Source organism: Mytilus californianus, unplaced genomic scaffold (genome assembly GCF_021869535.1).
Source record: "Mytilus californianus isolate M0D057914Y unplaced genomic scaffold, xbMytCali1.0.p SCAF_5, whole genome shotgun sequence".
In the NCBI taxonomy this organism is placed as follows: Eukaryota; Metazoa; Mollusca; class Bivalvia; order Mytilida; family Mytilidae; genus Mytilus; species Mytilus californianus.
The window spans coordinates 57,021,853-57,166,031 of NW_026262701.1; the positions used below are offsets into that span (position 1 = coordinate 57,021,853).

Here is a 144,179-nt window from a genome sequence, read left to right on the forward strand (position 1 = left end):
CTTGTTGTAGAGATTCAAGGTCTATGCATAGAAACATCATCAGACGACATAACTTGTCCATTAAACGAGAAATGTTGTTGTTTCGAGAATCGATAAAAAAATACCCATCAAACACCTTATTTAGTTGGCACAAATCACTGTGCGTAAGTCTACACGACATTGAAATACCTAACAGATCTTGTTTAATATAGCAAATACGAATTAGATACAATACAAAGGTAACAAAGAAACAGGCCGGTAACAACTGTTGCTGGATAGTTTCTCTGCACGAGTAGTCAGGTGAGGGTCCGAGGCGAGAGCCGAGAACCTTGACCTGACTACAGGTGCAGAAGAACTATACGGCAGTTTGTTTCCGGCCTGTTATTTTGTTTCCTTTGTTTTGTATCTGACTTGTACGACGTTTGAAGAAAGAAGTATTACATTTTGCATTTAGAAGAGGTAGCAAAATTAAACAGATTAGAAACTTAAATGGCCATATGCCAGTTAATGTAAGTTACAGTTTAAACAAACTTTTGTTTCATCTGTGAGCTTTTTATTCTCGCAAGTAAAAGATGAATGTCGTACACATTTGAGACTTTTTAAAATGCAACATCGCAAGTATGTAATGTATGAAAAAGATTTCAGTGGTAAGCAAGCTAACATTTGATTTTTATTTTGGGAAAATCGGGAAAGGGGTAGGGGGTAAAATTAATTTAAAATAAACAGGCTTGATCCTTTTTTTTGTGTTGAAAAAATGCAGGATGTGCCATTCCATTCCCCCATTCCCCCTTAAAAAATAATGATAGTCGTATGTTTGCTCCCAAATATATGAATTCAATATATATTAATTCAATATATATGAATTCAATAAAGATATAAATGTATCAAAAGAATGAAATGTTATGAAAAAATGGATTTTGTCTTGTTATTATATATATATAGGCATATATTTTTGATTTAAAAAAAAAAATTTCATGCTTATAGGTTTTTATATGTCTCTGATAGTGTTGATTAGGATTAAACACGTGTCACAATATGATCCAATATTAGTAGCTTACCATCCAAAATTGGAGACGTAAGTTAAATGATTTTCTTCAAGATTTGCTGTCTATTCGAACATGTATTACACGGACACTTTTTATTTATAGGACCAATCGTGCATTAGTGAGTTGATAGGGATTTTATCTTTTGATTAGATTTGATTTTTTTATATATATTTTCTTTCTTTTTTATTGAAATATTAACGTCGGTACCAGCATTTCTTTACTTTCAGCATTGTCCAGAAAACTATATTCATGTCAGTATATGGAAAAAAAAATAGATTTACGGACCGACCATTTAGCTTCAAACGGGCGGGAGGGTACGCTTTTTTTTCTGAGTAAGAAAATTATTTAGTTGTCAACGCTATCACCCAAATATTTTTTATTCAAAATTAACACTATTACATACGGTATTCGGAAAATCAGGAAACAGAACATCGTTTTATCATCTGCTTGACCACAATCTATTTTTTTCTCATAAAATGGGGGATCAGAATACTTCTTTAGGGAAAAACCTTAACCCCGTTTTGAAGTTAGATGGTCAATCCCTTAGTGTACTGATATGAATAGTAATATACTGGAATTGTTTGATGCCAACGTAAATATCTTAATAAAAAAGACGGGAAATATGTCGGTGCAACAAAAACTTCAAATCTAATTGAAATTTAAAGTCCCCATGAACTCACTGATCATGCACGAGTGATTCTATTCAAAAAAGTGTCCGTGTAACAACTAAAAAGTGTCCGTGTATCATCTAAAAAGTGTCCGTGTAACACCCGTTAATGTACTGTTTTTTCTATAGCTCTGCTGGGGGCAAAGTCATACAAATGCATTTGTATATACATACGGTAGTAATATTACTTTAGTATTGTGTTTATTTCCCCTGAAAACACATACTCATCAATAGTGCATTAGAATATAAATGTTATTAAAACATGCAAAACTTAATATAGCAATTGATATAGTTGATATTTTGCAACACAACAATAACGTTTAATTAGCAAATGTTGTTTAATATACTTGATTGTTCTATCGCAAATCGACTTAACAAACCAAAATAATAAACCTTTTATCGATCTATAAATATAAACATGTTATATTTAAAACTTGTAAATAACACTTCCACAATGGCTATTCCGTATGACGAAGAACCTTACACTATTGTAACAAGCGATTATACGTTGAGTGGCATTGTGAGAATTCTTTTTCTCCTGGTCATTTATGACCCGGGGACCCTTGTAATAATTATAATACAAGTAATGTAATATGATTATTACAAGGATAGTACAATAACTCCAAATTTAAGGCCCCTTATTGCAAATCAATCGATACATTAAATTATTTTTCATACTGACTCATATGTTGTAAATGAATTTGAATTTCTTTGTTTTCCCATTTGGTTTTCGATATAATATAATCTTAATGAGACTGAGTTTATTTGAATATGTTCAGATTCAACTTCAGTAACAAAAGGAATTCCCATTATTAGAAAACGAAAACTCTTCCATACCGCGCATATAATCTTGTAATTTCAAGATTTGACCCGGCCCTGATTCTAATCTTAATATTAGCTCTACAATTTGGTATAAATATTAATACATTCATACGGTATCGTAGTTAAAGTGTATTTCCATTGTGCAAATTTCCCCCGTAAAACGTCCCTTTCGAACATGCATTAGGATATAAATGTTTATAAAATATTCAAAATATGATAACGCAGTAGAAAAAGACAATACTTTGAAATATAACATTAACGAATGATGAGGAAAAAATGATTAATATACTAGATGTTTCTAATACAAATCGACTTAACAAACCAAAATAATAAATCCTTAATCGATGTATAAATATAGGTATATTATATGTAATAGTTGTTGTTAAGTCATGTGAAACTTCAAATTAAAAAAAAATGGATATTTGTTATCTTCATGAATGGCTACGTTTTATTATAAAACAGGTGTACATACACTTTCTTGTAAAAAAAAATCCGTTGCCTTATCAATGTACTGCTATTGAATTACTGTTTTCCCTACATTTATACTTACACTACTATGTTCATGCATTGAGAAACGTTATGTGTATTCGTTTTCTCCAGGTCATTTATGTGGACCGGTCTCCTTGTAATAATTCAAAATGTAATCAAATAAATCGAATTACCTCCATACTAAATCACATGTTTTATCAAATGGTATAATTCGTTTTTGTCTTTGATATAAATAAAGGCAACAGTAGTATACCGCTGTTCGAAACTCATAAATCGATAGAGATAAAAACAAATCCGGGTTACAAACTAAAACTCAGGGAAACGCATCAAAAAAAAGAGGAGAACAACGACACAACAAAAACACAACATTAAAATGTTACACACACAAAAACGAACTATAATATAACAATGGCCATTTTCCTGACTTGGTACAGGACATTTTAAGAAAAAAATGGTGGGTTGAACCTGGTTTTGTGGCATGCCAAACCTCCCTCTTTTATGACAACGTCAAACACAACACCAAAACGACAACGTCACATGACAGGACCACAATACAAATAAATGGGAGAACATATAGGACAAAGAAACACACGAATAATAGCTAACAAAAGGTACCAGGCTTAAAATTCAATACGCCAGACGTGCGTCTCGTCCACACAAGATCAACCAGCGACGCCAAGATGAAAAAAGTTTGAAAGCCAAAAGAAATACAAAGCTGAAGAGCACCGAGGACCAAAACTTCCAAAAAGCTGCGCCAAATACGGCCAGGGTTTTCTGCCTGGGACAAGAACATCCTTATTTAGAATAACCCATAATTTTGCAAACAGTAAATCTCATAAAATGACCATACAATAGATATACATGACAAAACCGAAGTGGGGACCAACTACAGAATAAAAACGGATATATTACATAAAACAACTTAATCCAACACATAAAAATACACAGCCGAGTTAGCCAAAGGCTCAACGCACAAAGTGACGTCACATTTGAAATTCTAAAAAAACACACAAAGTGACGTCACATTTGAATATGTAAAAATATTTCCCAAAAATAAGATAGGATTAGGATTGATTCAAGATTAGATTTGTAATACTGACATTACATTTATTAATAACAATGAAAATTACAATACTTATTAATATCAAATTGTGGTAGTAATTAGATAATTAATTGTATTATCTAGCTATCTCGGTGTTTCTTCTGGATCAAACTGTAAACCAAATATATCGTATAAATTTTGTTGAACCAAACTAAAATCTAATAAATGAAGGGGGTGATTAATTATCTTTACCATAACAAACGAATATAACAGAAAAGACGTTAAGACATTTGACAAAATCCGACGAGAATAACAAATATAACATCAAAATTAAATACATGAATTTGGGATAGAAAAGTACCGTGACACGTCTTATAGCAATGCGGTTTCACACTCAGCAAAACAGTCACAATCGGGAATAAGTCACGTTCGCTAATTAAAAGATCAGACGACGTAATGACGAACCACAATCTAACACGTGGTAAAATGTCCTTAGTTAGTTTGGACAAAGACACATCGTATGGATCAACCAATTCGTGATGGTGTCCGTAAAATTTACGGAGTGTCATTTTTAATTTGTCCTCCTCATAACTTTGTTGGAGCAGTTTCTGCGTAAGGAGCACACTCCTGTATATAAAGTCCGTATAGTGTGAACAAGCACGAGAATAACGTATCAATTGAGATATGTAAACACCATACGAAGGGGCAGAGGGTATGTTACTGCTGAGAAATGGGAAATTGATAATTGGGAAGTTGAAATCGTCCCGATTTATCATAGATTTTCGTGTGAAGTCGTCCATCTGTGTCAATATTGAGGAAAAGATCAAGGTATGAAACAGTCCTTCTAGTATTAGTAGTATCCTTAATTTCAAGTTCACTGGGAGTTATGAGATATAAGTATTGGCTGAAATATGGGTTCTTAAATGATAGAACATCATCAATATATCGGAAAGTAAAATTAAAGAATTTCGCAAGGTGCTTTTTCTTTTTGTCTTTTAGAAGGTTCTGAATGAATTCTGCTTCATACGAGTACAAAAACAAATCGGCCAGTAGGGGTGCACAATTAGTTCCCATTGGAATACCGACTGTCAGTTGAAATATAAATCCTCCAAACTCAACAAATATATTGTCGATCAAAAAGTCCAGCATTTTGATAATATCTTCTTCAGTATATTTTCTGGTAGATTCAGTGTGTTTTTTCACAAAATAAGAATTATTGTAACCCAAAACAAGAAATTTGTATCTACGATTCCCATTTCTATAGAAAAAGCTCTTTTTAATGAGATGGTGAAGTCGATCTTTCAACTGAGCATTGGGAATAGTAGTGGAAAGCGTAGAAAAATTAAAAGTCTTTAAGTTGCTGCAAAATTGCAAAGATTGTGATCGAAGATTAAGAAGTAGATCTTTCGAATTTTTGCTAATCCACATCTGGTTAACACCACTGGTAGAATATATCTCATCACAATATTTTTGAAGCCCATCTTTAACTGTAGAAAGAATAGTAGTCAGTACTTTAGAAAGATGTTTAGTCGAACATTTTGATGACCCAGCTATGTATCGTTCTTTATATGGAGTTTTGTGTAGTTTTGGTATCCAGTATAATAATGGTAAATTTTCTTTGTTTTCTTTGATGTTGATACCAAAAGAAAGAAGGACAGATTTGTGATTTTGTAAAATTTCGTCCTTGGTAAATGATGTTAAAGAATATGTAGGGTTACCAGTAGTTCTATTTATTCCAAGCTCTATTGTAAGACATTGCAAATAATGGTTATTACATATGAAGACAATATTATTGGAGGCTTTATCTGCTGGAACAACGACACATTTGTCATGCAAAGAGGATAAAGCATCCACAACATCCTGATTTTTGAAAGGGTTAGTAACTCTTGTGCTCATATTGCATCGCAGTTTTTGAATGCGCTTCTGAATGCATGATCGAATAGCTTTGATCCATTTAGACAAAGTGTCCAGTTCTGGTTCGTCTGGTTCGCGCTTTACCCATTTTCTTGCATAGTCCTCAACTGCATCCATCAGTAACTTGAAATTCTTTTTCCAGTTGATGGGCTGGGGAATTCTATATTTTGGTCCCTTTTGGCTAACAACTCTCTTAGTTGTTCATTGGTAACGATACCAAGGTCACCAGTAATAACATGACCAGCTGGACTATACTTGTATTGTGACGATGCACATGAGCAATCCGGAGGCTTGGATTTCACATCTTTGAGGTAAAAGGCCTCCAGAACTCTCTTGTGGTTGAAAATCTTGGATGCAATAGATTTGGTGTAAGTATAAGAAATAACAGGTGTAGCTTTATTTTTGAAGTAATCAGGTATAGTTTTTTGTACAGATTTCTGATGGAAAATATTGCTAATATTTACAGCACCTAAACCTTTATTGGCGAATTCTACCTTAAAAAATTACGTGTTTCCTCATTTTTGGATGTAGTCGATACGGGTTTGAATAGTCTATGGCTAGCAATGTCCATGATTATTGCAACTAATCTATACAAAACAGAACGAGAATCAGTGACGGAAGTATTTTGGGCCTCTTGAAATAGTAAAAAAAGTTTTGACAATGGAATGGAGTATAATTTAGTTCTGATATGATGAATTCCTAAAGGTTTTTGAACAGACGTTAACAGACTATCAATTGTCACGGTGTGCACAGCAGGTGGTATATATTTTCTGTGACCATGACTTCTATTTCGTCGAGCAGAAGTATTAAATAATTGTAATGTATTGACAGTACTACACTTGGGACTAGACAAAATACCTACACCATCAATTTTGTCATTGCATCCATAGGGAATGGCTGTTCCCAACTCTCTTATCCAAAAGTCTTCTCTTTGTAAACGATATGGTGTACTCAATATGGGGTCATTTGTTGAATGATATATTTTCTCTATAATCCGGACTTTCATTGAAACAATAGAATGGTCAGGCTGATTGAAATGTTTGTAGAGAAATTTGTTGTTATTAGGATCATTTACATTAGACCGATGATCATTCATTCTAAAATTGAGTCTTTGTCGAGTTTCCCCGACGTAGATCAATCCACAAAGAGTACATTCAATACCGTACACAATATTGGAAGCAGTGCAATTTAGATCCTCATGACTGTGTGTATTGTAACTTTTGGTGGTTAAATTACTTTGAAAGTGGGTATCAGATATTAGTATATCACAGGTTTTACAATTTTTCGGTTACATTTTGAAATAGAGCAATATTGGTGGTTGTCATTGAAATCTAAAATATCTGAAAGTTGAACAGTACAGGGCCGAATATAAACAAACTTGTCTGAATTTTTATAGTACAATGAGGATTCAGAAGACTGCACATGTGTCATTTTCATTACATCATTTAAGATGATCCTAGGGACACCTGATAAAATCGGTGTTGTTGTGTCCTTGACAACATCCGATTGCCACCTTTTTATCCTGGGCGGCGTATCATCCAGTATAATATTTTTTATTCTACTAGTTTTCATGCTGTTAGGCTACCGGACTGGTAGAATCCTCGGGGACAGATTGTCCACCAGCAGAGATTCCGGTCCGGTGGTGATAAATAAGATATAATATAATCTTTTTGAGATTCGGCAGCTTTTTCTATATGTCTTCCATATGCCTCGATGATTTTCATCTTTCATTTATTATTGACTTATCGCCATAAAGGAGACTTATCATCGAAAAAGAAAATCTATGAGTAGAATGACGAGTGCCACTAGTGGTGTAGGATCCACGTATCCTTCACGATCACTTGAAACCACCTCCGATTTTTTAAGGGGTTTGTGTTGTTTATTCTATTGATTTATATGTTGTGTTTTGTAAACTGTTGTTTGTCTTTTCGTTTTTTGCCATGGCGTTGTTTGTTTGGCGTCTTCTTATGAGTTTGATTGTCCCTTTTGCATATTTTGTGTCACTTTAAAAAGGTGTTCTTTGTAAAAGAATTAATAATTAACATGGCAAACGGTTAATATATACATGTAGTGGTAAATGCAAGAGTATAAAAGAAATTGAGAATGAAAATGGTGAATGTGTCAAAGAGACAACAACACGACCTGAGAGCAGAAAACAGTCCTATCCCATCAATGGGTCTTCAACAAAGCGAGAAAATCCAGCACCCGGAGGCGGGCTGTAGCTGGCCCCTAAACCAAAATGTGCACTGGTTCAGCGAAAATGGACGTCACACAAAACTCCGAAACATATAAATGAACCAAAATTTAAAAAAATACAAGACTAACAAAGACCAAAGGCTCCTGACTATGGACAGGCGCAAAAATGTGGCTGGGTTAAACTTCTTTTATGAGATTCAACCCTCCCACAATACCTCTAGCCAATGTAGAATAAACAAACACAGCAATACGCACAGTAAAATCAGTTTAAAAGAAGTCCGAGTCCGATGTTAGAATAGGTAACAGAAGAAACTAAGCAACATAACAATGACACACAAATTAACAAAGGATTACTAGCAGTTTCTGACATGCCAGACCTAACTTGAACTGATTGAAAAATTATGTCTTCATCATAAATGAAAATCAAGCAAAATCCCTCACGTTTGGGGTTTAGTATCATACCATCATAAAATATACACGAAGAACATAATCTGTATCATGCCAACAACTAGTTTTTGAATAAATGTGTTTGTGTCTGATGCAGAGATTGAATCCATATTAATTCCCAAAATATCGTCTTTAATGACCAGGCAACAGTTTCCTAACTACATCCCTTCTCAATAAGTCTGTTTAAAGGTTTAGTTAGCTTTTGAGGTGAATGAAGACATCTTAGTGCTTTGTTTAGTATATAATATTACCATAAAAGATTGGATATGATGTACCTGAACGTATAAGATGTCTGCACGTTGATTTATATTTATATTCATATTCATATTTATATTCATATTCATATTTATATTTATATTTATATTTATATTTATATTTATATTTATATTTATATTTATATTTATATTTATATTTATATTTATAACCTAATGATGTCCCTGTTTCGTCGATAAAATTTAGTAAATGTTTTGAAAAGTTTGTGATATTGAAAACCCTAGTGTAATAATTGTTCAGTAAAACAGGGATTTCTTTCGTTAAAATAAAATACGTTGTTACACATACGTCGAGCGAATCGAACAGGTAGAGTTATATAAACACTATCAGATGATGACAAAGTAACGTCACCATCTAAAAATAGATAATTAACAATATGAAATGAAAAATCATCTCTCATATCGTAAATTTTGTTATTAAGCTTCCCATTAAAGATATAATTATTAAGATCCAGAAAAGGGCAGTGTTCATTGTTAGTATTAGCTTCATTTAAAGCATTTCAGCAGGATAAATCTCTTTAGTGTACATACTGAAGTCGTCATTATTGAGAGACAATATATCGTCCAAATATCTAAAAGTGTTATTAAATTTTTGTATAAGATGTTGTTTCGATAGGTCTTCGCCGATTTTAGTAATACATTGTAACTCGTAACAATACAGAAATAGTTCCGCATAAGTGGTGCACAGTAAGTCCCAATTAGAATTCCTATAACTTGACGATATACGGAATTTCCATAGGCTTATTAGGATAGCAATTTATCTGTTAAGATGTATTCAATAGATTGATTGCTAGCAAAGCCATACGAGGTTCATAATCTTTTCTCTAAGAAAATACGCTAGCATTAACATTATCTGACTGAATCGAACGAAGGATTTTAGAAAGTTTCTCGAAACGCTGAGAAATTGAATTTATGATATAGATTGTTTCCCTCGTTACGAAACTCAACATCTATTTTATAAGCAATCAAAGCCGGGCTCCAAAGTTATTGTGAAACTGCCTATTCTAGAGGTGGCGTGAATCAGATGTGGATACTAAAAAATTCCAAAGATCTTTGAGAGTACATACAATCTAAGACTCTCTCATCTTGCAATAGTATTAAAACATTTGACTTTTCTACACTTTACACAAATATTCCCCATTCCAAAGTAAAAGACAAATTGAAAGATTTGGTATAACTTTGTTTCATTAAAAAGAATGGCGAACGTAGATACAAGTATCTTGTCTTGGGGAGGGATAAATACTACTTTGTAAAGAATCACTCTGATTCAAACAAAAAATTCTCTGAAACTGACATTATCAAGATGCTTGATTTCTTGATTGACAACATATTTGTTACGTTTGGAGGACGTGTTTATCAACAGACTGTCGGAATTCCAATGGGAACCAATTGTGCCCCTCTTCTTGCCGACTTGTTTCTTTATTATTATGAGGCTGACTTCATACAGGAACTTCTTAGGAAGAAAGATAAGAAGTTAGCAATATCCTTTGACTCTACGTTCCGCTATATGGATGATGTTCTCTCACTAAATAATACAAAATTTGGTGACTATGTTGAACGAATCTATCCCATCGAACTAGAGATAAAGGATACTACAGATACAGTTAAGTCTGCCTCATATCTTGACTTATATCTAGAAATTGACAATGAGGGTCGGTTGAAAACAAAACTTTACGACAAAAGAGATGATTTCAATTGTGAACTTTCCATTTCTATGTAGCAACATTCAAGCAGCGTCTGCATACGGAGTATATATCTCCCAATTGATACGATATTCCAGGGCTTGTTTTTCCTATCATGATTTCCTTGATAGAGGATTGCTGCTCACAATGAAGTTTTTAAGCCAAGAGTTCCAAATGGTGAAGTTAAAATCATCCCTTCGTAAATTTTACGGACGCCATCACGAGTTGGTTGACCGTTATGGAATAACCGTTTCACAGATGATATCGGATATGTTCCTTATGTCGTAACTACAATACCCTTCCCTTTTCACGAATGTGACTTACCGAATTAGACTATATACCAGATTTGTAATAACATAAGCAACACGACGGGTGCCACATGTGGAGCAGGATCTGCTTACCCTTCCGGAGCACATGAGATCACCCCCAGTTTTTGGTGGGGTTCGTGTTGCTTAGTCTTTAGTTTTCTATGTTGTGTCATCTTTACTATTATTTGTTTGTTTGGCTTTATATTTTTGGCCATGGCGTTGTCAGTTTGTTTTCGATCTATGAGTTTGACTGTCCCTCTGGTATTTTTCGTCCCTCTTTTAAAAATCGTCGGCTTTGGAAGGTGGTTTCTCTTTAGCACCCAACTTAGAATCAATATGCATATTGTATATGAAGGATTTTCTCTGACGTTCTAAAGCACTGCCAATCAACAAGTTCATTAGGCTCTCATCTATTCAGAGTTAGTGAGCTTGTCTTGATGTTCTTGTAGAGATTCAATCATGGACCATGCATAGAAATATCATCAGACGACATTACTTGTGCATTAAACGAGATATGTTGTTGTTTCGAGAATCGATAAAAAATCCCCGTCAAACACCTTATTTAGTGTGCACAAATTCCCGTACGTAGGTCAACTCGACCTTGAAATACCCTCAGAAAAAACCTAACAGATCTTGTTTAATATTGCAAGTACATGCATTTGTATATGCATACGGTAGTAATATTACATTTGTATTGTGTTTACTTCCCCTGAAAACACATACTCATCAATAATGCATAAGAATATAAATGTTATTAAAACATGCAAAAATTAATATAGCAATTGATATAGTTGATATTTTGCAATACAACAATAACGTTTAATTAGCAAATATTGTTTAATATACTTGATTGTTCTATCTCAAATAGAGTTAACAAACCAAAATAATGAACCTTTTATAGATCTATAAATACAAACATCTTATATTAAACAGTTGTAACTAACACTTCCACAATGGCTATTCCGTATGACGAAGAGCCTTACACTACTGTAACAAGCGGTCATACGTTGAGTGGCGTTGTGAGAATTCTTTTTCTCCTGGTCATTTATGACCCGGGGACCCTTGTAATAATTATAATACAAGTAATGTATTATAATTATTACAAGGATTGTACAATAACTCCAAATATAAGGCCCTTTGTTGCAAATCAATCGATACATAAAATTAACTTTCATACTGACTTATATGTTGTAAATGAATTTGAATTTCTTTGTTTTCCCATTTGGTTTTCGATATAATATAATCTTAATGAGACTGGGTATATTTTAATAAGTTAAGACTCAACTTCAATAACAAAAACGAATTCTCATTATTAGAAAACGAAAACTCTTCCGTACCTAGCATATGATCTTGTAATTTCAAGATTTGACCTCTGATTCTAATCTTAATATCAGCTCTACAATTTGGTATAAATATTTATACATTCATACGGTAGTTACAGTGTATTTTCATTGTGCAAATTTTCCCTTTCGAACATGCATTAGGATATAAATGTTTATAAAATATTCAAAATATGATAACGCAGTAGAAAAAGACAATACTTTGAAATATAACATTTACGATTGATGAGGAAAAAATGATTAATATACTATATGTTTCTATCACAAATCGACTTAACAAACCAAAATAATAAATCCTTAATCGGTGTATAAATATAGGTATATTATATGTAATAGTTGTTGTTCAAGTCATGTGAAACTTCAAATTAAAAAAAAATGGATTTTTTTTTATATTCATGAATGGCTACGTTTTATTATAAAACAGGTGTACATGCACTTTCTTGTAAAATAAAATCCGTTACCTTATCAATGTACTGCTATTGAATTACTGTTTTCACTACATTTATACTTACACTACTATGTTCATACATTGAGAAGCGTTATGTGTAATTGTTTTCTCCAGGTCATTTATGTGGCCCGGTCTCCTTGTAATAATTCAAAATGTAATCAAATAAATCGAATTACCTTCATACTAAATCACATGTTTTATCAAATTGTATAATCCGTTTTTGTCTTTGACATAAGATATAATATAATCTTTTTGAGATTCGGCAGCTTTTTCTATATGTCTTCCGTATGCCTCGATGATTTTCATCTTTCATTTATTATTGATTCATCGCCATAAAGGAGACCTATCAGCAAATAAGAAAATCTATGAGTAAAATGACGAGTACCACTAGTGGTGTAGGATCAACTTATCCTTCAAGAAACCACCTCCTATTTTTTAAGGGGTTTGTGTTGTTTATTCTATTGATTTATATGTTGTGTTTTGTGAACTGTTGTTTGTCTTTACGTTTTTTGCCATGGCGTTGTTAGTTTGACTTCTTTTTATGAGTTTGAATGTCCCTTTGGTATCTTCTGTCTCTCTTTTAAAAGGGGTCTTTGTAAAACAACTAGTTAACATGATTGAATAAAGGTGAATTAAAATTCGAAGTCGAGAAACCAAATGCCATACTGTTTTCCACCAAATCAAACTGAGTTTAAATTCACGTTATGAATACCAGATTAAATCAAATTAACGAAATCGTATGAAAACTTTAATAACGATGGGAAATGGTCACATAATTATGCATTTATGCACTAATAGCAAATATTCAAATCAGACATACATTAATAATCTCATGCCTAAACTATTCGCTAAACAGTATTATATGGCTAATTATGTTAGGTTTAAAATAATTAAGCTGTCCTTTATCGTTTTGGTGAACTAAATTATTGATTACTGTGTTCTGCAGATAAATGCATACTTATATAGAACTTTGACGTAGATTTGCCGGCAATATGCTATTCTAATAGGTCTGTACCAATCGCCAATTGTATGTTAGTTCCCGAGTGTATATTCAGTTCAAAGGTATATCTTTTTTGTCATGCAGCACTGCGATGTAAGCGTATAAAAGTCAGCATTACATGATGCAAAAAAAGCTATGACAAAAACTTACAAAAAATTGACTATAAAGGGCAATAACTCCTTAAGGGGTCAATTGACAATTTCTGTCATGTCGACTTATTTGTAGATCTTACTTTGCATAACATTATTGCTGCTTACAGTTTATCTCTATCTATAATAATATTCAAGATAATAACCAAAAACTGCAAAATTTCCTTTAAATTACTAATTCAGGGGCAGCAACCCAACAACGGGTTGTCTGATTCGTCTGAAAAGTTCAGGGCAGATAGATGTAAACCTGATGAAATTTTTTCCCTATGTCAAATTTACTCTAAATGCTTTAGTTTCAGAGATATTATAAGCCAAAAACTGCGTTTACCCCCTATGTTCTATTTTTAGCCATGGTGGCCATGTTGGTTGGCAGGCGGGGTCGTCGGACACATTTTTAAAACTAGATACCCCAATGATGAATGTGGCCAAGTTTGGTTAAATTTGGCTCAGATGTTTCAGAGGAGAAGATTTTTGTAAAAATTAACGGACGACGGACGCCAAGCGATGAGAAAAGCTCACTTGGACTTTCAGGCCAGGTGAGCTAAAAAAAAACAGTTATTGAGACAAGTTTAATCTATATTTTGCCTTTTTGGGTCTTTATCCAAAAAGCTATAATAGAAATTTATAAATCTTAAATTAAGTGAAATGCGACTAATCGCTAATATTTTGAAACAGTTCTTGAAAATTCTGGCAGGCGGACAATGGCCATTATGTCAAAATCTACCTTATGTAATGTAAAATTGTCAGACGACACCTTGTAGGATTTTTTTGCCCTTCAGCGATAACATTTTTGCTTTGGGATTTTAATTTGAAAGCTATAACAGACATAGAAATAAAACTGATGAAGGGGGGTTCACATTGTCAAAATAGCCAAATATCGTTTTGGATCCAACTTTGTCAGTGGACTCCTTATAGAATTTTTGCTCTAATATGATAATATGCTTTTAGCTTTTATTTAAAACATGAGTGCACACGCTGAAATGTCTCGCCTTCTTTACTAATCATTGGTATTATGTTGATAGTCCTAAATATAAAGCTTTATTACAACTGTCACATAAACTTAACATTAACCAAGTAAACTAAACATTGACCAATGAACCATGAAAATGAGGTCAGATGAACCATGCTAGGCAGGCATGTACAGCTAACAATTCTTCCATACAATAAATTTAGTTGACCTATTGCTTTTAGTTTAAGAAAAACAGACCAAAACACAAAAACTTAATACTGAGTAATGAACCTTTAAAATGAGGTCAAGGTCAAATAAAACCTGCGTGACTGACATATAGATCATAAAATATTTCCATACACCAACTATAGTTGAACTATTGCATATAGTATTAGAAAAAAAGACCAAAACTCAAAAACTTAACTTTGACCACTGAACCATGAAAATGAGGTCAAGGTCAGATGACACCTGCCAGCTAGACATGTACACCTTACAATCATTCCATACACCAAATATACTAGACCTATTGCTTATAGTATCTGAGATATGGACTTGACCACCAAAACTTAACCTTGTTCACTGATCCATGAAATGAGGTCGAGGTCAAGTGAAAACTGTCTGACGGGCATGAGGACCTTGCAAGGTACGCACATACCAAATATAGTTATCCTATTACTTATAATAAGAAAGAATTTAACATTACAAAAAATCTTAACTTTTTTTTCAAGTAGTCACTGAACCATGAAAATGAGGTCAGGACATTGGACATGTGACTGACGGAAACTTCGTAACATGAGGCATCCATATACAAAGTATGAAGCATCCTGATCTTCCACCTTCTAAAATATAAAGCTTTAAAGGAGTTGCTAACGGCGCCGCTGCCGGATCACTAATCCTATGTCGAGCTTTCTGCGACAAAAGTCGCAGGCTCGACAAAAACTACAACAGATCGTGAGAAAATCTGGTAGGGGAAAATGTTAAGATTGTCAAAATCTACCCGATGTAGATGTAGCATAAAACGTTACCCTATTATAACAAACTTATTCAAATATTTATTAACATTTGTCACAAATGACAATGAGTATGTTCTTTTTGTCATAACAACATTGCCAGCCTCTTTTCCTCGATTGTTACATCAAGGTTATTTGTCTTCTTGTCATGAACATGACTGATACCACTAGTTGTACAGGAGCAGCGATCGCATACTGAGCACTTGATTTCACCCGCCCCTTTTCTTGTCGGGATATGTATTAACATTTTTATGTTGTTTGTCTGTCTGTCTTTCTTTCTTTTTCTTGTTTTTTGTTTGGTCAAGCACAGCCATCGTGTTGTCTGTTATATGTTTGACCTATTGATTTGTATTGCTCCTGTTGTTATTTTCTCACACTTTTTGTATAATAGCTGATACGTGTTTGTTCTCACATAAATATATAGTGTTATTTTACATGGCTTTTATTATGTAGTAAACTTATAACATAGATTATCTATGATTTCAAGTAGCCTCATCCCAAAATTGGATTGATAAACCTTTTGAAATATGGTTATTAGAGTGAAATACAAACCCAGTTAAACTAAAATTCTCCGCTGGGGAGCAGCTTGATACGACCGCAGAGGTCGAATCCTGAACAGTTGGGGCAAGTATGGACACAACATTCAAGCTTGATACAGCACTGAATTTGGATTGTAATTAAATATTTGACACAGCATAGGTTTCTGACACGGAATGAATGTGGTCTAAGAACTTAAATATTTTTAATTTACCTATTCAAACCATATCATCATTATTTGCTTTTATATATAAATCAGAAATAACCAATTTAAAATGGAAACTTTTACAGAAAAAAAATGAAAAAAAATCCCCCCCCCAAATTTTTTGAACCCCCTTATGATTCATCACCCCCAAACTCAATCCCAGCCTTCTCTTTGTGGTATGGTACCTTGCAGTACAATTTCGGAGAGATCCATACACTTACACACAAGTTATTGTCCTGAAACTAGAAAAATGCTTGTTTTTTTGCCCCTTTTTGGCCCCAAATTCCTAAACGTTTACGGCAATTACCCCCAAACTCAAACCCAGCTTTCCCTTTGTGATATGGAACCTTGCAGTACAATTTCATAAAGATCCATACACTTACACACAAGTTATTGTCCTGAAACTAGAAAAATGCTTGTTTTTTTGCTCTTTTATGGCCCCTAATTCCTAAAATTTTGAGGCAATTACCCCCACAATTAATCCCAGCCTTCCCTTTGTGGTATGGTACCTTGCAGTACAATTTCAGAGAGATCCATACACTTGAACACAAGTTATTGTCTGGAAACCAGAAGAATGCTTATTTTTGGCCCCTTTTTCCTAAACGTTTTGGGCAATTACCCCCAAACTCAATTCCAGGTTTCCCTTTGTGATATGGAACCTTGTAGTACAATTTCATATAAAGATCCATACACTTACACACAAGTTATTGTCATGAAACTAGAAAAATGCTTGTTTTTTGCCCCTTTTTGGCCCCTTATTCCTAAAATTTGGAGGCAATTACCCCCAAAATCAATCCCAGCATTCCCTTTGTGATATGGAACCTTGTGGTACAATGTCAGAGAGATCCATACACTAACACACAAGTTATGTCTGGAATTTACAAAAATGCTTATTTTTGGCCCCTAATTCTTTAACTGTTGGTACCATAACCCCCAAAATCAATCCCCACCTTCCTTTTGTGGTATTGAACCTTATGGTAAAATTTCATAGAGATCCATTCACTTAAACTAAAGTTAGAGTGTGAAAACCAATGTGTCTTCGGACGACAACGACGCCAACGTCATACCAATATACGACCGCAAAATTTTTTGGCGGTCGTATAAAAACAAGATGTCATGAAGAAGTATCTTAGAAATGAAATTGAATGATAAACTCGACAGAAGCCTAAATATAGATCAGAGTTACTTATATTCACCAAACTGTAACATTATCTAATATAAATCCTTAGAACACGTCACATGATTTAAAGTCACTGAAAATTAACTCAAAAGTACTGCTTAATATTAAGTCAATAAAGCGTAAAATGTAGACAAGAGTGACCTACGTTTAATGGTAGGCTGCAAAATACTCCCATAGATACAACCCCAGTTCTATGATCGTATGTGACTTTTGAGAACTGAATGTGATGTATATAAAAGGCCATAGAAAATATCATATGGCTGCCAGTCTTTTCAAGAATCTGCAAACCAAATAACATTGCTGTATGATCATTTGTATCTGAGATATGATTGTGGGCATGCATATGAACCCTATGAATTAGGTCTCAAATAGTCCCCTCAAACTTTATTGAGAGGAACTAATAACAACAACAAATGAAAACAATTATATTTAATAAGATTATCAAGTAGAAAATACTCAATATAAAAAATATACATAAATTTTATCAAAAAACATTAATGAAATCACAATCATTAACAATTACAATATGGCACAGACATGCTTAAGATGAGATTCAACTTTAAATGTTTCATGCATCCTACCTACATATGATAATTTTAAGTAAAATGCATTCATGGTGAATAAATATTTTGCATATATCATTCTTGATTAACACTCTGCATTTCATAAAAAGTCATTGAAGTTTATAATAAGTCTTCCTTTTTGCTTTATTCTTACTACATGTACTATCTGGGTAGTATAGATTATCAGGTTTTCTTCCCATTGATATAGACAAATATCAGCTGTGAGCCACAATGTGAACCTTTTTGGCGAGCAAGTGTAGCGAACAATAAAAAAACTTTACATAGTGTTGAGCTGCTGTTATTTTACGATATACATACGTAGAAAACCTGATAATCTGTTCATGGTTCTATTATCCTTTCCATTAGACAGCTTTATGCTTAACAAAAGTAAGTTTGATAACGTCTCCTTACAATGTGTGACGTCACTTCTACTTAGACATTCTGTCATCTCTGACAATGTCTGTTCAGGTCTCAAAGCGGTGATAAGAGAATTACTGAGTGACTGAGGAGGGTGATATATAAAGGCTAAGGAAGGACTGTAATGTCTAATAAAAGATATCATATCTTACCATTTTGTATCTAATATCATAACAATTTAAAGCTCATTGTGAACTAACTAGTACTATTATATGAACAGAAAATATATGAATTCAATTTTTTACTACAAAAACCTTCATTTATCAAAATCTTTCTTTGTTCATTTTTTTTCTCAGTCTTTAAAATATTTTACAACCTTTATCATGAGTATTGTAAAAAAATCAATGGTAATGATATGTCATGGAAAAGCGACCCACTTATTCTTTCCAATGATTAGTTATAGGTCAATAATTTATCAAATATATTTAATAAGATTATCAAATACAAAATACTCAATATAAAAATATATATAAATTTGAGCAAAACCATAATTTTTTGTATCAAAAAATCTTAACAAAATCACTTTTAATAAACAATTATCATATCCCAAGGAAATGTGTTGAACAAACATTTTGCATATATCATTTTTGATTTAACTTTCTGCATCCCATAAAAAGACGTTTAAAAAGTTTACAATATGTCTTCCTGTTTTGCTTTATTCTTACTCCTGGTTAATGTCTACTAAAAGACATCTTATCTTTTCATATATTATAATATGTAATGTGTCGTACATTTACGTTCAAATCTCATTGTGAACTGACTAGTATCATAATATATTATGACTTGACCAGGAAATACATCAATTTGATTTCTGACTACATAAACTTTTTTTCATAACAATCACTCTTGGTTTATTTTTCTTCTCAGTACTAAAAAGCTGTAAAATGTTTTAACAACCTTGATCACGAGTTATGAAATAAAAACTTGACGGGAATTGTAAGTCATGGCAAATTTACTCTCTTATTTTTCTTCAGTGATTATTTATAGGTCAATAATTCATCAATGACACAATTGTGGTGATGTAATAATTCAAAAATATTTAAGGTGGGACATTTTAATATGAAAGCAGAGATTTTAATAATGCCCCATGTCTGATATTGTGAAATCTCCACTTGCGCAGTGTGGAAACTATTTGTGATTTTTTTACAATATCCTTCAAAGTACAATTTTTGTATATGTTCAGGGGGTGTCTTAACATATATGTATACAAAATTAAAACTTCTGTTTGATTGCATATACATGTACAGAATTACAACTTCTGTTTGATTGCATATACAGAATTAAAACTTCTGTTTGATTGCATATACAGAATTATCACTTTTGTTTGATTGCATATAAATAGTTAAAACTTATGTTCTATTGCATATAAATAGTAAAAACTTCTGTTCAATTGCATATGATTAGTTAAAACTTATGTTGGATTGCATATAAATATAGATTCTACCAATGCATCAAGTGTGATACGATATTTATCCACTAGACTGAAGAACTGAGATCAAACGAACCACATGTTGATAAAATAAAAATAATCAACAGGTACAGAAAAGGATGAATCAGCTTAGAATTAGAGAAATAGTAAAAACTACTTTTTGAGTTACATCCCTTAGATATTCAGATATTTTCTAATTGTATAAGTAAACAGTCTTCTTTTTTTTGAATTGCTCTTGACTACATTGCTCTACTGGAGTGTTTAATTGTCTGTCATTAATAGATGTCTTTACCATTCATAAAAGTATAATTTCATGGACAATGAAAATCTCATTTGTCTGATATCTTCAAAACACTGCTCATTTACAAGCCTCCAAGAAGTTATTTTTGGAGGCCTTGTGCAGTTACTTATCATCTATGTGCAATAGACTTATTTGTTTGTTATTTTTGGAGGCCTTGTGCAGTTACTTATCATCTATGTGCAATAGACTTATTTGTTTGTTATTTTTGGAGGCCTTGTGCAGTTACTTATCATCTATGTGCAATAGACTTATTTGTTTAGTTCTTGAGATATAAGGCTGAATTCTATTTAAATAAAAAATCAATTAGCAAACAAGAAAAATATTGAAAGCCATATTTCAACCTCTCAAAACTTAAGAATTTTAGGGTTTGTAAAAAAAATTACTTGCTGGAGAAGATTAAGGGGAGATTATTCAAACCTTGAAAATAAGATAAAAATCTTACATATTTACTTTATAAACAAGTAAATATAACTTTAAACATCTTCAAGTAAATAAAAATTGACCTGTATAAGTATTACCCGTGACTGTAAATAGTGAACACTTCCTGTTTAAAGAAGAAAAAAAATCCAATATTGCAATCTTAATTAGTCCTTCTAAGAGATGCATGCTGCAGCATATAAAGAATAATTTTTTATGCTGAAGGCAACAGGGGCATTATGTGTTACCCTTGACCATATGTCTTTCCATCCTTCTGTCATTCCCTCCATCCATTTTTTTGTTGCAAAGCTTGAGCAGGGGCATTCTTACATCACACACATTCTTCTTTTATTTTTGTAAACAAGGCAATCTTGGGTTTTAATGACAAAAATACTGTACGATAAAAATGAATTATATCAAAAACTTCGTCTAAGAAATTCTCAATAACATTATGAGACAAACAGTTTCTCGAGGGTATCCTCTTCCATTATTTAAACAATCTCCAGCATAACTATACCACTGATTAAGTTGAAACATAGAAAAACAATTCATCAATATGCCATACTGATTGTCATATATAACTGTCATGTCTAATTCTTGAATGTACATAAGACTATAATAATGTCCATGATTATTTTCAGGATGTCCTTCATTATAAATAGTCATTGCAGAAATGATATATTGTTCTTGTTGTATCCTAATTGTTCTTCCTAATAAATCTCGAGCATTTTCAGTTGATATCCACATATCTCCAACATCAAGGAAGAAGAAAGGTGGAGGTTGCTGAATCATAGTTCTTATAACTCCAGGGCATGAATCTCTGTAATCAAAAGCAAAGGTCATAAATATTTACATTCAAATAAATCAGAATAAGTTCTCGAAACAGGTTAAATTCAATTGTATTTTTTATTGTAAATCAAACTTTTTAAGTCATGAATATATATTATGAATAAACTGCTTCGCCGAGCACAGCTGGATACGACCGCAGAGGTCCAACCATGAACGGTTGGGGCAAAATGGACACAATATTCAAGCTTGATACAGGTCTGAATTTGAATTGTAATTAAATATTTGACACATTATAGGTTTCTGACACAGAATAAATGTAGTCAAAGAACTTGAAATTGGTTGTATGATTTGAATTTATATTCAATTGATGATTTCTTGCTGTTGTGCAATACACTGTGCTGTGCGCAATACTTAGTAAATCTGTTTTCAGACTATTTACAAAGAACTAGCAAAATAATTGTGACCCCCAATTTTTCTTTGGAAAATTGACAATTTCTTAAATCTTGAGGGAAAAAAAAATTGACAACCCCCAAAGTTGAATGATATTTGAGGAAATTTTCTTTTTAATTTCTTAAATCTTGAGGAAAAAAAAAACCCCTCCCCCCCTCCAAAAAGAATTTTTTTTTACACCAAAAATTCAAAAAAAATTACATTTGGCAGTCAGGGATATAACTCTATAGGGTTATTACAGAAAAATAACATACATTTGTTATTGTGGACTAAAAATTCAAAGAACTGTGATAACATATGTATGTTACATGTTTCAAAGGGACAATATACATCACTAGTTTAGTTAAAATGCATACAAGTTCTATTGATATTACTATTGTCTTTATGTATACTTAACTATAGAAAGATATAACAGTTCATAGTTTGCCAATTTTGCATAGTACACCTATATGTTATTACAGAAAAAATATGCCTGTAATAACTAAAGGGTGTTATCACAGATTCTCTATATCACTCCAAAGCATTTTCTCAGACATACATCATGCTTAATTACAATGTATTTTAATTTATTGTAAGAAATAATGACCAGAGCATGTAATGAGGTTCTGAGCAAGCTTCCCAGTAATTCCCAAGTGTCTCATATAATAAGTTACATTCCTTTAATAACTAAGCTATGTTATTACAGCTAAGTTTATCCCTTAAAAGCCTCGTCTCATTGATTTACCATGGTTAATCAAAAATGTATTAATTTAAATAAAAAATAAATTATCAAGGCTATGCATTTAGTTTCTGCGCAAAGTCTCAAGAGTTCCCTAGAGCCCATTATAAATTAAAATATTTTTGATTTATTTTACAAATAACAAACATATGTTATTGCAGATTTAGAAAATTTAAGGAATAAAGAGTAGACAACTCATGAAAGTATCTGTAATAACACACGCAAGTTATTTTCTGTAATAACACACGCAAGTTATTTTCTGTAATAACCCTATAGAGTTATATCTCTGACTGTTTGAAGAAATTTTCTTTTTGTAAAATGTGGTACAATTTAAGAGACATCCATACACTTAAACACAAGTTATAGTCTGAAAACTAGAAAAATGCTTGTTTTAGACCCTTTTCGGCCCCTAATTCCTGAACGGTTTGGGCAATTACCTCCAAAATGAATCCCAACCTTCTACTTGTGGTATTGAACCTTGTGGTACAATTTTAGAGCAATCAAAATACTTATACACAAGTTATTGTCCTGAAACTAGATAAATGCTTGTTTTAGGCCCCTTTTTGGCCCCTTATTCCTAAACGGTTGGGACCATTTGGTATTGAACCTTTTGCTTAAATTTCATAGAGATCCATACACTTAAACTAAAGTTATTGTCAGGGAACCAAATGTCTTCGGACGAAGACGACGACGTGATAGCAATATACGACCCCAAAATTTTATTGCGGTCGTATAATAACATTGCTCTGGCTTATTGATGTGTTTATGCATATGTGACCATTGCCCCACTATTTCTCAACAAATAAGTACTAGAAATACAAAAAACAATAAATTTTTTTCACATAAACTTGATGCATTAATATAATGCTCTGCAGGGCACAGCTTGATATGACCGCTTAGGTCAAGCCCTTAACAGTTGTGGCAAGTATGAACACAACATTAAAGATTGATACAGCTCTGAATTTGGATTGTGATTAAATGTTCAACACAGCATAGGTTTCTGACATATAATGAATGTGGTCTAAGAACTTAAAATTTGAAATTGGGCATATACCTATTATGATCCAATATCCAAAATCTAAATACATGGTTAGCATAAGCATATCAAAGAACCCCAAGAATTCAATGTTTGACAAAAACAAACAACTTTTCATTTTGGACCCTTTGGACATCAATGTGGACCAATTTGATAACTGGACCCAAAAACCCAAATCTAAATACAAGGTTAGATTCAAATATCATAGAATCCCATATATTTAATATTTGTTGAGATTATTTTGGATCAATTTAAAGCAGGACCTAAATTGGAGATCTAAATACAGGAACCCCAAGAATTCAAGAATTTTAATTCAACCTCATTGAAATTGGTCAAGAAATAAGCAAATTATACAAAGTATAAAAAAAGTGTTGTTTTTTGCCCCCAATTCCTAAATGGTTCAGGCCATAACCCCAAAATCAATCCCAACCTTCCTTTTGGCATATGGAACTTTGTGGTACAATTTCATGGAGATCCATAGACTCATACTCAAGCTATTGTCTGGAATCCAGAAAATCCTTGTTTCTTGGCTCCTAATTCGTAAACGGTTGGGCCATAAATCAATCCCAACCTTCCTTTTGAGGTATTGAACCTTGTAGTACAATTTCATAAACATCCATAAATTTTTCACAAGTTACCGTATTGTTCTGAAACCAAAAAATGCTTGTTTTGGCCCGTTTATGACCCCTTATTTCCTAAACAGTATAATCCCCAAAATCAATCCCAACCTTCCTTTTGTGGTATGGAATAATGTGGTACAATTTCATAGAGATCCATTAACTTATATTCAAGTTATTGTCTTGAAGCCAAATGTCTTCAACAATGACATCAAAGACATTGCTGTACCATTATACAGCCATAAATTTTTGCAGTCGTAACAAAAATACCTAAAGTTATTTTTAACATGAATTCACACTGACATTACTGATTCTCACAAATTTCTTTAAGCAATGAGGTTAAATAATAAACCTTGTTTGTGTTTAAATTTCATTGAAAATAAATTGTCAATGGCAGAAATTTATATCTTTTTTTCAACACAATGTTACATGAAATAGTAGAGTTTAATTTGTAAGTGTATATGGAAACAAACCTGTGGTCTTCTTCTTGAGGTGAACTTATAAAATTGCTTATAGCCATTTGAACAATATCTGCATTTAATATCCCATAAAACACGTCAAAGTTGCAAACAAATCTTCCTAGGAATCTGAAAAATTACTCATGAAAGTAGTCATACATATCAAAGGTAGAACTAGAAAACTGATATGTTGGTTAGCCACCCCCTTTTACAATCTTTGTATGAGGCACAGAAACAAATACTTAATAATAATATAAACTAACCGATAAATTTTTCTTTAAATTTGACACCAAGAATTATTGAAGAATGTGTTTATCATAAATATAAAGTTTTGCTTCAAGGTCTATTTATTTTAGCTGCCATTTGGAAATTGAGGCTGACCAATAATTTTTTAAAAAGAAATATTTTGGAATGCAAATTATACTTATTTATCAACTTTTACTGAAAAATATTTTTCAAAAAATGTAACAACATAATCAGTCAAGGGCATTACTTAAACAAGTAATTTTTTTTAGTTACTTATATAGGTATTATTTGTTTTTGAAAATTATTAAATTACTCAATAGAGTTATTTTATATTTCAATAGAAGCATGGACTAAATGCAGTTTTCATGAGTTTTTGCATCATTTCATTACATAAAATTAAGAATCTATTTAATTTGAGAGAAATATAGAGATAAAAGGTTACTTTAAAAATAATGACAAAAATATTACTTGAATAAGTTATTTTATATATTTTCGAAAGAATTAGTAATGACAATTATTTAAGGAACATATGTAATTATTTTGGGTAACAAATTATAAAAAACTTTAAAGTCTTTAATGAAGTTTCTATCTATTTATATCTGTCTACCTTCAAGATTTTCAAGGAAAATGATATTTTAATAGTCCCATGAGACCAATCTTTGACCAAAAAGCATCGATATGAAAGATAAGTGCATTGGAAAGTCAATTAGTGTTTCAGGAGGATCCATTTTTATATTTAATGGGAAAAATAACCAGATGACTGTGAAAATTTGTTAAAGCTAGTAAAATCTGTATTAATGGACACCTATACAAATAATATTTAGAAAAGTTACTTATACAAGTAATATTTAATATAGCCTTGTTTTCAACATTACTTGTATAGGTAATTTTAAAAGTTACTTGTTTAAGTAATGCCCCTGACTGACAATATAGCTATATATCAGTTTTTGATGAAATCCTGGCATAAAAATATGTTTCTCAAAATCTATTATTTTTCAACAAAAAGTATGTTTTAACCAGTTTTTTGGCACCTGAAATCAATTTCAAATAGCTTTATTTATTTGTACATCATTATTTTGTTGAAATCAAAACACAAAACGATATTTCTCAATTATTTAAAATATTTGACAAAGAACTAAATTTTTACCAAATTCCAACCCAAACGTGCCAATCTTGAACTTATAAAAAATTTTCATTAAAGAATAATGACTCCTATAAGAACTAATCTAATGATTTTGGTACAAATAGAAGTAGGTGATCTAGGCAATTTAATTTTTTTGCCACTATCAGATTTGCTCTATCCATTATGGTTTTAAAGATATATTTTACCATCAATGTTTTATTTTTCATTTATGATGGCCATGTTGGTTGACTGACCATTATATTTTTCATAAATTATAATCTAAACACCATGAGTTGAAGACCCATTGGTGGCCTTGGGCTGCTCTTTAATCGAGTAGTTGTCTCTTTCACACATTCCTCGTTTCCATTGTCAATTATACCATGAGGAATAATGATTATCATGTTATATTTTAATTTGTTAAGTACTTTTTTTTTAATTTTTTTTTGTGTGTAAGTTTAAGACGGAAGACAGACAACAAACAGCAAAAATATGGCAAACCTTCATTGTTTCCAGATTAGCTAATATTGTAGAAAACGTATATGCAAAAATTGAAAAATTAAAATAAAAGTAAAATATGAAAGTGCCAATAATAGATGAAGACTTTTACTTAGTATTCTGAAGACATTAACAAAATAAATAAAACAGAGAATGCAGGCAAACTGATGAGAAATAATAGTTCACATTAAGGCAAGGTGTGGTTATAGATATATCATGATAATTGATACCCTCCATACCTTTGAACTAGACAAAGTGTTGAGAAACATTGTTGAAATGTATATCTGTGATATCGGCAGCGGTTATTCCTACACCTATATTCAATTTGAAGGAACAACTGTGTTGCTACCAGTAATGGTTCTATAATTCTGAGATCCATAGATACGAAATCTAATCTGTCACAGTTTGGACCTGGGAAGTTAGATATACGATTTGCCCAATATCTGCGTATTGCTCCCATGTTGATGTAGATATATAATTCCATAAACACAATATACCATAACTGAAAAAAAAAAAAAATAATTCGGAATGAAAAAATAATCACATACATAAACTGATGCTAGTCATAATACAATTTAATATACAGCAGCAAAAAAAAAAAAAAAAAAAAATTCAAAGTATTAGCCAACAGGAATAGATATCTAGGAAAATATTAATTGGACAGACAGACAAGGTGATTGCGATTTTTAGCCCCCACTCATACAGAGGAGGTAAGATAAAAAAAACAAAACAAAAAAAAAACAAGTATTTAAAGTTGCATTTATAAATTCATTAAGGAAGCACTACAGTCTTGTAATGATGGTTTAGTGTTTTTTTTTTATTACCAATACATTATTATAAAATATTTATCAAACTGAACATTCTGTCCAAGTTTGGTACAAATCCAGGATAATTTAAGTAAGTTATTAAAATTTTAAAAACTTTAACTACAGAGTGAATGTAATGTTAACTGGCAGAAAAACTAAGTCCATTTATAAGTAAAATACGGATAAACAGGATTTATTTTTTTTACAAAATTTACTTCTGGATACTATCTTATGATCATAAACAAGCTTCTGTCCAAGTTTGGTAGAAATCCAGGATAGTTTAAGAAAGTTATTAAAATTTCAAAAACTTTAACCACAGAGTGAATATTTGTGGACACTGCCGCCGCCGACGGAATGTAGGATCGCTATGTTTCGCTTTTGCGACAAAAGTAGCAGGCTCCACAAAAACAAGGAATGAGCTGTCAAATTGACAGCTGTATTTTGAAAGGTTGCTTTCAGGCTTTTTTTGACCTGCCACATTCTATACCTATATTCCAATAGATCAAGGACTATATCTTCTGAACAGCAAAAATGAAAATCGTCAATATCAAACTCGACCCCAATTTTGTCTTCGAACAGCATATTTTAATTCAAGAGCATAGGTTAAACATTTTTAAATAAGAAATTGCACTGAAACAACATAAAGTTCCATTTTTCAATCAATCAAAAACCAGAACTTCTGAATGGCAAAAATGAATATTATCTATATCAAACATGATCCCAATTTTGTAATCAGCAGTGATATTGTTGTCTTTTTTCAAAACTACTTCTACCGTTTTTTATTGGGAAAAATGCATATTTTTTATGGAAATTGGGAAAATTGTATATTTTAATCTGAACACATCAGCGATTTTTTGCTGACCTTTGCTGTCTTTTTTGCACTGTTGTTTTCATGTATATTTTGGTTGTCAGACATTTTCAACCTAAAAGGTACTTTTCGGAGAGGGGAAAAAGAAACAGAAGCAATGATGGTACTTAATGCATTGAAAACCACATGTTTTACAAACACCATGATGATTCTGATCAGAAAACTGGATCTCGAAAGTGCTTTCTAATATCAAAATAATAACATGAATACGATATTTACAATCATTACTACCAATGCCATCACTGTTTTGGGAAAATGTAAAACTTTTTGGGAGGAATTTTAAGCCATTTTTTTTAGTAATTGGGAATTTTCTCTAGGGGAAAAAGCCGAATTTCGGCTGTAATTTGAGGCAAACAATATCACTGAATCAGTAACATCATACTGTGGATTCATTATTATATGTGAGATACCACTTTACGTGGATTTAATTGTTTAAGGGTAAATCACGAAATTAAATGTTCAAAGTATTGCAATGATTCTATAGGCTTTTAAGCAGATTTCAGCAAAACCATGAAATCTAGTATCCATGATTTTCCTCAATCTACGAAAATTTGTATCAACAAAAATAAATGATTTCACAGTATTAAAATTTTAAGAGCATAGGTTGAACAGTTCATAAGTAATTGCACGGAAATAACGTAAAGTTCAATATTTCAATCAATTAAAATCCATAACTCCTGGAAGGCAAAAGTGAAAATCATCAATATTGAACTTGACTTCCATTTTTTCATCAGTAACAACATATTAAAATTTTAAAAGCATTGGTCAAGTTGTTCATAAGTAATTGCACGGAAAGAGCAATTTTCCAATAGATCAAGGACCATAACTCCTGAATGGTAAAAGCGAAAATTGTCAATATTGAACTTAAATTGAGTTACAGATTTAAAAAAATCCATTGTGTTGATAAATTAATGTTTAAAGTCTGTTGTTTGGAGTGAGAACAGTCAGATTGTAGTTCTACCTTAAGTTGAAAAGCATTCTGACAGTTTTATATATGCAATACAATTTCCACTTATCACCCATAGGTAACATTGGATTGGTTTACATAAATTTATATTAAGACAAGTATTCCATTGTAAGGAATTCGAATTGGGAAAGACCTAATGTACTTTGTATCCCATGTTTTCATTAATCATGACAGAACAACTGTTAGCCCAGGCATTCTCTGAAAAAGGACAGTTTTTTCTCTTAGAAAAATGATATTTTCAAGCAATTTTCTATGTCCCAAAATTGTAAATATCATTTTAAAGAGTGTTAACTTAGCAGTTAAGAATTTAAAAGTTTATGAAGAATTCCAAATCTCTTAATACTGGTATTTATTTTGGCAGATGCTGAACTGTAAATCATTTAAGGTTAATATTTATATGTATGTTTATCATTATCAATTAAATTTTAGAAAGAGTCTGTATTTATTAAACATTTCAAACAGTCCTTTGCTGTTTGACAGTTCTTTTAAAAGAAGAAATGCATGAAAACTTACTGAATTGAATATTTCATCAGATGATGAAACTAAATTAGCTGATAGAGGTGGGTGAACCAATACCATTACCAGTATCATCATAAGTACTGAGTCTATGGCGCAGGTGTTATATAAGTCATCACCATCACCTGCTAACATGACAGGAATTTCTGTAAAAGAAAAACAATTGACTAATGTGACTAAAAATTATTTTTTTTTTACAATAAAATAAAATTTATATATCAAAATTTGCTTGTAACATAACTCATCAAGATTCAAAAATTAAATTGATGAACCCTGTCTTACTCCTCTGATTACCCAGGGGAATAATCAGCTGAAGTAATTTATTACAAAATATATTTTCTTAATTGATTTTTTTATAAACATACTATACAACCAACTTGTATCATTTTAAAAAAACAACATAATGGAGACATAAATGCACATTATCGGTGTTCCCACTGTCTATATCACTCTGCTCAGCTCTTCATAAAATTGCTTATCTAAGCTTTGTGACGTCAAATACATTAACCAGGCCTTAATACGTTGATAAATTTTACCAAAACTTATCAAATCATCTTCCTGTTTGCTGGTGAAACAAAAAAAATTGTTTCTTTCATGCAAAATACACAAATACAATCTGATAAATCGATTAACAGATTTTCATCATATTAATGTTGTAAAATGTCAGCTGCATGACACAATATGATTCTGAACTCGTTCATAATGTGATCACTCGACAAAAAGCTTCATATTGTGACTTGCACTTGATATTTTATAATATAAATATGCAGACAACCTGATAATCCATACTTATAAGCCCAAATAGTGTGTCACAAACTCTTTATAAATTTCAATTTTTGGTTATAGTATTGTGGATTCATTATTATTCGTGGAATACCAATCTAAACACTTATTAAAGTGTGCAATGAATTACAAATTTTTTTAAATGGTTCTTATAGAATTGAGAATGGAAATGGGGAATGTTTCAAAGAGAAAACTCCTCGACCAAAGAGCAGAAAACATCCCAAGGCAACCAATGGGTCTTAAATGCAGCGTGAAAATCACAGATGCAGTTTGCAGACTTTGGCAAAACCATAAAATCAAATATCCACGAAAATACAAGTTGTCCTCAATCAACAAAGATTATACCCTCGAAAATAAATGAATCCACAGTATCTGAACAAATTAGGAAATTTTATCGACAACATATAGATGCATCAAATATTGCAATATAAATAAGAGAACAGAGTTCCAATGTCCCCCGTGTTGCACATATTTCATCTATCCAAGGTACAAGGGCAATAACTAAAAAAAGCATTTTTTTGTTGTTTCTAAAAATTTTTTTTATTAATATCTTAGAGAAATGAAGGCTTCAGTGCAAATGCAATGTGATTTCCATTATAATTAATATTTCCAAGGGGCATAACTTGTTAAAAATATTTGATCAGAAATTATTTTCGAAAGTGTCAAAGACATTGCTGATATAAACCTATGATACAAGTTTCATAAAATTCTGGCAATAATTGTACACATGAGAACGCTGACAATGCAATTTTCCATATAATCAATATTTCAAAGTGCCTAACTCTTTTGAAAATAATTGATCAGCACTGATTTTTGAACTCTTCAAAGACATTGATGATATAAACCTATAATATAAATATCATTAAAATCTGGCGAGAATTGTACACATTAGAGGGCTCATAAGGCAATTTTCCATATAATCAATATTTCCAAGGGGCATAACTCTTTTAGAAATTATTGAACGTCACTGATTTTCGAATTTGTCAAAGACATTGCTAATATAAATCTATGATTAAAGTTTCATAAAATTCTGGCAAGAATTGTACACATAATTGAAAATAATTGATCAGCACTGATTTTTGAACTCTTCAAAGACTTTGATGATATAAACCTATAATATAGATATCATACAAATCTGGCAAGAATTGTACACATTAGAGCGCTAACAATGCAATTTCCATATATTTAATGTTTCCAAGGGACATAACTCTTTTAAAAATAATTGATTGGCACTGATTTTTCGAACTCATCAAAGACATTGCTGATAAAAACCTACGATATAACAATGTATAAGTTTCATAAGAATCTGGCAATATAAATGAGAAGATGTGGTATGAGTGCCAATGAGACAACTCTCCATCCAAGTCACAATGTTAACAAATATAGGTCAAAGTACGGCCTTAAACATGGAGCCTTGGCTCACACCAAACAGCAAGCTATAAAGGGCCGCAAAATGACTAGTGTAAACGATTCAAACAGGAAAACCAACTCTCCAATCTATATAAAAAACTTGAAACGAGAAACACTTATGAACCACACCAACAAACGACAACCACGGAACAACAGGCTCCTGACTTAGGATAGGTGCATAAAATGCAGCTGGTTTAAATGTTTTAACAGGCACTAACCTTCACCCTATCCTGAGACAGTAGTGTAACATTACAACATAAAAAGACACACTATAAAATATCAAAAGAATTGAACACAAGAGAGCGCTAACAATGCAATTTTCCATAGAATTAATGTTTCCAAGGGGCATAACTTTTAAAAAAAAATTAAGCGGCACTGATTTTAGAACTTGTCCAAGACATTGCTAATATAAACCTATGATATAAGTGTCATAAAAATCTGGCAAGAATTGTACAAATGAGATCGCTAACAATGCAATTTTCCATATTATTAATGTATCCAAGGGGCATAACTCTTTTAAATATAATTGATCGGCACTGATTTTAGAACTTGTCCAACACATTGTTAATATTAAACCTATGATATAAGTGTCATAAAAATCTGGCAAGAATTGTACAAATGAGAGCGTTAACGATGCAATTTTCCATATAATTAATGTTTTGAAGGGCCATAACTCTTTAAAAAAAATCATCGGCACTGATTTTTGAACTTGTCCAAGCCATTGCTGGTATAAACCTATGATAAAGGTATTATAAAAATCTGGCAAGAATTGTTCACTTGAGAGCGCTAACAAGACAGGATTGATGGACAGACGCCGGGTGTTTCTTAATTTCCCCCGCAACTCGTTGCGCGGGGGATAGTAAAGAGCTGTGCCATGAGCACATATATCAGTCAGCCTTTTAGCTCATCTTTAAGCTTTGTTTTGGACGATTTTTGAACAAATTAAAACCTATAACCATCCAAAGTATGAAAAATTGACAGTTTTGAGGGTATAATCTTTGTGGATTGAGGACAACTTGTATTTTTGTGGATATTTGATTTTATGGTTTGGAAAACTTTGACTCACCGGAAAATCGAGTCAACCGATTTGGAGACAAAAAAGAGTTAACTGTATATAGAAACAATTGTTGAAACTGCCACCACCGGAAAAGCAACAGCTTTGTCTCGCCTTCTGCGACTATAGTCGCAGGCTAGACAAAAGTGAGAAAACATCTTTATTCAGGGGGAATAACTCCTTAAAGTCAAGTTACAGTAAATGGGTTATTTCACAGATTTTGGCAAAATTTGCATACAACTTTGGCACGTTAGACTATAAATGAAAATCGAAAAAAAAAAATGCATTTATCTCTTTTATTATCTGAAATGTTACTGATTCAATTCTTTCAAAACAGGTGAACATATGCATGTAAAAAAATCAACAAATAAAATGCTTTGCTGAGCGCAGCTTGATACGACCGCAGATGTCGATCCGTGAACAGTTGGGGCAAGTTTGGACACAATATTCAAGCTTGATACTGTCTGAATTTGGATTGTGATCAAATTTTTGACATAATATAGGTTTCTGACACAAAATAAATGTGGTCAAATATCTTAAAAATCTATTGCGCAATACTTTCAATTGAAGATTTCTTCTTTAAACTTTTCAAAAATTTTGAAGAAAAAATTACCCCCAACCTCAATCCCAGCCTTTCCTTTGAGGTATGGAACCTTGTAGTACAATTTTAGAGAGATCTATACACTTAAACACACGTTATTGTCTGGAAACTAGAAAAATGCTTGTTTTTGGCCCCTTTTTTGCCCCTAAAAATTCCTGCATGTTTGGGGCAATTACCCCCAAACTCAATCCCAGCCTTCCCTTTGTGATATGGAACCTTTTGGTACAATTTCAGTGAGATCCATACACTTACACACAAGTTATTGTCCTGAAACTACAAAAATGCTTGTTTTTGGCCCCTAATTCCTAAACTGTTGGTACCATAACCCCCAAAATTAATCCCAACCTTCCTTTTGTGGTATTGAACCTTCTTGTATCATTTCATAGAGATCCATTCACTTAAACTAAAGTTATTGTCTGGAAACCAAATGTGTCTTCGGACAAGGCAGACGACGACGACAACATCATAGCATTATATGAACCCAAAAAATTTTTTGTGGTCGTATAAAAACATTCTTAAATTTTTCTGAAAATCATCATATCATTCTACAATTTCAAATCCATAGATTTTTCTTAAAAAAGTATATGTTGTTGATTTAAAAATTTCTGTTTTAATGATGTAAAATAGTAATTTCTGTTTTAATGATGTAAAATAGTAATATGGTCACTGATTACATTTTTTCGGTATACATCAATCAAAGTGGTGTTCTAGGTGAAAAAATACCACAAAACTTTAAAATAAGGGTAAAGTAATCATGTTGTATACTGTAAAAAGCAACATCTTTGTATTGCCTTCCGCGAATATAGTGGCAGGCTAGACAGCTAGAGGCTCTAAAGAGCCTGTGTCGCTCACCTTGGTCTATGTGCATATTCAACAAAGGATACACTCCAACATTGTACACAAGAATAGAATTCATGACAAAAATCTCTTGTTTTTTTATTTTGTACTACTGATCATTAAGTCTGTTAAGTTTCTCTTTATCTTCTTGAATTTTTTCTCAAAACGTAAAAGAGGGTAAAAAAATACTCATTTAAAGGCAATCACATCCTAAAAAAATAGTGACAGTCTACTAACTATATCAGCAAAATTTGACTTGTTAGTAGATCTTGCCTTGCAGATTATTTTTGTGATTTAAAGTGTTTATTTATCTATCATAATTTTTATCATAAAAGGCAATACACTAGAAAAATGTTAAAAAACGTCATTAAAGGGCAATAACTCCAATAAGGAGTTGTAGGACGATTTTCTCCTTATTGTTTTAATTGTAGATCTTGTCTTGTTGATCATTTTTGTTTGTTTAAGTTTCTATCTATTTATTATAATTTTTAAGATATAAGGCAAAAATGCAAACATTGGTAAAAATCGTCATCAAAGGGCAATAACTCTAATAAGGAGTCGACTGAGGATTTAAACCATGTAGACCTTGTCTTGCTGATCATTTTTTGCAATTCAAAGTTTCTCTCATCTATTATAGTTTTCAAGATAATAGGCAAAAATGAAAAACTATAGGCTCTAAAGACAATGAAAGAGCCTGTGTCGCTCACCTTGGTCTATGTGCATATTCAACAAAGGACACTCTCCAACATTGTAGACAAGAATAGAATTCATGACAAAAATCTGTTTTGTTAATCTTGTATTGCTGATCATTTAGCCTTAGTTTCTCTCTATCTTCTTTAGTTTTTGCTCAAAACACAAAAGAGGATAAAAAAATCCTCATTTAAGGGCAATCACTCATACAAAGAGTGACAGTCTGTCTACTAAACTGTATTGGTAAAATTTAGCTTGTTAGTAGATATTGACTTGCTGATCACTTTTGTGATTTAAAGTGTATCTTTTATCTATTATAATTTACTATCATATATGGCAAAACGCAAAAAAAAGAGGTGAAATCGTCTTTAAAGGGCAATAACTCCAATTTCCTCCATATTATCTTCATTGCAGATTTTGTTTTGCTGACCATTTTTGCCTAGCTAAGCAAAAAATTGGTCAAAATCATCATCAAAGGGCAATAACTCTAATACGGAGTCAATTGACGATTTCCACCATGTTGACCCATTTGTAGAACTTGTCTTGCTGATCATTTTAATGTTTCTCTGTATCTATTATTGTTTTCAATTTAGTAAGCAAAGATGAAGGAAAAAAAGGGTAAAATTTGTCATTTAAGGGCAATAACTCCTATAAGAAGTCATCTGACAGTTTTGACATGTATGGACAATTGGTAGAGCTCAACAATCTGAACATTTTTGCTCCGGTCAGATTTTCTCTCTTTATAATGGTTTTCAAAATAATAAACAAAACTTGCATTTTACCCCCTATGTTCTATGTTTAGCCATGTTGGCTATCTTGGTTGGAACTTGGAAGGGGGGGGGGTCATCGGACAATTTTTTTGAACTAGATACCCCAATGATGATTGTGGCCAAGTGTGATTAAATTTGGCAAAGTAGGTTCAGAGAAGATTTTTGTAAAAGATTACAAAAATTTACGAAAATTGTTAAAAATTGACTACTAAGGGCAATAACTCCTTAAGAGGTCAATTGATAATTTTGGTCACATTGAATTATTTGTAGATCGTACTTTGCTGAACATTATTGCTGTTTACAGTTTATCTCTATCTATAATAATATTCAAGATAATAACCAAGAACTGCATAATTTCCTTAAAATTACTAATTCAGGGGCAGCAACCCAACTATGTGTTGTCTGATTCGTCTGAAAATTTCAGTCCAGATAGATCTAAACCTGATGAACATTTTTACCCTATGTCAGATTGCTCTAAATGCTTTAGTTTCAGAGATATAAGCCAAAAACTGCATTTTACACTTATGTTCTATTTTTAGCCATGTCAGCCATGTCAGTTGGCAGACGAGGTCATCGACACATATTTTAAACTAGATACCATAATGATGATTGTGGCCAAGTTTGGTTAAATTTGTCTCTGCAGTTTCAGAGGAGAAGATTTTTGTAAAAGATTACAAAACTTTAAGAAAAATTGTTAAAAATTTACTATAAAGGGCAATAATTCCTTAAGGAGTCAATTGACAATTTTGGTCATGTTGACTTATTTGTAGATCTTACTTTGCTGAACATTATTGCTGTCTATAGTTTATCTCTATCTATAATAATATTCAAGATGATAACCAAAAACTGCAAAATTTCCTTAAAAATACCAATTCCGGGGCAGCAACCCAACAACCGGTTGTCTGATTCTTCTGAAAATTTCAGTGCAGATAGATCTAAACCTGATGAACATTTTAACCCCATGTCAGATTTGCCTGTGTCACTCACCTGTATCTACTGTGTTTTTGGAAATCATGTAAAATAAGGTTAAAATCATAACAAGAAATGATTGTAACAGGATGCTGTTACGAAGTCTCCCAAACGAAGCTCCCATAATTCGTCATTCCCAGGTTCGCCTGACATTGGGCAAAGTCCAGTAAAGTTATATGCATTAGTAATGCCTGGGGACTGACCCTGTATATCATTCAAATCATCTTGGCATGACAAACCAGAATATATATGGTTTACGGGTGGGGATCTCGACCATTTACAAGATATTAGATCATTGGGGGTGGGGGACCCCTGGGGACTGACCCTATATATCATTCGAATCTTTGTGACATGACGAACAGGAATATATATGGCTTAGGGGTTGGAATCTCAACCATTTACAAGATATTAGAACTTTATCAAATGGCAGGGGGTGGGGGTGATCCCTAGGGACTGACCCTATATATCATTCAAATCTTCTTGGCATGACGAGTAGAAGATATATGGTTTAGGGGTGGGATCTCAACCATTTACAAGATATGAGGTCATTGGGGGTGGGGGGACCCCTGGGGACTGACCCTATATATCATTCGAATCTTTGACATGACGAACAGGAATATATATGGTTTAGGGGAGGGGATCTCAACCATTTACAAGATAATAGAACTTTCTCAAATGGCAGGGGGTGGGGGTGACCCCTGGGGACTTACCCTTTATTTCATTTGATGTGCTTTATCATGACAAAACAGAATATATATGGTTTAGGGGAGGGGATCTCAACCATTTACAAGATATTGGAACTTTCTCAAATGGCAGGGGGTGGGGTGACCCCTGGGGACTAATACATTACTTCATTTAATGTGCAGTATCATGACTAACCGGAATATATATTGTTTAGGGGTGGGGATCTCGACCATTTAAAAGATATTAAAACTTTCTCAAATGGCAGGGGGTTGGGGTGACCCCTGGTGACTAATCCTTTTTTTCATTTGATGGACTGTATTATGACAAACAAGAATCCATATGGTTTAGGGGTGGGGATCTCAACAACTTACAAGATATTGGAACTTTCTCAAATGGCAGGGGGTGAGGGTGACCCCTGGGGACTAATACTTTACTTCATTTAATGGGCAGTATCATGACTAACCGGAATATAAATGGTTTAGGGGTGGGGATCTCGACCATTTAAAAGATATAACAACTTTCTCAAATGGCAGGGGGTTGGGGTGACCCCTGGTGACTAATCCTTTTTTTCATTTGATGGACTGTATCATGACAAACAAGAATATATATGGTTTAGGGGTGGGTATTTCGACAACTTACAAGATATTAGAACTTTCTCAAATGGCAGGGGGTGGGGGTGACCCCTGGGGACTTACCCTTTATTTCATTTGATGTGCTTTATCATGACAAACCAGAATATATATGGTTTAGGGGTGGGGATCTTGACCACTTACAAGATATTACAACTTTGTCAAATGGCTGGGGGTGGGGGTGACCCCTGGGGACGAACCCTTTATTTCATTAGATGTGCTTTATCATGTAGAACATTTTCAATTATAAAGATTGTGTCTATCACTAACGGTTTTCAAGTTATAATCGGGGGCCTCGGTGGCCGAGTGCTCTAAGTAGTTACTACTGTAATCACTAGCCAGTCAACACTGAGGTTGTGAGTTCGAACCCCTCTTGTGCGGGTGCACTCAACTCCAATCTTAATTGACTAGGATTGCCAGTTTTCCTATCGAAGGTCGGTTGTTTTCTCCGGGCACTCCGACTTCCTCCACCATAAAAAACTGGCCACCACGAAATAGCCCACAAGCGGTGCTTAAAAGTGGCGTTAAAACACCAAAAATCAAAAATCAAATCAAGTTATAATCATTTGAAAAAAAAAAAAAAAAAAATCCCATAGGGTTCTATAGTAAACCCCTCCCTTCTTTTGGCCCCTTAAAGTACCCCTTTTTAGACCCCAATGCACAAACGAAACCCTGATTGCACCACTAACCATGTTAATCTAACATATTGTGAAACCTTAAGTAAATCTGACTAGCGGTTTTGGAGAAATGGTGCGGACAAGTTCATTCAAAAAAGTGGCAGAAGAGCAAGAATAATAATAACTAGATTTGCCATTGCAAGCAATAGCGGATGTCACCCTTCCCCCATTGTCACTAGATTGCAGCCAGTTTTAAAATTTTAAACAGTGAATGCACATATATACTGATGGCTATACATCTTTCTGTAATTTTTTAGAACATTTAGTGGATTTACAAATTTTACGCATAATTTTTCCTTTTTTTGCCTTGTTTCCATTGTAACGGCAGCCATTTTGGAAATTCCAACGCCAATTGCTGCTTCCACACATGACAGTCAACATTATTGTGAAGTTTCATTAAGTTTGAAGCATTCTGAAATTTTTGAAATTTTTGCTCCTGTATCCATGGTAACATAGTAGTTCCAATGATTGTCAAAATCATTCAAAACCTGTATATAATGGACAACTATATTGTATAAAAATTTGATGATTTTAAGTTAAAGCATACCAAAATTATTCACCAAACCCTGAAGTTTTTGGAGCATTTTGACCTTTTTGCATTGTTTCCATGGTAACGGCAGACATTTTGGAAATTCCAACGCCAATTCCACATCTACCAATGTTGCTCATCGTTACTGTGAAGTTTCAAAAAATTTTGAGCATTTTTATATTTTTGAAATTTTTGATGCAGTTTCCATGGCAACATAGTAGTTCCAATGATTGCCAAAATCATCCAAAACCAGTATATAGTGGGCACCTACATGGTATTAAAATATAATGATTCTAAGTTTAAGCATCTCCAAATAATTCACCAAAACAAAAAACTGGATTTTTTCACATTTGTTCCGTTTCCATGGTAACGGCAGCCATTTTTAATGTTCTTAAGACCTACTGCAACCCGAAATTTTGTGTTCCTCATTATAGTTAACTATCATTAAGATTGGTTCCATTGGCTCCAAAAAAACTGCAGGACAAAATTAGGTGGAAGAATAATAATAATAACTAGAATTGCCATTGCAAGCAATAGCGGATGTCACCCTCTCCCCATTGCCACTAAGCGGCAGCCATTTCAAAAAATTTAGTGAATGCACATATATGCATGTACATCTTTCTGTAAATTTTCAGTACACTCAGAGCATTTTAAAAAAGTTCACATTTTTGCCGTTTCCATGGCAATGGCAGCCATTTTGAAAATTTCAAAGTCAAAAGTGTCATCTTTACTTGCAAGTTAACAATCCTATCATGTTTCATTAATTTGAAAGCATTTTTAAAATTTTTGACATTTTTGCAGTTTCCATGGCAACGGTGGCCATTTTGGAAATTTCCAAAGTCAAACGTCTCATCCAGACTTGCCAGTCAACAATCATATTAAGTTTCATCAATTTTGGTGCATTTTGAAATTTTTGACATTTTAGATGGTTCCTATGGTTACAGAGACCATTCCAAAAATTTATTGGCAGATACCACATTGGTACATGGGAGGGAACATACCATCAAAATTTCAATGGATTTGACCTACCATATTAAGAAAGTAAATGCCACTTTAAGGTTTTTTAGCATTTTGACCTGTTTTGCATTGTTTCCATGGTAACGGCAGACATTTTCGATATTCCAACGCCAAATTCTTTATCTACCAATGTTGCTCATCGTTACTGTGAAGTTTTATCAAATTTGGAGCATTTCGATATTTTTGAAATTTTTGGTGTAGTATCCATGGCAACATAGCAGTTCCAATGATTGCCAAAATCATCCCAAACCAGTATATAGTGGGCCCCTACATTGTATTAAAATCTAAAGATTTTAAGCTTAAGCATTCTCAAATAATTCAGCGAACTCCAAAATTATATTTTTTCACCATTTTTCAGTTTCCATGGTGATGGCAGCCATCTTTTAGTTCCAAAGTTGCACTGCAACTGGAAAGTCAGGGTTCCTTGTTATAGTGAACCATCATTCGGATTGGTAGCTTTGGCTCTGAGAAAGCGGGCGGACAAAATTAGGTGGAAGAAAAATAATAATAATAATAATAATAGGGAAAAAGAAACAGAGGAAAAGCAATATGTCACCCGACATTGTCGATCGGGTGACATAATAATATATAAAAAAAAGAAACGGAGGAAAAGCAATATGTCACACGACATTGTCGATCGGGTGACATAATAATAACTCTGAGCAAAACCAATAAGTCTTCCCAAACTTCGTTTGGGAGACTTAATAAATAGTATTAGATACCCTAATAATGATTGAGGCCAAGTTTGGTTTTATTTGGCCCAGTAGTTTTTTAGTCTTACAATAGTTACTGAAGACCCTTTATCATTATTTAAATTAGTTTTCAAGTTGTGTCCATTTGAAATTGTTTTTTTTACAATTTTCCCTAAGACATGTTAGACTTCTATAGTAAACCCCTATGTTCTATTTTTAGCCATTGTGGCCATGTTGTTGGATGACAGGGTCATCAGATACATTTTTCAATCAAAATACCCTATTGAAAATTGTGGTTAAGTTTAATTTTATTTGGCCTAAGTAGATAAAGTGGAGAAGATTTTTGTAAAAGATTACAAAAATATACGAAAAATTGACTTATTTGTAGATGGTACTTTGCTAAACATTATTAATGTTTACAGTTTATCCTATCTATAATAATATATAAGATAATAATCAAAAACTGCAAAATTTCCTTAAAATTACCAATTCAGGGGCAGCAACCCAACAATAGGTTGTCTCATTGGTCTAAAAATATCAGGGCAGATAGATCTAAACCTGATGAACATTTTTACCCTGATGAACATTTTTACCCAATGTCAGATTTGCTCTAAATGCTGTAGTTTCAGAGATATAAGTCAAAAACTGCGTTTTTACCCCTATGTTCTATTTTTAGCCATGTCAGCCATGTTGGTTAGCAGCAAGGCTTCTTAAACGGTCATATATTCCGGACAATTGTATAATGTCCGGTAAAAGTCCGGCTGGGCAAAGCATGAAACAGTCATCTACTTTTTAGTTGTCAAGGCTTTCTTAAGAGACGGTCATTTTAGAATAATTCGCGATCTTTTTGACCCAACCTTTTGCCTTTAACAGCCACACATTTCCGGTCATAAAAGTAACATGATTAATTACTATCAAAACAACCCCTACTTCAATACTTTCTAATTTTAATCAAGGCTAATTAGTTGTTGGACAGCTGAAATCTACCTGTTCAGGTGACAGGTAAACTATTTCCAGTACCGGACATCGTATAAATTGATCGGTCTATTCAAAGTTAAGTTCTTACATTTCAGCGGTTTCTAATTGATTTAGTCTTGATATTATAAGAAATGCGTTTATAAACATGATTTGATGAAAAATTTAAAAAGGTTTTAAATGAAAAATCGTAAGAACTACGTTGTATGAACTAGAACATGTGTGCGCAGTAGGGAAATTTAATTATGCATCCTACATTTCTTAAAAAATGATAAAAATTATCATTGATACTTGTATCTAATGTTCATTTCACGTATTTTGTTGAAGAAATAACGTGGAAAGAGCTTCTTCACTCAGTCGTGCTTTGTAAACGTATACGGATTTAACGTATCCGTTTCTAGTCCATGTTTTACCATTGTCAGGTCAACATCCGGTATTAGGAAAATGTGATTTTAAAAACGAAAGTAAAGTTTTTGACAACGTAATTTTGCACAAATAAAGAGTCTAAGGCAGTTATGAGCACGCTGATGTGCACACTTCGAATTATGCACTGCCAATTTAACAGTTTACGTCCAAACATCAAATTCACATCAAAGTAAAGTTTAATATCGTTTTTTTTTTTTAATCTAATGTCAATCATTGGGATGGCCATCTGATTACCATGATTGCCTTTTGTTACTTAGTCTTAAGGGATTAAAATCCGGATAAGATATAAAATGTCGGGCTGGCTCAAATATTTTTTGGAAGCCCTGGTTAGCAGGCGGGGTCATTGGACAAAATTTGGCCAAGTTTGGTTAAATTTGGCCCAGTAGTTTCAGAGGAGTAGATTTTTGTAAAAGTTAACGACGAACGCTAGTTGATGAGAAATGCTCACTTGGCCTTCTAGGCCAGGTGAGCTTAAAAAAACTATGTCAATTGGACATGCTTTGATACTATATATGCCCTTGAATTTTTACTAGATAACATTTTTGTTCGCTTTGGAGATTCCGTATATCGTCAGGTTATCGGAATTCCAATGGGGACTAACTGTGCACCACTTATTGCGGACCTTTTTTTGTATTGCTATGAGTTACAATTTATGACAAAAATCAGTAAAGACCCATCGAAACAACATCTGATACACAAATTTAATAATACTTTTAGATATTTGGATGATATTTTGGCTCTCAATAATGACGACTTCAGTATGTATACTAAAGAAATTTATCCTGTTGAACTTACTTTAAATAAAGCTAATACTAACAATGACCACTGCCCTTTCCTCGATCTTGATATCTATATCATTAACGGAAAGCTTAATACTAAAATATATGATAAAAGAGATGATTTTTCATTTCCTATCGTTAATTATCCATTTTTAGATGGTGACGTTCCCTTGTCACCATCTTACGGTGTTTATATATCTCAACTTGTACGATTCGCTCGTGTATGTAACAATGTTTTAGATTTTAACGAGAGAAATGTATGTATTACTGAAAAATTATTACACCAGGGTTTTCGATATCACAAACTAGTCAAAACATTTACTAAATTTTATCATCGGTATAAGGACATCATTCGTAAATATAGCTCAACATGCAGACTTCTTATACGTTCAGGTATTTCACATCCAATTTTTTATGGAAATATTCTTTATAAAGCACAAAAATGTCAGTATTCACCTCTGAAACTAACAAAACCTTTAAATAGACTTATTAAGAAGGGATATAGTTACGATACTGTTGTCAGGTCATTAAAGATTGCATATTTTGGCGTTGATATTGATTCACTTATAGGGTCTTTGCATCTGCACTAAACACATTTATTTAAAAACCAGTTGTTGGCATGACACGGGTTATGTTCTTCTCATATATGTTATGATGGTATGATACTAAACCCCTAACGGGAAGGATTGTGCCTGATATTCATATGATGAAGACATAATCTTTCAATCAGTTTAATTGAAGTCTGGAGCTGGCATGTCAGTTAACTGCTAGTAGTCTGTTGTTATTTATGTATTATTGTCATTTTGTTTATTTTCTTTGGTTACATCTTCTGACATCAGACTCGGACTTCTCTTGAACTGAATTTTAATGTGCGTATTGTTATGCGTTTACTTTTCTACATTGACTAGAGGTATAGGGGGAGGGTTGAGATCTCATAAACATGTTTAACCCCGCCGCATTTTTGCGCCTGTCCCAAGTCAGGAGCCTCTAGCCTTTGTTAGTCTTGTATTATTTTTAATTTTAGTTTCTTGTGTACAATTTGGAGTTTAGTATGGCGTTCATTATCACTGAACTAGTATATATATTTGTTTAGGGGCCAGCTGAAGGACGTCTCCGGGTGCGGGAATTTCTCGCTGCATTGAAGACCTGTTGGTGGCCTTCTGCTGTTGTCTGTTCTGTGGTCGGGTTGTTGTCTCTTTGACACATTCCCCATTTCCATTCTCAATTTTATTAAAACTGCATTTTACCCCTATGTTCTATTTTTAGCCATGTCGGCCATCTTGGTTGGCAGACAGGGTCATCAGACACATTTTTAAACTAGATACCCTAATGATGATTGTGGCTAAGTTTGGTTAACTTTGGCCAAGTAGTTTTAGAGGAGAAGATTTTTGTAAAAGTTAATGGACGACAACGACAGACGACGGAAGCCAAGTGATGAGAAAAGCTCACCTGGCCCAATGGGCCAGGTGAGCTAAAAAAAATGGTACATTTGTTATTTTTGGGCAAAAACTCCTGTAAGAAGTCGTCTGACAGTTTTGACGTATAAGGACAATTGGCAGAGCTCAACATTCTGAACATTTCTGCTTCTGTCAGATTTTCTCTATTTATCATGTTTATAACTGTTTTCAAAATAATAGACAAAACTTGCATTTTACCCCTATGTTCTATTTTTAGCCATGTCGGCTATCTTGGTTGTCAGGTGGAGTCATCAGACACATTATTTAAACTAGATACCCGAATGATGGTTGTGGCCAAGTTTGGCTTAGTAGTTTCAGAGGAGAAGATTTTTGTAAAAGTTAACGACGACAGACGACGACAGATGACAACGGAAGCCAAGTGATGAGAAAAGCTCACGTGGCACTTTGGGCCAGGTGAGCTATAAATGGGAAAAAAGTCATTATTCAGTGGAATAACTCCTTAACAGACTAGAGACCCAAAATGATAAGAATAGCTAATACTGTAAATTCAGAAATTATTGCGAGGTTTTCGTTAATGCGAAAAATGAGCCTGAGTGAGAATCACAATAATAAGAACATGCATTCTGATATTTGATACATACATCTGTATGTAGATTTTCCTCAAATCGCAATAATTAATCTCACATTTTTGTCCCTTTCTCAAAAATCGTAATAACAAATCCTTGCAATAATTTCTGAATTTCCAGAACTTATCATTCTCTTGGGACCAAGACAGCTTAAAAAGACCAGAAAACAGTTTGATTTCAGAAGAATGGAATGACAGTATTATATCATATAATAGTATTCTTGTCTATCTATTCCATAGGGCAATAAAATGCTTCGCTGATCGCAGCTGGATACGACTGCAGAGGTCAAACCCTGAACAGTTGGGGCAAAAATGGACACAATATTCGCGCTTGATACAGGTCTGAATTTGGATTGTAATTAAATATTTGACACATAATAGGTTTCTGACATAGAATAACTGTAGTCAAAGTACTTAGAATTGGTTATATTATTTGAATTTATATTCAATTTTTTGCTTTTGTGCAATACACTATGCTGTTGCGAATTGACCCCCTCCCCCCCAAAAAAAAAATTTACCCCCCCTTTTTTTTTGCTTTTGTGCAATACACTATGCTGTTGCATATTGACCTCCCCCCCCCCCTTTTTTTCCAAAAAAAAAATTCTTTCCCTCAAGATATATATGGTCATAATCTCAATTCAAATTTCCAAATGGAGTTTGCAACCATAATTACCAATTTAATTACATCATAAAAGTCTTAAAACAGAAAATGACATACATGTACATTATCATGGCTAAAATTAATATTCCTTTAATAGTAACTTCTAAAAATAAATTGACAGCTAATCACCTCAAGACAATACAACATTTCTTTATAAATAATTTAAAAGAAGTGTAAGGGAGGTAAATCAAAACATACACAACATTGTACTTTAAATGTGTTTGGATTACCTCCCTTACACTGCTTTTAAATTGTCCATTAACAAGGAAACCCTTGTTTGGTTTTTCCCCCTTTTTTGCCCCTAATTCCTAAACGGTTTGAGCCATAACCCCCCCAAAGCCAATCCTAGCCATCCCTTTGTGGTATGGAAACTTGTGGTATAATTTCAGAGAGATCCATACACCGTTTCACAAGTTATTGTCTGGAAACTAGAAAAATGCTTATTTGGGCCCCTTTTTGGCCCCTAATTCCTAAACTGTTAGGACTATAACCCCCAAAATCAATCCCAACCTTCCTTTTGTGGTTATAAACCTTGTGTTTAAATTTCATAGATTTCTATTTACATTTACTTAAGTTATTATCCAGAAACCAAATGTCTTCGGACGTCGACGACGAGGACGTGATACCAATATACGACCGCAAAAATTTTTGCGGTCATATAAAAACCTTTACCTGATAAATTAATAATTTTATATAATGACAGTAACCTAGATGATTGTTTATGAATAAAACCTGTAAGTAAATTACCACAGATGCCACTTTCATATAGCATGTGACCATGTGTTATTATTTTTAATTACTGTAAATTCAGAAATTATTGCGAGGTTTTTATTAATGCGAATAATGCGACTAGATGAGTATCGCAATAATAAGAACTCGCATTTTGATAACTAAAACATAGATCTGTATGTAGAATTTGCTGAAATCGCAATAATTAAACTCGCATTCTTGTCCATTTTTGAAAAATCGCAATAATAAATGCACGCCAAATTTCTGAATTTACAGTACCAGTTTTATTCTCACATCTAGCAAACCATAATTGAAGCATTCATTGCCACTTCTCTTCCATCTTACTGACCTCTTACTTCCATAGAATGTTCACTCAAAATTGTGTGAACTGATGGTTCTCTCTGTATTAATTGGTCTGCCCTTGAAAATGATGAAGCAAATTCCCCTTCTGTGGTACTGATTGTTCTGGATTCTGATACAAAATCTATGTCGGGGTCAGAAGTCTCAGGAATATGTGGAAAAGATGGACCTGAAAGGAAGAAAAATGCAACAAGAGTGAACACCTGCCTTACTGATTATGACTGAATTCTACACTTAAAGTAATGAAATCAAGATCTTACTACAGGTATCACATGTAGGGTTTGGCAGACTAATTATACTATATTTATATTTTTATTTATTTTCACCTTTAAAGTATTAAAAAATAAAATGTGGATAGTGTCCACATGTGGACACAGATGATGCCCCTGCTTGCATATCATATAGTTATAAAGGGACATAACTGAAGAACGGAAAAAGTGACGCTACCCAAATTTGAACTTGATCTGAGTTTTGTGGTAATAAGCATTGTGTGTAAGTCTCATAACATTTGGTTGAGGCTAACTTAAGTAGAGAACAGAAACTAAAAATTCAGCAATTTTTCTATTTGTAAACACGCATAACTCTAACGTGAGTGTGTATAAGTTTTACAACATTTGGTTGAGACAAACTAAAAAATTCAGCAATTTTTATGTTTATAAAAGGACATAACTCTAGAATGATAAAAGTGTTGCCACCTAATTTCGTACTTAATCTGTATTATGTAGTAATAAGCATTGTGTATAAGTTTCATAACATTTGGTTGAGGCAAACTCAAGTTAGAGAACGGAAACAAAAAAATTGTACTTGATCTTTACTGAGTTTTGTGGTAATGAATATTGTGTATAGGTTTCATAATGTTTGGCTGGGGAAAACTTCAGTTACAGAATGGAAATTAAAATTTTGCAATCTTTCGATTTATAAAGGGGCATAACTCAATAATGGTTAAAGTGACACTACCCAAATTCAACTTGATCTGTGTTTTATCAGTGGAAGTCAAAATTAAACATTGCATTGTATAAAGCATTGATTGTAGTTGATTCAACTATAATCATGGTCAAAGGAAGATAACTCCAATTTTAAAAATATTATAAACTTGATATTTAGAAGAAAATAAAAATTTTGCAATTTTTCCATTTATAAAGGGGCATAACTCTAGATCGGTTAAAGTGATGCCACCAAAATTCAAATTTGATCTGTGTTTTGTGGTAATAAGCATTGTGTATAAGTTTCATCACATTTGGTTGAGGCAAACTTAAGTTAGAGAACGGAAACTAAACATTTTGCAATATTTCCTTTTATAAAGGGGCATAACTCTTGATCAGTTAAAGTGACGCCACCAAAATTCAAACTTGATCTGTGTTTTGTGGTAATAAGCATTGTGTATAAGTTTCATAACATTTGGTTGAGGCAAACTTAAGTTAGAGAACGGAAACTAAAAATTTTGCAATATTTCCTTTTATAAAGGGGCATAACTCTAGATCAGTTAAAGTGACGCCACCAAAATTCAAACTTGATCTGTGTTTTGTGGTAATAAGCATTGTGTATAAGTTTCATAACATTTGGTTGAGGCAAACTCAAGTTAGAGAACGGAAACCAATTTCGGGACGTACGGACGGACGTACGTACGTACGTACGTACAGACGGACAAGGGTAAAACTTAATGCCCCCTCTGCTACGGCGGGGGCATAAAAATACTAAATAAATTTCCTTATTCTAAATAGACTATACATTCAAACAAAAAGTAGAGCCTGTGTCCTTATGGATCTATGTTCATTTTCAACAGTAGTCACTCTCCAAGATTATACACTAAGAATTTAAGTTATGACAAAATTTTCTATATAAAAATAAAATCACCATTAAAGGGCAATAACTCAATAAGGAATCATCGTATTGGCATTTTGTACATTTATTATTAGGTAACAGGACGTGTGCCACATTTGGATCAGGATCTGCTCACCTTTCTGGAGCACCTGAGATCACCCCAGCCATTAATAGAGGATTTTTTCACAGCATGGTACATTCATATAAACAGAGTTTGTAGAATAAACAATTTTACAGTTTCAGTAGGGATGCTTTAAGCATTCTATTCTATGCTTCATAAAATGCTCTTAGTATAAATTTAAATAACTTGACATATCTTTTAAATAAACTATTCCTTTGTTGTTTGATTGAAAACATCAAAAACAATAATGATAAAATCACTCCCGACATGATTTATAACATAACTATGAACTTATTTGTTGATGAATTCAGAAATTCGTAAGAAACTAAGGTTCTTACTCCCTAAGACAAGGTTGACCTTAGATATGGATTTGGCTATTTTAGGTCCCTTTTGGTTTTTGGTGAGCATATTTTCTGATGCTAATACTTATCTATACTGGGTAATATTAAATTCAGGTAGGAATCTTTAGAGGAGGATTAAGGGCATACAATAGTTTTGATTCCTAGGTGACTTTTTGATTAAAGTTTGCAAGCTATTTTTCACCTAGTCAATTCAAATATGTAATAAAAAATATACCTTCATGTGGTACTTTTAGAAAATGTATCTTTTCCCCGATATGCTACAGTTTGACATCGTGAAAAATAACATTTTACGTTAGCTACGTCATTACCTCCCCTGTAACTGTATTGTATGCCCTTGAGTGATCAATTACAAATGCAATACATAAAAGATATATATGTATTACATAACACACATAGGCATAAGGGAAAATTTTTCTCAAGCATGATAAGAATTCATAGATAATCATCTTGAAAATTATTTAATTAATTGCCATTCTGTCTAAAGTTGGTCAAACTTTTAATATGAAGCCAAATAAATCAAATTGTTTTTCTTTCAATATTTATATACAGGTACAAATTATGTAACTTATACTGGTATTATTAAGAGTTAATAATTATTCATATGTAAGGAAATACTTGTTCAACAATTTGTTTTTATAGCTAAGAAGTATACAATTTAAGCATAGTTACTTACTATTTCCTAAATGAAATTGGGACAAAGAAGTGACATTCCTGTGTCCTGATGCTGCCATGATTCCCTCTCCTTGGCTTTCTATAGCTGGAGACAATGGTGTCCGACTATATATAACTTCTGAAATAAATTAATTTTTGAAATGTTTCATCAATACTCAATATCAGAAAATAAACATTTTGTGACTGTACAGAGAAAAAAAAATAAACAGCTGCGCCATGAGCGCATGATACGCCCGTCGCTTTTTCAAAGAATAAAGTTCAATAACTTCTCAATGTAATATCAGAAATTTATGAAAAACTAAAGGGAGGTTATCTGAATAGATCCAAACCAGTCACCAAAGCACTTTGAAGATATTGTCCGAAAACTTGAAAATCACCCATTTTTTATGAATAATATCTCATAACTCGGAAATGTAAAATCTAAAATTTATAAAAATTGAAAGGGAGCTTGCGTCAATAGAAATAATTCACCGAAGTTTCATAAAAACTACTGAAAGCATTTTTGAGTTATTGTCCGAAAACTTGAAAATCCCCCTTTTATTAATGAATAAAACCCCCCTTTTATTAATGAATAAAACCCCATAACTCCGAAACGTAAAATCTAAAATTTACAAAAATTGAAAGGGAGCTCACGTCAATAGAAAAAAACAATTCACCAAAGTTTCTTGCAAATTGGTGAAAGTGTTTTCGAGTTATTGTGCGAAAACTGGAAAATACCCCTTTTTTAATGAATAAAACCCCATAACTCGGAACGTAAAATCTAAAATTTATAAAAACGAAAGGGAGTTCACGTCAATAGATATAAACACTTCACCAAAGTTTCGTGCAAATTGGTTACAGCGTTTTTGAGTTATTGTCCGACATGTTGACGATGGACGGACAGACATTCAATAATCAAGGGCAGTTGATTATATTGAATTTGATCTGACAATTTGTGTTTTTTTTAACTTTTGAAGAGAATAAGGCCCGAGACCCCCTCTTTTTATTTGATATTTTAGAAGTATTTATAAAAAGCAATTCTCTCAGTGAATTTTAACCAATTCTATCGTTTAATGTTTCCTCAATATAGAAACATTCATTTTTCCCTATACAACCCAAATGAAATAGCTGTGATTTCATTAATTTCAATGTTTTTAACGAAAAACAAGGTCTGTGACCCCCAGTTTTTTTCATTGAAATTTGAAAGTTCATTGACCCGGATGTCTTTTACAGAAGTTTAAAAAATCTATCGTCGAACATTTAGACACCCCATCTACCTTAAATTTCACATATACATGTCATTTTCTTTACAATGATTTAAAAAAAAAAAAGGGGGGGGGGGACACCACGACTTCAATGCGCAGACGTTTCTGGAATATACTTCATCAAATATACAATCTGAAAACTGGGATAATCGATCTATACATTTTGCAATCCTTTAAACGAGACAATCCCATAAAACAATTATACAAACAAAAAACAAATACAAAGAAAGAAAAAAAGAAAGTAAGAAAACCCAACCTACAAAAAACATAAAAGTAAACAAAGAATTTAACAAAATCAAGACAAAATCAATAAAATAAAATAATCTCCACATATATTTACAAATTATTAATGGCCAATCTTAACATTAATCAGAATTCTGAAATCATAGCTGATGTTTTATGGTCAAATGTGTGTCGCTGATATCAAATTTGGAATCCAACATTACTTTCAAACATTTAATTTAGATTCATTTGTCCAATCATTCATGAAACAATAAAATTTACAATTTATGTTTCAAAAAAAAAAGGCCAAGAAAGCACTCTTAAAATACCTTGTTTTGTATTGATTTTTCGTGTGTGCATGTCCATAAAAACAACTTTTGTCTTCATAGTTAAAGAATGAGTTTACAGCCTGTTGTTTTGTATATTTAAAATAATTTAATTAATTCAATGCATATATTTCTTTACATGACAACTCACCATCTGTGGAAGAAGACTCAGGAAAAATAATATCTGCCATGGAACTTGATACTGCCACAAGTCCATGTGGTCCCATTGCATTTTCTGTAGCTTGATTGATCAGTGTTGGACTAGTCAAATCTGAAATAAGTATATTGCACAATGTTGCATGTCAGAAAAATATACTAAAACTGATATCATGGCTATGTTTTCGAATCATGAATTTCGCATGGTCAAGGGCATGCTTTTGAAATCCAATTTGAAACAAAAATTACTTACACATATCAAATTTAGACCAACCAGTCAAATCATTCATACATCTATAAAATTTACACAAGGATTCCTGAAACAAATCAAAACTAGATGCATGGGTACAACATGAATGGTCCATATAAGCATTTAAACCATTGAATTCTTCAAATTATTTTCAGTGTTTTTTTTAAACCTCTGATGTGTATTGCCATGCGCATTACAATGTATTATTAGATATTGGTATGAAATTGTGTCATGAGTCAAAGACTCATTACTAAAATGGTAATTTCCAAGAATATTTGAAGAATTTAAACCAATGTGGTGTAATACCACCATTGATTTTCCTCTATTAGTCTTTGTTAAATTTGCACTTTCAAAAAATTGTGCAGAATTTATCTTTGTTTCAAATAAAGAAATGCTTGGCATGAGTACAGTTTTATCCTGTCCAGTACTATAGACAAAATTTCACATCACATTTCATTGCATATAAGAAAATAACCATCACTGGAAGTTAACCAATCAAATTTTCACCTCTTTTTTTACCTGTGTACAGGCTTTAGTAACCATGTAACCTCAAGTTTCCAAAATATTCTATAGAAACACCAAATAAAAAAATAATGGTGCTTTGAAACACCTAAGATAAATGTTTATGACCCAGAAATTTTTTACTGCAATGAAATGTAGGATTAATTTCCTACAACTGTCAAATTCAAGGGAATATTTTTTTTCGACCCTTTTTCGTATGTAACCGGATGTGACGTACTATGATTTGGTGGTACTACACCTTGTTAATAGTTTATATCAATCATTCAAAGTACATGTATTGGATGATGATGGCAAATCTTTGATAGTCACAACTTTTCAAGACTCAGAACCACTTAGTGCTGGGTTGTTAGTTTCTAGAGGATTAACTCCCAAAATAGGAACAAAAATGGGTCAAATCCTCAAATGGCTGGGTTTCATTAAGTGTGACTAATCAATGTAGAATGTTTACAATGAAGTGGCAATTACATGACATGCATGAGGGTTGTAAATAACTAAGTTTCAAAGTCCTGAAAAATATGGAAAAAATTCTTCAAACATTTCCATATTAGCAGGTGCACAACTTCAACACATGTACAATCTGTACAACAAGTCTTAGGGATCATGAATGAAAACAGTAGAAGTTGAAAACTTGTTCCCTTTTTTATAAATTTTGGTGAAAACTGATTAAGTTCCAAAGTCTGGAAAAATGAGAAAAAATTCCTCAAACAATCCTATAATAACAGATATATAATGTCAACATCTGTCCAATCTTCCTGTGAAGTTTCAGGGATTTGTACAGACATGGAGGGAGTCAAAATCTCCAAATTTTTAAGCCCTCTTCAGTCCCTCCCTTTTATAATTTAAATCTTCCTTTTTTGGGGGAAAATTTCAACTACAAACTAGAGGCTCTAAAGAGCCTGTGTTGCTCAGCTTAGTCTATGTGCATATTCAACAAAGGACACTCTCCAACATTGTAGACGAGAATAGAATTCATGACAAAAATCTGTTTTGTTGATCTTGTATTGCTGATCATTTAGTCTGTCTAGTTTCTCTCTATCTCCTTCAGTTTTTTTATCTATTATAATATTTGTCGTATAAGGCAAAAAGCCAAAAAATGGTCATTGAAGGGCAATAAAAAATATGTCAGTCTTCATTTTTTTTTATTACCATCGATATCAATCTCAAATATCGATTTTGTGTCACTGAGGAAGGTAATGTTTACCTGCAAATCAAAGAACTTGGATAATCATATGGCTTCCATTGACAGCTTGGGTGTCAAACATACTATTAATTAACTTCTTTTACCTCAGACTTACTGCTATTATGTAATAAATGATCTGTGTACTTGAAAACACTTGATAGAAATTTCGAGTTTCTTCCCTTCCTCCTCTCACAGTGGCAAAACCGATGATGCAAGAACAATAGAAAAGTGACTCTTCTTATGAAAGAGTCAACAAATTCAACAGTAAATCAATGCAAGTGACAATACCGATTAAAAGTTATTTCTAAACAACAATCATACATTTTAAAGAAAGTATTTGTTAAACTGTGTCATTAGAAATATACATGCAAATGTTTGATTTCCTCATTTATCAAGATATTTCCATTATTAGGCCAAATAATTCAACTAAAACGGATAGTTGTATTGAAATTGTTGAAAATTGAAACAAGAGTGCACACACTGAAATGTCTCGCCTTCTTTACTGACCATTGATTTTATGTTGATAGTTCTTAATATAAAGCTTTACTTAAAGTATCACATAAACTTAACATGATCCAAGAAAATTAGGTCGAGGTCAGATAAACCAAACCGAAAATACATGTACACCTTACAATCATTCAATACACCAAATATAGTTGACCAATTGCTTATAGTTTCTTAGAAACAGACTAAAACAGGAAAACTAAACATTGACCAATGAACCATGAAAATAAGGTCAAGGTCAGATGAACCATGCCAGACAGACATGTACACCTTACAATCAATCTATGCATTAAATATAGTTGACCTATTGGTTATAGTTTAAGAAAAACAGACCAAAACACAAAAACTAAACACTGAGCAATGAAATGTGAAAATGAGGTCACGGTCAGATGACACCTGCCAGTTGGACATGTACACCTTACAATCATTCCATACACCAAATATAAAAGACCTATTGCTTATAGTATCTGATATATGGACTTGACCACGAAAACTTAACCTTGTTCACGGATCCATGAAATGAGGTCGAGGTCAGATGAAAACTGTCTGACGAGCATGAGGACCTTGCAAGGTATGCACATATTAAATTTAGTTATCCTATTACTCATAATAAGAGAGAAATTAACATTACAAAAAATGTTGACTTTTTTTTCAAGTAGTCACTGAACCATGAAAATGAGGTCAAGGACAATGGACATATGACAGACGGAAACTTCATAATATAAGGCATCTATATACAAAGTATGAAGCATCCAGGTCTTCCACCTTGGAAAATATATAGCTTTAAAGATGTTAGCTAAGGACGCCGCCACCGCCAGATCACTATCCCTATGTCGAGCTTTCTGTGACAAAAGTCGCAGGCTCGACAAAAAAGCATCAAAACAACGGAAAAGGCACGCAAGCAAAGATAAATATGAACAGGACTTTAAATGGCTAATCATCACAGAGGAAGGATATTACTGTTCTGTGTGCCAAAAATACAGCACTAAAGCAAGGAACAGGACAGAAACTTGGATCAATAGGCCATGCATTCGCCGGAGGAGGGAGTCCTGCAAAAGCCATCTGCTATCCGAGATGCACAAAACTAATTTGTCAAATGAAAGGCTAGCAGTGATAGCAGAAGAACAAGGACAAGGTAAGACCATATCATGAAAATCTCTTGAATATTTATTATACATACTGTTTCCTTCTCAATATGTCAGATTTTTTCAAAAAGTATAAAAATATAAACTTTTTTTCAGGTCTCATTCGAACAGCATTTGAAATTCAAATCAATGCCAATGAAGCAGCTATTATTGCCCAGTTGAAGATTATGTACTGGTAACTAGTTGAAGAAATTCCGCATTCCACAAAATTTGCCAGTCTTAGTAATTTATTTCGAAATATGGGTTGTGCTGAGTTGGCTCTTCTAGAGGACACAGATAAGACAAAGTACACATCATAGAGAAACATAAAAGATCATGTGCTCTGCATTACCCCCATGCCACCCACAGTAAAAAAAAACCCAGTTGGAAATGTTTAAAAAAAACAAAACACCTGGTTGCAAGTGTTTTTTTCAATACATCCACCTTACCTCAGAGAAAAAAGGAGAACACTGGTATGTTATTTTTATCTAGATCTATTAATGTATTGAAGTTGGACCTTTGACTGTCCAAGGCACCAATTTTCAGAGCATTCAGCATAGTCTTTAGCATGTTTCAATTCCCCAAAATATACCCATTTTCAAAATATAAGTTTTCGAGTACATCAGTCTGCTCTCGTCAAATCAACTTTCAATATAGATTTTTTTTTCTTTTCATGAAAATAACGATTTAATAAGTTTTTCCAGGTTAAAAAATAAAAGATAAATATTTTGACTAAAACTTTAACAGATTTAAAGGACACTACACATGCAAATATGAAAAATTTTTTTTTTTAGGTTTTCATACCTGTCAACCTATGAAAATGAAAATGCAGGTCATGACCTGCATCGAAGAAGAAAATCTCAGGTCATCACACATACACACTTTTTTTCGACTGAACTTAAGCATTTAGGTGACATTTCTTTATATTTTAAATCTACTAGTTTTTAAAATATGTTCACATGGTAATGTAGTAACTGAAATTAATTTTATTCTTTAATTTTATTATTTCATTCCATAATGAGCCTTTGTTTAATCAATGTAATATCAGTTCTCAGACTACATGTTTTCCTGTATGTATCATTGAGCACATATTTGTTGATGTGGAAATGTAATAAAATAATTAAGCATTTAAAGGAAGTAGAGATCAAAAAATTAAATTTCAAAATAATTTTTAAATTGTTCTAAGGTAGAAAAACAAAAGAAAATAATATTCTAATATGTATTTGCATTCAATTTCTTTTAGATTTAATCTTTTTACAAAAAAAAAACAACATAAAATTAAGGAGTATATTGTGAAAGGTGACAAAAAAGGGGAAGTAACTCAAATTTATTGTCAAACAACTTTGAAATAGACAAATTATTTAGACCCTAAGCTAATGTAATTGGTGTTAATTACCAGTGTGTTTGACACCAAAGCTGTCAAGTGAAGTCATGCACTTAATGAGTCACTTAATTAGACACACACAGCTATTTGAACTTCCTCTCCATGAAAAATTACAAATCTGCAGGTATTTCAGAGGAAAATCACTTATGAAATCAGTCTAAAGGCTCAAGAATCCGGGTGAAAATGGGTCATTTTCTGAATTCACAGGTTATTTTAAGACCCGGCGGGTATTTAAAAAATCCCGGGTATGGGGTGAAATTCTCAGGTGTGACCCGCAGGATACGGGTCAGTTGACAGGTATGGGTTTTTTTAACCTCTGATCAAGTATTTTTCATTTCACTGTATTATTTTGATTTTTTTGATTTTTGGTGTTTTAACGCCACTTTTAAGCACCGCTTTTGGGCTATTTCGTGGCGGCCAGTTTTTATTGGTGGAGGAAGCCGGAGCGCCCGGAGAAAACCACCGACCTTCGATAGGAAAACTGACAATCCTAGTCAATTAAGATTGGAGTCGAGTGCACCCGCACGAGCGGGGTTCGAACTCACAACCTCAGTGTTGACTGGCTAGTGATTACAGTAGTAACTACTTAGACCACTCGGCCACCGAGGCCCCTCACTGTATTATAAGATATACAGTTATTTTGTGGTGCATTTCTTTAGAACAATAAACGCAAACTAAAAGAATTACACCTGTGTTTTTCTAAATTAGAGTTTTATAGTGTAGTGTACTTCTTTTGGAACATATCAAAATTTTAGAAACGTCTACCAGTCCGAACTCAAAATATGCACAATTTTATGTTAAGGGAGTCTTTAATTTTGTTTTGATAGCTTCAGACAAACTAATTTAATACTTTTTTACACTGGACGGAATCACTTCTTAACCTTTAAATTAATGACAAAAACTTCTATACATGTAATTTCATCCCCTTGTTCTTATTTTTCTATACCTGAAATATAATTTTTAACGAGTATGAAAAAAATTAATTTAAAAGGTGTACAAGAAAATAAACATGATAAAAGGTGTATGAAAAAAATTTGCAAGTCATACTGTCCATACAACATGTACAAGGGACTATATTTGTAGAAAACTAAAAGCAAAGGATAACAAATGTGTCACCTGATTTATCAGAATAGAAAGACTTTACTACTTTAAATAAATTTTGCATGACTTAGGCCTAGGGCATTTTAAAACAGTTATTTAAATCGAGCTTCATGGCTCAGAGTTGGTATTTTTTCCATACAAAACTTTGTTCTGAAGGGATAAAAATACCTCCACAATGTACTGGTATTTCTCCACCAGGGATTGTTTCAGTTCTCAGATTAATGGTACTGGTAGAATTTGTGGCTAAGTGGTTTTTATCGTCATCACTTCTTTTTCCCCCTTTCTCTTGCTGATCATCTCCAGCACTAGCCAAGCTCTCATCAGGGTCTGAAAATATTCACTTTTTGTTTTAAAGTTTAAGAATACTACACATGACATATCTATTTCAAATGTTTTTTTAACCTGTAATAAAGTATTTTTCATTGCAATGCATTATTAGATATACTGGCCAAGAACACAGCTATTAGAACAATAAATCCAAACTAAAAAAATCACACCAGTGTTTTCTCAAAAAAGATTTTTACAATGTAGTGTACTACTTTTGGAACAAACTATGGAAAAATGATAGAAAAATCTATTTATTAAAAATAAGAAGATGTGGCATGATTGCAAATGAGACAACTCTCCACAAGAGACCAAATGAAACAGAAATCAACAACTATAGGTCACCGTATATCCTTCAATGAGAAAAACCCATACCAGGTAGTCAACTATTAAAGGCCCCAAAATGACAAATGTAAAACTATTTAAACAAGAAAAATAACAGCCTAGTTTATTATATATACAAAATTGGCAGTTGACCAAGTTTCATGGCAAAAGGATATATTTTAGAGACAATATGACCATTGTTTTTTTATTTGAATAAATTCAACTACTGAGAAAGAACTTTTATTCGTGGGGTACCAATTTTTGTAGTTTTTGTGGATGGCTTAATCCAAAATTTAAGTGACCAATGAAATATAACAATTGATGTCAAAATAAAGACATGGGAGATCCCCATGTATGTTTGACCACATGGATACAGGCAGAGACATAATACATTATATGTCTCTGATATGGGCACACACTCTTAGAGAATACATATAATATTAACAAACGCAATATGCACTATATATACAACTTCATACTGGATTTACCCATTTAATCTTTTAAAAAAGGTAAAGTGTACGACTTTTAACCTTTTCTCATGAAAAAATAGTTTTTTGATCGATTAAAGTCTAACTTCCGGTGATGATACATGTAACTGATGATGAAGTGTTTTTTTTCATAAGATTCTAAGTAAATTTGTAGCATTGTTCATTTAACCGTTTTCTTTAAGTGACAATCATGACAATGTTTATGGTCCAATTAACACATTTGTTGATTGTAATCTGTTGATCATTTGAACTTGGGTTAATTAGTGTCATCACTTCTGATTACATGTGTACAACAATTAAAATGTTGACTTTGCAATTTCCTTTAATCAAGACAATTTTTAAGCATAGATGAATCAGACTTTATTTCTGAAAGCAATTATTTTATAAAAATTTGATAAATGTTGTCAGTAATGACATTCATGACATTATTAAAGGTATAAAAAATACCTTGTGAATGGGCTTGTGTTTCTCCATCAGGGATTGTTCCAGTTCTTACATTGTTGGTCAAAGTAGCTATATATCTTGGAGAAATGTGTTTTTCACCATCAACAGTTCTTTTTGCTTCATCTTCATCATTTTCATCAGCGTCATTGCTGGTGCTGCAGAATCTGAGTAATCTCGTTCTTGGTAGAGAGTTCCCTTTCTCTTCCTGACCATCTCCACCACTCGCCATGCTTTCATCTGATTCTGTAATTATTCAGTTTTGGTTTAAATGTTAAAGAATACTTCACAATGACATATGAAATACTTTTTCTAAAAGCGTTTTTTTCCACCCCTACTCTATCTGTATTTTACATTTTAATGAATAACCAGACATAGATATAAGAAGATGTGGTATGAGTGCCAATAAGACAACTCTCCATCCAAGTCACAATTTGTAAAAGTAAACCATTATAGGTCAAAGTACGGCCTTCAACACAGAGCCTTGGCTCACACCGAACAGCATGCTATAAAGGGCCCCAAAAATGACTAGTGTAAAACCATTCAAACAGGAAAACCAACGGTCTAATCTATCATGTCTATATAAAAAAATTCGTAAGGGTTCCACGGAACCCAGTGTCTCGCCTACTTTTGCTGTTAATCGCAGGCTCAACAAAAATGAGGAAAAAAATCAATAAAAATATTCCTTTAGATACTATCTTTTGATTGTAAGAAGCTTCTGTCAAAGTTTGGTATAAGCCCAGGATAGTTTATGAATCTAATAAATGTTTTAAAAACTTTAACTGCAGACTGTATTTAATGTTAACTGGAAGAAAAACTAAGTCCATTTATAAGTAAAATACAGATAAACAGGTACAAATTTTAACAAAATTTCCTTCTAGATACTAGCTTTTGATCATAAACAAGCTTCTGTCCAAATTTGGTACAAATCCAGGATAGTTTAAGAAAGTTATTAAAATTTTAAAAACTTTAACCACAGAGTGAATGTATTGTTTCCTGGCAGAAAAACTAAGTCCATTTATAAGTAAAATACGGAAAAAAGAAATTTTTTTTTAACAAATTTACTTCTGGATACTATCTTATGATCATAAACAAGCTTCTGTCCAAGTTTGGTACAAATCCAGGATAGTTTAAGAAAGTTATTAAAATTTTAAAAACTTTAACCACAGAGTGAATGTATTGTTTCCTGGAAGAAAAACTAAGTCCATTTATAAGTAAAATACGGAAAAAATGAAATTTTTTTTTAACAAATTTACTTCTGGATACTATCTTATGATCATAAACAAGCTTCTGTCCAAGTTTGGTACAAATCCAGGATAGTTTAAGAAAGTTATTAAAATTTTAAAAACTTTAACCACAGAGTAAATGTAATGTTTCCTGGCAGAAAAACTAAGTCCATTTACAAGTAAAATACGGAAAAACAGGAATTTTATTTTTACAAAATTTAATTCTGGATACTATCTTATGATCATAAACAAGCTTCTGTCCAAGTTTGGTAGAAATCCAGGATAGTTCAAGAAAGTTATTAAAATTTCAAAAACTTTAACCACAGAGTGAATATCTGTGGACGCCGCCGACATCATAGACGACGCCGACGGAATGTAGGATCGCTATGTCTCGCTTTTTCGACTAAAGTCGAAGGCTCGACAAAAACAAGAAACCAGAAATACTAATGAACCACATCAACAAAAGACAACCACTGAACAACAGGTTCCTGACTTAGGACAGGTGCAAACAAATGCAGGGGATTTAAACGTTTTAACAGGTGCCAACCTTCACCATAACCTGAAATAATAGTGATACATCACAAAATAGAAAGACTCACTATAAAATATCAATTGAAATGGCTTAACTCAATCAAAAGACATATTAACAAAAACAAGTAAACAAACACTGAACGAATAAATTTGATCTATGACACAATTAATGTACATATTGTAAATACAAAATCAATAAAAAAGGGGGGTGAGATATAAAACAATATCAGAAAGACAACTATCACCTTGGACAAAATGCTGTTAAATAAAATGACATATTTTGATTGTCACCAAACTCTTTCTGTGGCTGTCCAAATTGATGATTTTTTTCAGAAATAACTTTTGTTTACAAATTTACTGTGACTTTCTGTCCTACACTCCAAACTAAAGACCTCCCACACTTGTGGCAAACAGGCGAAAGAACAAGACATTTGAGATGGTATATAATAATAAGAAGTGTCACATTTAAATAGACGAGCTTCTTACTTCAGTTTAATTGCTGAGGTTAAGTCTGGTTGCATGACCTAAAGTCATTTTGGAGAAAATGCATAATACGTTGTAGGACACAGGAATAACCATTAATTGATGGATTAGTATACCTCAATTGAGGTATAATCCACCATTTGACATATAGTGAGATAGACCAATTGAGGTATAATGCAGTTTTTATCATAAATTCTTTTAAAGAGACATTCGAGCATCATTTTGCATATACCATCTTAAGCTTTGATGAGTACTCATTAGTGACATGTAATTGCTTCTGACTTCCTGTGGTGTGTTTTGAAAAATGTGTATTATACCTGAATTGAGGTATAATCCACCAATTGATGGATATTCACAATTGGTTGCCTTAATTCTGCATCAGTTCCAACTTTAAGATTTGTTAGTCGAAATGGATAGGAAGAGATAGATTACAGAACAAAAATAAGATTTAATAGATGAAAACTCAGAATTTATAGTAGGAAAAGGAGGGTCATATTAGTTTTTAGGTTTCTCTAAAAAAAAAATGCAGCATGAAGTGTCAGAATCAATTACATGTCATCACTAAGTGGTCATCAAAGCTTGTTATGGTAAATGCAAAAAGATGCTCCAATATATTTTTTTTTTTTTTTTTTTTCTTTTTTTGATAAAAGATGCATTATACCTCAATTGGTGTATCCCATTGTATGTCAAATGGTGGATTATACCTCAATTCAGGTATAATCCACCAATTAATGGTTATTACTGACCTGTTGAAGATAATTACTTTGTTCATAAAATTCAGTCTGGGAAAATGCACTGACAGTTGATTGTGTTAACCAGCTGCATCCAGTGAATTAACATGATTAATTAGTCCAAATAATTATGAGGTCTTGAAAATGACCATGCAAGGGAATGCTCTTCCCCCTGGAGTTGTATTAGCACAGTCATTCCAGGCTGGTAACACCAATGACCGAATGACACCTGAAATTTTAATTTTAGCACATATTGGTGACTTTTAAACATTGATTAATAAATAATATTACATTATAAATGTATGTTATAACTTAAAATGATTTATTAAAGCAGGTAAGTTCATAAAATTTCATTATAATTTCGTGGATAAATCCAACATGGCTACCAAGGAAATCATAATGAGAATACTAAAAGGTGGATAATGCATATATACGATCGCCCAATGTGTTCAGTTTGGACTACCAAAGTGGAGCCCTCATTTGTAAAAAAATTAAAACTCACTGACTCTCCATGAATTGAAATGTATCTCATTTAAAGGAGCACTAGACTAAGCTGTCAAATTCATGTTCACCGATTTGACTCAAATTCTCAAATTCGACTTATAACATACAAAATGTATATCCGAATAAAAAAAGTCTAAAATAAATAATTTAGTTTTTTGTCTAATTATTTTTGTTTGAATAGAATCAATTCAATATTCAAGAAGTTATTGAAGTTTTTATCGGCACACGCCGTTATTTGGGATATGTCATGCATGACCGATGATCATATTCAATACCAATTATCATGTTGATTAAGTCTATACAAACCCTTGATTAGGTCGTTTGATCTTTATTGATTAGTGTCATTAAAAAACAAACCAATTAACAATATAATAGAGTTGAAAGGTAATAAATATTTCAGGTATTGGGCATTTGTCATCATCGTGATATGTATTTATAAAGGTTACTCAGGAACACGTGTATTTGTTTATGTTAAGCACGTGTGTTCAAATCAAAACCTGTTTATGTTTAATTTGATTGGACAAACAGTATGTTATTACCTGTTTAGGTAATATTAATCATGATAATTTCATGCTAGAATTTAAGCGCTAAATTGTAGTATTATAGTGTAGAATTGTCATTCGAGGTTCGCCTTTCCGACAGTACAGTATCGTTTCCCGCCCACCCACCCTTTACTTCAGAGGAAAGTACATAATGTTATAAAGTAAATAGTATATAAGAACTGTATAAATGTAAAGATTTTGTTCTTCAACTTATAGAATTCTTTTCTATTGTAAATTGTGTTTATATGTGATGGCAGTGGTTGATGACAGCAAATTGGACATTTGTGTTTTATTAACTGGATTTTCGAAGTAAAAATCGGTTATTGATTTTAGTTTTTCTCGTTTTTCAGTTATAGTCCTTTCCCAAGAATTCAATTTTTGATGAGTTAATTCTTTTCTGTACAAAGGGAAATAACTCATTTTTTAAAAGATTTTTAAAAGACATTGTATTAATGATAAATGACATTTTGGATTTTTTTTCTTTTCTTTGGTAAATTGTTTTGAAGAATTTTTGGTAGGTTTGTTTGTTATTCTGTATAAACTAATTTTCTGAATGCTATATATATATATTTTTTTTATGAAGTGAACTCTTTTAATTAGATAATAATCTATTTTTATTAAAAGATATATTTCATTACATTTAAAGTTGTTGACATTGATAGATACATGTAAGTTGCAGATCTATATTAGTTTGTGACAAATGAAAGAAAAATATTTGGAACTATTAATTATATTTGATTATAATTTGAAAATAGATATACATTGTGTTACATCATATCTAATTTTGAAGAACTATTTTTAGTGGTTAATTCATATCTAATGTTAGAGTACTATGTTAAACCATATTTCTGTTCAAAGGGAAATAACTCAAACTTATTCCATGAACCAGTAATGATAACATAAAAGTTTCTTTATAACTATTTTTTTTAAGTCATGTGTGTTATGAAGGTAGATGTCACAGTCATTGACGCGCGAGACGGTGTTGTGAAGTCACGTGACCCTCGAATATATATGTCTGGAGTTAGATTATTAATATCTTTTCAAGGGAGACCGTTGAACAGAGCACATGTGTATTGATCAGAGTAACACGATCACTATTGGTTTTATTATTTACAGGTCCTTGATGTCTGATGTGTGGCTGATGGGGGACCTTGGTTTATTAATAAAGATAAGATGCATGTATACATCATGATGGCTGCAAAGTATGAGGCTATAATTAGTTAATTTTGTTCATTTTATCGTTTCAGTTGCATGGAACCCGTAAAACAATGACACATGCCATTTCGACAAAAACTTTCCAGTTATTTATCATGTCACGACTAACATTTTGGTCAAATTTTTTGGATACGGCTTACGGTTTATGAATTACAAAAACAAAATGACAAATTTATTTGGTAAAGGCAGATAACTCCTATAGGATCTCACTGGATCGCTTCAATCCAAATTAGCCAAAAATTCCTGAGGATGTAACAAACAATTTAGAAAAAGAATTTTTTCGTTATCATTTTGTGTTACGAAGGTGATGCATACACTTGATAAACAGTGAATTGGGAGATAACTCTTACTAAGGAAATTGTTCGGCTTAGCAGGGTGAAATTTAAAAGCACATACACTGTTCCATACAACAGAAGAAATATCAAAGCGACATATTGCAAAACAAAAATTTATCGCAAGAACAAAGTTTGGCGGAAGAAAAAATAATAATAATCAGAACAAATACAATAGGTCTTTCCTAAGAAAAGTGGAAAGACCTAATTATCTAATTGACACAAAAAACTTTATAATTCAACTTACTAGAAGTACTAAAATGTAATGTTTACCAATAAAATGGATGATATATACCTGTACCATATTTCACTGTTTTAATAGAGAAAATTACGGATAGAAAAACAGCGCGGGATTTTTTTTTATAAGATCATAACTTTCTAAAAGGAAACTCTATAGGAACTTCGAAATTGTGTATTTCAACATTTTAGTTTTTTGTCCTAGACAAATCAATTGTGCGGATGATAGATTTATGTAACAAATTTCACTATCTCAATAAAGAAAATTACAGTTATTACATTCAAATTCTCTAAAAAGAAACTCTCAAGACAAACTTCGAAATTGTTCAATCCCTCTGAGCTTCATTATTTTCGATATACTTGTCATACATATGTACATCCTGAATAAATCAATTGTTATTTTTTTCAAATTTGGAAAATTATACATTCTGAAAGGTTTGAACTTTCCAGTAAGAGCTAAACACACTCATTTGACCCTGGTTATTTAAATCACTCGTGTTTATCGGCAAGTCATTTCCCGCCAAACTTAGCTTGTGCAGTCGGCAATCTTTTGTAAAATGTTATCAGCCAGGTCAAGTTCATTTTACGATTCAATTGTAAAATGTTGTCAGCCAGTTCTAACTGTTTTATAAAACGAGTGAGGTCAAATTCATTTTACGATTCAATCAAGTGGTTTTTTAAATGATATACTGATTATTTGAATTTATTGGAAAATAGATAAGATAAGAAGAGATAAGATATTTTATTCCAATTAACAGGCCTATGAAGATCAAAGTAATTTATTACAATGATTTAGATAATTGACACAATAATCAAATAATATATGTTTCCCAATGTTTATAATGCCGATAACATTCGTTTTATTTATTCCTTTCTTTTTTCTTTCGTTTAATAAATTATCAAGTAACAGCTTTGTTGGCAACCATGTCAAAAAATATTGCGTATCAAATTTTCTAACGGTATTGATGGATTGTAATGCATGATTAATTTTACGGCTTTTTACCAACTTTGATCAACTTGATAATGAATACGTTTAATTTGAAATGTTAACTAATGAAAGGAAACTGTACTTTTTTAATTGTAAACAATTGAAATTTGTATCTTTTTTCAGGAAATATATATGGCGTTCAAGATACATGTAACTTATAATTTTAAAATGATAATGTATTTCTCTTTGGAATGTATGCAATCCATCTTTTAGTATTCTTATTATGATTTCCTTGGTCGCCATGTTGGATTTATCCATGAAATTATAATGACTCTGTATCTGTATCTGTATTGGTACGTGTAGAATCCTGTTAAGGCTTTTATACACGTGGAGAAGAGCGCCGTTGTTATGGGCGGTGTTCTTGTAGAGCGGTCTTAAATGCCTCTACAGAACCTGCATGCACAACTTTATCTGGTAGTTGGTTCCAGTGAATAGTTGTTTCTATGAAGAATGAATGTTTATACTGTGGCTTGTTGCTGTCTGGTACTTTAAGCCCTCTGGTGTTACAATGATTATTTGCCGTTCAATAATATTGTCTGTTTTACAGTTTGAATATACTTTGGCTTTGATTGTTCGTTTCGGTCTTACTGGTGTGACAAAATTGTCGGCTGGTAGAGCAGCGGGCACCAGACCCTCAACCACTTTGTATATCAGGATCAGACAGAGGCTGTGTCTTCTTTCCTCTAGCATCTCCATTTCAAGCTGTCATCTCATGTTGGTTATAGACCCTGTTTCTTGACTCCTGTAGTTTTTCTTGATAAATCGTAAAAATGACCAGAGATTGGGACATTTTATGAACTTATCTGCTTTAATAAATCATTTTTAAGTTATAACATACACTTATAATGTAATATTCATTATTAATCAATGTTAAAGAGTCACCAATATTTGCTGAAATTAAAATTTAAGTGTCATTCGGTCATGCAAGGTACCAATTCCAGGCTTCTAAATTCAATGCCTCAGTCATGTCAGTGATGATGGTTACTTCATTTTGAAACATTGAAAGGAAGGGGTGACATGCGTCAGTTCGCACACTAAAGATAAGGTAGTTTGATCAGTTTACGTATGGTGGTCCTGATATCTGTCAATTTTGAGTGAAGGGTTGTCCTACAATAAACTAAAAGGTTGTAATAGTTTTTTTGTGATAAAAAGAGAGCATGTCAAAAGTCAAGCCAAAAAAAAATCTTTCTAGGGGTCATAATTATTTGGACTACAGCAATTAGTCATTATATAGTCCTTACTGATGACTAAATAATTCATTTATTACCTTAAATCTGCAAAAATATATGGATAAGCAGATGATGAAATCCGTGTGCGGCCAGCTGATAAAATGAAAGCGGAAATAGACAACTTCGCCTCAATTCGGACGATTCCGTACCCGAAATAGAGTAGCGGACTCACCCGAAAAATGTCGATTGAAACAGTTAATGTAAATCGAATCTTCCTCCAATGAAAGAGCACCTCATTAAACTTATTAATATGCCAATAAAAAGTTCAGAGTTTCCTGACCATCTAAAGGCACAGGTTGTTCCATTGCATAAGAAGAATAGTCAGTTAGAGGCAGAAAACTACAGACATGTTAGCATACTACCGGTGGTGTCAAAGTTCTTTGAAAGGGCCACATACCAGCAGCTAATAGAATATTTTAGTAAGATATTTCATCCTTCTTTGTCAGCTTTTATACCTGGCTATGGCTGTAATACAGCACTTCTAAAAGTCATTGAGGACTGGAAAAAAGCAGTCGACCAACATTTATATGTTGCAGTTGTTCTTATGGACCTTTCGAAGGCCTTCAAGTTGATTGCCTACTTACTGTTATTAAAGTTGCAGGCATATGGCCTGTCAAATGAGGCACTAAAACTTATTGACAACTATCATGACTATCTGTCGAACAGAAAACAATGTGTAAAAGTTGGTGCATATTTTAGTACCTGACAAAATATTTACAAAGGTGTACCTCAGGGCTCAATCTTGGGTCCTGTGCTTTTCAAAATTTTTCTTAACGACATTTTCAATTTTGTAAAAGAAAATGAATTGTACAACTATGTAGATGACAATACATTGTCACACTCAGGACCAGATTTGAACGGATTAGTTAAATCTTTGGAAAAGGAAAGTGCAGTTTTTATAGATTGGTTTGCTAATAACAAAATGAAAGCTAATCCGGATAAATTTCAGGCTATTGCCATTGGCAATAAATCTAAAAGTGGGGATATTAAATTCATTTTGGATGGGAATAAAATTTTATGTGACACTGAGGTAAAGCTCCTGGGAGTGACAATAGATGACCAACTTAAGTTTAAAACACATATTTCTGAAATTTGTAAAAAAGCATCACTGAGGCAGTTAAATGTACTAAAAAGAATTGGGAAACATCTATCTAAATTGGGAAGGTTAACTATTTATCACTCATACATTATGTCTAATTTCAACTATTGTCCTGTGGTTTGGCATTTTTGTGGGGAGGGTAACACTAAAAAAATGGAAAAAATACAAGAACGTGCCTTGGGGTTCATCTTTTGTTAAAATCTGGTATACCTTCTTTAAAAATAAGACGTCAACTAATGATGGCAATAGAAATTTTTAAAATATTACACAAAGAGTCACCGGTTTATCTCCATGATATTATAATCTTAAAAATGTACCTTACTCTTCAAAGTTTAGAAAGCAACATACTGTTGAAGTACCACAGGTGAGAACAACACAATTTGGACTTCATTCATTAAGGTATGCTGGAGCTACACTCTGGATTGAGCTGCCTGACGCGATCCGTGCGCAGTCAAACCTGAGCCAGTTTAAAAGTATCATGATATTGTATGGTGTTATTGTTATTAATGTTGGCAAAAAGAACTACAGAGCTTATGTTTGTAATGTTCATTAAACCCCGACTTAAAATAAAATTTTCTATTCTATTCTATTCTATTCTATGAGTATCCTAAACTGTTATATTTACATGTGATGAAAAGACCTTCACCAGTAATACAAGTTAATCTATTCCAACTGTTACGAATTTACTGTTTATGAATATTTTAATATTTCTACAGTTACGTTTTTTTCCGATTTCTCTATGAATTTTCCCATTTGATCTTTTTATCGTTGAAACATGTGAAAACAGCATCGAAAATCATCCCTTTATCCTTGATAGCTATAAGACGCTGTACCTGTACTATCAGCTCTGCAAGATAAAGACAGCAAAAATCTTATTTCACATTTTGATAACAGCTCTGATATTAATCAGCCGCTGGCTGTGAAACTTAATGAAATTTTATTACCAGCCTCTCAAAAATGTTTGAGGCGTTCTATTCCATCGAAAAAATCATCGAGAAAAAAATATACAAAAAAAAATTTTTGATATAGACCTTAGAAAAATGAGAAAAAATGTTGTATATATCCTATGCAGATTTATATTCTAAATATCCGAATGATCCTTATATTAATGGTAGATATTATAAATTGTTGAGACAATATAACAAAAGCAGAAAGTATAATTAAGACTTTTTAAATCAGTTAGATAATCTAGAGTGTAATAATCCGCAGGTCTACTGGGATCTAGTTAAAAAAAACTAAAGGAATCAGATAGATGTGATCCTTCAGAAAATATTTCTGCTGATATCTGAGGGTAGGAATGACCTTTACCGCCAGGCGTCAAACGGTCATTTTCGGCTACCGTTAGCGTCAAATTGGTTAAAATTTTACCGTGATTCGTCAAAATATCCTTATCGTGATTCGTCAGAGGTCTCAAATAATTATCGTTATTTTTGGAAAAAAATTAACGTGATTCGTCAAAATCAGTCGGTTTTTTTTATCGTCTAAAAGAAAGTGTACATTTTATCGTCATGCACCAAAAATTACCGTTAACGTCATTTGGCAAGAATTTTTACCGTTATTCGTCATAAAGGTACCCCCATGACGACCCTCATATCTGGTTAGATCATTTTAAATCACTTAATTCTTAAGATAATATATTCAAAAAGCGTAATGAATATATCGAAAAATTAGTTGAAAGTATTGCGAAACGCTCCATTTCATCTGAACTTGATTTTGCAATAACTAATACTGAAATACTTATATCACAGCTGAAAAACAATAAAGCTTGTGGTTTGGATTTTATAACAAATGAAATGCTAAAGGCAAGTGCCAATAGTTTATCTCCATGTTTTAATAAATTATTTAATTTATGTCTTAGCAGAGGAGAATATCCTGAATGCTGGGCTGAAGGATACACTTTACCCCTTTTTAAGTCAGGGGACCCAACTGGTATTTATAAACCCCCATCAGTACCTGACAACATCTTTTCAGATAACTTTACAAAAAATATAGACAAATGTATAATTAACTATGATAATATTTTATTACTTGGTGATCTAAATTTTGACATGTTAAATAGTAAAAAATGTCAATCTATGAATGACATATGTGATATCTTCAACTTGTCACAATTAATATCAAAACCAACTTGTTTTATGAAAGGGTCTAAACCCTCACTTGTTGGTGTTATACTCACAAACAAGGAAAATATGTGTTTTAACACCCACAATTTATCTACAGGTATTAGTGATTGTCATAATCTTATATCAGTTACAATCAAGGGCAAAGTTCATGCCCCAAAACAGCAAAAAATATCATACAGAAGTTATAGAAATTTTGATATAGATAAATTTAACACAGATCTAAACCAAATAAAAATGCCACTTACAGAAAATGTCACAAATTCTGAACAGTTAAACCAGGCATACAATGAATTTGAAGATACATTCACAAATATTCTAAACAAACATGCACCGATCAAAACAAGACAACCAAGAAAACAACCATTACTGTGCATGAATAGTGAACTTAGAAAAGCGGTATATCGCAAACACATGCTGTACACACAATTTACAAAGCATAAAGATTCAAAAACATGGGAAAATTATAGAAAACAGCGAAACCTTCTTACAAAACTTGAAAAAGTATCCATGAAAAATTATTTTTTAGAACGTTGTTCAGGTGGGGCAAAAACAGTAACTTTTGGACAACTATAAAGCCGTTTTTCTCAAAAAAATGTCACTCAGGGGAACAAAAAATTGTTTTATGTGAAAACAGCAAAATCATAAACAACACCAAAGATGTTTCAGAACACTTTAACACATTTTTTTCGACAGTTGCAGACAAGATTGGTAGTGACGTGATATACGACCCACCAACTCATGCCAGTATCCTGCAAATAAAAGATCAAAACTGCACAAATACAAAATTTGATTTTCAGAAAACAACAACAGAAAAAGTAGCAAACATTATTAACAAAATTAACATTAAAAAAGCTACTGGAGTAGATGGCATACCAGCAAAAGTAGTGAAACATTGTAAACCGATAATTGTGCCACAGTTAACAACACTTATAAATCTATCTGTAGAAACTGGAGTTTTTCCTGACAGACTCAAGCAGGCTCAAGTAACACCACTGCACAAGAAAAACAACCAACTTGACAAAGCCAATTATAGGCCTGTCAGCGTTCTACCAATTTTTTCTAAAATTTATGAAAAGGTTTTTGAAATTCAACTTGGTGATTTTTTTGAAATTATTTTTCATCCCTATCTGTGTGCTTTTAGACGTGGCCATGGGTGTCAGACCACACTGTTACGACTGCTAGAAGATTGGCGTGCAGCATTAGATAAAAACCAGTATATAGCTGCTGTTTTAATGGACCTTTCAAAGGCTTTTGATTGCCTACCACATGAAATTCTGCTTGATAAATAATCAGCATATGGTGTCTCTGTTCATTCTATTTCACTACTTAAATCTTATTTGAAAAACAGGAAACAACAAATTAAAATAAATAGTATTCTTAGCAGTTGGGCTGTCATTCATAAAGGGGTTCCCCAGGGTTCTATCCTGGGCCCCCTACTATTCAATGTTTTTATCAATGATATATTCTTATTTATAAAAAATGGAACTTTGTATAATTATGCAGATGATAATACTTTACCTTACTGTAGTCCTGATTATGATGTTTTGATTTCTACTTTGGAATCTGAATCACTCAAACTTATTGAGTGGTTCAAAATAAATAAAATGCAGGCAAACCCCGACAAATTTCAGGTCTTAGCAGTTGGGAAAAAGACATATAACAAAAATCCATCTATACGAATCCAAAGTGCTGATCTTTCGTGTGAGTCAACTGTCAAATTACTTGGCATTGACATAGATTATCAGCTAACTTTTGATATTCATATTGGTAAAATATGCAGGAAGGCATCTCAGCAACTAAATATTTTGAAACGTTTGGGAGCTTATCTGAACAAGCTAAGTAAGCTTACTATTTTCCATACATTTATTTTAATTTGTCAAACTTCAATTTCTGCCCTTTGGCATGGCATTTTTGTACCGAGAAAAATTCAACAAAATTAGAAAAAGTGCAAGAAAGAGCACTAAGGTTTGTGTACGAAGACCATTCAAGCTCATATCAACAGTTGCTTGAAAAGGCTAAGATGCCTTCACTGCATATTAAAAGACAAAGATCTATGGCAATTGAAATTTTTAATATAGTCAATAAATTAGCACCTGTCTGTTTACATGATTTATTAAATGTAAAAGATTGTAAATATTCTTTCAGATATAGTAATATACTGGATAAACCACAAGTAAAAACTACACAGGTTGGTAAGAAAAGTTTTAAATTTGCAGCTGCTACTCTGTGGAACAGCCTACCTGACCATTCCAGGACAGTTTTTCTCAATTTAAGAGCCTTATACAGTATTAGAATGGTTCAAAATGTTGTTGTTCTGCTTGTAGATAAGCTTTATCATATTTTAGAAGTTGCTCTATAACATGTTATTATGCCTTAAATTTTTGCATGTCTGCTATATTTTATTTGTGCTTAATTTTAGTTGTGCTTAATTTTTAGTTGTGCCTCAGCTTTGGCTTTAGATATGTATTTTAAAAGTGCTTTGCATGTATTTCGATATGACTGTGCTGTTATATATCCTGTCTGCATGTTGTGTGTTTTAATGTTGTGTTTGTGTTACCTTATATTCGTTAAAAAGCTCTTAAGAGCTTATGTTTGTATTGTTATATGTGAACCGAATCAAAAATTAAACTTTCGTATTCGTATTCGTATTCCCTCAAATTACAGAGGCACCTCAATTACATGTACAATTGGTAAACTTTTGCATACAATCTTAAATAATAGACTTGGTTAATATTTATTACACAACAGTCTAATTACTGAGTTCCAAATTGGCTTTGTAAAAAAAAAGTCAAGAACATCTGATCATATGTTTTTGCTTAAAAATCTGATTGATTCAGTATTTTCTTCAGGTAAAAAATTGTATGCCTGCTTTATAGATTTTAAAAAGGCGTTTGATTCAGTGATACATAGCGGTATTAAATATAAACTATTACAGATGGGATTAGGAGGATATTATAAAGAGCATGTACACTGTTAGTTGAACTTGTATAAAAGCTGGGAAAATTTTAACTGACTCATTTAGAGTTAAATTAGGGGTACGACAAGGTGATAACCTAAGCCTTAATCTTTTCAAATTTCTATAAATGACTTTCCATCATATATTGATAATGAGGCTGATGATCTGACCTTGGGTGATACTAATATTAATTTTTTAAGGTATGCAGATGATATTGTTTTGCTCTCTGCTACATCAGATGGTCTTCAATCTAAATTAAAAATATGTTGATAAGTTTTGTTCTGATTGGTGCTTAAACATAAACACCAATAAAACAAAAAAAAATAGTATTTAATAAGCAGGGTAAATTTATCAATGAAAAATTTATTCTTCAGCAAGTTGAACTGGAATGTGTACAGGAGTATAAGTGTTTAGGTCTTATATTTTCTGCTTCAGGGGTCTTCTCTCATGCAAGACAGGAACTGTACAAAAAGAGTCTAAAAGGCTCTTATAAACTATGCATAGATGTTATTCGTTCGCATCCAAAAATTACTACCAGTCTACATCTATTTGATCATATGATCAAACCTATTTCTTTATATTCCTCTGAAATTTGGGGTACGTTTAACCCAAAGAGTAGTAAATTTAGAAATGGTATACTCTTAGATAAAATTTATTTAGATCTTGAACCAGATAAATTACACATGAACATTACAAAATTTATTTTTGGTGTAAATAGAAAGAGCAGCAATTTTGCTGTACCATCTGAACGGGGTAGATTTCCTATTTATATAACATGTACAAGTCTTGTGAAAAACCTATTGAATTATTATTTTAGAATTAAAAATATGCCTGGTGACTCTTTATTGTATAAAGCCTTACAGATCTCAAAAGGTTTAGATAATAATAATCACAATAGTTGGTATAGCAGTGTCAGACACCTATGTAAAATTATTGATCTGCCTTAATTGTAACTTAATTATTAGAAAAGGTTTACTTTGTTGTTTAAAAGTATCCTAATAAAAATATGTTAAATCTTGGGAGAATGCTTATAACCAAAATAGCCAAGGAAAATTAAGAACATATTATCAATTTAAAACATCATTTTATAAAGAAAATTATTTAGATATTTTGAATAATTTTGATTTGAGAAAAGCTATTACAAAATTCAGGATTTCATCTCATTGACTCAAAATTGAAACTAGAAGATACTCCAAATTAGAAGTTCATCAAAGAATTTGTTCTAAATGTGATTTGAATAAAGTGGAAGATGAACTTCATTTTCTTATAGAATGTCCTGTATATTCAAAGGATAGAGATTTGTTATTTTTACTCCTTAGATATGGTTAATAAATTTATTTGGACCTGGTTATTAAATTTAGTATTAACTGTGAGTCTATTAATATTTTGGAAAAAACTTGGCTATATCTTATCAAAATACCTTCCTTGAGTAAACATTTATTATGTAACACTGTGACACTGTTTTTATTTATTTTTATTATAATGTCTAACTTTAGTATACTGTTTGCTGTTCTGCTTTATTGTATTTGTAATTGTAACTTTATATTGTCATAAATGTATAATTTTATGCACTTTGCCCCTTGAGGGTACCTCTTATGGAAATAAAAGATATTCTATTCTGTACAGTTGTTGCTAGGGTGCTCTCTTCGAGGGCCGCGTTCCTGTATAAATACTGGGTAGCTTCTCAGTAATTTTGTCTAGCCGACCGTGCGAGGGCTGAACAGCCAATCAAGGTCGTTAAACACTTCCAGTAGTAGTTATTTTGTCATTTGTACCGAAGACAGCAGACTAAGGAAATAGTTTACAGCAGGCAGAAGGTTTAGTTTAAATGGAGTGAAGTGTTTGAAACCGGCTGACAGGATATAGATAGGCTGAGACTGTTGGTTCGGTACAAATTGTCCAAACAGGGCTGGTGCTAGGGTTTTGCGTTTAACATCTCTCACTATTACAGTGAGTGTTTGCAGATAAACCATGACTTAGTGCTACCCTGTTGTTCCGACAGTTATAGACATATTTTTTTTAATAAGGTTTCATACGAAAGTTTACTTAGTTCAAATTTGTTTCATAAATTAGTTTTCTAATAGGTTCAATACATTTAGGTTTCAGCATCGTTCCATACATTTAGGCGTCACAGAAAAAAATTAAAATAGCGCCTCACAGAAAAAAATTAAAATAGCCTTTCAAGACGTCATAATTATTTGGACTATAGTAGTATAGCGTAAACTGTTTGACTTTAGACATTTTGCATTGCTCTTCAAATCCAAGGAAACTGGTACGAACCCGAGAATAAAATTATTAAGACGCCCCTGCCCGGTTACACGTTACACTAACAATAAAAGAGCCATATATGTACATCGAAGTAAAACACTGCTCAGCTTTATATAATATTTAATATAAAATACGTCTCCATTAATTCAAGTTTATTAGAGGGTGGTAAAGGGTTATTTTCGTGCAACGTGTTTTGCCATTTTTATTTCACGTGCAGCCGTAAAAAAGGTTCGTTATTCACCGTGTTTCGTGAAATCGGTAAAAAGATCAACGTGCAAGAAATATTTAATTGTTCGTTCAACGTGAAATGGCAATTTTATTTCGCGTTCTTCCGTGCAGATACCCCCCCCCCCCTTTACGCCCCTCTTATTAGTGACGGGAGCATATTATATGTGGAGTAGGATCGTCTTACTCGTCTGGAGCACCTGAGATAATCCCCAGATTTTGGTAGGGTTAGTGTTGTTTTCTTGAGTTTTCTATGTTATTTTTAATTATTTGTAGTTATTTTTTTTTGTATACTGTTGTTTGTCTTTTTCATTCAAGTTTGTCATTTTTTAGCCATGACGTTGTCAGTTTATATTCGACTTATGAGTTTGAATGTCCCTTTGGTATCCTTTGACTCTCTTTTACTTGCAGAAATTAGGATATCCAGATTTGTACTATGAGATTCCTGAATTGTATTTGATTTTTCAATACTGACATGAAATATCCTTGATCTTCTATACTGACATGAAATATCCTTGATCTTCTATACTGACATGAAATATCCTTGATCTTCTATACTGACATGAAATATCCTTGATATGGTAATTTTCTGTATAATTATACCTATCATATAATGTTAATAGGAAACACTAAGGTTTTCTACACCTAGGCATACATGGCCTTACATGTTGTACTTAAATTTATTCAACTTTTTGGTATACAAGGTTTTCAGTGCACTTTTATCCTTTTTTTTTTGTAGCCTTCCAGCTGTTCTGATCAAAGCGCTACCGATTAGTTCTTAGTTAGCTTAAACGCGCATCTGGCGTTCTAAATTATTAGATTTGTACCATTATTAACATTGTTTAATATCAGTATCATTCCTTAACTACAATCTTTATGCATACAGCAAAAACTTTTTGGTCTTTTATTTACATCCTATTGTAACTAACAAGACGTTTTATTTTTTCATTTATAATAAATGAATATAAATATAACAAATAACAAATAAAAATAATAGACATAGATAAAATACGAAATGAAAAAAAGACATGAAAAAAGTTAAATATTGACATTGTGATGGTAAGAGTGTCGGCACTCTCCTTTATCCTTAAAAAAGGAGTTAAAATCGCCCCAAAATAAGAATGACATCCTTTCCTTAAGTAAAACCTTAAGAAATCTATTAAAAACACTTATATTCTACATATTGTTTATATATCTACTAATGCCTTTCGGGCTTTAAAAAAATTGGCTATAGTATTTTCTGTCTGACTAAGAGTATAATTTTGATTGCCACTTCTTATATCTTCTCACTGTATAATATCATTCTGCCACTCATTCACAAACTATATAGATCTATATGTATCTTTTTATTCGCATACAGCCAATGCAGTTTTAAAGAAGAAAATCGATCGATTTAACACACCAAATAAACCCTAGGAATTCATACTCGTGGAGTCATGAAGCGGACTTATATTTCTAAATAATACCTTTATGCCCATGTGGACCAATGGCTTAAAAAAATATGAAAGACTGAGTCTACCTGTTCATGTCTTAGCGACTTGTTTCCGGGTGCGGGATTTTCTCTCTGGGTTGAAGACCAATTGGTGGCCTTGGGCTGTTTTCTGCTCTTTGGTAGGGTTGTTGTCTCTTTGACACATTTCCCGTTTCCATTCTCTATGCTATTAACGTAATTGTTCATTTAAAACTATTAAAAAAAGAAATGTTCGAGGAATGTGCTTGTATCTATGCGTTTTTATTCATAAACAGTGATCACTAATTACTTGCCAATTTTCAAATGTTTTAAATGTGTTTTTGAGGTGGTGGAGATTTGGTGGCCAAGTTTATACAAATAAGAAAATGTGGTATGATAACAATGAGACAACTCTTATAGTTTATCTACAATAGTCACTAGCCTGTCAAAACCGAGGTTGTCGGTTCGAACCCCGCGTGTGGCAGGAGCATTAGACTCCATTTTTAATTGTCAAGAACTGCCAGTTTGCCTGCCGAAGGTCGGGTACTCCGCAACCACCACCAATAAAAACTGGCAGTCACGATATAGCCAAAAGTGCTGAAACTGGCATTGAAAAACCAACAATCAACGGTGTGAGTATGATTCATTGTTTTTAAAGAAAAAAATCTTGTTGTAAAATATATATCATTTGGACCGAACTCGTTGTTCCAACAAATATTTCTACCATATCAATACCAGACAGATTTTTTGTATATTTCTGCTGTATCTAGGTAGGTAATTCGTTATCTATATAGTATATTTCGTTAATGAGGCGCTAAAACGTCTGTGCTTTTTAAATAACCTTGATTGTGGTTTGCTTAACGTCCAGTAGCAAATGTGTCATGAATTTTCAGGACCATGACAAATTAACAATAAATCCAATAGACAAGATTTGCACAGTTGGTCGACTTGAATGATGGATGAAAAATTTGGATCCCCACTGGAAAGAAATATTGCAACGCAACATTCCACCTTAACGACCCAAAAGGATTTGTTGCAAGATTCCTTCTAGGTTTATAGTGCCTGACACTCTACAAACATGAGGCACCGGTTATAACGTTCCCATTCAGACCGGACGTGATTCCCTATTTATACATACACCCCACACCGCCAAACATCCATTCGTCAGCTAAGGTTTACTGCCAGAAGTGAGAAAAGTTCATGCTCATCTTTCTATTTTCCAGTCAACCCTTGTTGTTTAAACTTTGTCAAATGAAAACCAACTTAATGTTTTGTAGTCGGTAAGACCCTGGAAGTGTTATAAGCCCAGACAACAGCTTGATTAACAACATGTATATATTTTATTTAATCTCCGTTAATAAATTTTGTAATGTTAAGAAATTAGGGTTTCATAATTTAGTTGACGTCTATTTATGCAGCTACGATACTAGTACTTGAATCAGTGTGGTTCTGTTGTATAAAAAGAAGAAAAAAATACTTTATAAATTTCTTGCAACCAAAGCGCCTTTCTAAAGATACCTACATCAGGATTTCTCAAAGCCGAATATTTGAAAACCAAAGATGTATAACAACCAAAAACGCGAAGAGCTTTATGAACAAAAAGGACAAAAAAGAAAAGGGAAATCCAACTAATGTCAACTCGATACTAATACATCCCACCATTTAGTTATTGTGCTATGGTCATTTTTTGTGTTTTTGTCCTTCATTTTTGCTTACGTGTTTTGTCTATATGCCATTTTGTTTTTCTTTGTTGACATATTTGTTTGTTTTATAGTGATTAAGATTATAATACAATGTTGACTGCTGTACCCCTATTTATGACATTTTTTACCTATTATGTCTTTTTGTTTTGTTATCACATTGTTGTCAATATAATGGAATTTTATGCGACTGTCATACAAGTGAGAGGTTTAGCTAGCTTTTAAACCAGGTTTGATCCACCATTTTCTACACAAAGAAATGCCTGTACCAAGTCAGGAATATGACAGTTATTTTCCATTCATTTGATATGCTTGAGCTTTTGATTTTGCCATTTGACCAGGGACTTACCGATTTGAATTTTCCTTGGAGCTAGGTATTTTTGTTATTTTACTATTTGCCTGGTGAAGTTAAAACCTTAGTTTCTTAATAATTCCTGTATGAAATTCTATGTGTATGGTATTAAATTTTATCTATATACTTGAGGAAATTAATACAAAATTATGAAAATCTCATCAAAGATATAAACTCATCATTTATTTCGCTAAACGCGCTTTTCGTCTATATAAGACTCGTCAGTATTGCACATATCAAAACTGTAAGAAAGCCAAAATCAATTACTAAGTTGAAGAGAGTTGTAAACTAAAAATTCCCATTCGGCTATATATTCCTTGGGGTAAAACATCAGTGGTCCGAATGATTTTAAACATGCAATGAACTGATACCGTACATTTAAAGGAAGTGCTTATATCTCAATGATATTTATGTTAGCATAGGAGTGCTAACTACTGGAATGGTCATTAATATCCTCTGAAACGAAGCGTCTACCAGCAGTGGGTCCTAAGGTGCAATTCGGATGCAAGAGGCTTTTACGGTTTTGTTTCCATTTTAATACTTGTATCAATATCTTACTTAAGTTGAACTTTATCGAGAAAATGAATAATAAATATGATATGTACTATCAACTACAAAATCTTTTTAATCGGGGTCTTCGTTAATTTACTATCAAATAAACAAAATGTTTTTTGGCATCTTTGTAGAAACTATCAACTACAACAACTTGTTTGTTGTCGTCTTTGTTAGATTTATTTGTATGTTTGTTTGAATATTCTAGTCAGTTGTGTTGTATGTCTGCGATGTATTATACACAGTTTTGATTGGTGGATCCCAATTACTGTCATATTAACCTATAATGTCTGTTTGGGTTGCCCACCCAATTTTGTCAATATAACGGTACTATAAACCACTGTAATACAAGTGGGACGTTTAGCTAGCTATAACCCAGGTTTTACCTACTTATTTCTTTGGAAAATGACTGTGCCAAATCATGAATAAATCCGTTGTTTTCGTTCGTTCCGTTAGTTAATAACGTTCGATTTTGTCAGTTTTTATGGACCTCCGCTTTTTGAATTTACTTTGGATTTCGATATTTTTGTTATACCTTTATTTATAAAAGTTAAGTTATATATCAGGGTCTTCGAAGTCTGCGCTTTATATTTCTTAGTCCTAAATTTGGTTAAATACAGACAATTTTGTCAAATTTCACAAAAATCTCTACTAAAAGCTTTTTTTTTTCTATTTCACATTCTTATGTGTCTTGACATCAACATGGAACAATTTTTTGTCTTGAAACAATGGACTTGATTTTCGGAGACAAACATGCCCTTATTGAGATCACCCCAGTTTTTGGTGGGGTTCGTGTTGCTTAGTCTTTAGTCTTCTATGTTGTGTCATCTGTACTATTATTTGTTTGTTTGTCTTTTTTTTTTTGGCCATGGCGTTGTCAGTTTGTTTTCGATCTATGAGTTTGACTGTCCCTCTGGTATCTTTCGTCCCTCTCTTATTGAACCTACACATTGGATTATTTAGGAACTGTAATGTTTTGATATTATTTCAGTTTTTAAATGTCTTTACGATTTAATTTGTAGTTGCATTGTTATAATTGTTATTTCTATGACGTTATCATAAAATTCAAGTCGGAAAAGTCATAAATTTCCTTTGCTCTTCATTGAGCCATACCATGTTAGTCCATACGGGGAATAATAGAAACCTTATGAAAATCATTACATTTTTATTGCCAATTTTTACGCGAGTCTTGCGTAATAGATTATAAGTATGATATCTTAGATGATTTTTTTACATCCACTGGGTCGTTGACACCTGCATCAGGAACGCCCAAAATCAAAAAAGCAGATAAGTCAGATCTGTAAACTTTTACAGCAATCACTTAATTTAAAGATTTTTTTGGTCAACGCGTGCGCAATATGTTTCCAGTCCCCAAAACTCAATGGAAAAAGACATATTTTCATTGTATTTTCGTGAAAAATCTAGATGTGTGCTTTTTGTGACATACATATTACCTATCTAGTAATTTATTTAATTATGATTTATTGTAATATTGGTCAATAAATCCTAAGTTTTGACTGTTGAATAATTTGTTCAGCAAACGCTCTAGACTTTAGGTAAAGCAATAGGAAAGCACATTTGAAAACTTCTAACCTATTGGCAAGATTAACAACCAATCGAGAAGCAGACGACTATTCTCGTTATGGAAATTTTTGCGATGCTGCAGGAAGCGGACCCGTTTTGGACCCCATTGACGCGTATGTACAATGCATGCACAAATCCTTTGTTATATGTTATTGTTCATTATGGCACCCTCAACGGAGTTTTGGTGACATATTGCTATTGTTCGTTTCTTTTTTTCTTATTTATATTTTTATATTTATTCTTCCACACTTTTTTGTCCATGCTATTTCTCAGAATTAGCTTGAACAATATTGATGGAACTATACCATAATGTGGACCACTATATAAAATTGTGCAATCGGGGTATGGCATTTTTAAAATGGCCACCGTTACCATGGAAACAGAACAAATGTAAAAAATAAAATTTTAGTTTTTTGCTAATATTTTGAGTATGCTTGAACTTAAAATCATCAAATTTATATATATTGTTGGTTTCCACTATATACAGGTTTTAGACGATTTTGAGAATCTTTGGAACTACTATATTGCCATGGAAACTAAATATGTTTAGCATTAAACCCTATGGGAAAAATCTTAAAGAATTATTTACACTCTTAACATGGTATAACAAACCATTGAATCTTTGATGGTATGTTCCTTATCATGTGCCAATGTGGTAGGTGTCTTTGGAATTTTGGAAATGGTCACCGTTACCATGGAAACAGCAGAAATGTAAAAAAATTTCAAAATGCTCCAAACTTTCTGAAAATTTTCAGAAATGTTAAGTGGCACATCAAGAGTTGGTATTCGACTTTGGAATTTCCAAAATGGCTGCCGCTCACCTGGCAATGGGGGAAGGGTACCATCCGTTATTGCTAGCAATTACAAATCTAGTTGTATTTATAATTTTTCAAGGATATGTTTTGATCGATAGTATCATGACAAAAAAACTGATGGTTTAAGAATTGATGTCTTGTTGTACCCAATGCAACAATGTTGCAGATGGTATCATGTGTAGACCTATCTTACAGTCCGTTCATTCGTCATTACTATGTTTTCGTTAGAATATAGTCTTTATTTTTTGTCGGATCCCCATCAAATTTAGGTGAAGTTTTCCACTGATTAAAATTACAAATAAGTACGACAATGGATGGGTTTCGTGAACCACGAGTTTAAATGTTTAACAAGATACAGGTTTCCAATAGCACTATTTTTTTAAAACCACGAAAAAAGTAATCTATGAAGATGTATCATAACAAAATTCATTATTGAAGTTATTTTCTCTCAATGCTTTTTACTATGTGAAAAAAGAAGTTCGATATATCTAGGATAAAGTGAATTGTCATATCTATTTCGAAAACACCACTGTAATAAAAAAAAAACAAAAGTCCAGTATATGAAAGAGTAAGATCATTATCTGGTTTTGACTGTTGGGTATAATTGCATATCAATCTAGGATTAAGTTTAATGAGGTTGATTTAAGAGCTAGTTGCATAAGTCTTATTCCATATTAGTATATATCTTGAATATATTTTGTATACAACTCGTATAACAAATATCTCGAAAGAATTATTGATACAACTGAAAATATTATAGCATAACTTGAGCTCTGTAAAACTGTTTCAATGTTAATTATAAACCCAACACTTTCACCAGGACCAATCGTAGAATATTACACTCAATTGCAGAATATTACACTCAATCGCCATTATATCCCATGTGAATCGTTTCAAGAGTTTCCCTAAAAATTTAAACTAGTATGCATTGACATTGTTTACGTTATTCTTTTTAAAAGAATATACCCTGAAGTTTTGTTAATGTTATTTCTTATTCATTTCGACTGATTTTATCCATTTATTCTTTCGCCCTTCTTTTAGTCCAGCATATACATAAACTATTTGTTAATGGACGATAAACAAGCAACAATGAAACTATCGTTTTTATTACAAGCTGATATTTAATATTTTCTTATTAATATGTAAGACTTCATGACCTTTTATAGCTCACTAAGTTTTACATGTTTTGTTCATTGTTGAAGGCCGTACGATAGCCAGAAGTTTCGAACAGTCAATAGCTACGTCAGCTGGTCTCTAGTGGAGAGTTGTCTCATTTGCCATCAAACCACATCATCTTATTTTTATATTGTTTCATTTTAAAAGCTGAAAAGAACATGATGAGTGCTACCTTGTAATAGATACTTTGCTAGGATGTAATTTAGTGGACACTAATATTTCATTTTATCGTTTGAAGAAAATGCACAGGAGTTAAACTGCGGTGAGTTAAAGGCTTGATCTAATCAAATATTATTTATCTAATTTTCTAAACTGATTTAAACAGATTTCATGTTACTACACCATTATTATGCTGTATTTTTGTAAAGTCTTGTTCCTTGTGTCTAGTTTGCACTTTTGCCAAAATGTTTTGTGTTTATGGCATATCTTTGAATGTTTCTGTTCAATCTATTCACAACGTTTATAGACTTGGGATGTTTTAGAGCTTGATATATTGTATAGCTTCAAGCCCTATTTATTTCTGAAGACTGTATGGGGTTTAGAGAGTAGACAATTAGGACGTAAAATAAAGAATAGAGAAAAACGGGTCAGCAAATTAAAAAATTCTGTAAAAAAACGGACTAACATAATAAAGAATAAAGTTAAATTGACCAACAACTTCAGGAAGAAAAAAAACCCAAGAATACTGAAAAAAACTATGTTGGAATTCCGATGGTATACTATTGCCATAAAGATGTTTCAAAAGGTTGGATACTACCATATGCTCCATTATATTGTGTATACACGTTAGCTGCTTTCTTAAATATAGGACATATAAAAACACGCTTCCAATCAGATGGTAAGTCCTAATTGGACGCATGACATTTAAAAAAGTGTTGTTTCCTTTTTTCATTGATCTTGAGAACAGTCTTTATCTGTTGAAAATACAGAACAGAACTGTCTGTTTTATGTGGTAGCTTAACTAATAGTATCAGCATTATTTGCTCGTTGATGTTTTAGATGAGATATCCGATTGTTTATTCCCTCATAAATCTCAGGAATGATAGGAACGTATTCGTAAACAGGTATAAGTCTAGTGGCCTTCATCTTTATAAAAAATCTGGTAAAACATTTTATGCACTTGTTATAGTTAATCATAAGAGTTTTTATTCTTAATTATGCGGTAAAATAGAATTTCTATCGTTAAATCGATAGTAATGAAGTCGTTCTTTAAAGAAAATATAGAAGAATATAAAATCTTTTCTTTATATTTATATATACATTTGGTTTCTTTTCAGAACAGGAAGTGGTGGACACGTGTAGAAGAAGGGTTGCGTATGTGATGTAGAGTTTGCAAGATGCCTACAAATAAACAATGTTTATTACGACTCATCTCAAATACAACCAGCACGTCGGAGGAGGACATTGCAATCGTTTTTCCTATGAATAGTTGTAAAACAATAAATAAAATCAGTATGAAGACAAGGTTTATTGACAAGATTGTTGACACACAAACACACACATACATATCAATACATATAAGTTAGTACCTCTCAAACAACAGGCTGAGCGTTTTTGATACCAAGAGTTTCTCTACGCTCTTTCGAAATCCGTGACATATGAAGCGCTAACCGTTACTATAAATGGTTGTCAGATATTATGCAAATATCAAATCTAAAAGTCACAGTATTAAACTGTTTTGAAAGTCCAAACTTTGTAAAATTAGAAACGAAACAAGATTTGTTTAGATAAATAAAAGCAGCTTTATTAAAAGCTAATATCATTAATAATAATTATTAATTAATATAAATAAAATGCAATGTATTTTAAATAACTTGCAGTGTGTGCAAAAATATCTTAATTACAAAATACTGGAAACTGTCAAAATCAGCTGTTCAGTCTGAGCTCTAATTTGAAACTGACTTTATTTTCCGAAATCGTTTGTAAGACCGCGTCAATCAATACACGCTAAAAATAGTACATGTGTACACAAATGTGAAAGTAAACCAACGTGGCCTTCTAGTTGACAAGTAGGATTTTGGATAATTCTTACTTTATAAAAGGATAGATATGGATTAAAAAGGATGCATTAATAACATCTGAATAAGGTAATTATGTTGTAACTATGAAAGATCATTCCGCATAACAAGCAATTGTGTAAAAGTGAAAATAAGTATGACCCAGTTTCGCGGAAAATATACGCCGGGAAATACGGATAAATGCTAAAAGAATTAATGTAAATAATTGTGGCACAACAACATATACATTGCGTGCGCGTTAGTGAATGATTTGAATTTCAACTGATCTAGAAATTCAAACTTTCTTTGCTGCTGAGTAAACTAGTTGAACCTACCAATATAATTTCCATGCGCACAACACTTTATTCTATAAAGGTCTCCATCAGATTCTCTCATGACCTAATACGGTCAAGAACTCGCCTGAGGTTATTAAATCATTCAAGGGTTTCAAATTGCCACTACTTCAACGGTTGGCAATGTAAATCTTCCCATTAAGTTAGGGTCGTAAGGTTACCTCTGCATATCTAATTTTGATTTGATTAGAGTTCTATGCTGATGACAGACCTTAAAGATAAAAGCTTCTTATTAACCTTTTGCAACTTTTGTTGACTCGAGACGATTTTAATTAGATCCTGAAAAATGTATAGACACCCGTCTTTTGTCGAACACTGTTTGTTAATATTTTGATATATTTTGAATATTTGTATGGCCGAGGAAGTGTCTTGGTACGTGTCCGATGACTTTTGAATAGCGGTATACTACTGTTGTCTTTATTTATTCATCCAATATCTCAATGTGTTTATATGTATTAATTGAATTGAGTCTCTGACTTTTACTTAATCTAATATATTAACAGAGACATAAAAGAAAGCTCTGTTTAGTTTGTCCAAAAAGGCAATTTAGAACTAACTATGGTATCAATTTCAAAAATTAGATAAACCTGATGAGGTTCATAACTTTAAAATACCAGTAGTTCAATACATACAATGCTTAATTTAGTTGCATTTATTTGCCTTATAAAACCTTCTTCTGTTTAGAAATATTTACTAATTTCCTAAAATGTTCTTCGTGACTAAGCCCAAATTAATGGTTTATATCTATACCTTGGAATAAATAAAGTTTTGTAAGGGATTGTGACTAACTGAATTTAAAAAAATCCAATATCCTAGTTTTATGTACAACTACAAATAGTACGACGAACAGAAGCGTAAATTAAAAAATGTAATGGACCGACATACCTCACGACCTCACGGCTGATCCTTGGTCTTATTTTGAAGATGAATGTAATGCCCTTTGACCAAAGACTGTCGTAGAGTGCTAAAGTGGGGCAGATTTTGAAAATTCAGTCTGAAAGAATCGAACTAACGACATCACAAATTGTTTTTTATTTCACAAACAGATCATTGTATTGATTTTGGTTAGCCTTTGAAGAGCAACAGGGGAATGTTCCTTTCTCTTGGTTCAGTAAGTAATGCCAATGTATGCTGAATGAGACAGTGCCTTTTCATTGAAGTAATAATTATATACGGAGATTGAATCGAATTCGCCATGAACACGGCAATAAACATTATCTTTTCGAACATCTATTGCCTCATAAAGTGTATTATTCCTCTTTTCTATTGTCTATTGACAAATTATAAGTGAAAGCTATTTAGCAAATAGTGCATTCTTGCCATCACATTTAATGATACTCTTTTAGGCACTGAGTGTGCACATTTCACAGAAATGCTTAATGTTTCGTATTAATTCGGTTTTATTCCGATGTGGAATAGAATTAATCTCTTCGTATAGCTCAAGAATAGATCACTTCAAAAGCTATTAACATTAGCAACTATATCAAGTCAAACATCAAGACACAAAAATTGATGCACATTTACATTCTTATTTACAAATATCAAGACATAACACAATTAAATTCATTGTCAACAAAAGATAGGCGAAAGATTCCAAAGGGACATTCAAACTCATAAGTCGAAAATAAACTGACAATGCAAGACCAAAAGGCAAACAACAGTATACTCAGCACAACATTGAAAAGTAAAGGCTGAGCAAAACGAAATCAAATTAAAACAAGGGTGATCGCAGAGGCTGCGGAGTCGGGGAAAATAGGAGAAGGGAACGCAACATGAATTATTCAGACAAAAAATAAACAATTAAACTGAGGTATAAGAGAACATGAAAAAGCTCGTAAAAGATAAATTTGTATGTTCTGTCAAACCTTTGTATATTAAACAATTAGAGCATTGGGTGTCCACTTATTGTTGGTGAAAATCCGACTACGCATCCAATATGAACGGAATTAAATACAATTTGACAGACGGTAAAATTGAAAAAAATGACACATCATTCAAAAATCGTTTATTTGCATCAATACGTACTATCGTATGGTTTAAGATTGAACGCTGATTTATAGCTGACACATTGTGTGTCATTTTGTACCAAAATATTGATGATATCATCATTCGAGAATAAGTATAATTGTTCCAGTTTCAGATCATAAAAAACAAAAACAAAACCGGACAGTCCCACTTCATATCAGTTTTAAAAAAATCTGCACCGAACTTTAAAGTGTTTAATTTTGTGGACTAATTGGACTTATTTAAGTATTTCGTTCGCAATGCTGTCTACGTTGCTGATTTTACAATTTTTTGAGTTTACGGTCTTCTGCATTTTTTGTACCTATAAATGGAGTATCCAAAAAAGTGTTTCTATCAGCAGCCTTAAACACTGTTTCATCAAAAAATCAAATTTCTTGTTTAAGAAAATAAACGGTACCAATTTTGATGTAGCAGATACACATTTCGACAAATCATGTCTCTTCAGTGACGCTCGAGGCCAAAATATATTGGAGTATTCAAAATCTAATAGACATGTTGATTGTGCCATTTTCATATGGTAAGGTGTTAATTCTGTCTTTTCATATTGCAAGGTGTTATTTCTGCTTTTTCATATTGCAAGGTGTTGAACATTTTTTATCAAAATTTTTTCAGTTCGAATAGAGTCTACATTAGAAACTTTACCTTAGTAAACAAAACCGTATCAACTAATGTTTGCAGATGCTGAAAGCATACTCATGCTTTAAAAAACTCTTATATCGGCGGATGTACTTTAAAAAAATCATTTAGCTACATCAGATACAGTACAGCCCGAAATTATCTTCTAAATTATAAAATTGCTAGGATAAAATATCAACATAGAAGGATTAAAGAACACATATATAATCATTACCTTTAAATCAAAAAGAAAGTTTGTTTAAAAGGACAATTTCTTAACTGTTTTCCTGTTTAAGGTATTAACAATGAAAAGAAATAGTGTCCTGCTTTTTGCATTAGATCTATGCATATGATTCTGCTATTTCGTTTTTCAATTTGTTTGTAAAAGATTTTGGTTTCATCTTGCTGTTTATGTCTTTGATTTTTTGTTTTTCCATTTTCTTTGAATTCCAAAATGTAACTGCAGACTTTACATGCTTAACTATAGTAAGTATATCAATCAGTATCATAAGACCAACGACTATAAAAATAAAAGTAGCCCCGGCTAATCCCATCGTCTTTGAAGATTTCCGTTTATCAGGAGCGGATGTGCGCTTACGTATGGTAGCAGACAGTTGTGTTTTATTCACTTCCATTTCCTTTTTTATCATTTGTAATTTCGGTTCCAGTTCCTTTATCAGTTCTTCTCGGGTTTTATTTTGTATAATTTTGGAACTCCAATATTCCAGTGTTCTTCTATATTCACATCTACATGGACACATATTTGCTGAAACAAAAACCAAAATAAAATCAATGCTTACATATAGTTCATATAATTCATTTTTCTCAAACATTTAAGTTGAATGTATCTGTTCATGATATCTGTATATTATTAACAAGTATATAATGTCATAGTTATAATGTTAACGGATCAGTTGTCAATCCTAGCACAGGTGAAGTTATTGAGTTGAAATTGATTTTTAAAGTCTGTACTTATTTTGTGTTGTTACACTACTGTCCAAGGTTGCGGGGAGGGTCGAGCGTTCACACACATGTTTAACCCTGCCACGGTCTTTTGTGCTTGTCAAAAATAATAAGTCTGTACTTCAGTTGTTGTCGCTGGTTCATGTCCGTCATATTTTTTTGTAATATGCTTTTGTTATAAATTATGGCGTTAGTTTTCTCGGTTGAATTGCATTACATTTCATTTCGGGGCCTCTTATAGCGGATTATCTGTTAAAGGTTTTTCTTATTTCTTAGAATTGCTTATATCGACGTCATTTGAACTCTGGTGGATATTTGTGTCAATGACAAGCATACCACATCTCCTCATTTTTATATAACTATATTTTTGATATTTCGGTTTTCTGTCATCACATTTGGTCCACACTATTTATTCGAAGAGAGAAAGAGAGGGGGTAAATTTCAGATGCAAGTTCGAATAAAAAAAAGACGATACCTTGCCAAAATAAAAACGACGAAAAAAGTAAACAACAATAACAAAACGTTATACAATAAAACTAAATATTGAGCTAGTCGAACTCCGATGCTCCGGAGGTGTACACAATACCTGTGGCACCCGCAATGTTGGTCATACATGCAGAAATCCTGAGATAAGTCGCATTTGGTATGGTCACAGTCTAGGATAAATGTACCGGATTGTGACTACTACAAGTGGATCATGTCCGTGGTCATATATAACAGATATTCCATGAAAATAAAAATTATACGATGGCGTCGAAAAACGGTTGAATAAAGACATACACTTTATATTTCAACAGTTCAATATTTTTCAAACAAATATCTGAATAGCCGTGAAATGAAATTTACATACTTGCATTTACAAAGAGCCTCGTGTTAACTGATTGCCTTAATCCAGAAATAGTTGTCACATGACATTTATACGTTCCCTCATCTGACCATTGAACGTGTTCAAATACAAGACTAGGTGACGTAATGTTCCCGCCTATTGCGTATTCAGAAACAGCTACACTAGTTTCATCCACTGATCTTGTCCAGAATAGTTTTGATATATTCTGTGTATATCTTTCCATACAGGTAAGATCAACTCTTTCATTCTCGTTGGCTGAAATATCTGTTGAGTATTGACATTTGAATTAATTTAAAATAATTTTAGACGATATAAACCCTATCCAAATAAGCTTAATATGTAAACATAAATTTAAATTTAGGAGACTTTCAGAAAAGGAAACCTCAAACAAATTCTGAAAATGACACTCAAGCGAAAGATGTATCGACTATAAGCTTGCTGGACATAAAATGTGATACTATTCTAAATATTGATGTACCGGACATTGAGATTAAAAAAAAATGAAGCGTAACTCCACACACGCACAAATTAAAAGAACCGAAATATGTACCTTCCAATAGATGGATCATCAAGGAAAGGATACTGTAGATTTTATTTGATTTGGACATTTGGAGTTATGTTAAATGTAAAAATTAAGAGACAAATTCGGATATTCAATGTGTTGAAACTTGTAATGATTATTTTGAAAACTGGCTATATGTATTTGACATCGTTGTTTTAAATAAGTTCCAACTCACTAGTGTGTGATTTATTTTTTTTTTATCTTTTAAGTTTTACATTAGCTGATCATGATGACGTTTTTAAAAGTGTGGGATCCTCAAACAAACGTTTAGTGTTAACAAAATTCTAAAATGATAAGTGTAATATTCAGGATCTAATTCGGAATATGAATTATTAAATACATTCATACTTTTTTTCTTTTGTTCCTGTTCATAAATAAAGAAAAAAAACAGTTGTAAATGACGGAAGTAAGAACCATCACTCTCATAAAATCAATGTTAAATTCGTACAATTAGTTCACAGTGCTTCATTACGTACATGATGTATGACATACCCTACTAAAATTCCCGCAGATAAATTAAGAAGATATATAGAGAAACTTATGTTCAAACTCCCTCAATCAAATTTGACTTTTGATTAATTATGCTATATTTTTTTTGTGCCTTTTAGTTATATATCTATATATATATATATATATTGACGTTTGCTGTAATCGATTAAATTACGATTACATGTAATCGAAAATGTCTTCGATTACAGATTACTGTCGATGACTGGAAAAAATGTAATCAATTACAATCGATTACGATTACAGATTACGATTACAGATTACGATTACCCCATCCCTGGTGTCTATTGTTTTTTTTTCACATCCCTGGCTTTCAAATGTTTAGGTTTGAGCGTTGCGAAAGAAGGTAAATCCAGAAAAGAAATTTAAATACCTGGCTTCTTCTGACAGGCAGTTGTCAGATGAAATAGACATGGGACATCATGCCAACCACTCGTCCAATAAACTACACATTCTTCAGGGTCAAGTTGATTATTTGGCTCGTCTTAATAAAGAAAAAATAAGTCTTGATTAATATGTAATTATTTACGAATAAACAATTGTTCACTAGACAATGCAAAATTTAATGATGTTTATTGAGAAGTCCTTTCCTCAAAATATTTTATCGCCAAGTAGTTCATCGATAAAAGGCTTACTCGTTCATGCAGAAACGAACAGATAATATAATGAAAATATTTTTTTGCTATCATTAATCTTTTTTTTAAATTAATGCTTTCAACGATGAATCTCAATTTAAAACTATATACATATTCGATCAATCTTGCATTAGAATTACTCTTTATTTTAGTAAATGTGTTATATTAATCTGCGTAATCATTGACCAAATAATTGGTATTTGCATAACACAGAGTGTTTAATATTGATTTACTTTCTTGGAGCTAGAATGTTTGATTTTTGTAAGGTAAAACTAAAAAGTGCAATTTGATTTTCGTCAAGGAATCAGTGTATATTGATAGCAGCAGAAGTTGATCAATTAGGGTCGGAGTAAGAAAAATGTGTCTGAGAAAGAAACCATTTCTAAGGTTTCAACTCCTTCAGGCAAAGTTGACTTAGATGAATTTTGTTATTATTTAGGTCCTTTTTGGTGATGAAGCTATTCAACTGTTTTGGGTTATTATACATTCATAGTTTTCAAACATTCGGCTTTGAGCGTTCCTGATAAAGGTAAACCATTAAAGCGCTTCGGACGCATGACATTATTTAACGTGTTGTTTACATTTTTTCCTTCTGTGAAGTTTTACCCTTGGTAGAGGCACAATTAGTCTTACTAAGTTTGTAACAAAACTCCTCATTTAGATGAATGTAGAAAAGGTCGTCAGGCTTTAAAATTTGTCCATGAATCAATCAAAACCGAATGAAGAACTGTATTTCCAGTTAAAAGAACTTTGGCTTTCTTTTGTGATACGGATCTTTCTACATTAACATAAATAATCTTACTTTCAACAAAAAATTCTAATCCTAATTTGGAATCATCGTTCCAGGTCCAATCAAGATTTTTTCCGTAATCTGTAAGTCCAATCCAAAATTGTGAACCAATCCTATGAGTGTAATTATATATGTATATGAAATTTGTATAGTCAGTAGGGATATTTAAATTTGCGACTTTATACACGTTGTTGCTTCTAATCAATCTTGATCACCTTTTTTTATTTACGTTCTTCGTGTGTCGAAGAAAATCGCAAGAACACATATCAACTTTGCCGTTTCATTTTCAAATTGACCATGGGTTATTTCAATGGGTCGTACCATAATGTAAGTGACTTTACGTCATTTATTATATTAGTATTCATTAGGACGTTGTTAGCTCATAACATAAGTGTACGATTTTGAAAATAAATATTACAAAGAATGCATTAATTGAAATTACAAAAACAAAGACAGGTCGAAGATGTTTAAAATTGAAAACAAGAGATAATACACAAACGACACACAAACAACTATATAAATGTAATGTTCATATAGTATGGTTTTTAATATTAACATGTCTTGTAATGAAATACTATGATGTTCATGTTAACTCTTTACCATTTGTCAAATGTCGAAATAGATTTGTAATGGGTGGAGTAAAAAATACAGACGATCTAAAACAAAAAAAAAAAACGGACTAGTGTGGGAATTGACAAGGTGCAATATACTATTGTATTGGATTTGGCTGGTCAAGTCTTTTAATATATCCTTGTGGGATATAACATGGATCCCGCAGTTATCAGGCCGAGGTGTGTCCTATCGGCTACAGAACTAGACTGAACTTCATTCTTGAAAAATCTTATTATAGACGTAACACGATAAAGTTTTAACTTTTATTATGAATGACATATGAATATAACGAAACTATATAAACAACAGCTGTTACACATAACTGGGTATAACATCACGTTTAACCCAATATTTTCTTTCGGAAATGCCAGTACCAAGTCAGAAATACGACAGTTGTTTCCCATTCGACTCTTTGGTTGTCTTTGGTATATGTGTTCACACCTTTATGATTTCGTATTTTGCTAGGCATGAATATATAACAGAATATACTTGTCGACGCATATTATCATTTTGTTTGAAGTTAACGCGAATCTTTCAAGTTGCTTTTTTACAAAAAAATTGCAGGGTCTTTATAGATTGAAAAATATATATGAACACTGAAATGAACTTACTCTAACAATATATTGTTTTCTTCTACTGTTTTAGGCATGATCATTTCAGCATTAAGATTTTCACACAATGCCTTTGAATCTGTGAAATTCATCCGTTCTGGTATATGCTTATAGCACATAGACCCATGCAGAGTCCAGCCATCGGAACAGATTAATATACCTAATTAATAGAATAATTAGATTAATAAGTGTTTGCAAAGTTGTTCGGTGACGGAATAGCATGCGTAGTTTCGTGTCTCTTTTCAAGACTACTAACTACAAAGAAATTTCGGTTCGATGTGGACATTAAAATATATTAACCTTGAGCTGCAGAATTGATGTCAGATTGGAACATAAGTATCAAATATTATAACAAGATTGACGACCTTAAACAAAAATCTAACGTGAAGATTTTTAAATTCTTCCTATTGTCAACTTCTCATTCTCAGCAGTCACATACCCTCTACTCAGTCGTATTACTTTTGCATTACTCAGTTAATACGTTAAGCTCGTGTATATTCACGCATCCTTACAGATGGTGCTCTTTACACACAAAATTCTAAAAAAGAATTAAGAGGACGAAAGAGATAAATCGACACTTCATAAGTTAAACGCTCAGCATCACAAACTGGTTGCACGATACGGTGTGTCGATGTATCAATTCATTAGCGATATGTGTTTGTGGTCTTACATCTTTAGACATCACTTCAGACGTATTATTAACTTCTCGTTTCACTCCTCCGAAAATAAAGTTTTTCTAAACTAGACTTCGTAGAAAAGACCAAACACAGTATAGGGTTGTGCGTTCGCTACAAGATCGCCTTTAGTATAACATGTTTAACATATCTATATTCAATAAGCCATACATAAATGCATCAAATTTTACCATACACAAGTACATACAAAACGAGAAAGTTGCATATAAGATGATTATGTGGGGTGGGAGGGTGGGGAATAGTATACCAAACTAACTTTGTCCTTACTATCTTGTAACGAACGTCGCATTGGTCAAGCACGCCTTAAATTTTCTTTATATACTGACCGCCGAAATATTCTGTGCAGAAAGGAATTCAATGGGTATTACCCTATCTCATTTAAATATAAAAAGGCCGTTATGTAAAACATATAGGACCATAAAGAAATGTAATTATCTGTTATTTTCCCGATTGAGTTTAATTCCCTACTGTGACATTTTTACTTTGTGTCGTTTGGTATAAAGGGTAAAGTAAATGCTTATCCATTCGACAGACACAATCTCGCTCCTATTGTAGTTCATGTGACTGACTCAGTTTTTGCTTGATATCAATATTTGTCTCCTCACAATCGAGTTTGGAACATATGTTTGAATTTTCACATTTGTTATTTTGTATCAAATGTATTCAATGTTATTTATTCTCTTCAGATAAACTAATATATATCGTGTTCTTAATCTTATATGGTAAATTCGTCTCATATTCTGCATTTGTTATAGGCCGATTCTGTGATAGGCCGATTTTGTTATAGACCGAGTTTGTTATGGGAATTGTGTAGACGTAGTAGCCCTATAAGCCGAAAGCTATCGTCATCAACGAAAGGACATACGGAAATAATTTTATTTTCTTAATGATTCCGCATCTAACTAAAAATGAATAATCATTAGGGAGGATAACACACTTCACTTGGCATACTTCCTTCAGGATTGAGATTTTGTATTGTTTGATTTGATTTGGAAGACGGATAAGCGACAAATTAAAACAAGTCTCCTTATCTAAAATTATAGATAATAAAACATATTATCGAAAAGCAGATAACATGGTTAACCACGACAAATCCTTTCCAGATTTTCCCTATGCAATGAACCTGTAAACAGATACAGCAAAAAGTAAAATAAAAAAAAAATACCTAACTCCGAGAAAAATCAAAACGGAAAGTCCTAAGCAAATGGCAAAATCAAAAGCTCAAACACATCAAATGAATGGATAACAACTGTCATATTCCTGACTTATGACCGACATTTTCTGATGTAGGAAATGGTGGATTAAACAACCTGGTTTTATAGCTAGCTAAACCTCCCACTTGTATGGCAGTCGCATTAAATACCATTATAATGACAACGATGTGTGAACAAAATGAACAGATATAATAGGTTTAAACGTCAAAAATACGTGTACAGCAGTCACCATTGTGTTAAAATCTTAATGACTATAAAAAAAACAAATATGTCAAATAGAAAATTTAAAAGTCATATAGAGAAAGCACATTAACAACAACGAAAGATAAGATTACAAAAATGTACCATGATAGCACAATAACACAATGACGGGACGTGTAAGTACCGAGTCACGTCAAATGGATACTACCAAAAATAGACTAAACAGTAAAAGTAATCATTTACAAAGACATATAAAAGAACACTATAACACGTAAAACCCCACGCAAATGCGAGGGAACACCGCAATGAAAGTAAAGATAAACAAATGTGGAAATAATATAGTTTAAATCGATTCTGATAGAAAAATAATACACCAAATCATTTAACAAAAGTTTGATTATCAAATGGAAACACATAGAAAATTATCAAAAGAATATTAACATCTCTCGATCGCATGTCAATCCTCTTACTTATTTTTCAACTTCCATACTTTTGTGTTCAATGTGTATTTATTAAGTCACGATCGGTAAACATCTGCAATAAAACCCGAAAGTTGGTTAGCAAGGAAAGTTTTCACTGAATGAAATATTCTTTTGTCTATTCCACATTATGAATTTTTTATCAATGTAATTGTAAAATTTCCTGAACATTGTTATTAAAAAAATTTCGTTGCATATGACTTAAGTACTAATTAAAAGCACATATTGAAAGTTCCTTGGGGCTTACATACATTACAAATCAATATGTTTTTCAAAGAACCGTGTAAATTATGTAACAGAATATAATAAGTTCGGTATGATAACATGCCTTGTTAATTTATTTTTTACGAAGATTTAAAATTAAATGATTTTACTATTTATATTTAATGGTTCGGAGAATTTGCAAATCTTTAATAACCACTCTTTAAATTATACACAACCTTTTAAAAATGAGGGCGATATGGTATTAACACATGTATGTCCTACATTTTAGGCAATGATACTAAATAGAAATAATCACCGCTGTGCGTGATGAATGCTTGTACATACGCAACAACGTCTGGTCGAAATGGGTGCTCGTGTGAAGAAGTGCCGATTGCAACAACTCTTATATTAGAGGTGTCAGTAGGTGTCAGTAGGTGACCTGATGCAATGTTTAACATCTTAAATCTAGCCAATAATTCCGGTTGACCATCTTTACTGCAAAATTACTGCATTAATTGTTAATTTGTTATCGTCCGGAATAGGAATGAAGTATTTGCCACTGGGCATTAATCAAACAATAATCAATTGATTTTAAACGATTGATTGACAGCAAAAACCTTACGATGAGTTCATTGACTATATCTTTCTCCGAATTGTGCGAATTTTACAATTCCTTATCTGACGGGTCTTACATTTTTGCAATGATTTAGGGAAAGTTATGTTTATGCGAATGAATAAACTGAGAACATATACTAATAAACTCTACTCGTACTATGAACAACACATTTATTTATTTTGTAAAAAATACTTCTGTACCCCGTGCACTCTTACAACAAAATTATTATATTTACCTGTGAACGTTATTTTATTAACGCCATGTTGTCCAAGGTTTTAGTTGTCTTTCTGATATTGTTTTACATCTCCGCTGTTTTTAATGAATATTGTATTTGTATTGTGTCATAGATCAAATTTATTCGTTTAGTATATGTTTACTTGTTTTAGTTAATATATGTTTTTGATTGAATGAAGCCATTTCAATTGATACTTTATAGGGTGTCTTTTTATATATTGTAATGTTACACTACTACTTCAGGTTAGAGTGAAGGTTGGCACCTGTTAAAACATTTAAATCCACTGCATTTGTTTGCACCTGTCCTAATTCAGGAACCTGTTGTTCAGTGGTTGTCGTTTGTTGATTTGGTTCATAAATGGCTCTCGTTTTTTAGACCGTTAGTTTTCCCGTTTGAATGGTTTTACACTAGTCTTTTGTGGGGCCCTTTATAGCTGTGTGAGCAAGGGCTCAATGTTGAAGGCCAAACTTTGACCTATACTGATTTTTTTTACTATTTGTGACTTAGATGGAGAGTTGTCTCATTGGCACTCATACTGCATCTTCTTACATCTATTTAACCTAATTAAAACAAAATAAATTCACACATGAGGTTATGAGTGATGAATGCTGACGACAGTTGTTCAGGCCGACAGTTTTCGAGTATCACACGTGGTATTTAATTTAACCAATGTCTTAAATTGAAGAATATTTGTTTCCCTCGTATGTATTTTCTAGTTTCATTTTTTTCGGAGACTTCTTGCTCATTGGAGAATGCTATACATATGTTTGTACATTGTTATAACATTTACCTGTACCTATTATGCTATCAACTTTCAAAATATCCAAATCCTAATTTGATTATTTAAGTACGCGCCAAAATAGTACATTTTCAACAGATAAATATGATTGGATGTCGGCCGGAATGATGGCATACTCCTCCACAAAAACCAATTTCGGAAGCTTAAACATATATTGCTTTAATTGCCAATCAGACAACTATCCCTCAGAGTTCATTTGACGTGGATGCAAGATATAATAGCGCACTGTGCGACCTTTCACAATGAACAATATCCATACCGTACAGACAGCTATAACAGGCTAATGTTCAGTTAAATGAAACGTTCACCTTCTGTTACAATTTACAAATCTAGAAGACACAAACCGTTGACCAGGGGTAAAGAAATATGGTAATCTGGACTCTCGGATCCAGCAGTAAAATCATTGGTTAAGATTTGCACCCGTTTGGCTGATGTATCTATAAATTCTCAGCAATGGTTAGAATTAGGACGTCAAATCCAAAGCCTCGTGTATGAGATTGTTTGTTTTATGTGCATCAAATCTTTTACGATTCCGTTTGTGGCCTTATTTATACATATATGACTATCCCTTTTTTATAGGTGTGATAAAATTTAGATACCTTTTTGTTATATGTGTTTTTTTGGTTGGTGTCTCATGAATTACAAAACGTTCTTACATTAATTATATTTAATTAAATTTAAAGTTGTAAATGTATTACCAGCCGTGCTCAAATTTATAATTTATCAGCAGACAAATAACTTACTTGCAAATGACTGATTCAAAATTCCTAATGAAATAATTCCAAAAAGTTTATAGTATCCGCAATTCTCCATAACACTCATAATTGACTGACCATGATCATGAACCATTTAACAATACATGTGTTAAACATGTTAAATATTTGCAATTTTCATTACAGCTTCTCTTTTCTATGCAGTTTCTATGTAAGCGTTTTATTATTAAAGATACATCATAATAAATAAAATGCATCTTTTAACCCTCTCGTTAACATTTTGTACGAATAGAGCCAATCGAATGTGACGAACGTGGATCATTACATGTAAAATGTCATAGAAAATTCATATTAATATTCATAACTTAGGATTAAAAGGAAGCATTGTGCCAATGGTAATGACAGTTTCCCTTTTAAAAAATTATAAATTATACAGAAACTAATGTTTCAACTCCCAAGATGATCTTAGATGGATTTAAAAAAAATAAATTTGTCAGTTTTAGTCATATACATGTAACTCTTCCACTTTGTCGGAGGGGCCTCGATGGCAGAGTGGTCTAAGTAGTTACTACTATAATCACTAGCCAGTCAACACTGAGGTTGTGAGTTCGAACCCCGCTCGTGCGGGTGCACTCGACTCCAATCTTAATTGACTAGGACTGTCAGTTTTCCTATCGAAGGTCGGTGGTTTTCTCCTGGCACTCCGGCTTCCTCCACCAATAAAAACTGGCCGCCACGAAATAGCCCAAAAGCGGTGCTTAAAAGTGGCGTTAAAACACCAAAAATCAATCAAATCAATCCACTTTGTCGGTTCTTATATATCATTGGCTTTCAAATATTCTACTTTGAGCGTTTCTGATAACGGCAAATCTAGATAAGCGTACAGATGCATGTTTTTTAAAAAGTGTTCTTTTCATTGTATTCGGTTTTGGTAAAATCAAATTAATAATTTGTTTACAATATTTTTTGGTTTATTTATTAGGTAATTGTTTTTAAGCAAAGGTTGCAACTCCGTCAAGCAAAATTGATATTTGCCACGACGGCTAATGCTGTTATTCCCTATTCTTTGCTGATATTCATTTACACATTTGGTCAAGCGCAAACTGGATGAAAGTTAAGTTGTGTAACATAAGTTGCATTCACAGGCGAAATTATAGAGGTTTTCATATATAGAAAATTAGGATGGATTTAGCGGGAGTTAAAATATATAGTCATTTGGTGAGAAGGTAAATAACATAATGCACTTGGCGGTATATATAAAATTCGTAGGATTGAGCGCCCAAAAATAAAGTATATCTCAAGATTGATTGGTTGTAGAGCTAAAATCTCCGGCAAAAATAAAATGAAAATTAAATTGCATATAACCTATCTGAGCTAACCACAATCATATCAATGGATAAAATAATGATTCAAAAATATAAATTCAACGTTAAAGGGGCACTAGCTACGAGATATATAAAAAAACTAAAGTATGATTTTTTTTGTTCAATCATTAATGAAAGTAATATAGTGAAATAATAATTCGTTTTTAGCAGCCAGAATGGTTCAATTTTGTCAAATTAAGCTAAGAAACATTGATAATGAATTATTCACTTGCAAGTGAATAATTCGACCCCATTGAATCCGTATTCATGTGAACTTCAATTTAACCCCTTAGCTAGAGATGGATAACTCATGCACTGTATTTAAAGACGAAGAATGTCAACATTGAAAGTGAAACAAAGGAAATCATTTGATTGACTGGTTCGATCCTAAAAAAAAAAATCATTCTTATACAGGTAAAAACGATGATTAACATATATTTTTAATCTATAATATGAAATTAAACAGACGTAGAAAAATCCAATAGCACGAGTACGCTTTCTATTTATATCTATATTTATGCTTATATCGCTTATATGACCATCGGAGGTGTTCAGAGGTCAACTCGATAGTTAATAAGATGGCTTCAAGACTAAAATACACACAAAACGAAGCTACATTTTATCGAGCCCATGCCCTGTAAATTGTTTATTTTAGACTTTGTATAATTTGGATAAATGTTTTACATGGTTATAAATCAAATATGAGAATTTGAGTCAAATCGGTGAACATGAATTTGACAGCTAGTGCCCCTTTAACGCATTATAATATAAAAATTATTTACGGGTACGTGTACTTCTACTCTACTCGTACGTGTTCACGTACACGCACTTTTGCTTAACCTCTGTATTACCAAATTCATACGTGTAAAAAGTATACAATTTTACTACCACTTAATTATGGGTGACATTTCTGGTGTAAAGAATGATATTTATCAAAATCTGAGTAGTTACAGCTAAAGATTTGATGAAATAAAAATCTATTTAGATATGTTCCTAGGGTAAAATTTGACAAATGTAAGTATATGCTCGTTGTCATTAATAATGGTAATTTTGAAAATATTTCACAAAAATGTACGCACTTGTCGATCGTTGGTTTATACAAATAGTTACTGTACTATAGATAGTCACGAATTGAAATATATATATATATATATATATATATATATATATTGAAAATATGAGAGAAACCTCAAGAACGAATCCGATTTTAATTCATATCTTTATCTAACTTGCTTTGCTACATCGAAGTTATTAACATAGTTAAATCACATATTTATATTTCAATTAGGTTGTTCTTGAACAGTTTGAGAAATTCGTCATCACAATTTTTAGTTGTATTGCATAATAGTGTGAATCCTTGAAATAGCACGTGGAATTCCAACTAAGTGTCAATACCTAGTAAAAAGTAGGGTTCTGTTCATGCATTGTCAATATCCTGTTCCGACATGCATGTAATATATGTCACTGGACATTTAAATTCCATTCAATCATAATTATCATCTTCGTCAAATATTGCTGTTTTTGTGTTACATGCACATGTATCTCTATTCTATCTCATTGATATAAAATGTTAAAATGACATTTATACCTATAACAGTGTACCCTTGAGGCTAAAATGCTTTCAGGTAAATATATTAAAAAAAAATGTTTTCACAGAGCTCATCAGCTCGAGAAATAAACAATTTTATTCCAATATAATACACGAGACAACTTCAGCACATAGTGTTTTAGTTAGTAGTCTCAGATTAAACACACGAACAAGGATAATTAAAATGGTTGACGTCAAAATTAGATGAAAGAAAACGTGCAACTATTTTTTCGTACAGTGTCAGAAATTAAATAATATTTGTTCAACAAATACTTCTGGAAAAATTATCGACTTATAATTTTAAACAATTAAATCGAAAATGTTTGTATATACCTTTACCATGGTAATTTTTATTCGTCATTGTGAAACGTTAGAAGTGCGTTCTTTTTCTTAGTAGAGCCTCCAGATTATATACCTTACCAACCGTAGTACGTAATGGGACCCTTCATTGCACTTTTGAAAATAATTAAAGAGATTTATTCGTATTTAAAGCAAACAATATTGTTTGTACTCGATTGTGATTTCAAGCAACTGTTGCAAGTTACCGTCTCACGAACGGTTTATAACTCAGATTTATTTCCCCTGAAATTGCAAAGGCAAAAAAGAAGCTAAAATATACGACCCTTTTATATATATATATATTCACCTGTTATATTATAATAGCAGTATAAAATTTAATGGGTTGGTTTTAAGAAAATATGAAAAAACATGAGCGACGTTAACATACAAAATTGACCTCTAATAAATAAAATACCGAATGATTTTGAAAAAGGGAGAGGGGCCCCAAACTAAGCAACGTTTGGAGTGGAACATACAGAAAATCTTGAATAACCACAAAAGAAGCTCCATTTAGGGGGAGGCACGCGCACCCTAAGTCCTCCTCTAGGCATGTCAACCTACCCGGACACGTTATTCTGACTCCGAGCAGACCAGTCTTTGCTCTTACTCTTAAATGCTGCTTGCGCAGCGGAGACGCAGCAAATATCACTTTTAAAGTTTCTGTTTTGATCCAGTCGGGGTTCGAACCAACGGCCTCCTTTACTATCACTCTCGTCACGCTTCGTCGGGAAGACATGACACGTGCACACAGATGAAAGACATGCCGACAATATCAGCGCGTCTGTTTCAAGTCCAATCGAGTTCGATAAATGTTGACATAAGCCTTTACAACAATTGTCATAGCTATCCTAGCGCAACTACAAGTGTCTTATCATTTGAACCATAAAGAAACGTCCAAAACTTGTTTTCCAATTTCACAAAAAAAAGAAAAAAAAAAGACACTGGAACGGATTCTGAAAAACTTCAATTCGACCACAGAAAAAAAAGTTATTTTTCCCCAATTTTGTTTTTTTTTTTTCAAATTTAATATAAAAAAGAGAACATGCATGAATGAGTATCTATACTTTCATACGCAACAACGTTAACTGCATGTTAAAAATTTTCTCGTTGACTATCCCTAATTTTAGAGTAAGACTTTAAGAAAAATTATTTCAATGTTTTAACAACAACTTATGTGACGACATGGTAGGTAAAATTATCATCCTTTACGACAGAAAAAAAAACCAAACAGTTGATCTGCAACGTATACAATCAACTTGCCACTATACTTTGCGTACTGTGTTACAATAATAGATAAATACCTACTAGAAAAGGCATTATTCGACTAACAAAAGCTATAGCTTATATGGACTACTTGATCGAGTGGTCTCGGGCACTGCACAAAGCGCATGCGGTGTTGCAATAATGTCTCAGATGCAGGGTTCGAATTCCGCTGAGGGAAGAACAAAATGTTTTTAGCAAATTTGCGGTTTTAACATTATTGGGCTAAATTGATAAATATTGTCGATATTACAGATTTTCTTTTTGCACTTAAAGTTCTCAATCTGTAGATTAGTTTGCATTTTGTTGCAGCTAATGTAATAGAGCCCTGTGAACTTAAATTGAGATTTCATGTTTATCTTTTTTTCTGTTCTCCATTTTCATCAATTAGAAGTTCCCTGATTACTTATTTTCCATTACAAAGGGTTATCTATGAAGTCGAATGCTCAATTATTGAATGATAAAATGTCAAACCCTGCTTAATGATGTTTTACCTTAATACTTGTAGTTGTACTTTATTTGTGATTGATTTTTTATAATTTGTTCTGTAAATGAAATTTTTTACATTATGTATCCAGCAAGAACCAACTAATTAATCATTCCGCAAATTTATGATATCATTCAATTTTGTATTCTAATTAAATTTATCATAATATTTTAGAATAAAGAATGGGAACGGGGACTGTATCACAGAGACAACAACCCGACAAAAGAGCAGAAAACAGACCAAGGCCACACACGAGTCTCCAACTCAGCAAGAAAATTCGGTACCTGGATGTGGTCTTCATTTGTCTCCTAACAATAATGTATACTAGAAAGTAAAATAACAAAAATACCAAAATCCATGGAAAATTCAAAATGGAAAGTATCTTATCAAAAGGCAAAAACAAAAGCTAAAACACATTCAATGAATTAAAAACAACTGTCATATTCATGATTTGGTACATGCATTTCCTTTTGTAGAAAATGGTGGATTAAATATTATATTGACAACAATGTGTGAACAAAACAAACAGATATAATGAGTAAAAATGTAAAAATTGATATACATTAGTCAACATTGTTTTCTAATCTTAATTACTATAAACACTAAGAATTATGTCAACAAATTAAAAAGAATTGGCATAAAGACAAAGCACACAGTCAAGCAAAACTGACTGACAAAAATACAAAACAATGACCATAGCACAATGGCGGGATATATAAATTCTGAGCCGCGCCAAAGGATATCACCAAAAATGAACTAACTGTAAAGGTTAATAATATACAAAGACAAATAAAGTTCAGCGAAATAGACACCACTCTAAACTCCAAAACATACAAATGAGCCATAATTAAAAAAAAACAACGCACAAGACTAACAAAGGCTAGAGGTACTTGACTTTGGAATGGCGCAAAAATGTAGTGGGGTTAAACATGTTTCAACCCTTCTCATACTTCTAGCCAATGTAGAATAAACAAACACGTGCACACAGCAATATGCAAAGCAAAACACAGTGTAAAAGAAGTCAGAGTCCGATGTTAGAGTATGTAACAGAAGAAACTAAGCAAAATGACAATGATAATCATAAATTAACAAAGAATATTTTGCGAACTTTATCGATTAATTGATTGAAGATATATTCCATTCAAATGAACAAACAGTATGAAATGATTGATTTTTAACCATTATTACAGATAGACAACAAAATTGGTCATTTTATTTTTATAACAGTGAAACATGACCCAGTTCCATCGATATTATTTCTAAAACTACCAAGGTAAAGATAAAGTTCATCATTTTTCTGACAGTAAACTGCGGCCGAAATACCAGTTGTGGTTATTCCAACGCTACTTGACCAGTCCGTTATTGCAGAATAAGAAATTATTGAATGATTCTTCTTAAGGTAATATTCAACACGGTCAGAAGTTGATCTTATGTTTGAAGAAATAAAATACAACCCCGGAAACTCACAGACAAACTTTCCAGTCGACTTGAATGCAACGATATCATTAATTCCAGTTTTGGTTAAGATGTTTGGAAACTTGACAATCGTATCAGGAAATGTACCACCATTTGAACAAGCTGTCAATGCCACTGAAAAAGAAATAAAGAAAATTAGTGATTATTAAATAAATTTCACTGTTAATTACATTTCAATTTATAAAGGTATTCTTAGTAAACAAAAACGTTGTTGTTTGGTACTGTTTATAAGTGTTCGGATATATATTTGGTGTTATTTCAAACACCTTATTTTTAAAACATGTACAGTAGCACTTCTTTTCCATCTACGCTTTTATCGTATCTTATGAGCCCTGCAAACTCGCATAAGTAAATAACATTAACGGTACAATTTGTTTCTGCACTAGATGCACATTTTGACATAAACAATGAATAAATTTCTCTTTAATGATGGCCGTGGCCAAAATATTCAACATACCTTTAATTGCATGTTAGAGCGTACTGGTTCCCGGAAGTTTGATGGTACAAAAACAGGTACTTCTGATCTGAACAACAGGGCAAATGTGCCCATCTATGATATTTCTATATACCCTTTTTACTGTTCAAAAGAATTTTTAACAAGTGTTCTACAGTGATCCAAGTCCCCAAGCTTTCATTTGATACCAAAAACTCTCCAAATATTTCACCTATTGACAAAGCTACAGCTATGCGTAGGAACATTTTTGTTTAAAATATGTACTACTTTCTTGTATATTCTTTCACACCAGGCTCAAATTAGTGGTTTTATACCTATAACAGCACCAACAACTATAAATCTTAATTAATTTTTTTTGCGTAAAAATGGGATAATTAAGATTTATAGTTTTTGATATTTTAAATTTCGGTTTTTATTTTTCTTTATTTTCAAGTCTATCAAACTCAATTCAACCAGAAATCACTATATTTTTATCGAACTGACCAGTCTACGTATTTATTTTTATGATAATCTATAGCAAAATGGAATTCGTACCAACATCTTGTGCAAAGTCGGGGGTATCTAGTACAATTTTTTTAAGAAAAGCTTTCGATGACCCTGCCTTCTAACCATCATGTCCATTATGTTTTGCATAAAACATAGGGGTAGAATACAAGTTTTGTCTATTATCTTGAATACTACAAAGAGTTTAAAGAGAAAACCTGACAGGGCAGAAAAGTTCAGAATGTTTAGATCTCGTAATATCTATTTAAATCAAAACTGTCAGACGACACTCTATAGCAGATCTTGCCTTTCAATGACGAATTTTACCATTTTGTCCATTTTTGAAATATTTGAAAATAGAATAGAAAGTTAAATACTTTTAAATAGCAAAAATGAACAGAAAAACAAGATATTGAAATAAGTCGCATAGCTCAAATCGACAGTCGACTTCTTGGTGCTCTTTTATAATGATTTTACGAATTGATGACCATTATCTTGGAAACTATTAAAGATAGACAGACACTTTACAAAGCAAATCTGATTACAAGACAATATGTACAATTAAGTCAAAAGTAAAATCACAAAAATACTGAACTCCGAGGAAAATTCAAAAAGGAAAGTCTCTAATCAAATGGCAAAATCAAAAGCTCAAACACATCAAACGAATGGACAACAACTGTCATATTCCTGACTTGGTACAGCATAACGGAAATCATCAGTCGACTTCTTATCGCACTTTAGTGATGATTTTTACTACTAGTAATTTGTTTGCGTTTTAGCAAATTATCTAACAAAATTATCAAAGAGAGATAGACACTTTAAATAGCAAAAATAATCAATAATACAAGATACACTTGGGTCATGATCAATGAAATCGTCAGTTGGTTTTTTATGGGGGTTATTGTCCTCAAATATGGACTTTTTCAGATATATTGATGATGTTCTTTCCATTAAAAATTCAAACTTTTCTGATTGGGTTCCATTAATATATCCTCCAGAACTAGAAAACTAAAGAAACAACATACACGGCTTCCTCCGCCTCATTTTTAGTGATATACCTTGACAAACCGAAATCTGTTAACCAAATTCAATACAGTTAATTGAACTCATCAAATATAAACTTGAACGCTTAAAATCGCCTCATAATAACGAACGTCGTGTAAGGTTCACTAGTATCAACATCGTGCACTATGTCCCAATGATGAATTTGAAAAAAATTGGTTGAATATGGCCCAGTATTTCTGGTGGTCTACATGAGTAAATCTTTATACAAGTGAACGGACGATGACTGAAACGGACGAGAAACGCCAAGTGATGAGAAACGCTCACGTGGACCTTTAGGCTTGGTGAGTTAAATAGCGTTTCAGAAAGGCATCAAGATTCGTAAATCAACCTATAAATGAATGAACTAGAAATCTTTATTCGTTTATTAGGTCTTTCCATTTTTCGATGGAAAAACCTATTGTATTTCTTCTGATTATTATTATTATTATTATTTTTTTTTCTTCCGCCAAATTTTGTTCTTGCGATAAATATTTGTTTCGCAATATGTCGCTTAGATATTTCTTACATTGTATCGTACAGTGTATGCGCTTTAAATTTCACCCTGCTAAGCCGAACAATTATCTTTGTAAGAGTTATCTCCCTATTCACTGTTTATCAAGTGTGTGCATCTCCTTCGTAACAAAAAAAGATATCGACAAATTTTTTTTTCAAAATTGTTCGTTACATCCTCAGGAATTTTTGGCTAATTTGGATCGAAACGATTCGATAAAATTTTATAGGAGTTATCTACCTTTACCAAAAAATTTGTCGGTATGTTTTTTGAACTCATAAACCTTTAACCGTATAACCCTGGAATCTTTTTATTTGAGGCCCGAAGGTCCTAACTTAGAAAATGAAGTCAAGGTCAAGTTCTCAATTTTGACTTTTCCTTGTTTTTGCATTTTCTCCAACACTTTTAAAGCTATATATGAAAGAACAAGTGCAAAATGTTTGCTTCATTGTAATGAAGCTATGTTACATTTGGTTTGAAACAATCTAATAGCATTTTATAGGAGTTAGTGCCCCTGAAATGTCTACATGTAAGGTTAATTGATTATAACTTCAACTTGGTTCATTATAAAGCCATATGACCTTTTACAAAAGGTTTGGTGACATATGACCTTGAAAAATGTCAACCGGAAGTGACCTTGAGAAAACCGGAAGTAGCCTTTTTTGCACTTTTTTCATGGAAAAGTACTCAGAACCTATATATTTTGTAAAATAAATACATAAACTTATCACTATAGACCAGAAGTGACTTTCGATAAACCGGAAGTGGCCAATTATCTCCTGTTTTACATGCAAAAGTATAAAGAAATTATATATTTTTGGAATCAGTGTAAAAGAAGCTATCAAATGAGACCGGAAGTGACGTTTACTTCACCGGAAGTAGCACATTATCTCCCTTATTTCACTCAAATGTATATAGAAACCATTCATTTATCGCATCAATTTGAAGAAACTTATGATTGGATACCAATTTTAACTTTGAGTAAACCGGAACTAGCTTCTTTTCAATAACTTTGAAAATTGATGTGGAAAGACCTTCAATTGTTCTCTGAACAATTAGTTTTTAATTATGTATGTTTATGATCTAGTTCCGAACTGCTTTTTAGGAGTTTAATTGTGAAATATACTTAAGCTGGTGTGTGTAGACAATTCATTATTCGCTAAACTCAATAATATGTATAATTAAATACCTCTTCTACTATTTTCTGTTATCAAATCCTTGATATTTGCTATTTCTGAGTATACATCCCTGATGGTCACATTTTGGTCATTTACGATACTTTGAAGCTTATTGTTTGTCTCAGAAATGTCTTTGAACGTGTTTGTTATTCGTGAATTTACGTCATAAAATTGTTGAGTCAAATTATTAGCAAGCATATGTAAATCGTATGAAAAATCCTTTTGTAATTGTTTCATGTTTTTACCAGAAGTCAGGGTTATATTGTACAGAGCTAGGAAATCCTGATTCCTTGCATTTTGGTTGTTTGTAAGCAAACATGTTGTCTGTTGAAGTGAATGTACCTGTTGTTTCACAGTGAGTAAATTTAAAGTCTGATTAACACCTTTCAAATTTTCCAGAGCAGATACTTTTTTCTCTAATTCTAACGTAAAATTGGTAAGACGCCAATTCTCCAAATCCTGAGCTCTATATCGACTTTGTAAATCACGATAATTTTCTTGCACCTTGGAAAAATTTTCAGACATCAACGTGTACTTTCTTTCTAAGTCAAACAGTCTAATCCTGTCATTTTGTTTGCAAGTTTCGCTTAACTTATCCTCCATGATAGAAAGTTTGTGTTTAAGTTGTTCTGTCAGTATCGTAAGCGTTTGATCGTCGTCATGTTTTAGTTGGTAGATCTCTTGCCCAATTTCGTCGATTTGATGTTTCAAAACTTTCTTTTCAGCTAAAAACTCACTTACTGCAAGACAGTGGCTAGTTCCATTTGTATAGGGTTTCACTATATTGTCAGGTTCAATAAGAAAACAATTACCACTGATAAAGATTCTTAGCAAACACATTACAACTTTATAATTTACAAACCGTTTATATTTTGTGTCCATCTCTAGACCTAATTATTTCTGACAACAGATCTAAATGTTCAACATGATACTGCAGTAAATATGTATATCTCTGAATATTTTGCAAAGTCATTTTATATTCTAATGTATTATAAATAAAATAATTAATCGACGTCTTCGTGTTTACTAATTCGACAACGGTTAGCTGTTTGGATATCTTCATTAGCTTTAAATTTCTTCAGTACCCAGTAGTCGATAGTATCGTAATGGTATGTTCTAATATGAAAAATACAACTTACGTAAACATATGTATTTTCTCATTTGGTCTACAGCTTAATTAACATTACATAAAACTACAATACAGCGTTGCTTTGTAAGCGTATTTGCAATATAAAGACAACTCCCCATAACAAACAAATTAATGATGTCTGATTCATACAAGTTTGTTACACATTTTTAAGTTATATTGGACTTGTTACTAAGTCGTTGACATCAAACACAGGGTCGCCAAATAAAGGGGAAAATTACATTTTCGTCCTGTTCAAACGAACGGGCAATATGATTTCTATGAGGGAATTTGTTTTTAACAACTACTTCTATTCTTTCCGGTATATTTACAAAAAAAAAAATATGCACTTCATCGTCAAAATTACCTTATTTCAGTTTATCGATTATCTTGGTGAAAGCATATGAACCGAAACAAACATGATAGGTTTTGATATGTGTCCGAACTGTTTATAAATGGCCATTTTGCCCAAAGTGACATTTACCTTTTTCTTTTTTTTTGGACTTATCGTTGTTAACGTTGATTATAAACACAACGGCCTTTGATAGAATAGGCAAAATATTAATTTGAATCGTTTACATGCTGATATTTTTTGCAAATTATGCAGAACATTTCAAGTGAAATAACAAGATTTTGAAAATGCCTTTAGTTTTTAAGGTCGTTTATCAAAACATTCTTTGTTATTTTTCAAAAGTCTGTATTTTCAGTGGAATAAATGTAGGTCTTTATTCTAAATTAAATAAATATACTTGATATTAAACATATGAATGTTTTACTCTTTTTCTACTTTCTTTATCGTGTTTTATATTTTTGTCACATCAAATGTTTGCAAGATATTTCTTTTATTTATAAAAATAAATCTATAGCCCCTATTGTGCTTGAAGCAAACCACTATCTTATCAATATCAATATTCAAAATGTCTTTATTAACGTGAAAACAGTACAATCCCCTTTACATGATAACAAAGATGCCGTAGCTTGAAACAATAAATGTGACCTTGACTATTGTTTAATTTTTTAATGAGTTTAGATATAAATAAAGGTCCAATAATTAAGCTATACGTCGGACTTTACGACCTGTTTTTGTTGGTTTTTTTTGTGTGTGTATAACCGACTACTATTTTATTTCAACCTATATGGCTCAACGGCTTAATGTGGCATTTTGCAACATCTTGGCGTAATTCGTCAGTTTTCGTTCATTTTATCTTTCACATTTACCAAATACATTGAAAGCAACTATATCAAATGAAACCTAAAATGCCAATATATATATAAATTCTGTATGTAACGTCCTGCTTATATTTTGGTTTTCATTGTATTTTTATCATAGAACAATAATTGTAGATTTTTCTACTGAAAACAATTTAACAAATAAATAACCTGTAGCTTTCCATCATGGTCAGGCTAGTAATGTCCACTGACTCGAGTTTGGAGTACTTAACAGAATCTGTAGAAAGGAAGAAAGTACATTTGTGCCCTTGATTTGCCCTAAACCTCCTTATTTGTATAGCAAAATAACATTATTTATTGCAATATTTGTTAAATTCAGAATAAAAATTGCATGAAAATAATGGTATGAGCTTTTTTGTAATGAACTGATCTCACAATGTCGTCACAAAGTCACTTCAAGAAGATAAAAGTTTTTGACACCTATATTTTTCATTCTATGTATAATCCTAAAATATTGCAACTAACGTACGGTTTTTTCCGGGTAATGTTTATTTTGACACTTAAGCTCTGAATTGATGAACTATTTTTGTCAGTCGTCACTTTGTTCGAATGTGATCGGGATGTTTTCATTCTTTTTTAACAAACCTTGACAAAAACTTTTTACGTCCAAATACTGGTCTGCTATTTTCTGTCTTTCAGCCTTAGTTATTTGTAGGTTACAATTGATATTTAGTGATTGAACCTCTGACAATTTCATGTATATCGACAAAAATGATCATGAAAAAATAAGTAATGGGGGTCAAGTATTGCTATTGGATCGTGAACGATCTGGAAATAGGATCGTGAAGGAAATTTATCGAAAAGACAGTTGCAATTTCAGTTAATTATTTCATTTAATCATTTATAATGACAAATATTGAAGAAAAAAAATTGTCTGTCAAAATGGTCCAATATTATGATTAGCACCCGAAAAAAATCTAAGTTTAAAATACACAGTTTTTACAAATCTCAGATGGCAGATTGCTCATCGAAATTTCAGAGAAATAAAGATGTAAACAAACATGATGGTTTTTAAAATCTTTAAAGCGTAAACTATTTTCTCCTTAAAATATAATATCGTTCACCATTGCTGTTTGAAATAGTTCTACAAGTTATTGTGTTTTAGTTCAATCGGAAACTGCAAAAATGTTTGTAAAAATGTGATATGTTGTATCGTGAAAGATCGAGTACCGCATTTTGATGATCCAGGAAAGGCTCGTGAAAAATCTGTTGCCGCTTATTCGTTATTGCAAAAAATGTAAAAAACGGTCAAATCTTTCTTTACAAACACATGTTAATTTATATTTGCAATTGGTATAACAAAAGAATGTATTTGCATGACTAATTTCGGCTATGGTCTGATTTTTTGATAATACAACTTGTTTTCTTAAAAAAATATGTCTAGCCGTACATAAGTTTTGTAACGTCAGAAAAGTCAAGATTATCTCATCTGATCTCCATTAATTTGTAATGTACCTTTGTAAATCTAAAACGAGGATCCTATTGATTTTTTTAAAAATTGTAGTAATAAATATTGTTTAAAAAACGCAGCACATGCATTTTCCTAGGACAATGATGGATAAAACCTAGTTTTCTACCTAGCTAAGATGCCCACTTATATGACAGTTGTTCCGTAATGTTGCAAAATTTGCTGAGCAACTCAAACAGACATAATTGGTAAACGTGACCATAATCGGGATCCAGGGTAAACAGTGTAAACATACATTACAAACCTTCAACACAATTGAATTAAACGCACAATCACACTTTTAATCAATTCAAGCAAAGACAAAAGAGTTCTCGTAGTTGACAATATATTCATTATACTAACATGACTAAGGCATATAATCAGAGCCCCTTAAGTACCTTGTAAATATAAATATTTTCTTTTGCCGATGATATTATCTGTTTAAAAAATTCAGGTTATGCGCAATCGTTATGTATTCCAGTCTTTCTTTATAATTATTTTCACATACACAATGTATTTTTAAGACTAAAAATAGGTCTAATCAGAAGAAATTGAAGGAAAATTCATTTGAGAAAAACAAGCTATCCGAAAACAACATTCTGGCAGAAGGGAAATTTAGAAGAAAAACAAGGGGACAATAAACTAGACTTATCTATAATAATTTTTATGAAATAAGGCAAAAAACGCAAAAAATTGTAAAAATCATCTTCAAAAGGCAATAACTTTCATCAGGAGTAGGCTGACGATTTTAACAATGCCAAATTATTTGTAGAACTTGTCTTGCTGATAATTTTTTGCATTTTAATGTTTCTCTGTATCTATTATAGTTTTCAAGATAATAGGCAAAATTGAAAAACAATTAAAATTTGTCATTTAAGGGCAATAAGAAGTCGTCAGACAATTTTGACGTAAATAGACTGTTTGTAGAGCTCAACATTCTGAACATTTTTGCACTTCTGTCAGATTTTCTCTATTCATAACGGTTTTCAAAATAATAGTCAAAACTTGCATTTAACCTCTTTTCTATTTTTAGCCATGGTGGCCATGTTGTTTGGCAAGCGGGGTCGTCGGACACATTTTTTAAACTAAATACCCTAAGGATGCTTGTGGCCAAGTTTTGTTAAATTTGTCTTAGTAGTTTCAGGGAAGAAGATTTTTGTAAAAGATTACAAAAATTTACGAAAAATTATTAAAAAATTACTTTAAAGGGCAATGACTCCTTATGAGGTCAACTGACAATTTAAGTCTAATGATTTATTTGTAGATCTTACTTTAGTGGACAACTTTGCTGTTTACAGTTTATTCGTGTTGCTAAGTGTTTAGTTTTCTATGTTGTGTCTTGTGTACTATTGTTTGTCTATTTCTTTTTTAGCCATGGCGTTGTCAGTTTATTTTTGATCTATGAGTTTGAATGTCCCTCTGGTATCTTTCGCCCCTCTTTTATCTCTATCTACTATAATATTCAAGTTAATAATCAAAAACTCCAAAATTTCCTTAAAATGACAAATTCCGGGGCAGCAACCCAACAATGGGTTGTCTGATGCATTTGAATATTTCAGGGCAGATAGATCTTGACCTGATGAACATTTTCATCCAATGTCAGACTTGCTCTGAATGAGTAGTTTCGAAGATATAAGCCAAAAACTGCCTTTTACTCCCATGTTCTATCTGTAGCCATGGCGGCCATCTTGGTTGATGGGTGGGGTTGTCGGATACATTTCTTGAACAAAATACCCTAAGGATGATTTAGGTCAAGTTTGGTTTAATGAGGCCCAGTAGTGTCAGATTTTTGTAGAAGTCAACGAACGACGACGGACGACGACGACGGACGACGGACGCCAAGTGATGAGAAAAGCTCACGTGGCCCTTTTTGGCCACATGAGCTAAAAAGGAAAATTGCCAGCAAGTGACAATTCAACACTAAGAATTAAAGCCAGGTAAAATCCAAATGTACAAGAAAACCTTAAAGAACTTTGCTTTCATAGACTACTATAGATATAACCAAATCAAAACGAACTATTAACACACCAGCGTATCAAAACACCAACCCAACTATCCGTCTTTTAGCTGTTGTTAACATTTCTCGTTTCAAACTTGTCATTTCTCATAGTTGGAAATCATCATTAATGCCATACTTGGTAAATAGAATTATGGTCATTTAATTTCAAAATAATAAAGTAAATTGATCCTAGCTAGTAATCCTGAATATTTTGATTTTCTTTAACGTTGATAGTCCATCCAAATCCTTTATGGTTTCATATTGAACATTTTGAATCCTTTGTCAAGCAGGTCTGTAGTTTTCTATCTACGTGCCTTTACTATGTCCACGACTCATCGACCAGTAACACAACGACGTGGATAGTGGGCTGATCAGCTGATCATCGTGGCTATTGGAACAGCCGTTGTAAAGACAGTATATTTCATACCAAAATACAATATTCAACAAATAAAATCGATCGAAACCAAAATTGCCGCCTTTTTCAAACCTTGACGACAACAAAACAACATTTTAATGTTCGCCAAACGTCTTAGGGCATCAACCCAACCGTGTGAGGCCTGAACAGTCAGCCAAGGTAGTTAAAACCCACCAAGTATTAAGTAAAATTTATGTGGCGACTAAAATTTCTCATATGAAATAGAATCAACTATTGATGACAAAGATTTGAGTCTGTCAGAATCTAGTCATTTGAAGGATTTGTGTGTTTGCCGTTGAATTAGTCACTTGTATTTCTTCTGCACATAAGACCAGTACAAAAACAATGTTGCTCTATCGGATGTTAATTTAATATAACCCCTAACACTGCATCGTACCTCAATAGATGATAATTTTTAGTCCTAAAGTGGTCCTCCTAATCTCGCTTTGACATAATGATTCAGACTTATCAGATTTCCTTCACCTTGAAATTTGGTTATCTAGTGCATAACTCTAGAACACTTAATGCCAAGTGTCAAAAACCAAATATGATCTTTGTATTAGGTTCAAATGCATGGTGTTTAAAATCAAATGAAAAATATCAAGTTGAACTTTGATTTCCCTCTGAAAATAAACAAATAATCTGTTTTTAAGAAAAGAAAGAGCATTTATTTATTTAATGGTATTTTTTATTAGTGAATTTCATTTCATGTGTGCTATCACGTAGTGTTGTCATTTTAGCAGTATTTTTAACAAAGTCATAAAACCATGTTCAACCGACCATTTTTTCTTAATGGCAGTTGTTATTTATAGTCCGTTTCTATATATGTTTATGTTTGCTTTTGGCGTAGTTCAGTGTTTCTACTGTTCCGTGTTTTTTTCCTTATAGTTGATGTGTTTTCCTCGGTTTTAGTTTGTTACCCGGATTTGTTTTTGCTTAATCGAATTATGGTTATTGAACAGCGGTTAACAACTTTTATATAGATATAAGAAGATGTGGTATAAGTGCCAATGAGACAACTCTCTATCCAAGTAACAATTTGTAAAAGTAAACCATTATAGGTCAAAGTACAGTCTTCAACACGGAGCCTTGGCTCACACCGAACAGCAAGATATAAAGGGCCCTAAACATGACTAATGTATAACCATTCAAACAGGAAAACCAACGGTCTAATCAATATAAAAAACGAGAAACGAGAAACACTTATGAACCACATCAACAAACGACAACCACTGAAATTGCCTTTATTTCCATACTTTAATGAGATTCAGCTGTCCTATTGAGTTTTATAGTTATCATAAGTAAAGCTAACTAAAGGGTGTAACTCTTGAAAAGTAAATACCAAAACCGTGAATAACAACATTCACATGTATTTTCTGGCTCCTGACATTGTGTTCAAATAAAAAAGACTTTGCAAAGTGGTATTCCAGAATTATTTGAAACTAAATTAAAGATACTTAAGTTACATCACTCTTGAACGTTTAATTTTAACCCTTCAAACTCAATTTTGAACCATATTTCATGCTGTATATAATTGTATTGAAATTTAAAACAGATTCTTCCAGTAGTAATCTAATTATCAACCGGGGGGAGGGGGGCAACATATTATTCGATAACTAATGGGGCATGAGGGGTAAATACCAGAAACTATTAAAATCGAACTTGATGTGTAATTAAAGGGTATAATTCTTAAACTCTGTGAAATCTGTCAAAATCGAACTTAAACTGTTTTCAATGGTTGATGATGAATTCAATTCTAAAAAACTTTTTAGGAAAAGAACTTTCATTATCGCCTGAAAACCCCAAAGTATAAATGTTTAAGATTAGTAAGGCGATTGGTAATTCCTGAAAGATGTTTGTTAAAACTGTCAAAATCGATCTTTAGTTTTATTTTATGGTTTATTAAATTGTGTGAAAATGTAAATTTTATTTTGTCAACTGTGCGGCAACAAAAAGTGTGATGGACAGTCTGATGTTTTTTTCACTATTTAACAACGCCTCATGTAAAGATGACTGACTATGGATATCATCGTCAGTAGAAACCTTATATATATTTCATCACGATACGGTTCTGTCTATGCCAAATGCAAAGAAAGAACGTCTGCATTACTTCAAAACACTGTGTATGCGGACAATATTATTCCTTTAAAACTTTTCAACTCACACTAGATCATGTTTTGTGAGAACATTACAGATTTCATCGGGACTTATCGTTTTGACACTCTCTTATATTTTATCATCTTATTTTTAATTTTCTTTATTTTATCAACCATCTAACTCTGAATCAGTATTTCAATGGCAACACAAAATGAAAGTTCTTTTTATTTAAGCACCAAATTATTCTCTATTCAGTTTTTTTACCCACACTTTCTATTTCCTTTAAAACTCTCATATAATCATTTGCTGTATGAGTGTATGCAATGAAATGACTTAAAATTAAGGTGTATAGTATATCTCTCAAATTAATATGTAATTGGAACTCACAAACAATCTTTCCGGTGAACTTTATTGATGTAATATCATTTGTTCCAGTACTAGTAGTTATGTGTGGAAATTTAACAATATCACCTGATATTTAGATGACATTTGCATAAACATGATTAACAGAACACTGAATCTGAAATCGTACACTCGTGCAAGTGCCGTCTATGGTTCGCAAATTGTCACAAATATCATAATTTTTACGTTTCTGCAGCTAGATAATGTATTATCAATAATCTTTTCAGGACAATTGTTTTGTATAAAATAAGCATTCAAGAGCTTTTTATGCTATTTTCCGATAGTAAATTGTAGATTTTTGTCATTTCAAAATAAACATCCATAAATGTCATATTTTTGTTGTATAATAAGACTTTGAAGCTGTTTCGAGGGAAGTCGATAGAGAAATCCCTTTATATCTGATTGATGTTTGACTAGAAGTCAGTGTCATTTTGTACAAAGCTAAGAAATCCTGATTCCTTACATTCTGATTGTTTGTAAGCAAGCTTGTTTTCTGTCGAAGCGATTGCACCTGATTATCAGAATGCAGAATTTCATAGTTTGATAATCAATATTTAAAAGCTTCCAGATTAGATACTTTTTTTCACAAGTTCTAAGGAGAGATTAATCATATGTGCAATTTTAAACTCCTGAGTGTTATATTGTCTTTTTAAATCACTTTAATCGTATTGTACTTTCTCTTTTAAGTCTAACAGTTCAGCGCTGACATTTTTTTTCTTATTTCGCTTAACTTATCTTCCACGATAGAAAGTTTCTCTTTTAAATTTGTTCGGTCAGTATTGTTATAGTTTCGTCGTTGTCGTGTTTAAGTTGGTAAATCTGGTGATTCATTTCGTCGATCTGATGTGTCAATTCTTTCTAGTCAACCTAAAAGTCGTTGATTCCAAGATATGGTATTGTTCCATTTCCATTTGGTTTGACTGAATTGTCTAGTTCAATGGAAAACAACCAATGAAAACTCACGAATGAGCTGAGGAAACACAGTACATCTTTGTGATTTAATAACCGTTGATATTTTTCTTCTATCTTTAGACCTGATTATTGTTCACAACAGACAATCAAAATGTTCAAAATCAATTTATACACATATCTTTTTCTCTCAATATTTTGCATAGTCATTTTTTCCATTCAACAAAAGATAACACAATAAATCACTATTCTTGTATTCACTAACTTGACAACGGTAAGCTGTTTGGAATTTCCATGAGCTTTAAATCTTAAAAAGTAAAATCACAAAAATACTAAACTCCGAGAAAAATTCAAAACGGAAAGTCCTTAATCAAATGGCAAAATCGAAAGCTCAAACACATCAAACGAATGGATAACAACTGTCATATTTCTGACTTGGTACAGGCATTTTCTTACGTAGAAAATGGTGGATTAAACCTGGTTTTATAGTTAGCTAAACCTCTCACTTGTATGACAGTCGCATCAATTTGCATTATATTGACAACGATGTGTGAGCAAAACAAACAGACATAATAGGTAGAAATGTCATAAAGTAACCACTATTGGTATTATCATAATGATATGTTCTTATTCAACGAGTAAAATAGAACCGAACTACGATGATAATTCAAAACGGAAAGTCCCTAAACAAATGGCAAAAACAAAAGCTAAAACACATCATACGAATGGATAACAATTGTCATATTCATGACTGTATACAGGCATTTCTGATGTAGAAAATGGTGGATTGAACCTGGTATTATAGCTAGCTAAACCTCTCACTTGTATGACAGTCGCTTAAAATTCCATTATATTGACAACCATGTGTGACCAAAACAAACAGACATACGATAAAACTAAAGTCTATAATATTTTGTCTCATTTATTCTACAGCTTAATCAAAATTACACACAGGTACATTTCAGTGTATCCGGATTAACTTGCATGCAATATTAAAACTTGAAATGTGTCACTGCAAAAAAGATCATTGTTTCGCGTGTAATATACCGTCACATGCTGATTCTTCATTTAACCGCTAAAACATTGAAAATCGTCAGAAAATTGAAGAAAAACTATATTAATTGAATAAGTATATGGCGTCCATTCTTTGATGTTGAAATGTGTCAGATCTTTCCCGAATTTAAATACTCCGAATTAAGACGACAGTAGTGTACCCGTGTTTAAATCTCGTAAAACAACTGGGAAGACACAAATCAAAGTTACAAACAAAAAATTAAAGGATCGCATGTGAAAAGACCAGCGTCCTAAGCTATGCAATGTAGGTATCATCTGACAAGTAAATTTTACACTCATTCAAAATATCATAATCGAGAATAGGACACAATTTGTATAATTTTCAGATCAGACAACTATACTAGCATTTAAAGATCTAAGTACGGAACAGATGGTATGTTAATGCTGAGAAATAGGTAGTTGGCAATTGGAAAGTTGAAATCATCATGTTTGGCTTTGATTCTTGTATGAAATCGTCTCTATGCGTCAATATCGAGAACAAGATCAATATATAGAGCACACCTCATACTTTCTATCATATGCTTAGTCTCAAATTCACTGGGATATATGAGAGGTAAGCTCTTAATGAAATGTTGGTTGTTGATTAACAGAACATCATCAATATAACATTTGACATGTTTGAATAACTAAAAGTGAAATAAAAGAACTTTGCAAGATGCTTTATTTTTTTGTTTTTGAGATATTTTTGTATTAATTCTGCTTCGTATGAGTACGAAACAAGTCGGCTAGTAGTGGCACACAATTGGTGAAACACCGACTGTCTGCTAGAATATAAAACCAAATTCAAGAAATATCTTGTGAATCAAAAAGTCTAGTGTTTTGATGATATCATTTTCGTAGTTTGTGTTATTGTAACCAGTATGGTTCTACACACAGAAAAACGATGTTTTTTTAATGACCTAAAACTAGGGATTTGTGTCTACGTTTCAGATTTTGTAGAAAAAATCTCTATTTGATAACAAAAAAAAGACGATCATTCAATTAAGCATGTAGAATAATAGTGTAGAAAAACAAAGTTTTTGATGTTACTGTATACAATAAATGGACCAAACGGGTCTTTAATGGATAGCCAAAACTATTCAAGTTCAAAATTGCTTTACGGAATTCCACGATGTTAGAAAACTTAGGAATAAATCTGTCATCAGCACCTAGTTGAACAAACGTTAGCTTATTTGGCAGTTGTAGAAATGCGCATACATTTCTAATGCATTTCTGTTTACGCGACCGTTAGGAAGACGGAGTTCAGTAATATGTCATGGAATAAATATTTCATCAGATAAACCCTGAACAGAAACATTTCTTTCCAAATTATTTGAAAAGTTGTTTCTCATGTCCCTGTTTAATTCACAATATAATAAAAAATGCTTTACAGTGTTAGGTCATTCAATGAACTTTTAAGTCTAGTCAGAAATACAGAAAATGACGGATTGCACTTTCAGGTCAATACTAGCCAGTAATTCTTAGATAACTTTTTTGGAAATAATAAAACAGCATTATATTGAAAAAAGTTGCTCTGCATATTCTTGGTATTCTTCTACAACACGGGGAGGGGGTACTGGTTTGCAATTGTTGTTTTTATTTTTTTTATAAGCCACTATGGTAAATTCAGAAGTTTTTATGTCCTTAAAAATTCATCATCACAATACGATCTGTCACGTTGATTCAGTAGAAAAACACTCTAATACGACTATTTATCTATTATTAGTATTTGATACTGTGATTATTTCCCTGGAAAATCTCTACTTTACAAAAGTCATTAAATGTTTGTCTGTCATTGTTATGTGCATGACATCAATAGAGCTAAAGAGGAAGCAGCTCTTTTAGAAAAATCTACGAACGTTACATTTACAGACACACTTCTTATGGATAATATTTTTGTAATGTTTAAGTTCGTTACAAACTAAATCAATAAATAATTATCTGATCTATAAATAAAACAGAAATGAAAGTAAATATTAATGTATAACTGAACATTCCACAATGGCTAGACCTAATTACGATGAGTATTACAATAATTGTGAAACTAACGATGGTTTGATGGATGGCGTTGTGCATGTGTATTTCATAGTTGGCCAGGTGTTCACCGACACTGGAGCGCAACTTGTTTTCTTAATTATATTACTTGTAATATAATTTTACTATGAACAATTAATTAATGAACGATCCAGTTTTAAAGCATAGCTCTAAGTCGTGTTATCCTTTGAGCAAAATGTATTTTTGTTCAAATTTAAATATTCCCCATTTTTTACATATCAGAATTTCGTGACTGACCTTTCGGGGAGATACCATTGATTTAAGTCTAACATCTCCAGATTAAAGTTGACACATTTATAAAAAAGAAGGCACCAAATGCTACATGTGATTTAATGTCCTAGTCAATTTTTGATTGTGTATGACTCTGTTTTTTTGGCAGATTTTTTTGAATAATGAGACACTTAAAATATATTACAGTCTGTACGTTTATCCCCCCTCCACCCATTCCCTTTAAAAATGTCCTTATGGCACACTCTGTCAGCAACATATATTATGTGTTTACATAATATGACAGCAAAAACAAACTTTATAGATTTGGTGATTTTCTGCATTAACCTATACCAGTAACGTTAAGAACCAAAACCTTGAAAGCCCTGGATGTGTACATAATTGTAGAGATAGCAATTTATGACCACAAGGGACGAAACACAATTTCAATTTAAGGTTGCCTTATGGAATTCCACGACTTTAGAAAAAATCGGAGAAAGATGTCATCAACAATAAGTTGAATAAATTTAAGCATAGTTGACAGTTGTAGAAATAATGCTGATTTGGTGGCCATCAAGGAGACGAATTGATAGGTCATTTAATGAACTTTTCTTTTTTTTCAAAATCAAATGATGAACAGAAATGGTTCTTTCCAAATTATTTTTAAAAGTTGTACCCTGTTTAATTCACAATATGAAAAAAAAATGCTTCACAGTATTTGGTCATTCAATGAACTTTTCCGTCTTGTCAGAAATACAGAAAACTACTGATTACACTCTAAGGTCAAGACCATCCAGTGATTTTTTAGATTTTAAGACTTTTTAAGAAATAATGAAACAGTATTATATAGAAAAAAATGCTCTGCAAATTGTTGGTATTCTTCTACAACACGGGGAGGGGGTACTGGTTTGCAATGTTGATTTTATTTTTTTATAAGCCACTATGGTAAATTCAGAAGTTTTTATGTCCTTAAACATTGATCATCACAATACGACCTATCACGTTGATTCAGTAGATAAACACTTTAATACGACTATTTATCTATTATTAGTATTTGATACTGTGATTATTTCCCTGGAAAATCTCTACTTTACAAAAGTCATTAAATGTTTGTCTGTCATTGTTATGTGCATGACATCAATAGAGCTAAAGAGGAAGCAGCTCTTTTAGAAAAATCTACGAACGTTACATTTACAGACAGACTTCTTATGGATAATATTTTTGTAATGTCAAAGTTCGTTACAAACTAAATCAATAAATAATTATCTGATCTATAAATAAAACAGAAATGAAAGTAAATATTAATGTATAACTGAACATTCCACAATGGCTAGACCTAATTACGATGAGTATTACAATAATTGTGAAACTAACGATCGTTTGACGGGTGGCGTTGTGCATGTATATTTCATAGTTGGCCAGGTGTTCACCGACACTGGAGCGCAACTTTTTTTCTTAATTATATTACTTGTAATATAATTTTACTATGAACAATTAATTTATGAAAGATCCAATATAGCATAGCTTTAAGTCGTGTTATCCTTTGAGCAAAATGTATTTTTTCAAATTTAAATATTCCCCATTTTTTAAAATATCAGAGTTTCGTGACTGACCTTTCGGGGAGATACCATTGATTTAAGTCTAACATCTCCAGATTAAAGTTGACACATTTATAAAAAAAGAAGGCACCAAGTGCTACATGTGATTTAATGTCCTAGTCAGTTTTTGACTGTGTATGACTCTGTATTTTAGGCAGATTTGTTTGGAATGATGAGACACTTAAGAATTATTACAGTCTGTACGTTTATCACCCCCCCCCCCCCCCTTTCCCCCGCCCACCCAACTTAAGTATACATTAACTAACAATTCACATATGTATATATAAAAAAGAAGATGTGGTATGATTGCCAATGAGACAACTCTCCACAAGAGACCAAATGACACAGAAATTAACAACTATAGGTCACCGTACGGCCTTCAACAATAAGCAAAGCTCATACCACATAGTCAGCTATAAAAGGCCCCGAAATGACAAATGTAGAACAATTCAAACGAGAAAACTAACGGCCTATTTTATGTACAAAAAATGAACGAAAAATATGTAACACATCAACAAACGACAACCACTGAATTACAGGCTCCTGACTTGGGACAGGCACATACATACAGAATGTGGAGGGATTAAACATGTTAGCGGGATCCCAACCCTCCCCTTAACCTGGGACAGTGTTGTAACAGTACAACATAAGAACGAACTATAAAAATCAGTTGAAAAAGGCTTAACTCATCAGATGGATACAAATAGAAATACATCTAACAAAAACACAGGTTGGACGTGGCAGGGTACTTGTATATCCCAACAACAAAAAGACAATAAGTACAGATCTGAGAGTACTCGCAGTTACTGAACTACTAACTGAAGCCACTAACAACTTATAAACAAATCATGCATCTAAGACTAAATTATCAATCAGAACACAACCAACATCCAATGGACTTAGTGTAAAGACGTCATAAACAGTCTGAGAAAAACATGACATTGTGCAATGCCAAGATACAGGTATCGACATATTCTAGATCCATGAATGTGTATATGTATATAACAAGAACATTTAGTTTGCTTTTAATTACTGATAACAAAATCAATATTAATACCAATAAAAACAATATTCAAAGTTCTAATTACATTGTTGAATTGGTCACCTTTAAGAATAAGTTTATTTAAAGGATCGATAAGTTTACAAGGATCGTTTCTAAATCTCCGGGCACGGTAAACAACATCTTCGTAAAAATGAGGATGTGCTATCCCGTTTGAAATAAGTTTTCTACAGGTACAACCAAACTTCAATTACAAATCTTTATATCTATGGAAGAATGTCGTAAATGTTTTAAGTAATTTGTGGTAACGAAATCCCTGGCTTAATAATTTACCAGTAATACATAGATTACATTCGTTAAAATCAAAAATGTCATAACAGACACGGGCATAGCGAACGAGTTGTGAAATATAAACACCGTAAGATGGTGCCAAAGGAACATCAGCATCCAAAAAGGGAAAATTAACAAAAGGGAACAAAAATCGTCCCTTTTGTTGTAAATTTTACACACATTCATTTAATTACAGTAAATAGTACAGAGTCCCCTGTTTTCTGTTCTAAGGAATTTTTGATGTAGGACACCAATGTATTTACTTGTAATGGTGTTGATAGATTGAGCATAAAAATCAGTTTTCTTCATCAGATAAACCTTAAACATGTAGAACAGAAATGGTTCTTTCCAAATTATTAAAAAAGTTTTTTCTTAGGCCATTATCAGCCAGTGTTTTTTTAATAAATTTTCAGACTTTTTCGTAAATAATAAAACAGAATTATATGGAAAAAAGTTGCTCTGCAAATTCTTGCTAATTTTTAACAATAAGAATGTTAGGGTACTGGTATGCAATGTTCATTATATTTTGGTATAAGCCTGTATGGTAAATTCACAAGTAATTATGTCCTAAAAAGTTCATCATCACAATCCGACTTATCACTTCGATTGAATAAAAATGACTATTTATCTATATTTAGTATTTGATACTGTGATTATTTCCTGGAAAATCTGTACTTTACAAAAGAATTTGAATGTAAATCTGTTTTTGAAATATGCATAACATCAATATAGCAAAAGAAGAAGCGACTGTTTGGGAATCCTCTACGTATGTTACATTTACAGACAGACTTTTTATGGGCAATATTTATGTAATGCCAAAAATACCCTACACACTAAATCAATAAATAATTATCCTATTTATAAATAAAACAGGAATAAAAGTAAATTTTAATGTAAAACTGTACATTCCACAATAGCTAGACCTAATTTCGATGAGTATTACAATTGTGAAACTAACGATCGGTTGGCGGGTGGCGTTGTGTATGTAATAGTTGGTCAGGGTTTTTTTTTGACACTGGAGCGCAACTTCTTTCATAATTATATCACTTGTAATATAAATTTTATGATGAACAATTAATGAAAGATTCCAATGTTATCCTTTGAGCAAAATGTATTTTTCAAATTTACGTATTCCCAATTTTTTACATGTCAGAATTTAGTGTTTGACCTTTCGAGGAGGTACCGTTGATTTAGGTCTAACATCTTTAGATTTAAGTTACACATTTGTAAAAGAAAGAAGGCACCAAGTGCCACATGTGAATTAATATCCCAGTCAATTTCTCATTAACAATCATTTACTTTAAACATCTCCACAAAATGGTGAATGCATGTAGTTGTTTATATCGATTGCACTGCCTTTAATTCATCTGTAGTGAGAACTGTAAAAGTTTACATAATCAGTTTTCTACTTGTATTAAAAATGTGCGCAAAATGGCTATATTGTCAAAGAAATGTCAACAGAAATGCCAACACAGTAGGCATCCTACAGAGGACTACAATTTTGCTGTTTGCAATTAAGACAAAAGTTATCAACAGCCTTTGCTGATCTTTCGAAGTTCCAAAGAAATTTTAACATGTAGAAATAAAAATTCAATATAAAAGGGAAGGAAGATGTCAAGTGTGGAAGAAAACTAATATATCTGCTATAAAAAAAAACGAAAACAAAAACTACAACAAAAGTCACAAAATTGAAATTAAGCATAACAAACAGACAGACAAAACAGTTCATACTTTAGTTTTGGCTTCCTCCATGAATTGATGTTCATGTCAATACCGTAATAAATCGCATTCAATGATTTTAGAAACGAAGGAAAGAATATTTAGGCAATGGTTTCGCTGAGTTGAACTCGTTTTTCTAATTGTAAGTAAACAATCAAGATTTCCAAGTAAGAAAAAGCGGAAGCCCTGTCATATCGTATACAACTCGAGATATATCTGGCATATATAAGATGATATCGGCTTGTTGCATCATAAAAGTAGAAACTTAAAAAAAAAAAAAAAAAGTGTTTTTTTTTTGGAGTAAGGTTTCACAAAGACTTGAAATAATAAAACAGGACTACATTGATTATGATGTTTGTTATAGCTGGCAATGGTTTGTAAGACCCTGGAATACAACTTATTTTGACAGTTATATTACATTAAATGTAATAAAGTTATTAAAATGAACACTTAATGTAAGTTTCTGATTTCGAAGTATAGGTTTAAATTGGATTATTCTTTGTGCAAAATGTATATTTCATTTTTTTCTTTTACCCTTTTTCATATATCAGAATGCCGTCTCTGATCTTTTGATTAAGTTTCCTACATTGTTTTCACACCTTCCGATTACAATTCATACATATATATGAGTAAGAAGATGCCAAGTGCCACATATTTTTCAATATAAATGTCTTTTTTATTTATTTTCACTTATTTTCTAAATCAACCAAAATAGTGAATTTATCAACATAATGTCGAAAACACTACCGTTGAATAACATGTAGAAAAGACTGCGAAAAGTAAAATAACAAACATACCGAACTCCGAGGAAAATTCAAAAGAGAAAGTTCCTAATCATATGACAAACGAATGGATAAATAAAGGCAACAGTAGTATACCGATTGAGAAAAAACAAATCCGGGTTACAAACTAAAACTGAGGGAAACACATCAAATATAAGAGGAGAACAAAGACACAACAGAACACTAAAATGCAACACACACAGAAACGAACTATAAGATAACAATAGCCATTTTCCTGACTTGGTACATGACATTTTAAGAAAAAATGGTGGGTTGAACCTGGTTTTGTGGCTGACCAAACCTCCCGCTTTAATGGCAATGTTAAATATAACACTTAAATGACAACATTACATGACAAGACTACAATACAAATAAATGGAAGAACATACAGGACAGCGAAACACACAAATAAACAATCCATTGAACATTACCACAAGCTAATAGTTATCAAAGGTGCCAGACCTAAAGATGAAGGGCATTGATGACCCAAAATTCCAAAAGGTTGTGCCAAATACGGCTAGGTTATCTGCATGGGATAAGAAAATATTTAGTATTTAGAATAATTCATATTTTTGCTAACAGTATATTTATAAAATATAAAAATGACCATATAATTGATATACATGTTAACACGGAAGTGGTGACTAAGTACAGAATAAAAACGAATACGTAAATCAACCTAGATCAGCACATTAAAACAGCACAGCCGAACAACGCATTATATGTCAGCCGAAAAGATCGACGCACAAAAGTGACGTCACAGGTAAATTTCTAAAAATTTCTAAAAAATTGGATAGAGTTCAAGATTAGGTTTGTAATACTGATATTACATGTATTTAATAACAATGAATATTACAATACTTATTAATATAAAATTGTGTTTGTAATTAGATAATTAATTGTATTATCTAGCTATGTCGGTATTTCTTCTAAATCAAACTGAAAACCAAATACATAGTGTAAGTTTAGTTGACCCAAACTAAAATCTTATAGATGAACTGGGTGATAAATTATCTTTACCCTCACACACAAATCGAACAGAAAAAAGTAAGAATTACAACTACAAACGATAAGACATTTGACAATAACAAATATAACATCAAAACTAAATACATGAATTTTGGATAGCAAAATCCCGTGACACGTCTTATAGCAATGCGAATTCACACTCAGCAAAACAGTCACAATCGGGAATAAGTCACGTTCGGTACTTAAAAGATCAGATGACGTAATGGTAAACAACAATCTAAGACGTGGTAAAAATGTCCTTAGTTAATTTGGACAAAGACACATCGTATGGATCAACCAATTCGTGATGGTATCCATAAAATTTACGGAGTGCCATTTTTAATCTTTCCTCCTCATAACTTTGTTGGAGCAGTTTCTGCGTAAGGAGCACATACATGTATATGAAGTCCGTAAAGTGTGAACATGCACGAGCATAACGCATCAACTGAGATATGTAAACACCATACGAAGGGGCAGAGGGTATGTTACTGCTGAGAAATGGGAAATTGATAATTGGGAAGTTGAAATCGTCCCGTTTGCCATAGATTTTCGTGTGAATTCGTCCATCAGTGTCAATATTGAGGAAAAGATCAAGGTATGAAGCAGTCCTTCTAGTATCAGTAGTATCCTTAATTTCAAGTTCACTGGGATATATGAGATATATGTATTGGCTGCAATATGGGTTATTCAATGATAGGACATCATCAATATATCCGAAAGTAAAATTAAAGAATTTCGTAAGGTGCTTTTCTTTTTGTCGTTTAGAAGGTTCTGAATGAATTCTGCTTCATACGAGTACAAAAACAAATCGGCCAGTAAGGGTGCACAATTAGTACCCATTGGAATACCGAATGTCTGTTGAAATATCAATCCTCCAAACTCAACAAATATATTGTCGATCAAAAAGCCTGTCTACTGTCATATTCCTGACTTGGTACAGGTATTTTCTTATGTAGAAAATGGTGGATCAAACCTGATTTTAAAAGTAGGGGACATATTCTGTCTCCCGCTTTACAGGTGAAAAAATGGGTGAACGGTAACTGTTTAAATAAAAGATGTCAACAGGAATGGAAAACAGAAGGCAACAGGTGGACTATAATTGTGCTGCCAACTTTGCACTTGTTGACCTTTCGAAGTTCCGAGGATTTGTAGACCATTTAGACAGTTGAAATCAAAATTCAAATAGAAAAGTAAAAGACAATAGAAAATGGGGACTTAAACCATTATCTTAACAAGTGACAATGGGTAACAAAGCAAAACCAATGGAATACTATAATAAGAAATGAAGTCAATGAAATGAATCAACATAAACCTAGAATTGGAGCTTCAAAAGAGAAAAAAATGTACTTTTATACTTAAGATCTCTTGACATTTTTTCTGTTCCGGCATTCATTAAAGCAATAATCCTTCTGAGAGTAATCAATCAGCATTATATTTTGACAAACTGTTTAAAACGCTTTTTAACCCATGTCCGTTAAATCCGGAGCATATCATGAGTCCAGTAGAGGCTTAGAGCCTTACATCGCTTTATTATCTTTTCGTAAAAGAATTGAGGATGAAACAAGTTAATGAATACATTTTTTGCACTCTTATTTGGGGTTTGTATGAAGGTATGGACGATAAAGGACTAAGAGATAATGATAAAGTACGACAATTATTACATAACCACTTCATGACAGAAGTGAAATTATCAGTAGCAACATGTTAAAATTTGAAAAATTTCGGTTAAACGGTTTGTATTTATTGCACAGAAACAACTGTACCCGCCTGCCCGAACGCCACTCCTTTCTACCATCCACCAACCCTCCAGTTGGTCGTACAGGCCCAAATCCACAACCAGATGTCAAACAAAAAACCCAGCTTAAAGTTGTCTCTTGAACACATTCCATGCTCAATTCTTTTAAAGTTTTGGCTAACAGGAACTTGGTATGTGTCAGATCACTATCAAGCTACTGACCAAACATTAGAAATTATAATTAGCAGTAACCGAGAAAGATGTGACGGGAAAATTCGTTGGCCAATCGAATGAACATATGGAGAAAGTGAATGCAATATAGCCCCGCTTCCAAAGTTGAAGTTTAGATATCATTTGTTCTCCAATAACGCACATTACGCTAGTTGGCACTAAGGCTATGCAGACGGATAGTAACACTGTTATGATAAATGTCTAACCAAATAGAGAACTGCAGAGGGTGGAAAAGGTTTGGTTGTTCCAAACAATTTACCGAAATTGTTAGCATAAGCAGTATAGGGTTGTCATCACAAATATTGGCAAATACAATATTATTGTCGAGCCTGCGACGTTTGTCGCAAAAGCGAGACATAGCGATACTACATTCCGTCGTCGTCGTCGTCGTCGGCGTCCACAAATATTCACTCTGTGGTTAAAGTTTTTGAAATTTTAATAACTTTCTTAAACTATCCTGGATTTCTACCAAACTTGGACAGACGCTTGTTTATGATCAAAAGTATCTAGTATCTAGAAGGAAATTTTGTAAAAATTTATTTCATGTTTTTCCGTATATTACTTATAAATGGACTTATAAGTTAACATTACATACAGTCTGCAGTTAAAGTTTTTAAATCATTTATTTAATTCATAAACCATCCTGGATTTTTACCAAACTTGGACAGAAGCTTCTTACAATCAAAAGATAGTATCTAGAGGAAAATTTTTAATAATTTTATCCCCATTTTTGTTCAGCTTGCGACTTTTGATTGCATACTGTATTCATTTTTACAAGCATAACTTTTTTTCATACATTTCAAACGTTTTATTTCATTAACTGTATATCTATTATGTGCATTCCCCTATCACACTGAAAACATAGACAACAGCAAGAGTAGGCGAGACACTGGGTTCCGTGGAACTCTTACAAATTTTTTTGTGTGAAAACCTTTTTCTGAGTCTGATTGTTTGTCTTAACTATATCACATTTATCCTTTTGTCATATCGGTGCCTTTTTTGGCTTGCTATACTTTAAATCTCCAACCTGTCCACACGGTTTCAACTTGTATTCAAAGATAATTTTATTTGTACTAATTTAATATTGCTGAACGACAGGTGATTATTGATAGCTTTGAGTATGTGTTTGATAATAACAAAACATCCTACGAGTATGCTAGGTATGACTGAGAAATACATTTAGAAACTTTATCCTGTGGTTGTCGGTTGCTGTCTATCATAATTGTTTTTCGATTGTTGTGTATCATTTGCGTTGTTTAAGGCCATATGCTGACCAGTAAGTTTTAAAGTCGTTGTCATTTGGTTTTAATAGATAGTTGTCTTATTCATGTTATTGCCAATCATCCTGGACCCCGATTTCATGGTTCCATGAAAATAGACATATTATAGTACCAGCAAGACATGGTGTCCTATGGACACATATTTTGTTCAATTTGTCTACGTTATGCAAAGTTTGGTATTAGGTATAAAGCAAGAAACAGCCTATGTATAATTCGACATAAATCAATAACTGTTATGAATTTTGTGTAATGTATTAATGTTTCAAGACAATTTGCTTGTTACTTTTGCTTGATTTTATGCAGTAAGATATCATTAAACTTACTGAAAAATCTGATAAAATGGATAGTAAAATTTTATTTCATTTGGGAAAAAAAAATCTTCATTTAATTTTCAAAATAGTGAAACATGACCAAGTACTGCCGATATATATTGACGCAGAAAGGAAAAGATAAAGTTCATCATTTGTCTGGCAATCAACTGCTGCGAAAATGCCTGTTGTTGTTAATGTTGTTCCAGTGCCACTTGGCCAGTTAGTAATTGCTGAATTTGAAATAATGTCACCATTCTTCTTAAGATAATAGGCATTGGAATCATCAAATAAAACAAATGAAATATAAACCTTGAAACTCACACATAAACTTCCCAGTCGACTTGAATGGTGAAATATCATTAATTCCAGTACTAGTTAATATGAAAGGAAATTTTACGATATTTGATTAAATATCCCCATTTGTCATAACCACTGAAAAAGAGAAAGGGATTTATAGTAATTACTGCATTTGTTTCAATGTACATTATGTTTTTATATAGAAGGGCATAATAAAATAACCTTCTTATTGTTTCTTTGTGTTCTGAATTCTAGAACATGTGGTCATATTAAAGGAGTATGTTTGTTTTAGGTAATATTTAGCCCCAAGTATTTAGTTCATTGTTTCTGTTTAGAAACCATTTGAAATTGATTACAACAACATAAACGGTACCAATTTTCTGCACCAGATGCGCATTTCGACAAACAATGTCTCTTCAGTGATTCTCGAGGCCAAACTATTTGAAAATACAAAGCTTAACAATTTTTATGCCAAACACAAAATCCGTATTTTCATGCCAGTACCGAAGTACGGGCTACTGAGATGGTGATGCCCTCGGGGACTTTCAGTCCACCAGCAGAGGCATCGACCCAGTGGTAGTAAAAACATAAACGATACCAATTTTTCTGCACCAGATGCGCATTTCGACAAACAATGTCTCTTCAGTGATTCTCGAGGCCAAAATATTTGAAAATACAAAGCTTAACAATTTTTATGCCAAACACAAAATCCGTATTTTCATTCCAGTACCGAAGTACGGGCTACTGAGATGGTGATGCCCTCGGGGACTATCAGTCCACCAGCAGAGGCATCGACCCAGTGGTAGTAAAAACATAAACGATACCAATTTTTCTGCACCAGATGCGCACTTCAACAATCAATGTCTCTTCAGTGATGATCGAGGCCAAAGACGTTATAAGACATGTAAGGAAGTGTATTATTTTATTTAAGGTATTTTTATAACGTGTTGACATTTACTTCCCAATAAGACCGAAAATAAAAATCTCTGTGCAAGTTGACAAAATCGTCTGGATTTAAACCACATACAGATTGATCGAGCATTTATGATGGTTCCATTTGATTATGAGAATGAATCAGCAGCATCTAAGAAACGTGGACAAGTTTTACTACACCAGACATTCAATTACAAAATAAGATTTATTTCTAAAAAGATTAAAAAAATAAGCGGTAAAGGTAGAAAATCATCATGCATAAATGAATGAAATGCTATGTTTCAGCGTATTTACGCATCCCTGAAATTGAAATGTTTAGGGTTAAAGCTTTTCTGATGAAGGTAAATCCAGAAAAGCGCTTTTCGTCATTTAAACGCTTTATTTTTTAACATTGTCATAAAAGCGGGAGGTTTGGCTAGCCATAAAACCAGGTTCAACTCACCAATGTCCTGTACTAAGTTAGAATTATGGCAGTTGTTATCAAATAGTTCGTTTCTATGTATGTTGGCGTTTGTTTTTGTTGCACTTCAGTGTTCCTGTTGTTCCTTTGCTTTCCTCTTATAGTTGATGTGTTCCCTCGGTTTTAGTTTGTAACCTGGATGTGTTTTCTCTCAATCGAATAATGACTTTGGAACACTGGTATACTACTGTTGCCTTTCTTTGTCAAAGTTAAAAAAATATTTCATCGTAAATCTGTAAAAACAAAAATCACCTTTTTGTGAAAATAAAGACTCTGTAGCTTGATACCAGTAAATTTTGAACTTAACTATAGTTTGTCTGTTTTTTAATGTGTTTAGATATGAATAAAGGATCGATAATTATGCTATACGTATGACGTAATGAGCTACCTTTTTTATAGCCGACTATTATTTCATTTCAACCTAAAACGTATTTGGTTCAAAGGCTGAGTGTGACATTTTGCAATATTATCAGTCATCAGAAAAGTATACCGAAATACCAATCGGATGTGAAAAATTATGATAAAGTCTTATGCATTTGTTATGTATCTTACGTGTTAATACAATACATTTTAGATCCTCAATGTTCTTAAACTTCGTAACTTTTTTTGAATCTTTGACGCTTTTGTATGAGCGTCACTATTGAGTCTTTTGTGGACGATCGCGCGTCTAGCATGCGTTAATGGGTAAAGTTTTGCATTTGTTTTCAAATTTTTGAAATTTCAGAATACATTTTTATATTTTTTTATGATAAGTGGTCTCTGTGGGTTCGTTATTATAAAAACAGAATGTATGCAATACATATACGGATATTATATTAAGCCTATCAACATGTTTCGGTAAAACCATGAATGGTTTTATAAAGTTGACAAAAGGCTATTTATCATACTAATTCAAAGTTTATTGAGAAGACTATTTGCCGTAAATACAAATAAAAGTCAATACGAAAGCAACCTTATAAAAAAGAACTCAAATTATATTACATATGTAAATGTTAGAATTAATTCCAATTCTTTTAACCGTAAAAAAAATTGTTTCTGGTTTTTTGTTTTTGTTGAAATGATCATATATTGTTTTCTGGATTGACTACTGTTTGGCAAATATTGATACAATCAACATAGTAAACATAACAAATAAACTATGCCAAAAAAATGTCATATGTACAACCAAAAAAGAAATAGCACCTGTACAATCAGTAAATAAATATTAAAGGTAAAACACCTATATTTTCCATTCTATTAATAATCCTAAAATATTGCAACTAATGTTGGATTTTTCCAGACAATGGTTTAATTATTTTAACCCTTCATTATTAATATTGTTTCAGAAAATTGTGGTTATTTTGGTTGTTTTTTCTCAGGTGCATCACATGAACTCTGACTTAATGAAATGTTTTAAGTCAGTCGTCATTCCGTCCGTATGTGATCGGGATGTTTTTTATTATTTTTAACAAACCATGACGGAAGCCCTTTACGTCAAAATACTGCTCGTCCATTTTCTGTCTTTCAGCCTTTATTTTTTGTGGGTTACGATTTATACTTAGTTAATGTTGTAGTCAAACTGTAAATTCAGAAATAATTTTTTTTAAAGGGAATACTGCGACTTGGTGGGTTTTGCAAAAATAAGTTCTCCAACTTGCTTTTAGGTTTCAATTGACGCGTAAGTGTCTTCTCCCCTTTTTTTGTCAGCCTTTTATAAACGTATTTCATTAGCACTTTTTACGAATATGTAGCCCGATGTCCGCTACTCTCCCGTCGTTAAATCTACCAAAGATATAGCATTCATTTGAATACTTGGTTATGATATCTTACTAATTATCACATTCAAATATATATCATTCGTCTCAAATTTAGCTCAATATCGTTAGATCTTCAAATATTCGTTATCAATTTTTGTGTTCTTCTCTCAGCTCTCAGCTCTCTTTCTAGGGTTGTAACACAGTACATGATGTATAGTGCCTAGCAGATGGTGCTATTTTGTCTGTCGTTAATTTTAATTTTATTCTACACGTCTATCATGTGACAACTCTATGACAGACATTCTCTATCCGATAACACATGGTTATACAGGGCAAACTTCATCATATATAGATATAATTCCTCTCAAATTTGAAATGGTAGATCTGCAAATTTGCGTTAGCAAATGTTTGTTCTTCATTTAGCGGGATTCGAACCCTTGCTTCTGTGACATCGCGGCAACACCGCCTGCTCCGTGTCCAGCGCCCAAAACTACACGACCACCTAGGCTACATAAAATATGTATACAAGTATATAAATATATATATATATAGTATCTTCTAAAGAGTGTGGTAACAATGAAAGATAAATGGTAATATTTGCCATAAGACCAGTTGAAAGACCCACTTGTAAGTGAGTATTATACGCCTCTCTTATGATGACACGGTTTATTAGATCTGAAGCATCTGTAAAATAAAAAAATAAAACCGAATATGTATTGCTATATTTTAACTAAACTTTGTTGACCTACATTCGGTGGATATTATATACTTATATTTATGCATTTCACAAGGTCATGCTGTTTTCATAATTATTTTGACGTGTTTACACAAATCCTTTTCATGTTTACTGATTGGTACTTTAGTTTTGGAGAGCAAAACAAGATAAGATAATTGTATTCTTGAAAACTACTGTGATCACATGATTTATGTGTTAGTTGATATTGAATTGATTGATACTAGCTTTTAGTTATGCGAATTCTCTGATGTCGGTACCTTTTGTCTATTATTTCTATGCTCTAGCTGTTTGTGTCCTTCGTGAATTCATTTAAACTTTATTTTACAGTTTGTTCTTTCAAATTTAAGGATATTCTATATGTACCTGTCCGACGTCAGGCCCTGTAATGCAGTTGTTGTTTTGTCACTTAACGGGAAATCGTACTTAATGATTATTAGTAATGAATACATACACTACTTTTATAAACCCTGAGAATGAAATAATGAATTCTAGACATAATATCTGAACGCTACTAAATTAATTGTTTTGTCTTTTCGGATCTGTTCGACAAAATGTCAATTTCGAAAGATAATCTAATCGCAATTAATAAAATGTTACAATAAAACATAGAATTTGTTTCTATATATATATATATATATCAATATATTAATTAAACTAATAATAATAAATTATAATTTATATGTTTTATGGATACAACTGCCTTGTCAGTCTCCACTAAATCTTTCTCTTAAGATAGCTATATGTATTTCTATATTTTACCGATAGTGAAGTATGAATATATCGTAAATATACAGCATATTAAGGATACAGAGGCCTTGTATGTTGGTTGTATGTTTTATTTCGATGTGTATTATACTACTGTTTTATTCTAACTAATCGTTTTTCATCTACTATTTAAACATTTTAATTCAAAAATACTATTGCGGTAAAACTTGCGTAATTTCTTTCTAAAAGTATTTTGAGTGACATGTCTTAACCCAATGTTAAATATAATATAGTGGTATTTAAACCTTTTGTATCCATCTCATAAAACTTTGAAGTTCAAGTTCATAAGTATAATTAATACAATAAATAGTTTGCTCCAATTCATGCGACATAATATTTAAAAACTTCATCAGTACATGTCCTAGTAATGAGACTAAGACATTGTTTAATTGTGGCCTCTGTGAAGGTTAGTTTTAATTGTGACCTAATTCTTGTTTCAAATGGCAAAATTGTTTAGGTTTACTGAAAATTTAAATTTCTAACCAATAAAGGTATTCAAATTATTTGTATATGTACAGTTCACTGTAAGAACCTAAAACTACATGTACAGTCTCATAAGAGTGCAAATCCCACCAGGCAAAAATAAATTTAAAATGAAATTTAATTTTACCTTTTTTGTTTTTGTGTCTATAGTATCGGGTTTATTGTTGGCTTATATTTGTTCCGTTCTTTCGTTCGTTGGTCTATATTGTATTAGGTTTAAATTTTGGTGTTATATTTCGCGGTGATGATTTGAAGTCATCTTTTTTTGGAGATTGAAAGACTTGATCATGACTTTTTTTACTGTTGATGAACATCTGTGTCACAAATGGCTACCTGATGTACTCACAATCATGTCTTTTTCTCTCGAGTGTGACATCTCCGATTTCTTATCTTGCAATGGATCACAACCGGTGTAACAAGTGAAGAAGGAACTACCTACTTTTCCAGATCACCTTTGTTCATAATTTGCTTCCTTGAAAAGGGCCTCGTTGTGTTGCCTTTTGTGATAGCTTTCAGTGTTGTATTTTGTCCTATCTAATTATTTATAAAAGTATGTGTTGTTTGTACTGAAGACATTGTTGTCTTTTCTCTGTCCTGAAAAAGGTATTTTCATTTCACAGTTTCATTGGCTAGCTACATTGTAAGTAGCATATCGTGTCTAATTAATGGTAGAACAAAATAACTTGTAACGATGGTTTATTATTTCGGTAAGGATACTAGTAAAATTAAGGCGACACTAGCTTTACGATGTTCAAATCTCGTCATCGATTAAGAATAGAAACAAATTAAGGTAGAAAACCAAAACACTGAAGGAATCGTATGAACTGGAACAGGAGCGAGACCAGTAGCGTCAACAGGCTAAGAGTTTCTTGCTATGAATGCCTCAATAGCCATGCGATTCATACACTTAGTCAAAGTCACTATAAGATTCGAAAAACAAAATCTGAAAATTGCAAAACATTTTTATTTAGTAACAATGAAACATATCTGTATAACAAATATGTTTTTCAAACTGTTCAGAAAGTTAAATAAGAAAAAAAAGCTTGGGTCATCGAGTTTTACGGAAAAGTTCAAATATCATCTCTTTAGAATTGTCTTGGGCTAACTTTTTTTCTAGGGAATCCTAATAAAATTTATTCCATATGTTGTTAAATATTCGAGCTGAGTTCTGAATTACCAAGACAGAATAAGAAGGGGTCCAAAAGGAAAAGAATATTAGAAATAAGATGGAAGTATATTATTAAAAAGGGACGAAAGATACCAGAGGGACAGTCAAACTCATAGATCGAAAACAAACTGACAACGCCATGGCCAAAAATAAAAAGACAAACAGACAAATGATAGTACAGATGACACAACATAGAAAACTAAAGACTAAGCAAGACGAAACCCACCAAAAACTGGGGGTGATCTCAGGTGCTCCGGAAGGGTAAGCAGATCCTGCTCCATGTGGCACCCGTCGTGTTGCTTATGTTATTACAAATCCGGTAAATAGTCTAATTCGGTAAGTCACATTCGTGAAAAGGGAAGGGTATTGTAGTTATGACATAAGGAACATATCCGATATCATCTGTGAAACGGTTATTCCATAACGGTCAACCAACTCGTGATGGCGTCCGTAAAATTTACGAAGGGATGATTTCAACTTCACCATTTGGAACTCTTGGTTTAATAGCTTCCTTGTGAGCAGCAATCCTCTATCAAGGAAATCATGATAGGAAACACAAGCCCGGGAATATCGTATCAATTGGGAGATATATACTCCGTATGCAGGCGCTGTTGGAATGTTGCTACATAGAAATTGAAAGTTCACAATTGGGAAGTTGAAATCATCTCTTTTGTCGTAAAGTTTTGTTTTCAACCGACCCTCATTGTCAATTTCTAGATGTAAGTCAAGATATGAGGCAGACTTAACTGTATCTGTAGTATCCTTTATTTCTAGTTCGATGGGATAGTTACCAAATTTTGTATTATTTAGTGAGGGAACATCATCTATATAGCGGAACGTAGAGTTAAAGGATATTGCTAACTTCTTATCTTTCTTCCTAAGAAGTTCCTGTATGAAGTAAGCCTCATAATAATAAAGAAACAAGTCGGCAAGAAGAGGGGCACAATTGGTTCCCATTGGAATTCCGACAGTCTGTTGAAAAACACGTCCTCCAAACGTAACAAATATGTTGTCAATCAAGAAATCAAGCATCTTGATAATGTCAGTTTCAGAGAATTTTTATTTAGACTTTGTTGTAATAGTCTCAAAATGAATAAGCAAGTGTATAACTAGGACGTAAATAAAAAAATGTAGAAACTCTTTGGTTTAATTTAAAAATTGAAGTATTAGACCTGACAATCGATTTGGTTAACCTATAGCCGAGTATGGAAAGACAAATTAAGCAAGTTTGAAAAAGATGTAAAATGTTTTAAACAGTTAAACAGTATAACAGACATTAGCAATACAAAAAATAATGAATACATACATTTACATTATAGAGAGAAAAAAAACCAGTAAAACAGACATCAACAATGAAACGTTAATAATAATACATTACAGAGAGTACAACTAGTACAAAAAAATGAATTAGGAAAAAACTTTACTAAGAACATCAAGTAAGAGCAGAAGCCAAATTGGCCTCAGAAAGGCGAAAAATTCATTTACAAAAAGGAAAAATGAAGGATAGCAAGTTATAATCAAACAACCAAACTATATGTAACGATTAAGAAGGGTTGCAATAGATAAACAAATAGTAGTATTATTTTTAATTAAACATTGTACGCAATCAACAATCAGGACATTCTCTCAAGGAAAACAAATGACTTTCATGACTGTGAATGTAAAACGCTTAAAAGAGAAACTGCTTTGGAGGAATGTCTGATTACCATGTTAAAAATTAAATTGAACAGGTCTTCTGAGCTTGTTGGATTAATGGTAGAGCTTAATGGAAAATGTTTGGATCAATTCAAAACATTTTTAGTTTCAACTTAAATTACTGTTAAAAATAGGAATAGCTATTGAAAAGTTTGAATGTCCCTCTGGTAACTTTCGCCCCTCTTCTATATGTATCAGGAGAATTCCTATCGGTATATGTAATTTATCAGAATAACAACCCCTTCTTACTGGACAAGTATATACATTGGCATATTGAAATGTATTGTGAAATTTGAACAGTTGTGATGCCTGTTTTTATAACACCATCACTCTTTTTATCTATAAATATATTTTGAGAACCGTTTTAAAAAATACACACCGATCAGAAAACATTTGTCAAAAACAGGTACGTTGTTGTTAATGTTAGACATATTTAAGATGTCATTAAATTCACCGAATCTTTTATAGAGGAAAAAAGAGAGGCGAAAGATTTCAAAGAAGAAAATCTAAGGTGCAGATTTTACAAAAGTAAAAACACATTCTATTCATATCTGACTAACACAATTTCGTTCGACTAATGAAGAAAATAAACTGCGATATGTATTTAATGACGAACAATTTTAGAAATTCAACTAGGATTTATAAACCTATCTTTATTGTTAAATCATTTGCCTTTAACTCAAACTTCTCTTTTGCTCACACAATGTTCTCAGTATAATGAAATTATATGTGACTGTCAGTCATACAAGTGAGAGGTTTGGCTAGCTTTTGAACCAGGTTTAATCCACCATTTCATACATAAAACAATGCCTGAACCAAGTTAGGAATATGACCGTTGTTTTCCTGTCGTTTGAGCTTTTGATTTTGCCATTTGATCAGTGGCTTTCCGTTTTGAATTTTCCTTGGAGCTCGGTATTTTTGTTATTTTTCCGTTTTTCTCATGAGTATCAAACTTCTGGTTACATTACATATCTGTTGATGATTGATGATGGACAACAAACGACCGGAGTTGATTTCTGCGATAACTTTCATTGGCGATTGGTTTAAAATGTCTACTGTTTCATGATATATTCCATAACCACTTTTTGCAACACGGCGCATGGGACATATAGATAGAAATACCGGGCGTCCGTTCCTCACGTGTACAATCTTGCAATTCTTGTTTTGATGACTGTTGCATGTTTATTGGTCGTTTTTTATTGTGTGCTATGGCATTTGCAGTTTGTTTTCGACTTCCGAGTTTGAATATCTCTTTGGTATCTTCTGGCTATCTTTAAAGTTCCGTTGTGTTTGTACATTCTATAGACAATTGCAAAGCCAGTGCTCACAAACGATTTATGAAATTTATATCAAAGGTTCATATCAGCAATAAAGATGTCGGATGATAATTCTGTCATCAACAACCGACAGTTTTTAGACAAGATAAGAAATGTTTAAAACATGTTTTATTCATAGTGTTAACAGAAACTCATGCAGATATATTAATGGATAATGATAAATAATAAAATACCTAAATAATCAGTTGGATCATTACATTCTTTAAATGAACAAGTAGTGTGGTGACAGCCAATGCTGTAACAGTTCATCGATATTTCTTAATAGATTTATTTTATTATTTGATCAATAGATGTCTATCTTTTCAAATGTTAAATTATTGCAATGAATCTTATCGGGTTTAAGTAGTTTTATATTATAATAATGGTGTAAGTCTTTGATGTGGTAGTATATTAGTCTATTTAAGGTGACAAAACTTATGAAAAAATTTATAAAACCAAGCACCAATAAATGATTTCACGATAATATATTGTTGATTGACACATTAACATAAATTTTGTATACATAAATTCAATACTAGTACACTAAAATAGAACTACTACTTTTTATTCAAAACAACAAAATATCAAGATTTGTGATTTCTATGTACTTATATATTAAACAACTGTGAAAAAATCTACTTCCAGTTAACTAAATGGTACTTCCAGTTGACATTTTTCAAGGGCATATGAATCCCAAACTTTAACGATATTCTACATTTGTTTTCTTCATGGTCAAACGTGTTAATTTGTTTAACATAAATTTAAAGTATTTGATGTTCATTTGAACTAAATATGACGAAGTGTACAAAAATATCTTCTACGTAAGAAATTATTTTGGATTAATTTGCAATATTGAAACCGGAATCTATTAATAAATAGCTTTGACATACAATTATATTTTGGAAATTTTGTTTCAAGGGAACTATTTAAATTTAGATATTACTAACACAGGATAAATGTCTATTGTTATGTATATTATGTATTAGAATTTATTCTTTATTGGTATCCATGTAACTATGTAAATAGTAGCAAGTTATAATTTATAAGGTCATAGTAAATTGATTTTTTGCGAAAATAATACATTGTATTGTTGAAAGAGAGTGAAAAAAGCTTTATGGGTTTAAAAAATAAAACAATTGATTCTGCCATTTTAATCATTTTCTTCCTTAAAAGAGCAGATCTTGGTCACCAAGGTTGTTGAAGAAAAGTTGAAAGGAAGACGAAGTTGAAAATAACGACTTTCGTTTTATGCGAAATGAATCATAGCCTCGTCACATCAAACCGTTTCACAACCTTAACTTAACACTTCATACTTTCTAACCTTCCAATGACCATTTATTTACCTTAATACTGTAACATTGTTGATTTTTCTTCTGTAGCCCCGATATTTTAGGTGACTGCAAAGTTCTTGTAGTCACCTTTTTGCAGTATCTGTGGTGGAGCAAATCTATTTTATTAGTATGGCCTGGCTTTGGGGAATGCTCTTGGTTAAATGTTTAGGATGACAACTATTAGGACAAATATATTGATGTTTGTCTGTGGGCTTACAATACAGATCTGTAAATATGATTCCATCCTTCACTTACGTAGCAGTGTCAAGAAATGTGATCTTACAGATTCATCGACGGTATTGACATAAAATGGGATAAAACTGAACAAGAACTCAATGTGTTCATTCAACATGCCAACGATGCCCATCTCT

General features: G+C 32.3%; 1 protein-coding gene across 1 annotated transcript; it reads right to left on the reverse strand.

Annotated features, from left to right (window-relative positions):
* Nucleotides 1-18,096: 18,096 nt before the first annotated feature.
* On the reverse strand, nt 18,097-67,900 carry LOC127702940 (uncharacterized). Its single transcript, XM_052207260.1, has 10 exons — nt 67,836-67,900; nt 59,786-60,025; nt 58,371-58,529; nt 52,133-52,252; nt 50,191-50,307; nt 47,203-47,382; nt 29,896-30,044; nt 26,981-27,243; nt 24,893-25,006; nt 18,097-21,629 (listed from the first exon to the last, which is right to left on the reverse strand). The coding sequence occupies exons 2-10, from the start codon at nt 60,009-60,011 to the stop codon at nt 21,239-21,241; spliced, it is 1,719 nt and encodes a 572-aa protein (XP_052063220.1). The 5' UTR covers nt 60,012-60,025; nt 67,836-67,900; the 3' UTR covers nt 18,097-21,238.
* Between the last annotated feature and the right edge of the window lie 76,279 nt (nt 67,901-144,179).

Excerpts from the sequence above, each read along its gene's own strand:
- LOC127702940 (XM_052207260.1), bottom strand. The coding sequence starts at position 60,011 with ATGGCGAGTGGTGGAGATGGTCAGGAAGAGAAAGGGAACTCTCTACCA. Across the intron at positions 47,383-50,190 it reads CCAATTTCATTTAGGAAATA|GTCCATCTTTTCCACATATT; the intron begins GTAAGTAACTAT and ends TCTTCCTTTCAG. Across the intron at positions 25,007-26,980 it reads ACACTTTGTCTAGTTCAAAG|ATTCCTAGGAAGATTTGTTT; the intron begins GTATGGAGGGTA and ends GTAATTTTTCAG.